Source organism: Pholcus phalangioides, unplaced genomic scaffold (assembly GCF_987345545.1).
Source record: "Pholcus phalangioides strain wild (caught in Gottingen) unplaced genomic scaffold, Ppha-v1.0 ptg000002l_1, whole genome shotgun sequence".
Taxonomy (NCBI): Eukaryota; Metazoa; Arthropoda; class Arachnida; order Araneae; family Pholcidae; genus Pholcus; species Pholcus phalangioides.
In genome coordinates, this window is record NW_028301595.1 from 14,862,501 (window position 1) to 15,006,679 (window position 144,179).

A 144,179-nucleotide genomic window follows, 5' to 3' on the forward strand; every position below is an offset into this window, starting at 1 on the left:
CCCTCTTACTCCAATATTTTTTAGTTTTTCCAATAAGATGTCCCAGTTTACCGTATCAAACGCTTTACTGATATCTATAAATACAGCTGCTACTTTTTTGTTTTGATTTATATTATTTTGTATAGTCCATTAATTTAATCATAGCCATTTCAGTATTCCTTTTTTTTTCTCCTGAAACCAAATTGATGATGTGAGATTTTATTTCCATTTTCTCATAAGATAATGAGTATTTACTGGCGAAACATGGCGTAACAAATGATTGATAAGAAGTATTTACATAATTTTCGTAACAATATTTATATTCTTGGACTTTTTTTCTGTAATAAATTTTAAAACGTACAGTACATAGCAAATAAATTTACATAATGTTTCAATCATTTCTTTAGTTTTCGGATAAAGTAACACCCTAGGGACAAGGTAGAACGCGTTTACGGTTTTTATCTTTTTCCTGTACTTTCTGCTTCCCGTGGCGTGCAACTCTTGATATTGCTTATACAGGGAAAACTTAAGTTTTTGAAAGTACATAAATACTCCGCTCACCCACAGCACACCCCGACTTCAATAGGGTGAGACTATGACTAATGACTTTTAGACTGGAACAACTAAAAGTCATTAGTCGCTCGATCTAACAACCGGAATGACACAAAGTGAAAAATAAGGGCGTGGGATAAGGATTTCATAAAAAATTTAGTTCCAAAGTTCGTTGGTGGTGTTGTGGGAGGGGGGGGGGGAGCGTCAACAGCAAAAAAAAATTTACATAAAACGCAGCTGCAAACCTTGAAAGGCAAATCTCTTGGCATTATGCTGATTTGAGTTCGAGCGCTTGTCAGAGTTGCAATGATAGCGGATTTTCTTCTGATGGTGGGCTTACACAGACGGCGCTCTTCAATTGTAAAACGTCGAGAAGCCCTGGCTGAAGATATAATACATATTCGTGAGGCCGACAAAAATATTGGCCAACAACGTTGAGGATTTGAAAAATCTGGTCATTATTCACTCAACCAAACCGTCACTTACGGCCGTATTCACCGGCAGACTTTAACTGCAATCGCAGGTTAAAGAATAAGAGATCGACACGGATTGGTTAAAATCCAGAATTTAACCAATCCGTTTCGATCAACTAATCCTTTAACCTGCGATTGCAGTTCATGACATGACATGACACTTTATTTTACGTCCTTTATTACAAGGGCTTTAGGACCGCTTTAAAACAAAAATTTACACTATGTAATATACATGTAAATATGTTAGTACATATACGTAATGTGAATACATGAATGCGAAATTTACATTAAAGATGGTAGAATTTGCACAAACCTCACATGCAGTTCATTACAGTAATCGGAAAGGGTGTCGCTCCAAGATGTATGGAGCGGGGGCGCCTTGGGCGAAAAAAAAGGGGGGGGGGAAGAAAAGTAATGGGAAACACAGAGAGGTAATAAAATCATTTCCATTACTATTATTATTTTTGACTAGCCTACGTAGTATAATATTTTGGTCATCAATCTAGATAGAAATTAGGTTGATGATTGTCGTTAAAGAGGGAAAAAGTTCTTTTGTAGGTGAGTTTATTCTGCTTTATGCAAATTTGCGCGAGCGGAAGTAGATGATGGATCTAGGACTTCCTTTCCTGACCAAAGTCGTCGACACCAGCTATAGTAGACAAAACCTACAGCTGGCCCCTCCCCCCCCCCCCAAAAGCTACTTGTATACCTTTTCTTTCATCAATCAATACTGTTTATCGGTTCTTCCTGTTCCTTTTTCAATCGCCTTACTTTTAGTTGGATTTATTCATGGAGGAGAGTAATATCACCTTCTAAAGCACTTTATAATTATTACTGATTTATTATTATCATTTTCATAAAACCAGTTTTTTGAAAATAACCACAAAAAAATTATAGTTTGATCATAGAGATTAGCAAATTTCGCAGATAGAAACTTTCTAAATCGAAAATTTTGCATTCATTCGCAATAAAGAAATATTCAAATGAAAAATTTTGCATTCAACCCAAAAAAATATTTGCATCAAAAACTTTGCATTCATTGTCGCAAAGATTTTTTAATGAAAAATTTTGCATTCATCCGCAAAAGTATTTTTCAAATCAAAAATTTTGCATTCATACGCAATAAAACAACTTCAAAATAAAAAAATTTCCATTAATTCGCAAACAAAATTTTCAAATCAGAAATTTTGCATTCCTACCCAAAAAATATTTTTCGAAAGAATTTGCATTCACTCACGAAAACGAATTACTGTAAAAATTAACGGCATTTTTTTAATAGTTTGATTACGTGGCCCAATGTTAAAGAACTGATAACTGATCTTATATACAGTGAAATCTCGATATAACGATACTCTGCGGAACAAGAGAAAAATATCGTTGTGAAGGGATTATCGTTGTATCGAGAGAAAGATGTTTAACAGTAGACGACATGCTTTTCCAAACAAGATTTGAAAAATATTGTTGTAAAGGTAGTGATCGTTATATCGACTATCGATGTAGTGAGGTTTCACTGTTATATGAATTGACATCATCATCATCATCGTACCTCCAGCCTCTCATGTATTTCCGCACATCCTCACTGGAACTAGGTCAGTGAGTGACCTAGAGAGTTTGCAACCACTTGAATGATAAAAAGAGTGATCTAGAGTGCGTGTGAAGAACCAAAAAATGACCTAGAGCAGTGATTCCCAACGTGGGTGTTAACGCCCCCTGGGGGGCGATGGAATGTTCCAGGGGGCGGTAGAAGCTACGGGTATAACATAGGATCATATGGGTTAGATTGCATTGGGGGGGGGGCGATGGGAGAGAAAAATTTCTGAAGAAGGGGGGTGATGAGGCCAAAAAGGTTGGAAAACTATGACCTAGAGCATGTGTAAACGTGTAAATGATCAAAAGATTATCAAGCAAGGAACCCTGTAAGTGAGCCACCTGCAAGAGTGACCTATAGCGTGTGCAAGTGACCAAAACAGTGTGCAAGCGCGTGAATGATTAAAACAGTGATTTATAGAATGTGTGTGCAGGGGAGAGAGTGACCAAAAAAAGACTGACTTATAGACAGTGGTGCGAGGCAGAGGCGCCGACATGAAGAAAACATTGTGGTGTGGTTGAAAGCTGCTGGTCGTCCCGTATATACGGGACACATGCGCGTACTCAGTAAAGGGAGTTTGCATTGCATTGTTTTTACAAAAATTATTGTGGGGGGGGGGGGCGGCTCAAATGGATTCATCCGCTAGGTTCTGGTGCCTATAGTGGGCGGGCAAGCACATGGTGGCGAATTCGAGGAAAGAGTAGTCAAAAAAATTAGACTAGGATGGGAGAAGAGGGCGTTTAACCCACAGGCAGGGCCATCTTAAGAGCATGGGGTTTTTCTGAGGCCCTACCTGGTAAATTCTAGGAAATTGCGTAGGGCCCACGCGTTAAGATGGCACAGCTCACAGGCTGGAAAACCATAAATGCGCCTCTGCTTCCCCCCAAGTTGCGGCCCTGCAGGAGACAGGGACATGGCCCAGTGCCGTCTTATGGCATGGGCCCACCCGGGCACGGCCCGGGGGCCTCAAGAGAAAAAGAGCCTCACAAAAATGGAATCTGGTTGAAATCTTCAAGAATTTGCCTGATAGGGACTCAGAAAAATCACTTGGCCCGGGGGCCCATTATGCTCTTAAGACGGCCCTGCCATGGCCCCCACAAGGGGTGGGCTGACAAGGCTCCAGCCCTGGGGCCCGGTGTGATTTTAATCACTTTTTTGTTTTTTCACGCTATAAATTCATCATAAAGGGGGCCCGTAAAAGATCCCAGCCCAGGGGCCCTGCTTCAGGATGTGGGGCCATGGACAGGGCCGTCTTGAGAGCATCATGGACCCTCGGGCCAAGTGGTTTTTCTAAAGCCCTACCTGGAAAATTCTCGAAAAAATTCAACTACTTCTCGTTTATCGGAGGCCCCTCTTCTCTTGAGGCCCCCGGGTGGGCCCATGCGTTAAGACCGCGCTGTCAGGAGAAAAATATCCCAGTCTAAAAGGGCCTCACTCTTTGATGTGGGGGGGGGGGTGACACCTCTGTGACAACTATCAGTGGGGGGGGGGGAAGGCAAAAACAACACACACACACACAAATACTACACCTTTGAAACTCGCCAAAAAATAAATTTCATTTCAGGCAGTAGAGTATGTGCGTGATGATACATACACACACACATATTTTCTCCGCCAATCACAGACGAGTGTTCACGTGCACAGGCCGTGCGCAACTCGCAGGCGATTGGCTGACAAGCGGACCTGTCCGTGGGAGACTTTAGAGGGCGGGAGAGAGTGAATCACACACACACACACACACACAGATCGCGAGATTAAAACACAAGCCGGTCGCGGGCATCGACGACAACCTCGTGCTCAGCTGGCGAATGGACTTTTAAATGCACATTATATTATTATTGTTACTCTTTGTTTCGTACGCGGTAACAGTCGGTGATTATTACAATTAGCGGGAACGGTTTTGTTTTTTTGCGCTTCTCCTCCAGATGGGAGATGGACGTTGTTTTCGTGGTGCCTCGTCGTCGTTGGGATCATCTCCATCATCATCATCCCATAAACTCAGCTGGTCGCGAATCCAGTTTGTTTGTTTGTGTACCGTCGCCATAATCACCCCCCTCCCGTGCTGGACATTATACAGGTAAAGCGATTGCGAACTCATTTCTTTTTTTAAATCTGTTGAATACTCATCAAATTCCGCATTGTATTGTCCACAAAATTGTCTCTTCATATGCATTGAACTTCAATGACCGTTCGTTATGATTACGGGACCCCAGACCCCTCTTGTATTCATTTTATAGCAGTGCATAGGTAAAAATTTAAGGTTGAGCCCCTGCCTTTTAGGCTAAAAGTCCCCCTCATAGCCTCAAACTAGAGGGGGCCCTCATGGTGGCATGAAGAGCATGGTGACCATGGGCGGAGATAATAAGCCCCCCCCCCACAGCTTCAAAGGTGAGGTTGACTGGTCTAATGCAGTGGTTCTCAACCGTGGTACTGGGATACTTCAGGGGGGGGGGGGGCACGGAAGAAAATGGAGAAAAAAGGGGCCATGACAAGTGGTTTGGAGAGCTGAGAAGAAAAATTAAGGTGTGAAGAAATAAAGATTTTATATTAGTGACTAACGCTTATATACAGTGAGAGAGAGAATCCTATAAAACCAGGGCCTTCTTTAGGGCATGGACCCACCCAGGCCTTACCGCCTACATTTTGCAGCAAGTTCCTTACGATGGGGTTTTTTTTCTCAAGTCCCTGGCTAAATTTTTCAGACACTCTTCTCTATATCAAATTTATTGTATGAAAAACAAAAAAATGATGAAAACCATATTAGGCCCCGGGCTGTAGCTCTGTCAGCCCCACTCTTGTGAGGGGTCGTGCCCATAAGTGACCCCACCTTATGATATTTTGTATAGTCCAATTAATTTTGGCTTTATATGAGTGACCCCCCCCCCCCGTACAAGCCTCGCGAAATTTACAATACAAGCCTCGCGTTTGTCCATGGGACTCCATGATGTTGAGATGGCCCTGAATTGAGCGGAGCTGTCTTAAGGGAAAATGGTGGTCGGCTGAAGTTGGTTTTCTGTTGTTGTTCCCAACTTTGAAAAGTCTCGCCACAGAGAGCAACAATACCATTATTCAATCATTACACTTCACTGATAGTTAGTAAACTTGATGGCAGCATTACACATAACAAGTACTACACAGAAACAAACGGCGCATTAGGTTCACAACATATACCAATTCCCCAAAACTTCAGCAGAGAAATATGGTGCATGTATGGTTTAGTAATGGTAGTAGTAGACTTAGGTTAAGAACCACTGTTCTAGAATCATAATCCACACTAGGGTGAAGCCAACAGGGCAGAGGTAGTTACCATAATTTTTGTTTTTTCATGTTTATATTCAATATTTAACGACCCATGAAAGTATGACCTGGGGGCTCGCCAAAGATCCCAGCTTAGTGAACTCTGCTCCAGGATGTAGGGCCTGTGACTAGAACCTTTCATATCTGGAGCAACTCATTCATCCCCCATACACATTCCTCTAAGAATCGGCACATGCCAAAATGTATGTTCTGATTGTATGTGTGGCTCTAACGTATATGTTGCAGAGTTGTTTGTTTTGTGTTCATGCTGCCATCTTTCTTTCATTTTCTGAAGTAAATATGGAAATGCTTGAATTTTTATGTTATGCCAGTTTGTGTTGTATGTCTGCCTGCTCTCTGCGGAGAGACTTTTTCAAATGGGAGACCTACTTGCATTTGTCCATCAAAGCTGAAAAGCCGCAGAAAACCAACCTCAGCCGATCACTATGGTGCCGTCAACAGGTTTTAAACCTGGATCCTCAGAACACAAGACTAGTTTTCAGGGTATCTGATATTCTATTTATTTCAGTGTTTTTCAAAAAGATGACCCACCCTCTCTCCCTCCACAAGAGTTGCTAAAGGGTCTCTGAGGTAACACTGAACAACGAATTTTGGCAAAGTGTTTGCTTTTAAAACAAAAATAGGCATTTCTTTCACATGTAATTTGGTGTGCTACGTGAACACTGACTTTACCATTAAAAAAACTGAATTGCCTATGGTTTCTCTCCGAAATATCACATATGACTATACAATACATTTATGCATAACATAAGTAGGCCTATATCGAAAACAAAAATAAGCAGTAAGAACAACACAAACATATAGAGACTTCACCAATAGAGGCACAACACAAATACATATGGAAACAAACGTTTTGTATCACAGTAATTTATTTATAGGCGTCTGACACCCACAAAGCAGAATATGCAGAAAACTAATGTACGTCGCAGAATATAATCCTGGGAAGAATTTTAACAAAAGTGTAGAAAACATTTATGTGAATTTTCACAGACGAAACATTTCCAGTCAGCTGAAATAATAAATTTCAAAAACTTTCTGCTCTAGGGTCTGACGCGTTACTACTTTGTTTTGCATTACGCTTGTACTAGACATAAGGAGCATCTCTTACAATTGTCCAACAGTAGCCAGCCAGCATTGAGGTTGACCATTTTCCCACGATAACGTTCCATGGGCTTAGTTTTTCACCGTATAATAATGCTCGTTAAGCACTTTTTAACTGTTAACGTGATAATATCTCAAAAAAACAAATGGCAATTTTCCGAGCCCTAAGTTGTTATTAATATCAATAATTGCTTTGTTTTAAGAAATTATGATAAGAATTTATATTACGTGGTGGAAGATGTCTTTGGTATAATTTGGTTTCCGTTTTCTTAGTTCTTATACAATTCATTCTATTTTATGGACAAATACATGACGTGATTTATAATTAAAAAAATTATTTTTCTTTCGCAATTATGAATCACGGATGATTTTCTTGAGTTCAATATAAATTTCAACTCTTCGATTTCCATGTAGGTGATAATACTGGTAACACAATACCATCGTTTACCAGTTTTTTTCCAGTGTGGATCCATGTGATGTGAGTCTGTCACTGTGACCACTCGACCACTACGGTGGCTGTGTACTTATACCAGTGTTTGTTTGTTTTTCCCTTGTGAGAATATTTGGTTACTTGAGTGGTATGAAGTCATTCGTAGTCGAATACTTGCAGGGCCGTCTTAAGAGTATCATGAGCCCCCGGCATTTCAACATTTTTTGCTTTTTCACGCTATAAATTCATCATAAGGGAGCCCGTGAAAGTGTGCTCCGGGGGGGGGGGGGGCGCAAAAGATCCCAGGCTAGGGGCCCTGCTCTAGCATGTGGGGACCATGGCCCCCAGGCCAATTGATTTTTCTGAGGCCCTACGAAACAACTTCTTGAAAATTTCAACCAGGTTTCATTTTTGTGAGGGGTGAGGCCCATCTTCGCTTGAGGGGCCTGGGTGGGCCCATGCCTTAAGACGGCACTGAATACTTGCACTATCCATAACAAGCATTAATCCCTTGGCTGCGCGCAAAATGTCAGAGATATGCTTCTCACCCATAGGCGGAGATAGACTTGGATGTCTGGGGAGGGGGAGCACGATGATGATGTGAATTCATATATACATAAGATCATTCGACTCCACCTTTGACGCTGGGTGGGGGGGGGGGGGATTATCTCCACCCATGTTCTCACCTCTGCGCAAGCAAGTTCCTGAAAGACCTACGCGCAAACTAAGCTCTTATTTAGACAGAACAGAAAAATTCTATAAGGTGACACCATTTTCATCAGAATATCTGGATTTAATGGCGAGCTACAAGCGGTGAGAGATTAGCGGAGTTCAAAATATCAAATAGTCGCCAAAATATTTAATCGCCAATTCCGCAAATACTCTTCCAGAAATTTACCAAAAACTTATCCATTCTACCAGCTTTCGAAAGAGCCTATAATAAACCATGAAGGTGATCCAGTTCAGCGGAAATTTAGCCTTTTTGTTTGCAGTGCATCACTAAATCGGCGTTTGTCAAAGTACATACAGTACTTTGCAGATTTTTGCGACAATTCGATTTTGAACTATCGCTTCGCCAATCTCTCAGTGCTTGTAGCTCGCCATTTAATCAGGGTATCCTGATAGAGGCGGGGGAGGGTTTCTCACGTAATAGGATTTTTTTTCTGCAAAAATAAGGTTGTCGCCAAAATCTGTAACCGCCAGTTCTGAATTTTAGTGTAATATCTACTTCCACAAACGCAGATTTCAGTGATGCGTTGCAAACAAACGACTAAACTTCTCCTGAACCATTTCATACCGTGCACCGCCCAGGCTCTATCGACAATTGTCAATTTTAGCCATTGCCCCGGATGAGGGGGCTGAGCCGTGTCGGGTGCTTTATTATGCACATAAAATACATGAACATGAATATAAAAGCACATTATTATGGTCTAAAAAAAAACGTATATGCAGATTTTTAAATATTTCTATTATACAATGTACAATTTATTCCGATGAGCTCTTCTGATGTCTTTTTAGCTCTATTGAGCTTGGGCCAGTCTTCCCTCGTTGGCTCGTGTGAGCCCTCCGCCGTGGCCAGGTCCTGGATCACGTTTTCCCTCATTGGCTTGTTGGCTCGGGTGAGCCCTCCTCCGTGGCCAGGTCAGGGCCTGGACCACGCGTTTTCCCTCATTGGCTTGTTGTTTCTCCTGAACCAGAAAGTTTATTGTAAGCTCTTTCGAAAGCTCGTGGAATGGACAGGACGGTTGTAGCTAGAAGATTATTTGCGGAATTGGCGATTAAATATTTTGGCGACAATTTAATGGTGAACTACGCCAATCTTTCACCGCTTGTAGCTCGCCTTTAAATCCAGATATTCTGATCAAAATGGTGTCACCTTTTATAGGATTTTTTTTTGTTCTTTCTAAATATGAGCTTGGTTTGCGTGTAGGTGTTTCACGGGCCGCTGTGGTGGTCAAGTGGTCAGAATGACGGACTCTCATCGAGAGGATCCTGGTTCAAACCCCACCGTCACCGCAGTGGTGGTCGGCTGAAGTTAATTTTCTGCGGTTCCCAACCTCGAGGCGGGAATGCGAGCCGATATCCCCGTTAAAAAGTCTCGCCGCAGAGAGATTACACTTCACTCACTATGAGTTGAGAAAAAATGCAGTTTAAAAAATTGATTGCAGATGGCAGCACCACGCGTAACAAGCATTACACGGAAACAAACTTCACGGAAGGTTCACTATACGTACACAAACATTCCAACATGTACCAATTCGTTAGAAGTTCCGCAGAGGAATATGGGTGAGGTGCATGTCTGGTTTAGTAGTAGCAGTGGTAAGATGGTCGTCTTTCCACTACGAAGGTCCACGGGTTCGAATCCGGCCTCAGAACATCAGAAGCAAGTTCTTTACCTACCGAGCCTAGGACGACCACCGATAGATGGCTCCTTCATTTCCCACCCAACTCCACTGGTTGGAAATTGCCGGAGTTGGTGTGTTGTAAACAAAAGCGGAGATAGACTTGGAAGCATGTGTGTGGGGGGGGGGGGCCACGATGATGATGTCAATTCGTATGCAGTCGAATCCCGTTTTAACGAATACCGTTATAGCGAAAATCTCGTTTTAACGAACATTTTTATAATCCCCCAATTAAGTTTACATAGGAACAATGCTAGGTAACCCTGGAATTCTTTTTATAACGAAATTTCGTTTTAATCAAGTGATTCCCCGGTTCCTCGAGTCGCCGCGGAACTCCTGAGAGGTGCTCATGGAGCACCGGTTGAGAACCCCTGCGTTAGATCAAATCACCCCCCCCCCCCCATGGTTGTAAAGTGGTGAGTAAGGGCACATGCTTTGTATTTTAACACAAAGTCTGTCAAGTGCGATCAAGGACAGCCACATCCATCCATGTATGAAGTTTTAAACTTCTCGTATGTGAACAATTACTGTTGTATATTAATGTTTACAATAACAATAGAACAACCATTTTGATCCCTCCCCCGTATATATATATATATATTTCTATAATTATTGGTTGTTGCCAGAATAGTTCAATGTGTTTTGAAGGATACAAAGTTAGAAACAAAAACTTATGATTTCAGTTCAAGTTTTATTTAGGGTAACTGTCTTTAGCATTGGGAGAGTCCTTGACTGTGGGGTGTTGAAGTTTGTCAGAGTTCAAGTTTCTCTGTATTCTACTGCTACCAACTCTAACTCATTTCTCTCTCTCTCTCTCCACCCAGCAAGGCTTGGCATATTTTTTGTAGCTACTGTTTGTTGTTCTTGCAATTAGAGAGCCTCTCCACTTACTCACTGGAAATTAGGATGTAGGACATTGACATTATAAGTGTTTGACCTTTAACTCAATGGAGGAGACTCCAACCTAATGAGACTTGTTTTTTCTCCCCCTTGACACATAGAAAATATCTTCCGAGAAATTGCGAATTGGGGGTTAGTCATTTTTTTTTTTTTTAAATATATATAGAGTTTAAATTTCGTCCTTGGATTCCATTGGAACATGTGGTTCGTGACTTCATTTCGAATCCATCTTTTGTGACCTCGGTTATTGCTATTGATAAGGACCCGATTTTGTCGAATAAAACTAGTTTTGAGTGATTCATTTACCTGAAATTGCCGTCTTATCAGACTTGTAACGATTTTTAACATCAGTGCAAATTCTGTCTAGAAACGACTGTGAAGAATTTACGGTCAATTATCATGCTTTTGAGCATGTCCTACGTGATGTTTGTCGTGTTTTTACCTAAGTATTCTTATCGTTGTGATTATATCCCCGGCGGGGGGATGGAAGTCGGTGAAATGATAACGCGTTGTTGACACACCGATATGGGCCATAAGCTTTTAAAAGATCTAGCTCAGAAATGTGACTCTGTGTTATCATGTACCACCCGTAAGTGTATTTTGGATCGTTTTTTATTGTGATATCAATTTAAATGGGACGTATATATTTACCTGGGTCAAGTCTTCGCGTTACCTGACGTTCGAAAGTGCGATCGAAGTCAACCGGAAGAAGTGACTTGTATATATATACACACTTCAATACGGGTTTCGTCTGTGTGTAATGTCGTGTAAACCTCTCTTTCTATCACCTTTCTTTCCTGAAGAAGCGTGACCTTAGGATAGAAATAACAAGAAGAAAGTCTCACGTCGGATGCTCCGAATATGTGTATGTACCGTATTTTTATTTGTTTGTATGAGGTCTCTGGGAACTCTCTTCCCTCGTTTAGTTTCAATAACTTCCTCTCGAAAAGTATTTAGAATTATTTTGGGTAAATATTACTCGTTGTTTAACATGACTCTCATAATTATATTCTGAGACTGAAGAGAGCAGCATTTCTTCGAAAATCGTCCTCCTTAAATTCCCCTGAAATTAGCTTCGAGTGTTTACCTTAATTTTTTCGGGACAAGCTGTTTATGCTCAACTCACTGAGTTGCCCATCAGCTAGAAACGTGTAAAGTAAAAATTACCAATAATCCCACTCGTGCCATCCTACGCAATGTGACCCTCTTTTTTTGGATAGCCCTAGTGCGTTGTCAAAAATAGTACGGAACATGAATTTCTCTGATACGATCGATGAAGTCATCCTGTTGCGTACTCGAACTCACCCTGGTCACTAAATTGTTGTAAAAACTTTGGTCCTTAACGAGGATGCATGTATCAAAGTATCCTACGTTCTTGTCCAAAATTTCGGGTATTCGACGCGCTATCGGACGTCAGTGACTTCCTGGATGGTATTTAGACAATAGAAGATTAGAGTTAGAATCTTCTCTATCATCACACTAAAGCAGTGGTTCTCAACCAAAATTCCATGGAGAGGTTTCAGGGGGGGGGGGTCCGTGGGCATGGCCTCCACATCCTGGAGCAGGACCCCTAGCCTGGAACCTTTGGCGGGTCCCCAGACAGACTTTTCACGGGCCCTCTTCAGTGAATTTATAGCATGAAAAAAAAAAAAGAAATGAGAATCATCCCGGGCTCCTAGGGCTGAAGTCCCGTTAACCCCCTTCCTGGTGGGGGGGGGGCATGTCCGTGCTCATGGGTGAGAGAAAAAAAACTTATTGTTTTCATATTATATTATGTGCTAAGTGTTATCGTATAAATGAATCCGTTGCCTCCATCTTATTGGTAGGGGGAGGGTTCCGGCCTCATTTTGTTGGGACAGAGTCCGTGGTCATTTAAGGTTGAGAGCCCCTGCACTGAACCAAGGAATCACTTGTTTTGCATTCCGTTGTTTGGAAAATCCACTGTACAAAAATTTTATTTTCTGTCTTTTAACAGTTTTATGGCACCTGTGTTGGGAAGCACTGCATCAGTCTTAGTACATTGATTCGCACTTTGGGTTGTGAATAAGTTCGTGATTTTACATCGGTGGTTCTTGGCCATACACTAAAGATAATTGTGTATATATGTACTATTATTACTGTATGTTCTTGACTGGCGTGGGGGGTATACCGCAAGGCATTCTAGGGCCGTCCTTATCAGACTCGGGGGCCCGGTGCGAAAATAATTTTGGGGCTTCATAGCCCCGATTTTATATTTTTTCCGGGGGAGGGAATTGGCATCAGAGATTTATGCCTTTTCACAGAATATATAGAAATGCTGAAAAATATCTATTCACCAATGAACATCCAGAATTCACCAGAAATGATGAAAAGAAAAAAAATCCCAGAATTATATATATCGAAATTCAAAGTTAATGAGAGAAATAATTCCAGAATTGATGGAAATTCAGAATTAACGAAAAAATAATTCCAGAATCAAATCTTTTGAAGCCCAGGCACTTTGTTTACTAAAAAAAATAATTATTTGGTTTATGTAATATTTTTTCACTTCTATTGTAAGTTTCGCGGGACCCGGTGCGACCGCACCTGTCGTACGGGCGGCTCTGATCTAGGGGACTCGCGCGAACAGTTTTGATGTTTAGAGTTGAAAAATTGCTCCATGATGTCAGGGGCGTTTTAACGCGCAGGCTCACCCGAGCAACTTCCCCCCCCCCCCCCCCCCCCCCAATGGGCTTCATGAAAATATGGTTGAAATTTTCGAGCGTGAGCAGAAATAGACGGGCATTTCTAGCCAGGCAGGGGCATCAGAAAAATCACTTTGCCCGAGGACCACGATTCTTAAAGACGGCCCTGTATGACGCGAGTATTTAAAGAGGTGCAAGAATATGAATTTAAGGTTCTACTGGGAGGGAAGATGCAGTCAAGTAACAATTTTGAGAGCCACTGATTTATTTTAATGTCAAAATGTGACCCGTAAGACGAATTTCAACCCTACAGCAACAGGAAAGAAATACAACCATAAATACACGTTTGTACAATTGGAAAGTTTAATGGGACTCGGGTAACTGGTGTATTGCCAACTAAAAATGAGAAACTTTGGTTGGTACCAAAACGCCTTTTATAATCTTTACACCTTTGCGAAATGGCCAGCAAAATAGTTAGCCAGTTCTGACTTTGACCATAACATGCTCAAACAAGGAACTATTAGCTGGGATGCTTGATTCTCTTGATGTGTGAGCAAGGTGTCTATTCGAATTGAGTTAGTTAAAAAAACACGATGCAGTAAATACTGGCCATCACAAATAGTTTCATTCGGTTTTGTGGTCGCCATTATACCCTTCCTGTTAACCGGAAATTCAACTTTCACAATGCACGTATTTCATTTAACACGTCCATTAGTTGAGTGGCTTTTTTTAAGGCTTTTCATTACTTCACGTGGCTCGGGATCCTATAAAAAAACACTCTCGAGAGTGATGTTCACCAGCAGTATCCTCTTGAGGGCCGACAACAGCTGTTGCTCAACTGTCACGCTGCTTTAAAAAATATAAATAGACTTGACTAGAAAAAGAACAAAGTGAAGGATTGGATGGTTCTTCATCTCCTCCTTGTACACATTGTATGAAGAAAAGCTACTAACAAACTCCACACATGTGAACACGTGAATGTTTTCTCTATCCGACCTCCCGATTGGCTAATTTCTTTGTTTTTGTTGTGTCTGTCATCATGACTCATGATAATCTTTCAACCGGCTCTGTGTGGTTTTTTTTTTTAAATGAATCTTGATTATAATCATCAGGCACGTGGACGGGTTCATTTGTGCGAGACCTCTATTGTCAAAGTCTTTTTCCCCCCATTGTGCTTGTCTGCGGTGCTCAATTATCACGTGGCAGTGAAACAGAGTCTGATGTTCCCGGTTGGCATTATTTGTTATGCTACGTGTGCCATTAGATGACCGGATGTGGATCTAACATGTGACACTCTCGATATCATTTCAAGTTGCTACAATGTCTTTTCTAGAATCTCCTTCTATGGAGAGAGATTTTTTTTTTTTTATCTGATTCAGTGTCGTTCCTTGGCTGTACTTTCATTTTCATGGAAAAACACCACCGCCATGTAAATTGAGAATGGTTTTGTAAAGCCATGAATTTTTCACCGGCGTTCGAAGAGTCGGGATTGTTCAGCCAGGTTTTCGGTTTCTTTAATTCAACGACCATAAAATGAATTGCGGGACGTGACCCTGTATCTTTATTGCATCACTGGAGGAGGAGGAATCACGGATCATTTGTTTCTGATGATGATGATGAAACGTGTGTCGAAAATCTCCTCATTTTTCAGTTGGATTTTGTATCGGGAAGGCTTACGATATCTTTTATTTGGATTCATGTCTTGCGTATTTGTTAATCAAGTCATATTCAGCTCTTCGCATCGAAAGGAATCTCCAGCGAATCGTATTTTTGGGTTTGAGTCCGACAAACTTAAACGGTTGGTTCTAATTGAAATATCTCCCTCATATTCCGAGCCCTCTAGGGATAGGGGGAACAAAGCTGCATTAAATTTGTTTGATAGGCATTTTAGATCAGGATGAAATCATGCGTTTGCAATATGACTGATAAAGGCGAAACATGTTTCTGCGAATGCAAATTTATCAGCACTGATTCACAACTGCACATTTTCTGCATCCTTTCACCACTGATAACTTTTTGCCGCCCCTATTTGAAAAACGTCCTCATTGGTTATTTTTGAAATCGATTATTTGTCAGATTTACTGATTTTCTTTTCTTTTTCAAGTGGCTGTGGAGCCCCCTGGGATGTGCATCGGTTGAGAACCGCTGCCCTAGTGTCTAGTGCTTGACAAATCCCAAGCGCCAGGTCGCCATAAGAAATTAGTATTGCCGCCTGAAATTTTTTACCAAATTGGAATTTGAGGACTATACAAAATTTTTGGAATTTATAAATTTCCAAACATTTTGTATAGTCCTCAGGACATAGTCACCGTCTTTTGATATCAATAACGAAGACGGTAACTATATCCTGGAAAAGTCGTAAGAAATACGTAAGATTTGGTTTTTTTTAATGTGCCCGAATATGAGCCCCCCACCGGAGCAAAAGCACTTGTGCTACGAGCCAGTAATCGTGTGAATGCTAAAGAGTGAATTGCTAAAAAAAATTTCAAATTTGAAACACTGGCAATTCACAATTTTACGAAAACTCTGAAATCGAATGTCTCCCCTCCTTCAAGTCCCCCCACAGTTTGAATTTCCCATAAAATGACCTGGGCAGTGCAGGCTTTTCAATGTCTCATTTCTCAATTGTTAATTTTTATGTGTTTTTGCCGAACCGGAATGATTCCTATATATTTATACAAAAATTGCCACGTTTTAAGACAAATAAATTCCTATATAGTTTTTTTTTCTCTCGACTCCCGCTGCAAAGAGATTTTGATCAATTTACTGTTCGTTCCATGAACGTTCGGTTCGGTAAGAAGGGAAAGCGCACCACGTGGACGGTTACCATCAGGTGGAAGAGAAGTAGGTGACCGACCGTATTGGTTTGTTTTTAGTTACGGCGAAAAGTCTCTCTCCGTTGCACGAGACCTCATTACCCCCCAAAGTACTGTGTATTACTTCTACAGAACTATCTGTAGTGCTGAACTTTTCATAATCTACGGACGATGATGATTTCGATGTCCTCAGTAACCTTTCGCGGATCGTAATGATATTCTGCTGAAAGCACCTGGAACACCCTAAACATCGATTTTGTAATCATCTGGTGTTTCTTCTTTTTTTTTTTTATTCGATTTCTGTCTGATAACGTCTAATACGTTACCGACCGAAGGAAACGTATCTTCTTTTATATAATATAAATAAAAGTGCGTGGTGTAGCTATATTAATGGTGCAACTCCCACGATCGTTGTTCAGCTGTTCGGTTCCATGTTGCGTATCATATCGGATCATTCCTAATGTTCGATGTCTACACGTCGGGAAAATGACTCATTTTCCATTTTCGTCTATTGCGATCGTGGTCATGATCGCTTGTTTTGCCGCTGTATTTCTTATTTCTCTGTACGAAAAACTGAATAGAATATTGTACGCACGTGGCAATATTTTTTTTTAACCCTCTCACTGGCATTGACGAGATATCTCGCCATCTTGAAATTCTTTTTATTCTAGAAATAACAATCCCAGACATTTTCAAGGCTGGTCCCCCCCCCCTCCCCACTCTGCACCCGCTGAAAATCGGAAGAAAGTATATTCTTTGTAAAAAAAGAAAATGGTATTTTTTACACGGAGTTTAGTGATTTCTGCTACACCGGTTAAAGCGAGGGTGCTCAACCTTTAAGAGGGTGCGAGTCACTTCATTGGTTTGAAAACGTGTCGCGGATCACTTGAATGGTCTGGAACGGCACCGCAGGTTAAGTTATCGGTAAACGTGCCGCGGGTCGCTCAAGAAATCTGAACTGTGCCATATGCCACTCAATCTGTAAATTTGTAGTAAATATGCCACTCAAATTATTTGGGAATGTTCCGCGCTTCACTTAAGTGATCTTGGAATATGGCGTGGGCCGATTGAGTGAGAACTGTTAGAATTGATTGTCAGCTGTGCCCCAGACCACTCGAGCTGCCTGGGGGTGACTCTTGTGATGTTGAACTGCGCATTAAAAATCCCAAAATATACACAGAAAAATCTCAAAATAGGCACTTAAAATCGCCCAAGAAAGTCGTTAAAAAGCCTAAAGTATGTACTAAAATATGTAACTGAAAGAATGTAAGTTTAAAAAAAAACCACGCAAAAAGCTAACGTGTTTTTAAAATGTATGTTTATTCATTTGCAAAAAAACATTCTCATGGCAATAACTTCTACATGTTTTCATTTAGGAATTTCTAGTTACTAGTTGCTGCTCGCTAACAGTAAAATCCGTACACGTGCATACCAGGCTATAATGTGACCCCCAGCTATAAAAATGTAATTAAGCTCTCATAAAACTCCTAAAATATGCACTTTTTTGAAAATTCCTCAATTTTATGCATTTACATGCATTAATGCGAAAAAAAAGACCAAAATATACATATAATACAGGCTGTATAATCATGATATACTTCCGTACTAGTCTTGAGCATGTAAGGGTTTTTGAGATAGCGTATTAAGGCGGCGTCATCGATCTAACCACTGAGCCACTCGCGCTGCACACAGTGGATTGAGTAGTCCACCCTGGACAGGCACGGATCCAAAGAAGGGAGGAAGCGATCACCCTTGCAAGAGCTTAATAATGTGGGAAAAATTTGCCTGTCCCTACCCTAAAGTACGGGATAATCTAACGGACTTACACAGTACCGTAAATAGCCCCCCCCCCCCGGAACATCGAAATAAATATGGTCCGAACGGGGTCCATGACCGTAAAAGGGTTGAGGAAACACTGTTCTATACTTCATTGTTTCAGTATACCTCGTGTATCTGTTACTGCCAAAGCCAGAAATATGGAACTGGCCCATGCCCGAATTTCTTTCTTTGGCCAGCCAGTTCGCAAAACGGCTGGTGATCCCTGTCCAAAGTCCGAAAAAAAAAGGCGTGATTCGGGGTCATCGCCAAGTTGTCGTATTTTTTCATGATAATTTATGGCAACCCGGACAATCAACGGAATCGGAATATGGATGTCTTCAAATAAATATAATACTTTTATATTAATCTTTTATATCACTCATTGTCATGGCTCCGTCGTATATTATCACGTTTTCATTCTTTTGTTGTTTTTTCAAGAATTATGTTATCGGACTGCGAGTCACAGGGATTTAAGGGGAGTCGTCCTCTAACCGTGAACGTGGCGAGATGGGGTGGGGGGGGGGGTGAGTATGAAGTCCCCGCAGCTCTCACTATAGTGATTATCTTTATATTGATTCACACAAGATACTAACCATATCGAAGTCACAATGCGGTAATCATTTTTTTTCTCAAAATTTGACAGAAAAAAACTGTCTACATTACAGTCGAATCCCATTTTAACGAATACCGTTATAGCGAAAATCTCGTTGTAACGAATACTTTTCTAATCCTCCAAATAAGTTTACATAGGAATAATACTAAGTAACCTGGAATTCCTTTATAACGAAATTCCGTTTTAACGAAGTGATTCCTCCGGTCTCTTGGCGTTCGTAACAGGATTCGACTGTATTATATAATTTTTTTCTCGTTATACATGGCGCTAATCCAATCAGTGCCAGAACTAGCCATTCCAGTGCCCTGTGCGAGAATTTGCATTAAGGCCCTTTCTGCCCTCCCCCCTTCTAAGTGGGCCCTGTGTGGGTGCACCTGCCTAGTTACGGCACTGAATCCAATACACATACTCTATACACTGAAGTCCAAAAGTCAGGGGATACCCTCTTAATATTGCTGCACTTCGCCGGGTAAAAGGAGGTCCCACACGATATTGAGGAGTATTCCATGACTTCGGTGCTGAAGTGCCAAAAGTCATGGGATACCTCCTTAATACCGTGTGGGACCTCCTTTTACCCGGCGAAGTGCAGCAATATTAAGAGGGTATCCCCTGACTTTTGTTACTTCAGTGTATAGCCATGTATCACACGTTAGCGATGAGAAAAATTGATGCGGCGCCTACCAGACTGTCGTACATTGGCAAGGGATCTCCAGCCATCTCACGAATTGACCCTCCAAAGCCCGAATCATTTCTGCAAATCGTACTTTGGCCAAACCTCTCGGGCCATTCCTCGAATCGGCCGCTTTTCAGGGGCTATGGCAGCAACATATCTAACGTTATTCACTAATAGAGCGAATTCTGTTGGCTTGTCAAGGGGAAAAAAAAGGGTGTTGATATCCCTCTATTATGTAGGAGACGCTTTCACAAAACCACGCCCTGTTCAGACAGCTGCTATTTTCGATCGCGGAAGACGATCAAAAAGACGAGAGAAAATAGAATCTGTCTAATATTGTGAGGAGAATATAATATTGAATGGTTTAAAACGAAAGTCCACCAAAGCGTGGCCCACGGGGGAAATGAAGAATAATCTGCTTCGTACGGGGTTGTGCTCTTAAATTACCCCGTTCATGTGGCAATTTCCTGGGTTCTCTCTATTTGGGAGGCATTCGCGCAATTCGAAGAATAATGCTTCTCATATATTTATAGCGCTAATCGATTAGTCACAATGAAACGAGATTCTCTCTTCGTTATTCGGTGGAAGAGTTTATGAAGCTCATTTCCACAGGCCGGAAAATGGCCTGCGTCAGGAAATGCGCCTCATCGTGACACAATTTTTTTCCGGTGAAATTACTTGGATTAGATATTCGCATGAAATTAAAGGTCCGCGTCATCGTATGACAAAGTCCGTAAATCTGAGTAATCCCACTGTTATTAGTGGTTTTAAAGCGATGTGTTGTGTGTAGAGGAAGGACACACCGTGATCGATCATTATACAATTTTGCACACTTGGAGGGAATTAAAGTCTGTGTGTGTGGTTCTAGGCTTTTTTTTATTCAAGCTGGAACAACGAGCAGGCAAAGTGCCCAAACTTCGTGCACGGTGAGTGAAAACTCGCGTCTGAGATTTTGGTGGTTTTTTTTTTTTTTAAATACTTCAAAGTTGCTGTGTTTAGGCTCAGTTATTTTTCAGTACATTTCCTGCTGGCCTCATTCCAGCCACGTGGTGCCGTAGATGACTGACAGATCGATATATGCCCGTTTATACGCTGTCCGTAGGTGTGTTTCAGACACGTATCTCTGTCTGGTCGATGTACATGTCATCAGACACCATTTCTAATTCCACTAGTGGATGTAGATTTTTTTCCTTCTTTATTTCTATTATCCTCCCCCCAATTCAGTCGGCCCCAGTCAGCTCACAAACGTAAACGTCATCGTATTAAGGCGACTGACTACGTGCGGGGTACTTTTTTTTAAAAAATGTCATTTTGGATGAAATGCATATGTTTTTAGTTTGAATATGGAATGAAATTAAGAAAATAAATGTTTTTTCATGAATATTTTGGCAAGAAAAATTTATATTGCTAATTATATGCCTAAAATTAGCATAATTTCAGTGTTTACGCTAAACATGGTACATGAAATACTACTGCTTATATAAACTTGTTTTTCACACAGAATGTTGCTATGGTATTGTTCTGTGCAATGAACTAGAAGTTTTGGAGTACTATGAAAACTTTTTGAGATATGGTTGTTTACGTGAAAAAATACACATTTTTCGTTTAAAAAACTTGATATTTTGAATTCAAAATGATGTAAATCCAAAAGTTTCAAAGATATTGCTTAGATCCTAGTTCATTGCACAGTCAGGCTCATATAGAACCCACTAGAAAAAATTCATATTGATATCTTGTAAAGTTTTGGAGATATCATGTTTTCCGCTGGCAAGAATAACGTAAATCGCAGTTTCTCAGAAAACGCATTTAAAGATTTCATTTGAAAAAAAAAAGGTTTCTCATACACTGTAAACATTCAGAATTCTCCACATTTGTACGTCAGACCTTCCTTTGCTTCAAATTTCTCCAACTTCGACTTTCTTGCTCCTCTTTTTTTTCTTCTGGCCATTTTTGCCATTGGCGTTGCATGGTATCTCGAACACTTCACCCGCTCTTCATCCAACCCAGAATAAGTAGATGCTAGTTCTTCATCGATTGGGATTCCTAGGTTTTTAAGAACCGGCAATATGCCCACATAACCAGAATTGAAAAGCAGAACTGCAATATTGGTCCCCAGCAGCATTGTTTGTAGTTCGACAAAAGTGCCCTTAGGCAAAATCGTCCAAATCACACTGTTGAAGCTTTCGTTGGAGTTCTGTGTCATGCCGTGCAAGCACTTTGAAAGCAGGGATTGTGCACAGAGACTCATGTATGTTGGCTTTATTACATTTATGATGTCACTAGAGAGACCAGGAGATTTATCAGTAATTTTATGTCCTTCATGTGCAGCTTTCTGATGCTTACACCAACTGTCGGGACCTCTTGGACATTGTCCATGCATGTTCTTTTTATCACTGGAGCAACAATGAAAAAATGCAGCTATGACGGCAGACTGCATATTTTTTAAATTTCCCACATTGCTACGAATAGCAATGCCATAGTAATTTTGGAGTTTATCTATAAGTTTATCGGTTAATTTCCCTTTACCACTCAGTCCTTTCGTGGTTTTCTTGAGTTTCCTCAAACGCGCACCAACCCTCTTCTGAACATGGCCAATGCATTCCAGTTTAGTGACACTATTTCTGCCATAGATGTCCTTTACATTCATATATGCCTTGGAGTCACCATCCCCATAATATTCTGCATATTTTAGTTCCCGCTTTAGAATTGATCTTTCGAAAATTCTATATGCTCCAACTACTTCCATACTTGCAGACGAGCCCTTGTGGTTGGAACACACATGAACTGTTTTTAAAGATTTTCCCCTACAAATTCTGCAGTACTGCGACATCACTTCCAAATCTAATATCTTTCCAGAATCAATAGAAATAGCAGACACACAACCATTTAGAGATGTATGACCACGTCGCTGCCAGGTACCGTCGACAGACACACCACAACTTGGTATTTTTTCTTGTCCAACTTCCTTCAGTGCTCTTATCTCATTAGCAGCCTCTTTCATATTTTGCTCAGTAGCAGAACGAACAGCTTTTTGTAACAATAGTTCACGGTCCCTGAATGCATTTTTTGAAAGAAAAGGTAAATTCAAAGTTACCAGGAACTTTCTACCAGCAGTGTAGCCTTTGCCAATAAGTCTCAATCCAAGGACCACTAATGAATTTATAACATTTTTGCTGCTGCTATTTTTTCCAGTTGAGGTAAATGCTTTCGAATACCCACATTTACAAGATAAGGCGAAGTTCGAGCACAGTCCGAATCTTGAATCTTCGTTCAGTTTCATACCAGTCTCGTAACACATTGGGCAGCAAAGAACAGAAAACACAGATACTAATATAGAAATATCAAATATTCTATTTCCCTTCAACTCTCCACACTGTGGAGATGTGGCTTTCTTTTTATCAGTATAAATGTTCAATTTCGATGAACTAGCAGTCATAATAGGTGTGTCAACGGAGGCAATGTTAGAATCAGGGGAGACAGCTTTCGTATGACGGTTTCCACAAAATGAACGTTTTTTGCTCCTCTTTGCACGTACCTTCGGCATCGTGAATGTTCAAAAAAGCGTTACAAAAAATTATATAGAACTTCAAAACCAAAAATTCGAAGAAATACAAGTTAAAATAACAGTTGTTTGGTATACAACGTGCAACTAGAATGTAAACAAACAGTGTTTTCGATTTTGTTGCCACTCGCCTGATTATGTGAATTTAACATTAATATTTATTTATAAACATTACACAGAAATATTTCTAACTAATCCATAAGTAAAAAATATGTGATTCAAGGGTATTTCTATGCAAAATAAGTATTTATTACAACAGAAACGTCATTGTTTACATATTTTAGGCCCTTTAAATAGTACTTCCGGTGCTGGAAATTATCACTTCCGGTTAACTAAATGAGCTATAACTTCGGTTCTAATTAACGTAGGAACAAAAACAAACCATTTTTAGATTCCTGAATAAATATACTTTCAAATGAGCAAATAAAAAAAAATTCGCAAATTTTCAAAAAAATGGCCGTTTCAACGTAGGCAGTCGCCTTAACCCTTTAATGCAACGTACAGCTAGCGGGTAACCCTTTGATGCGGATAGAGAAGAATTGCCTTTTTTTTAACCCCTGCAGCGGTAATAACGAGGTATCTCGTCGAACTTTATATGGGGTTCTTAACACGCTTTTATTTCCAATGTGGCAGTTATAATGTGAACCAGGGAAATTTAAAAATCCGCTTAAGTTATTAAATCGTGTGTGTGAACAGCAGTTCTTTTCATTTCTTAACCCCCCTCAGATGTTTTATTCCACTCGCTCCTTTCAATGAAATTTATTTTTTCTTCCACATTCACAGGAATTGGAAAACTTAGTTCTGGAGAAAAAACGGGGGGGAAAGGGGATTATTCTAGTCAATTATTTTTTTTAAATGGTTGCAAGTACGGGTTTTTGCGATTCAATAGATCATATACGCTCAGTTCATGGCTCTCGCAATCATCTGAAGTGGTCCGTGACCTCAAATCTAATTTTTTAAAAATGTACTAAAGCGGCACATTTACAGGCCCGTCATTTTCAAAAGCCGGGGGGGGGGCAACGTTCCCCCCTCGGAATATACTAAAAATGGCATATATATATGCAAATATATATATATACATGCATTGAGTACATGTGCTTTGCCCCCCCCCCCCCCCCGGAAAAAGTTGAAATGACGGCCCTGCATTTACAAACCACTTAACCCTAAAGCAGTGGACGGTTTTAGAATTTTTCTGTACAAAATCTCGGGTGTGTCTATCCGCTTAAACAGCCTGTGGTTCTCTGTTCCAGAGCATTTGCATCTCGTGGTAGTTCCGCTTCACTAAACTGGCTCGCGGTGCAGACTTGTGTGACGTATGGTACAGTTCCAGAGCACTTAAGTGGCCCGCGGGTGCAGTTCCACATCACTCAAGAAGCCCACAGCACATTTCCAAGTGACTTAAGTGGCGCCCAACACATTCTGAAACCACTTTGGAGAGTTTTAAAAAATGCTCAAAAGGCTTTCAAAAATTACCCAGTTTTGAGAGTGTAAAATACAATGTTTCACAAAATGCAAAATATAAATTTTCATACGGCCCCCTTCTCTAACTTTCAATAAGAAAGTTGCTGCCCCCTCTCTCTCCTTAGGCCAACGAAAAAAAAATTCCGAATTTCTAAAAGTTATGGAAGAACAGCGCAAAAACTAACTACATTCCTTCTCATTTATGCTGTCTTTTCCCAACTTCTCCGGTTTTTGAATTCGGAGCGTCTCAGCGAATATTGCGCTGTAATTTTTTTTGTTAGCATCGAGAGACAGGGCAACAACTTTCTAATTGAAAGTTAGAGGACATAGGCAGGGCCGACTCAAGCGCATCATAAGCCCCCGGGCCAAGTGATTTTTCTGAGGCCCCCTCTTCTCTTGAAGTGGCCGGGTGGGCCCATGCGTTAAGGCGGCACTGGACATGAGGCTATATAAAAATTTAGATTTTTTTAATTTTATTTTGTAATACACTGTATATTTCCCACTCTCAAAACCGGTACATAGTGATTTTTGAACACATTTTGAGCACTTACTGAGCAGGAATCATTTCTCTGCGACGAACACTTGATGAGATAAATGCCGCATTAGCACTTACAGGACACCCTGTACCGTCTGGAATTAATAAGTGAAGAACACAATTCACACATAAATTGAAACTTTTTCCAAATTTCGAAAAATGTTTTTTTTAAAAAAAACTGACTTTTTTCAAGTTTAGTTTTTTAATTTGAGGGGGGGGGGGGGGGAGAACAGCCAAAATTAAATACAGTCGAATACCGTTACAGCGAAAATCTCGTTTTAACGAACATTTTTCTAATCCCACAGATAAGTTTTCATAGGAACAATGCAAAAACCTGGAATCCCTTCATTTCGTTATAACGAAGTGATTTCTCCGATCGAGTTCGTTATAGCGGGATTCGACCGTATTTCAAATTTTTATAACGCACCAGTCAGTTTCGACGATACACAAGCTTCTTTTACGCATTTGCATGCGTGCGTAAAAGTTTCCCACGCGTTTTATAAGAGTGAGTGCTCTCGCCTTCTTCAAGCATTTGTAAGGTATCCAAAGTCTCCCACGCATTCAGTACTCGATACCACGCGATAGTACTTTGACGCGTGATTGGAAACTTCTGCCCCAGGGTGATAATTTTTGTTTTCAATCAGTTAAAAACGTTGTAAATTCTAATTTATGGGTAAACAAAAAAAATCTATGCATTAAAGGGGGGGGGGGTTTGATATGAAAAATTAATAGAAACGGTCACTAATGGCTCAATGACCCACATTTCGCTTTTATTGGTGTGACGCCGTATTTTTCCTCGTAAGTCTTCATTTGGGATTTTTTAGATTGACGGCGTCCAAGGTCCGAACCGGAAGCCACGCTATCAATTCCATTTAGGTAATTTTTTTGTTCCTTTTTTTTCCTTCCTCCTTTTTATCACATAAACGTGGAAAGTATGTTAGTAATATAATAAGGACTTTTTCCAGTCTTTGATTATTTGAGGAAAGGTGAGAGGAAACAGCGGCAGGTTTTCTTCTTGTTGACGTTTTTAATGAAATATGGCGCTTCACACCTGACCAGATTCAGTCTCGTTTTTCATTTTTTCTTCTCTCCGGCTTCTCGTTCTTCATTATTTTTTCTTTTTGCCGTGAGCGGAGGCCACGCAGTTTCGTGTTCCAAGGTTTCTCTTCATTTGCTTTTTTGCCCAGCGAATTCTCTAGCCAGGAATTTCGTCTTTTTATGGGGAAATTATATGATCGAAGAAGAGAGGTTAGTCTTTTTTATTTATCTCTATATACATATAGGGTGACCATACGTCCCGTATTTCTCGGGACAGTCCCGGTATTTTCTGTTTTTTTTTGGCCGTCCCGACTTTTTGGCAAAAGTGTCCCGGTTTTTCCCGTATTTTACACGAAGCCTACTCGAATTTTCATTCTTTATTGAAGTCAAAGATTGACATTGTTTTTCAACTCATAAATTATTTTACGATAAATTACAACTATATATGAGAATATTAATCTCCCACATTTGCCTTGAACGTTTGTTTTCCGTGGAATACGTTTTAATCCACTGCAATTTGCAGCGATTCATCATTTCCCGCCATTGTGATTTTTCCGTAATTTCAACGATATTTGGCAACTGTGTTTGGTTTTGGCGATAATTGGCGATGTCCCGTATTTTCCCGTATTTGGAATCCCAATGCCTATTTCTCTCGAGGAAATATGGTCAGCGTATATACATACAGGTATCCTTCGCTTTTAAGCGGTTTCGCTATAGCGCGATTTTTGAAAATTTATTTTGGGAATTCCAACCTTCAAAATTCGGCTTGGAGAGTTTAACTTTAATCCTGGAAATAGGTTCGCAAATATTGAAGAGATACGGTATATATAACATACTTAAATACTTCCGCTTTTTCGAGGCCAAGTTCGTCCGGGACTAGAGTATGCTGTAAGGTTTTGGAGACCATACCTACAGAGGGACGTAGACTTGGTTGAAGGGGTGCAGAGAAGAGCTACGCGTGTCCTTATTGGCACACACGGGGCTTGAGTTATGCAAACACCGAACATGGTCCCCCCGCTGTCCCTTGTGGGACAGGGCTTGAGTTATGAAGAGAGACTTCATTTTTTGAGATGAACGCAGGTGTCGAGGAGCTATGATCAAAGTGTTCAAAATTTTCAACGGGATGGATAGGATGGACCATGAACTTTTAGTACACCGCCAATCGATTGATTTTACAGTATCGATTGGTGAGGGACAATGCGAGGTTATGGTGTCGCAGGGATTTTTTCTCTAATAAGGTTAATAAATGGAATAGCTTACCCCCGGAGGTAGTAAATTGTAACACAATTGACACGTTTAAAAAGAAATACGATAAACATGTTGGGGTAAATCGAGAAGCTATTCATACTTATAGAATAAGACAACCATAATATTCTTTATGGGCATTGTATAATATTTTATCATGTGTATATATTGTTTACAATTTTTGTTGATTGCATTTTTAATTGGGGGTTGCTGTATTTTTGAAATATATGACATCCATATTTGTTACGGTCATCTTTTTCTCAGCCACCTCGCTGGGCATTTTGCCTGTTGTGGCGTTGTATTTGCATAAATTCTTTCATGACGAAATACGCTGGACGTGATGAGTGACGATGTAGCGGAGTCGAATGTGAGAGAAATTCTCAGATAAGGATCCCCCCGTATGTGTCTGATGAACAACGTTTGGTAACACATTGACAATCGAAAAAAAATCGGTTCCAGTGAAACTAGAATTTTTATGTTTAAGAGAAATATGCGGAATTCTCTGGCTTTGCTACTAAAGTTTTTATAAGAAGACGAAAAATGCAAAAATCCAAATCTTGACTGTTTCATTAAAGTTATCAGCCTCTTCAGGAAAGGGGCCATTCAAGTATTACGTAAGCAGATTTTTAGCCATTTTTGACCCCCCCCCCCCCCCCGTCAGCAAAACACTGATCCCCTCTCCCCCTTGTCGGCAAAATTTCGTCAGCAGCTTAGAATATTTCATATCTTCATAAAGGGTGGTTGATGACGTAAGCAATCTTCAAACCCCCCCTCCCTCCCCCCTTGTCATCAAAAGTCAGCAAATCCGAAACCCCTCCCCCCCCCTCCCCACGATGTTGACGTAATACTTGAATGACCCCAAAGAAAAAAAAAATCCGCACTCACTAGAATCAATTGTAGGTCGTGAAGAAGGAAAAAGTATTAATTCATTCGTATTGCCTAAATTCGCGGGGTTTATTCATAAGTTTGAATAATTAATTCATTAAAAAACGTTTCTGTGCTGTTGGGTTCATTTTTTTAAAATATTTTCTGGAGGAAAACCAACCCCGCTATCCTTATCTTTCCCATGTTGAAATTAACTCACTTTACGCGATTACGGCTTAAGCGACCATTTTGCTTAACCAATTAATCGCTTAAAGCGGGGGACGCCTGTAATTACCTTATATTCGATAGTGTGGCAGCATTAACGGGGTGGGTGCATGTGTGATCCTGGCTTCTCATGTGAAAAATGTCCCGCCTTCAACCTTTTATATGGCTGTGGCACAACATGAGTTTCTTATATTTTTCAAATAAAGTCGTATATTTTGAGCTCGTTTCAGCAAGATGCTTCTAAGCAACTCGTAAACCATTTGATTTTTACTTGTGAGATGTTCGTAAAGTTTCTATAATTGCCAGCGGAATGGCCCCATAGGTACTCGTGTATCCTATTTCTGGACAGGTCAAGCATAAACGATTTTTAACCCTTGCGTTTTGGAGGGAACATATTGCTGTGCGTTCTTCAACAATAACAGGAAAGTTAAGTTGGCAAACAATAAATGACATTTTCATACTGTATTCAAATCTATGTAAATCATACAAATACAGTGATTTTTTTTTAAATATTGACAATTTTTTTTGTCATGTAAAAGCATTCAGGGTACCGCATGTGCTTGATATAACCCTTCGGAATTTTTCTCTTCTGGATATTTTAATGCTTGCCAGTTAGAGGGTTAACATGTAAAAACTTTCAACGTTCTATTGGAGGATCAAATTCTACGTATATTTTTATACAATTTAACGAGAGCTTTTATGAGTTTAATTATTGGTTATATTTTTTTGTGAATGTGAATTCCAACAACTTGCAACTTTTTCAAAAATTACCCATATTTTGCGCCATAAAATTTCTTTAAATCATTTTAATAAAACAACCTGTCGTTATAGCATGTATAACCTTGGCGGTGAAACACGCACAAAGTTTCAAGATATTTGAATAAGTGGTGTTTGAAAAATGTTTCTTATCCGACTGAGGAAAAAAGTAATTTTAATGGGGAAATATTAGCATAAATAATGCCTTGTGTCATGTTTATATTAAAATATTTTAAAAATACTTGTAACGCAGGTAGAACAAAAACTCGAACGCAGTCACACGCGGAAAAATTGACGGTATTTAAGAATGTATTTATTTTTTGGCAAATGTTTACGTGCACCTACCCCGTTATTAAATAAAGCTAACAAAAATACATGAGGAAGCTAGAATGTACTGTTCTCGGTCAGAAGTAGTCACCATAGACATGAAACTTCTTGAGGAGAACCCAGCAAATACCGTCTGTGAATATGAACTTGGATTGATCCGCTACAATGGCTCATTGGGTAGGGCCGCGTGAAGCTATCGAGATTGAGTGACCCACGGGCTTTCGCGTGGGGAGTGATTTTGTTCTTCATTTTTTTTCATTTAAGTTTAGCAGTGGCAATTCCATTCAGTGTTTTATTGACAGTCCTGAATAAGATCCCACACTTTTCTGTGGAAATAACGTCGTCGTCGTCCCCAAAACACGTTAAATTTTGACTGGAGAAAATCCATAAACGTAGTTTTGTCTTACTAGTTCGGATGTATTCATGTTTCTCTTAAATTATATTCTTTAACCATTACAATGGCAACAACGAGATATCTCGCATCCTTAAAAATCTCTCATTTCGGCCCAGCTAGCTCTGTACGGCAGTCTTTGCATAATGTTTTCCATCCCCCAACCTGTTAGATCAGTGTGCAAGCATGGAGGAATGATCAAAAGAGCGATCTAGAGGGGGTGTGGGTATGAGATTGACCAAAAGAGTGACCTAGAGAGCAAGGAATCAGTTCAGTGAGTGATGAATAGAGTTACCTCATGAGTGTACAAGCATGGTAGTATAGGCGAATACAGGGGAAGGGGGGGGGGGTGTCCGCCTCCTATGTTCTCCAAAAAACATTGTATTATTAGCATAGGTGGGAGGGCAGAGGTAGAAAATCACCTTCCCCCCTCCCCCCGTTTAACTATGCGCACCCTCGGTGATTCTCATCCCGTTCGGAGAGCCTATAATCCGCTTATGCATCGGAATGACCTGGAAAACGAAGAAACATGTCGGTGAGCGATCAAAAGAGTGATCTAAAGAATAAGCATGTGCTTGACCAAAAGAGTGACCAGTTAGTGGGGGACGAAAACAGTGACCCAGCGAGTTCGCATGCATGTGAAAGACGAAAAAAGTATCATAGACAGAGATCAAGTCAGTGAGCCACCAGAAGAGTGTGAAAGCATGGCAGTGTTTACAAGAGTGACTTGAAGAGCAAAGAACCAGGTTCGAGAGTGACAAAAAGAATAAGCTCAGAGTGCGCAAGCATGAGTGACTTGTTAAATGGGGAAGCATTTTAGTTTTGAGTGACTAAAACAATTATCTAGAAAATAAGCATGGGAGTGACCAAAAGAGAGTGACTGATCTGGAGTGAAAGCATGTGAGCAACCAAAATAAGTAACGTAGAGCAGGGGTTCTCGAACTGTGGACCGTGGTGCTACAGCCCTGACAAAGGTTTTTCGAAGTGATACTTTGTTAGACTGTTCAGGGGCGCCGCTGGGGGAAAAAGTTTGAGAGCCCCTGACGTAGAGACAAAGACATGTTGAGAGTAAGGGAGAGGGTTTAAGCAAGCTATGGCGGAAAATTTTAGGAATGAGTGGTCAGGAAAATTACTCTAGAATGGTTAAAGGGGCGGCAGAAAGTTCTGTAGAACCCCCCCCCCCCGCCCCCCATACACACAGGAGGCAAAACTATAAATTCGTATCTGCGCACAAGGGCAAAAGAAGGAACCGCACGTGTCCTACGTTTGAGAATTGCAAGGTTATTTTTATTATGTGTGAGTCCGACTCTTGCTGTGATGAGGCTAATTTTGAACAGGTTGCATGCGTTGGCACCCACCCGCCGGTGTAATATAGCAGAGCTCGAACTCCACCATTACGATTCTCATACGGACGTCAGTGTGGGGAGTCCTCAATATTCAAAAATTACGAAACCATTTTTTCATGCCTTTAAAAAAAATACACATTTTCTTTGTGCTGGCTGGCCCACTCAAAATCTGGTCACGAAGTACGCCATTGCCCCGACAAGAAGTCCTTGAGTGTCCAAAAGTCACCAAACTCCTCAGTCCACGTGGCAGTTTTTGTGCGCATACACAAGTTTTCCCCCACTCATCTATTCCATACATCTACGGTATTTTCGTTTCTTATTGCATATAGTATTTTTCTCAAGATAAAACGATGGCTATTTTTAGGAAAATTATCTCTACGAAATCTCATGAACAGTATTTTTCTTACAACAACATCCTTATAATACACGTATTTACGAATAATTCTCGTGTAAAAACGATGTCCACTAAGAACGAATATATTTTCTATTCCACAAGATCCTATGAGATGATAAGGGAATGATCGAAAGTGAAAAAAATTGCTTTTAAATTTTCAGCTTTATATCGTCTAGACGTGGATTCCCAGACGTTTGCGGCATTCCTGTTTGATCTCAAAGGCATTTCGGGGTGTCACCATAGGCATCGATAGTAATATAACATCGGTTGTACGGGGTGCCCTCCGTACGTTGCTCGGCACAAGGCATCGCCCTTACCAGACGCGGGGCCTAGAAATGATAGCGATGTTGGTGCCTTAAATTATGCATTATTTGTCCAAAGTATTTTGAATTTTCATCAATTCTGGATTATTTATCTAATTAATTTTCGATTTCTTTCATTAATTTTGGATTTTCATCATTTTCCCGAATTTGTTTCATTAACAGAAAAAATTCATGAAAATTTGCACTTTTTGTTTCTGAATTGCTATACAGTCAAACCTCGTTAATGAGTCACTCTTGGGAGAGCAAAAATATGACTTAGTAAGCGGAGTGACTCGTTAAACGGAGTAAGCCATAGCTGTGCCGATTCCTGCCCGAGGACAATTGGGACTTCCAAAAAGTGACCCGGTAGGCGGAGTGACGTGTTAACCGGGTGACGCACTAACGCGGTTTGACTGTATATATAATTATGAGTTTATATTTTTTCTATAGATATTTTTCGGCATTCCCGTACATCCTGTAAAGTATGCTTCATTGAATGCCGACCCCCCCCCCTTCCCCAAGTATATAAAGTGGAGCTCTCAAAGGAGCCTCAAAAAATGTTCGGGCCCCTCTGAACGCCAAAATCGTTGATACGCTATACGTAGTTAGTGAGACGAAAAACATATATTAAAGCTATATTAGTGAGCATTTTCATTATCAAAGGGCAGTTGACACCTTTTCGTCACTTACAAAAAAACTGGCACACAAGGGCGGCTCTGTCAGCACAGAGGCCACGCCTGTACACACACATCCTGCATGTGCCAATTCAATATAAATTCCGCAGAGGAATGTTTATGGACTACTCTCCGACATTCCCCCCCCCCTCTCCTCAAGGAATCATGGGAAGCTTAGTCGTTCGACTTATCTCTAAACTTGTCCTAATTAGGCTGAGACCTGGAATCTTCGTACATCCAAATGGGAGCAGGACAGAGCTTCAACATGATTCTTACATAAACGTGAAAACTCAGAGGTCCGCCTTTTTTCACTTCCAATATAGAAGACAGATGGCAGCAATTCTCGGACACCAAAACTCGCGGAACTCGGGGCATCATTATTAAGGTCGCTACGCACAGAGACGTTATGAATTCTTATCCGTGGAAATTTCGTGACGTGAGAATTCTCACGGTAGTTCCATGTAGCATCTTTTTCTAGTCGCGAGCACTTCCTGTACCCATCATCAAAAGAAGAGCACCCTTACGGCATGTCTGACATAAAAATGTATGAAATCAGGATAATTTCGATCCTTGAATGCAATTTTGTACAAGTTGTTTGATTGGAATTGTTGATCAAGTGCTCGCGAGCATGAAATCGGACACGAGCATCGAGCACTCTGGGTGGTTCAGGGAGCACCGGGATGAAGATGCCTGGTGTAGAGCATGGCTTTCTTTGTGTTTAAAATGAATAAATATTTATTATTATGTATTATTCAACATGTTTGAATCGGTATTTTTTATGTTACTGCAAGCGTTGTATAGGGTGCTAACGAAACTTTCTAGTACCAGATTAATTAAATTCGTTGTGTACTAATTTCAAAATTTTTTTGGTTTATTGTTTGGCTTTAATTCGAACTAAAGTGACCTACCAAAAAATTTACATGATAATTATTTCATTTTTTCATAATGTGGTAGTGAAAGTGTTAACTATGTAAGCATCTTCATCTGCAAAAGTATGCCACGCAGGGCGTTGAAGGACCCCCCCCCCCCCCCGTTCTAGCATCTTATTGCAAGGTCCCAAACTACCTGAAAAAAGTCAGGGAAAATGGAATTTATACATGTGCAGGGCTCCCACTCTTCCTACTTTTCGGTAAAATGTCCTACTTTCTGGTTTTTTTTGTCCTATTTTTCCTACTTTTTTACCAAATCCTATTTAAAAAATTCGTGTAATAGGTTTTAATTGAGCAGGGAATCATCGATATATTGCCAAATAGTACAAATGTTGTAGATTGCAATTAATGATCCTGCCAAGGCAGAAATTGTATAAATTTTCAAGGTTATTTGGGTAAGGGGGGGGGCGTGTATGTGGTCCATTTGGTTTATTAATTTTTCATTTACTTAGTTTGGTTCAAAAAAAGTAGAGTAGTCATTAAAAAGAAACTTCAGTCTGGATGGAAGAAATAATTTTGTATTTCCTTGTCATGGTCTTGGACAGTAACTAGCAATCATCATTCAAAATTATGGTGCACATTTTGTGTATAGGTGAAACAATAGTTTGCATTACAAAGCAGTTGGATACATAGGCCTATACTAGGTTTGGTGATTCTAATGCTACCCAATACAGAGGACATTCCATTGTCCTCTGTATTTTTAGGGCATGCAGAGGCATAAACAATGTATACAATACTCAGCAAAGAGCTAGAAATGAAAGTGCTTCATTTTTTCAAAAACAATTACACTAGTATTGAACAGTAAAATGTAAACAAATTCTTTTTAAAAAAAAAAAGGTGGCAACGCAATTGACTTATATTTACATCGGAACTTGTAATTTACATATTTTTCACGCTGTGCTTTTGAAAGTGGTTCCGAAGGAGCGTCATTCTTAAAAATCTTACATGCCTTCATAATTCGCTGTACATTGTCGAAGAGAGTTGACAGGTTGGACTGCGGAAGACTTTAAAAGTAATATATATTGTAAGGAGCGACAGAAAAGAATTTGCTGTGGTTGCCGGTAGACTGTTTTGGCCAAAAATTGTTTTTGTTACTGTCATTTCTAATCATTTTGCTTTGGCTCGAGTCAATCTTATGGGATACTGAAATAGCGCTATAAAAAAAAAAATTAATGGGAAAAACTTTTAAATATCCTATCCTACTTTTTCGTCCTGCTTTTTCCTACTTTCTCTAATTTTTCGAGTGGGAGACCTGCGTGTGGAAAAAAGTCGGGAGGAAAAACTTTCCATTTGTCAGTCGAGTAGTTAGCGTGCTAGCCTTCGACTATGCAGGTCTCTGTTCAAATCCCGGTTCGGGAATTGATGTCTGCTAACGCTAACCGTGATTCCCTGGACAGATCATATGGATCTGTAGAAAATACGTGAGAACCACGTTATTGAAAAAAATTTAAAAAATTTGTGAAGGGGGAAAAACTGAAAAACCCGAAAAAAATTCCGATCGTTAAAATTTTGAATAATATTTCTTTGACTTTTATGGTCAGGAGCAGATCGAGCAGATTTTGTTGGGAACCCTGGACCTCGCTATTTCTAGACCATCTAGGTGTTGCTCGGACTACAAAATTATCCTAGGTTAATTGGCTGGTAGTTAATGTGTCTCGACTGTGTGTAATTTGACCTTTTCGAATATTTTCCATAGTGTTTACGGAATCGGTTAAAAACTCGAGAAAAACGCAACGCAGATCACGTTTCGGCAAACCGACGTTATTATGACCATTATTACCAAACTCCATGTACGGCTAATTACGTTCCGCCGTATTTAAATAATCCAAGATTTATTTATTCCCCCCCCCCCCCCTACATTACTCATTACTCAATCTCTTCGCGTAGATATCTTTAATGTCCAAAGATGCCGTAAGGAGTTTTTTGTGTCACGCTACAGTCGCAATCGATCATTGCGTGTCACGCCCGAAGTGATGTCTTCGTTGAAGGAAAAAAATAAATAAAACAATGAAAATTCCGACAATGCGAAAATTTTGACATGTCCAAATCCTTTTTTTGTTGTAAATATTCGATTTTTCGTATAGTACGAGGAAAAAAAAGCAATTAAAATGGAATGTATAATTGCGTTATATGGGTAAATATCTTTCGTATGTGTGACGCGTGTTGCTCAACGTTTGTAGTGATTACTTAACGTCCTTTTCCGACGTCAACGTCGTGCTACTTTTTTTTTTAAATCGTTGGTGGCTGATACCGTGTGGAATTATGAACAAACAACGTTACAGCTGCGTATACAATGTGTATGTTTCTTCTGGTCTGCATCAAACTCAGCGTGGAATACACATAAGTGTGTGTAGTGTGCACATGTCGCAATCATCAACGCTCTGCTGACGGGAGTTTTCGAAGTTGTAGTTTTCTCTGTGAAATTTTAATAGATCTATTAGAACTGCCTGAAAAAAATATTTTCTTAAAGTTTGAAAGGTTTTTTTCCCTTCCTGAAAAGGTAGGCGGGCCACGGCGAAAAGCCTTGAGGGCTACGCGTTGAAGACCCCCCCCCCTCCAATTGTTTAACCAAACAATACTTGCATGATCAATAATTCAGTTCTTTTTTTTTGTTGTTGCAAAATTAGGTTTGAGGTCGCGGGCCATATCAGACGCAGGTCATGGAATGAGCATGCATGCTGTAGCTCATTTGTGAGAACAAATGAAAATTGGAAGCGGCCATTTTTTGCCCCCTGAACTCTATGTAGATCAGTGTTCTCGAACCTTTCTACACCAGCGCACCTGTGAGAATAGTGAAACCAATTTCGCGGAGGACTGACGGAAAAATAATTAGCTTACCGACAAAACATAAGCAAACTTGAGGAATAACTTACGAGAATTGACAGAAGATTTTTGTCTTGTTTTTTGTTGTTGTTTGTAATTTCATAAATTAAAAGTAAACATTACAATAGCTTGCTATTTTGCCATTAGATGATATAATGACTATTTCCAGGGATTATAAAAAGAGATAGAAAAATGTGGGAAATTCGGCCTCGTGCGAGGTGACAAAGCTGTTATAGCCAGGATGAAAGCACGTAAAAGAGTAACACAATTATAGACCCTGTATTCTGGTTGCTTTTTTTTGTTTTTTTTTGTAGTATTAATAATCTTTTCCCAACTGCTCAAGTTGATAATCATAACAACCAAAATTTAAATTCGCCACTTCATAGGAAGGCCCGTTCACACGTATTGAGTGATTAAGTAATTAACTAAATTTTAAGTTGTCAAGTACTTTAAAATGTATGCAGACGATAAGGACTGTTTACGCGCCGTTTAGTTGATAAGTGATTAAGTAATTTAGTTATTTAGTAAATAAACCCGATTCTATTTTTTCCGTTAAGTAGACCTGTGCGCATCCTATGAAAATCATCCAATCAGCGTTTACTAAATCCACTTAACGTGTAGACACTTTTTTGAGAACTTGGCCAACTTAAAATTTAGTTAACTACTAAATCCAGTTCCGTATATACGGGACAACGGGCAACTTTCAGCTCCTTCACTATTTCCTTCATGTCGGCTCCTCCGAATAGGAGAAATAATTTGTTTACCGCCAAACAATAATTAGACAATTTTTGCAGACCGGCTGTCGGCAAAAAAACTGATATAACTTAAACAAAGAAACGTTACAGTAATTTTTTTATCTCGCCACAGAGAGCAACAGACCTACAAACAGTACAAATATTCAGTCACGACACATCACTCACTTCACTTCTGAGATATAGATGGCAGCACTGAAAAATCATACACAACACTAGATACGCACTCAGACTGTTAGGTACACACAATTACACTTCCGGCACAACTCACTAGGTATAAAATTGCCTATGGCGATAGACCTGAGTTGTGTTCGGTAAAAAAAAAAAAAAATTATCATTACTTTCCCAGTGTAAGTGCATTCCATGCCTTCTGAGGTTATTGTAAATTTAAAAAAAATTGAATCTGAAATTACGTTGCAACTACATAGATCAGGCGAAATTTTCTACGGAGAAAATTCGCACGGACCAGCAGTTAAAATACACAGATGTAGATCTTTTACACCAGGGGTCTTCCAGCTTTCGGACACACGGCGGGCCAAAAAGAAACTTTCCACTAAGCCCACGGGCCGTCAACTCGTGTAATTTAGTGACATCTTTATAGAAGGGACAAAAATAATTGAAGACCTTTTATATCTGAAATTATTTCTTTTATTAATTATCACTTTTGATTTGTTCTGAAATATTTTCACTAATTCTCAAAATGTTATTGAATAATTACTGATTAAATTAATTCTGAGATTAGTTTTAATCTGAAATCACTTTTGACAATTCTTTAATTATTTATTTCGTAAGTCTGAAATTATTTTCTTTTTCACTATCTTGAAATCATTTATTTCAATAATTATGCAATTACAGTATTCTTTTATTGATAGTAAAATAATATCTGTCAGAAATTAGGAAATTATTTCTCTTACTGGAGTTATTTTTTCCACTAATTCTGAAATTATTTCTTTCATTAATTCCTGAGTTTTCATCAATTTGTTCGGAAATTGTCTTTCACCCATTCCGAAACTATTTTTTTCATTAATTCTAGAATTAATAATTTTATGTTTCAGACTATTTTCTAAAAATGATTGGCGGGCCACGACAAAAAGCTCCGAGAGCCAAATGTGGCCCCGTGAGCCCTGCGTTGAAGACCCCCTGATTTACACTGGCGTATTTTTCAATATCTGTAGCAATTCATTTCAATTTACTAAATTATTTTCAATCAATTATAATTACGCATATACATTTATGAATTTTGTAGATCAAAACCTGACGAGCAAAGAAAGCAAAAACAAAACCAGAGCCAATCAAAATATTTTTCGTGAAAGTTAGTGGTGCTGATTGGCTTATCTTCAATCGCAACCTATTGATTGGTTGGGACCTCATTTCAATTTATACCGAGATTAATTAGCGTATATTATCTCTTCCTATTAGATAATTCGCACATTACATCGGGAATTATGTCCCACTAATACGGAAGAAAGGTAATCTCTCTACATACACGTGTAATTATTAATCATCCACCGAATAATTACAATTTAGTCTTTATGTTTCATTTCCTGTGGTAACGGTATTGTTATTATTTTACGGTCTCTTCCGGACGTCCTTTAGAAGATGATTTCACGCACGATAGCTTCTACAAGGTGTAAGATAATCTTTTAGGTTGTAAAACCGTGATTATAAACAACGGGCTTAGTGTGTGGCTAAGTACAGATAATCTCAGCTTTTCCGGCTTTAAGGCCCTTTATAAAAATATCAGTTGACGGCGATAGTGGGCCCCCATTATAACAAGTTTTCATTTTAGCACTTTTCCTCGCTCTTTCTACGCCACCGCCGACAGCTTGGGCATCGATTCGGGAATCGTTCAAAGACAACCTTGACCGCTTTGTTCTTGTGCCGCTGCTGCTATGAAAGTTTTCCCTTAAATAGATATTGTGTGTTTTTATTTCTGTGTGTGTTCGTGAGAGGTTTCAGTCAGAGTCCCGTGGGATGCTGCTGCAGTTCAGTAGTCCTGTAATGATTCAGCCCTTTTTTTGAACCCTGTGTTTGGTGTCTCGGTGAGTTCAACTAATGGAGTTTTTGGTTCTAAATGTGAGATACGTTCCCAGACACTGTGATATTTTGTTTTTTCGAGACATTATTATACCGTGCCCTTTTTGTTGTGTGTGTGTTTATGCAGCTTGATTGAGGGCTAAATTCGCTGTAAGGCTCCGCCCCTGTGGCCATGGTTTCCCCGCAAGACGCGATCGACCTTGATTCTATATGTATGTATGTTATTTGTTTTGCGCTCCGAGCGTAAACATGGAGAGAGTTTTTTTATCTTTTATTTTTGGCAGGTTTTCTCTGGAAGAACTGGCAAAACGTCTCTCTCTCGGGCATTTTTTTCTAGTTTGTTGTGACCTCGAAATTTCTCTCTGTGCATTTGCTGTGGCAGTCATTGAATAGTAGTGATGACTATAATTCATATCAGATGCTGTGCGTTCCTATAATCTGTGTGTGTATATATTAGATGCATAGAATGTTATGGAGGTTATCTTGCTGGTGAATTAAGAACCATGGGGGAAATGAAAAGTGAGAAAATTTCATGTTACATTATTCATGCCAGTAGCTACTGTTGTAGTTCGTTTTTTAATGTTACCCACCCGGAAAATTATTATGAGAGTATGTATTAGTGTGCATACGTGTATAAAAATACTTACCTTGGCTCTTTAATGAGTTTTGGAAATGATGCCACTGCATTTGATGAAGCATTCTGTTGTGTCTGCTTTGGATGGTGATGGGGGATTCTCATCCTCTGCTCTTCCAAGGTGTGTGGACTGTTTTCTACATAGTTCTGTTTCAACTCTTTGATAAGCGAGCATTGAAATATTCAGAGGAGAAAAATTTGAGCTATATTAAAAGCAAATGAGATCTTCCTCCTGAATGCCATTGCAAAACCAACATTATAATAATAAATTTCAGTGTTTAAAAAAAATTATGGGATGTTGCACTACAGTTAACACATTGCACATCCATGATTTGCATAGCTTATAATAGTACAAAAATGTCATTTATATATTTTTTGCTAACTTACTTCTCTATTATTGGTGGAGAATGCTCAGCAATATTTCTCGTCTCCGTGGTATTTTACTCCCAAAATGTAAGCATCCTTGTTATAGTAGGAGGCATGTGCTTTTGAGCCTCCTCCGCAGAGAGCAAGTAGACTTTCAACAGGATACTTGCATAACGCAAAATTGAGTCATCTGCCATTCGCCTCTCATTTCAAAATATGGAAGTCAGATGGCAGCACCAGTAAGAACATGAAACCAGCCAGACTCAGACACATGGGCGGAGATACGGGGGGGGGGGATCATTGCCGCAGCATCAAAAGTAGAGTGGGCAGATCTAATGCATATGTGTGTATATGAATTGACATCATCATCGTGCCGCTGCCCCCCCCCCCGCAATAATGACCTTGCCCCCAGATTTCCAAGTCTACCTCCGCCTATGCTCAGACAGCATTGTTATGTTGTCAAAGTTGCAATAATGACACACAAAATACATGCTCCAGCATGTACCAATTTGTTAGAAATTCTCCAGTGGAATGTTTATATGAAGTGCATGTATTTTGCCTCAAACTCCTGGTTAAGAACCACTGAACTTCCATATCATGATTTGTACGAGAAATTTTTTCATGATTTATTCTGGGACTGATGAATGTGTGTTTTCTCTCTTTTATAGGAAACTATTTGATGCTGTGATTGTCTAAATATTGTGCTCAAGAACAAGAAAGTATCCGTGATGTCTCCCTTAGCTGATAAGATCCCTCATGATGCTTCGGATAACAAGCCATCAAGGTTTTCATTTCGTTGGCTGCTGAAGAGAAGTAAAAGCAGCAAATCTGCAAAAGAAATGGCACAGGGAGATAGATGTCGCACTCCTGCTGTTACAGTGTCCAAGTCGTGTGACTCTGGAATTGCGGGATTCAACGCTAAGGACAAATGCTCCACTTTTTTGCTGTGGAAGTTGCTCCCTTCTAAAGGGAAGTCGTTGGTGGCTCACGATAGGAACAAGAAAGGTTGTCAGGCTGCTAGGACATTCAAGACTTCATTCAGTTGCAGCGATGTTTCTCACATGATGCAACCTCCTGGAGCCAGCGTAATATCATCCCGTAGTAGTTACAACATACCCACATCATCAGAAGTGCACATGACGCAATCAAAACATTCTAGTCTGGGTCTGTGTGTGTCTCGCAAACAGAATTCTAGTGTTGACTGTCTGAACTTACCGGTGAAAGAGCATGTGATTCATAGGGATTTCACTCCTAAAGTATGCCAGTTGGTGCTATGCAAGCTGTGTCTTATGATGATCCCCGTGCAAAACATGTATTCCTTAGAGGACTGTGGCTGCTGTTTTTGCATTATGGTGAGTTTCAATTAAACCCACTCATAAAAGAAAGTTTGCAGCATTTATATCAGTCAATAAATATCTTTCCAATACACATTTTGCAAACCACACAACACAATATATGACAAAGGTTGTTATACACTGAGGGGCCATTTAATTATGATCACCTGACAGTTTTAAGCAGATGAGCTATGGCTCACTCTTCAGTAATTTTGGGCATATGAGCATAAACTTGAACTTTCACTTTCCAGTGCAAATTGGGTCTTGAATGTATTTAAAGGAGCAATAAAAAAATTGAATACACTAAACTAGGGTAACTTTGAGATAGCTGATTATTTTCGACTTTTGAATTTCCAGCCAATTTCATGTGTTTTACTGGCAACGGCAAATTGATAAGCTCAAAGCTGCACACCCAGTCCTAATGTTACCCTGGTTTACAGTAAGCAAAAATTTTCTTTGATCAACCTTGTATCATAGAAAGCTGCAAATGATTTGTAACTTTCACAGGATATTTTATTTGCTTCAGCAATACTTGCACACGTTTTCGTGAAAATAACACATATGTTCACGAAAATATAAATGCTTCATATAAAAATTTCAACTTTCATTGTATGTTTTTTTTTGCTTATATCATCTGAAGTTTTGAACAAATTTTCACAAAACTCTCTGAAAATTTAACACTATACGCAAAACATGCGGTGAAGAAATTTAAAATGTAACAATTTAGTATTTGATGACATATGATCATTGTAAATAAACAATTTTTAATTATTCATGAGCAGGAACTATCAGTTTTATTTTTCTATACAATTTGGTTCAGATATTTTGTGTTACTTATATAAAAATTACAGTTGAATGTCGTAAAAATTCAGAAAGATGTCAGCAATTCAGTGAGCTGTAATTTCAGTTGCTCTCATTTTTTGCCTGTAAGTAGCCATTATCTTATTTAAAAATGAAAATTAACGCATTCCTCTGTAAATATCGCTATATTGGCAACACACTTGGTGAAGTTTGGCGACAGCTCTGATGATTTGGTGATCCCATGGCACCAAGAGACTAGGCCGTCAAACCGAAAGATACCCAAGCCACATCGCCCTATGGCAATATTGACTCATTGTCTTGACGGACTGGATACCTCTGGCAATTTATTTATAAAAAAACATACATTACAATCATAACTATAAAATCATAATCTAAGTATAAAATGAGTTGCGAGATTACAATCTATGTATACAATCGGAAATCAAACATATAATCCTATATTCCGTATTAAATCTTAATTTGAATATGAAATCCTAAATCGCATATTGAAATCAATAAATAAATCAGATATAAAATTCATAATCAATTTCATCCTCGATTTAAATCGTTCAATTTCCATGGCATTATACTGTTCTTGTGCCATCAGCCAGTCTTCTTCATAGTTGATCAATTTATTTTTTTCTTTGTGAACGGTGAGGTGATGCAGTTTGTACTTGTGCCATTAGTTGATATGGCATCTGTGGGATCACTAAGTCTTCTATCCATCTAATTATTTTCTTGACTACAAGAGACTAGGCCGGATAGTCGAGATTCTACTGTATTTAAATATTAGCAAGCAAAATATTCTGTGAACATTACAAATCATTTGAGGCTTTTTATGATGCAGAGTTCATCAAAAACATTTTCTAATTTTTCTGTCTATCCCCGTAAAAACATTCATGACTGAATTTGCACTAGAAAGTGAGAGTTCAAGTATGTTATGTTTACATGCTTGAAATTACAGACCAGAGTGACACAATAGCTCATTTGCTAAAAACTTTCAGGAGGTAATAACTAAGTGGGACTGTTGGTGTGTGTTCTGAACAATAGAGAGGTGGACGTAGAAAGAAAAGATTTAGGTTTTTGCGACCCAACGATTCGCATGCAATGAAAATTAAAAAAAATTCAAGCTAGAACTGCATAAGAGTGTAAAATTCCTCATCCTAAAGTGTCAAACATTAAGAATGATGAAAATTACCTGTTAAGTAGATATAAGATATAGCATACAATGTTGATACACTCAAAATATGTAGAACAGACACCATACTACTGTTTCAAGGCTTATGTAGCCTCTTTTTCAGTGGGAAAAATTGAAGGAAGAAGGAAATGGTCTTCAATAGTGTAGATCGCTCACTAGAATGATGGCATGTGGCCCAAAATAGAATCATCAGAGTTGTTTCTGAAGCTGACAGGATTGACATCTGCTACAGTCTCTCTCATGTGTAAGTCATAGCCAAGATGATATCTCGTGTCACTAAAAAGCCAGAGCCACAGCTAAAATTAAAATGTCCTAGATGGGCTCGAGCCCCAACCTTTTGGTTAACAATTGAGCATGCTAACTGAGGATACCATTCTAGTGAGCAGTATGCACTATGACAGACTATTTTCTTCTGTCTTCAATTTTTTTACTGAAGAAGAGGATAGACTCAAAACAGCTGTATGGTGCGTACCATTCTACATGCTGTTTTTGGTGCACAAAGTACACTGATGAAATTAAAAGATTGGAAGTTTTTGAATATGATCTACTGTCATATGGTCTGCACTCTGTCATCAGGGAGCAGGTGGGTTTCACACTTTTCTCTGTAATGTGAATCTGATGAACCACTTAAATATTTGACTCACTTCTAATTCAGCTTTGTAAATGTGAAAAACTTCTCCCAATGCCCTTATTTCTAACAAAACAGTACTTGAAGAAAGCATATTAATTGGTAGTTTTAAAAATACTGGAGGCTCTCATGCTTATTCATTCAAGAAAAAAGTCTCATTTGAGCAACTTTGTCTCCACAGTTTGACAATCTCTGACATAGGAAGTTATTACTGAGATTTGTTATGCAAAAAATATTAACATAGCTTCTTGGCACACACTGTTGAAGAACTATAATGTGGGGCTAGACAAATTGCGAAAGAATTTTTTGGGTGCCAAAAAAATTTTTACCCAAAGCAAAAGGTCTGGAAATAATGCTTCTTTTTTACTTTTTCAGGGCATTGTGACCCTCTTTCATGTTGGCATATATGCTGCTATAAATTCCAAACATTTTGTGCTCAGCCTGCAATTTAGTAAAACTACACAAAAAAAAATTTATTCACCTGGGATTTGTCCATCCCTGCTGTAATGTGTTGTAGGAATCAGCAATATACAATCAGTGATTTACTGAAAGTTTCAGGAAAATTCACACAAACAATTCATCCACAGTGAATGAATGGGCAAGTCAGTGAGCATGTAAGGGAGGGAGTGGATGAATATATATATATTAGTAAATAAGAGTGAGCAAGTAAGTTAATGAGTTGGCATGTGAATGAGCAGGTCAGTGAGGAAGTCAGCTTATGAGTGAGCAAATGGGTAAGTGAATGAACGAGACAGAGTGAATTCAATTTTTTGACTTTTCATTCTTTTGCTCACTCAACCAGACTTGCTCATTTACTTACCCATTCTCTCACATGCTCGCTCCTGTGCTCACTGACTTTCTCATCCACTTACTATTATGCTCTTCAATATATTGCTTATTCACATGCTCACTCATTAGCTGAATAACTTACTTGCTTATTCACCTACTCACTTGCTCAGACTCTCTTATATGTTGTCAATGAAATGATCATCTGTGCTTTTCCTTTTGGTGAATTACATATCTGTGAATTTTGTTATAGGTGAATTTTTTATACACGACAATCTGTCTCTCAAGCACATGCACATGGTTGCCTTAAATTTGTACAAACTAAAACCATATGACTATAATGAGCATCTGATTCGAGGGTGATTGAGAAATATAATTTTGTCAATAATACGAATTCATTTATAAAATATATGAACAATGTTTAAATCAAAAAGTCTTGGTTAAACATTAGTAGAGTTACATTGAGTAACAATGATGAGCTAACTGAATTAATCTCTGTTGTTTCCAATTTGTGCATTATTTTGTAAAAATTTATGTGTATTTTTAACAAAAGCTATTCATCTTTTTTTCACTTTGTACAGTGCATGCAGCAGTATCTGTATGTGAATATCAAAGAAGGCAACATTGCAATAATGTGCCCTGATGCTGAATGCACAGAAAAAGGAAGAGTTCTTATATCAGAAGTGAGTCGGTTCTCATGCATCTAAGACCATGTATGTAACTCAAATTTTGTATATCTGGAATTAATTCTTATTTTTCCCTGTAATTTTTTTTTTTCGAGCACTGAAGTTTTATAAAACTTGAAACAATGTCAGTTTCAATAAAAGGTACCATTTGTATAAGAGCTTCTGACAGCTAATACAGAGATAAAAAACCAATTTAAAGTTATTTTATTTATTAAATCTAAAATTATATATGTAGCAGCTCCGTGTGTGTGTGATTGCGTGCGTGCCAGGCAATTGTCTACAGTCTTGTGGTTGAAGAACCCTAGTCTCATGATTTTTTTCCATGTTGTCCTCAGACCTTCGTTTGGTATTGGGACATAGAAAATTTTAGCTGCCATAATGAATTATTTTGTCATCATAGCAATTTTTCACTAATGATACATGACCTATCCTAGTATCTAATATCGTATACTCCGTAAGTTCCTCAGAGGAATATGGGTGAGATGCATGTCTGGTTTAGTAGTAGTAGTATCTTATACTGCTGTGCAATCATGAGAACCCATGTCCGAACTCTACACACCATGGTGGTTGGCTGAAGTTGGTTTTCCATGGTTCCCAACTTCTAGATGCGAATGTTATCTGATCTCGTTAAAAAGTCACTCCACTGAAAGCAACCGACCTACAGCAGTTCAAATAATTAATCATTACACTTTATGCATAGTTTAAAAATAGATGGCAGTTCTAAAATGCACCCACAAACTAGATATGCATTCCAACTTCCAACTGTTAGGCACTTGTGCGCACACTTCTGGCACAACTCATTGGGAAGTAAATTGCTCATGGCGATAAACCAGAGTTGTGTTCGTTTCAAAAGAAAGTAAGTATCTTTATAGTGGTAGTTTTTAAAACAGGGTTTTAATTACAAATTTACCTCAGAAGAGTGGACCGTCAGTCATTTATCATAGAACTTGAATTGTATTTTCCAGTGAAATGCATGTTATATTTTTGAATGCTGCCATCTATCCTTCAAATTGAAAATGAGTGATTAGAGGATCATTGTTTTGAATGTAATTTAAATGTTGTAAGGACTGTTACCCTCTGTGCTATACTAGTCAGGAATGCATCTTGTACCCTGATTATAATGCTTGCTAAAGATTCTGTGAGTATTTTTTAGTTTAAAAAATGATGTTTGCTTTTCTTTTCAGATCAAAGATTTAGCTGGAGATGAAGTTTTTGATAAATTTCAGAAGTTTAAGCTGAATAGTGGTGAGTTTTAACATCTGTGCTGTTGTCAAATTTTCATTGTACAGTCAAATCCTGTTTTAACGATAGCTAAAATCTCATTTTAACGAACATTTTTCTATTGCCCCCAGATAAGTTCACATATAAACATTGCAAATACCTGGAATTCCTTTATAACAAAATTTCGTTATAACGAAATGATTTCTCCGGTCTCTTGGAGTTCATTATAACAGGATTAAACTGTAATTGCATTTTCTTCAAAATACAATCAACATTTGTTATAACGGCCATGTGTTACTGCGACCATTCCATTATAATAACTGATGGTATAAATCCCAGGCCGAAGGTTGTGAACCCCTAGTTTATATTATAACAAAATTAATAATGTACCTTTTTATACCTCCCAAATATGAGGTCTCTTAAGATGTTAATTTTTTTTCAAAGATTTTATATAACGAACTCCCAATAATGCCTGTTTTCTGTATGATGAAGTGGATCATTATAACAAATGTCAACTGTATTCCCTTTTTTCCCCTAGCAAAAGGGTTTCATCGTGTCTCTGGAGATATTTGTAATCTTTAAAATAAGCCGTTAGAAATCTTTTAAATTGCTATGCATTGCTTAAATACTAAATGAAAAATAAAAAATTGCTTGCTTTAACGCTATGTTCAAAAGAAGTTCCCAGACTTATTTTATTACGGAAGAATGAATACAAATAGAACCTATGCAAGGATGATGTCACTCTCCGCTGTCCATATAAAAGTGTTGTTGTTTTTTATTTTTTTTAACCTTCGTATAGATAAAACCCATTTATATGGTGTTTCCTTCGAAGTAACTACTCTGTGGAATTATGTATTTTTACCATTGTTTATACAAAGATGTAAATGTGGATTGCAAGTCTTTTTTTGTCATACCCTCCAGTGCCTTCATCTGTGCTTGCTACACTTCAGAACCCGAGAATCATTGCCCCCTCAAACAAATTCTTTATCCAAGAAAAAAAGGCTCGTGGGATGAGATCAAGAGAATAAGCTAGTTATAGAAAGAAGTATTGGAATGTGATGTTTTAACAGGTAATCTGACTGCAGGAGGGACCTGTGAGCTGACCCATTATCATGATGTAGCACTTACAACTTGGCCTTTCAAAGATCTGGTTTATTAGTCCCGTTCACATGGGAAATAGAAAAAGTGGGTTTAAAACCCACTTCAAGAATTTTCGCCAATGATTGCACCGTTTGCTTAAGGGGTAGTAATTCTGATTCCGAAGAAGAGCAGTGACAAATTCACTGGAAGATGTGACAAAAAAAAGGTTTGCAATCCACATTTACATCTTTGTATGAACAATGGCAAATGCATAATTGTGCGAGATCGTTACTTTGAAGAAAACACCAAATTATCAGGTTTTATCTGTATTCATTCTTCTGTAATAAAATAAATGTTGGAACTTTTTAAATGTAGTAGTATGATGATGCAAGTTATCTTTCTGTGATGCAGAATTTAATTTTGGTTTTGAATTTCAAGAGGGTAGAAATGTTGCTGGCTTTTTTCAACCGTGTTATTTTCTCTTGCAGATGTAGAGTCAGATCCATGTAGAACATGGTGTCCTACACCTGGATGCGAGACTATATGTCAGTTTCAGCCATCAGCTACTGGAGATGGCGGCATCTCGGTTCATTGCCTAAATGTAAGTTTTATATTTATATGAGTAAAATGTTTTCAGACTGATGGTTCTTGAAAGGAAAAAAAATACTTACTGCATCCTGGATGATACAGTGGCAGGGGGATAACCTGTATCACAGTTGATAGTTTTATTCCATGTAATTCACAGAAAATAATCAACAGTTCAGCTATTGCCCAACATTGTTAGCAACTTTCTCAAAAATTTTGATTTTGAAAAAGCTTTTTCTGTTTTCAAAAAGTGACACACAATTCCGAACTGAATTTTCTTGAGGGATATTTCATCAGAACTTGCCAGAATTTTCTCGTTTATGATGGAAGGAACACGCCACCTATATCGTCACTTGGGAAAACTTTATAGACCTCAGCCGAGGCAAGGTCATCAACACTTCACAGTTGGCACCGCAATTCGCATTGAAAGATCACTCAGGCTCAGCAAATACAAAGGTCATCTCTCCATATGTCCAAAAATAAACATCATAACCCCCTTCCAACTGGTTTTTTTTACTACTACTACTTGTGTGTGGTTTCTGACGATGGCTCTCCATTGCAGAGCCGAAACTCATAAACCAGTGTAAAGAAAAAAATGTATTTGTCTTAAATTGTGTTAATTATTTTCTGTGAATTAAAACCAGGGAAATTTTCTATTAGATATTTATTCCATATAGTTTTTGGATGAGGCATTTTTGTGTGCGATTTCTTTATTAACAATAGTATATAGTGAAACTTTTCTAAGACAGGCATTCGATGTTCCATAAAAAAGAGCTTTTTTTTTACGGAGGTGACCGTGGAATAGAAGTTGTATTATGGTAGACAGGGAAAAAAATACTCCAAGGGGATGTGTAAAAATAGCAGTTTAGTCACGAAAAAAAAAAACTTGTTCTCAATGTATTTACAATGCTAAAAAGAAAACAATTACGTATACTGTTATACAAATACAAAGTTTGTTTTAGCAAGTTGAGAATTTTTTGGTTGCGTCATTTTTCTGAATTTTTCTTTTGCAATTTCATTTTTAATTTTCAAGCGAAGGTTTCCCAACATATCTGTGTAGGCTCTCAATAGCAGATTTTTTTTTAAAAATTTTCCATGGAGTATTATTTATCTTGTTTACCCTCGGGGGGATTTCACTCTTTCTTATCAGCTAGGCTCCACCGTATAGCATTAGCTTTTGTCATCCTATATGAACAAATTTTTCCAACCTGATAGTTTGACACATGAACAGAAAATCTGATTGATCCAAAAAGGTATTCGAGATTATAAAAAAAGAACGCTATCAGGTCTTAATTCTTTTTTTTTAAAAAACACAAAAATCTGGGTTTTTCAAAAAGTGGACATAGACAAGTTGGCCATGGTGGCTGTGGAAATGGGGGATGGTTTTTGTATTATGTCTACAGAACAGTATTTCTCAACTACCAGGCCATGACTGGTTCTTTGTTTCATTTTTACCCATTCATTTCCCATTAATTTATACAATCTTGTTTGTAATTTCCCATTAATGGTGTGTATGGCTGCGCCTTTCAATCACAAAAAGGAAATCAACCAAGCCGCTGGCTCTTCAATGTTGAGAACCACCGCTATACGGCCTGTAGTCCATTACGAGAAAAACTGACCATGAAGGGAAGTTGGTCAAGAATAGAGGTGGCCACCTTTGGAAGTTTCATTGTATTTATTTACGATAAAGGTACTACTACCACTTAGACCCTAAATTTTTTCTAGCACAATTAAAGGCAGTGAATATCAATACCACACTTGTCATGTTGAATAGTATAGGGCCGAGTCAGGGGCGTCAGACATTTCCGAAACTTGAGGGTACTCGTCTTGATCTTCACATAGAAATTTCGATTTCTGAATGAATTCAGTGGGTGCTCAAACCCATACCGTAAATTACTGTGGGTGCTCGAGCACCCCTGGCTCCGATGCAACTGTATATAGCGGTCCCAGATTTTTTTTAATCCTATAAGGGCTGGATATAACCCAAATCTATCCTCAAAGGGAAACTAATTGCTGTTGTATAATAGTATGTCTGAAAAAGGGATGGGATAAATATGTAGAGCTAGTAGACAATACTGTCTTCTGTTTTTCTTTCCTTTTTTTGCCATAGAATGCACGTTTGAAAATGAAATGAAACGGCTTCAGTGAAAAAACTAAAAAGACACGGCATAAATCAACTTTATTCACAAGTAATTAAAGCATTTACTATTAACAGAGACCCCCCAGACATAATGCATGCCATGTAACAGTAGGAGTAGCTGACATTTTCTAGAACAAACCGAGTATACTGGCATAGCTGCGCAGCAGCAATTAAGATTCTTGACGAGAAGATTCAATCACAATCTTGCAGTCAAACTCTTGAGATGTTCCACCTCCAAAGGGGACAAAAGATTGAGAGACAATTGATCAGATGTTTATTGGTCAATCAATTACATTTTTGACAATTATTTTTTTGTCGTAGAGATGTAAATGCAGTGTTTCAGCGTGTCATGCTCACTGGAACAATCAATTGTCTACCTCCACTTTTTTTTTGAAAGACTGTTTATATAAATTTATATAACTGATAATCTTGCATCTGCATGTGATTCTAAAACAAGTCTTTTGAATTTTTTGTTGATTATAGTGTAAGCACACTTTCTGTTCGTCTTGTAAGTTAAGATGGCACAGCGATAGAACCTGTGAAGAGATGAAACTGATTTTCCAAGATGATGATGAGTAAGGAAGTTTCCTCATGTATTTAGATCTATTTTTATTTAAATTATGATGTTATGAAACAATCAGAAAAAATGTTGATCTTGCTTCTCAATACATACATTATACAGTGTGTGATCGCTACATAATCGCATCATAAATATGTTATGGCCACGCATGTACATACACTCACACAACACAGTCTGGCATGTACGAATTCATTGGAAATTCTGTAGAGGAATGTGTATGAGGTGCATGTATGGCTAAGTAGGTTTAGTATGGTTAAGTGGTCGTGTGTGATCAATTCAACGAGTATCATCCGAAATTTTCAAAATTCTCTCTCAATTCAAATGCTCATGGCAGCTATTCTAAAAATCAGGCCATTTTTATACGTAATTCAAACTGGTGAACCACTTTGGAAAAAAAAGCATCCAACAGCATGATGAGAATCAAAATGATTGAAAAAAACAATAGGTCATGGCCCACAAATGAATATTTTCTCATTATACTGGTGGGCTCAATAGAAAGGCTGGTGTGCAGCTTGCATTCGTACGTCAAAGTGTGGAACTGCAGAAAACCAACTTCAGCCGACCACCACTATGGCAACGGTGGGGTTTGAACCCAGGACCTTGTGATACAACTCTATCACTATGACCACTCAATCACCACAGCGGTGTATATAAAAAATTATAGCAGACTCTTAATAATTTGGTCATGCACTAGTCTGGCCCATCCAGTAATGTAGCATTTTTAGAAGGATATTCTTCGAGTATAAAGAGGAAGCATGTCAATGTATTTCTGCATGCAGAAGTTTTTTTCCCCTCCAACAGGCTTTTTCAACTGATGTCCAGTAATCCTACAATTTCAGCAATCTAAAACACCCTGGTATGATACACGCTGAATTAGTGAGAGTCTACCGTGTAGTTTCATTTCAATATCAGTGCTTCCAACTGTGCTAGAAATGGTCACCATTTTTTCTCTACACCCAGTTTACACCAGAACAATTTTGACCAAATATTTCAATATGTTGGTACGTTTGTAATCTTAATTGACAGCTCCATTCACTGATGAATTGTTTTAATTCATCATTGTTAGTCAGACTTCTCTTCAATAGGATAGATAATCTATTTGTGTAATCTATCTATATACACTAGTAGTTCTCAAAGTGTGCATCATGCATGAGGGCAGAAATATTGGGGGCACATAAGGGTGCAGTGTGCATACCCCCCTCCCCCAACATCAAAGTGTTTGTGGGTGACCTTATGGCATCATGGCTCCTAGGGAGCTCACCAGCCTTCGTAATGACAGTTACGACAAACTGGGGATACTGATGTGCGCCTTTTTTGTAGTCTTTGAAACAGTTCTTTGTTGTATCTGCTTCTTCCTAAAATAGTCTGTGTTGACTAGGTTGAGAGAACCATAGGAGATAAAAGTTTGCAAATCACTGATCTACATGATAGTCCAGTATCAGTGATATACTTTCAAACAAATAACTCGTAGTATATGATGGGAGACTCTTAAATCTTCTAAACACAATTTTTTATTTCCCTTACTCATCATAGGGTCTTACATAGATGAAAATAAAACATCAAACATCAAGGAGAGATGTTTATATTCCTAAATCATTGCAGCAAAATAGTTATTCGAGCATTTGAGAAGCCAATCAATATCTGTCAACTACTTCTACACCATACATGCACCTTGTAAACATTGCTGTGGGAAATTTCTAACCAATTAGTGCTTGCCGGAATGTTTTTGTGTGTGTATTCCTTAAACAGGATGTGCCAAAAACTGTGATGTGTGTTACAGAACAATCGCTGCTACAGAAAAATCTGAAGAAGATTTCAAGAAAATAAGGAAAAAGAATTCTGTGTTTATTACCGCAGAACATTTTCAGTCAGCTGAAGGCTCATTGCATAGCAGTTTAAAACGTTCTGCTTTGGGGGTGTGTGGTTATGTGTAGCTCTAATGCTTTATGTTTATTTCATTTTCGAGATGTCAACTGTCCTCTTCCCTTGTGCCCTATTCAGTAAGAGTTAAAAAGGCATTGGTAAAGATTGGGGGAAAACAATATAAAATGAGCTGCAGCCAATTTCTGATGGAAGGGAACCAAAAATTTATTTTTAAACCTACACAAGTTTTCAGCTTTATAACGGGGAATTACTGTACTTGTGTAATGTGTTTATATTTCTGCAATTTTTATAAACTTCTCTACTGCTTTCTGTTGTAGTAATTTTGCTTTCGCTTTTCTAGCTTCAATGTCAGCGATGAAGAGGATGCTATCATCAAGCGATGTCCTAATTGCCGAGTGCCTATAGAAAGGGATGAGGGTTGTGCCCAGATGATGTGTAAATGCTGCAAGCATGTTTTCTGTTGGCACTGCTTAGCATCGCTTGACGTGAGTTCACATCTATTCACTATTTTTGCGATAAATTATTTGTTTGTGTTTTGATAATGAATATGTTAATTTATCTAAGGCTATGATTACACTATAATAGTTTTAGAAAAGTTCTTTTATAAAACTTGAAAAATGCAACCAATAAGTACATAAGTTACATTCAAGTGAATGTAACCAATAAGCTTATTGGTTGTTTTTTCAAGTTTTGTTAAAATCTTTTATCAAACTTTTATAATGTAATCCTAGCCTAATACAGAAATCACCCTTTTCATTTGCATCATATCAAATTTTTACTTTTTTAAAGGATGATTTTCTCCTGCGCCATTATGACAAAGGACCGTGCAGGAACAAATTAGGCCATTCTAGAGCATCCATGGTTTGGCACAGAACTCAAGTAAGTGGTTTGAAACTCACGTTTTGGTTTCATTACAAACTTCTTTGTAGATTTATGCAGTCGATGCTTGTTTTTACAAACCCATATGGACGTGAAATTGAAAGTTTGTTAATGGGAAACATATTTCAAGCATTAGTATATTCAGTGCTGTCTTAACATGTGGACTCACCCCGGGCCTCAAGAGAAAAGGGCTCCACACAAAAATGAGATTCAGTTGAAATTTTAAAGAGTAAGCATGTAAATTTACCAGGTAGGGCCTCAAAAAAAAAAATCACTTGGCCCAAGAGTTCATGAAACTCTTAAGATGGCCCTGAGTATATTGCTTAGAACCAGAAGATTAGTTCACAAAAACATGCAGTTCCTAAAATCAAGTGTCTACTGTGTTTGAGTAGCCATTGCATGATAATGAAATGAACCATTCCGATCTCTCTCTCCGTAGGTCGTTGGAATATTCGCTGGTTTGAGTTTCTTGCTGCTGGTGGCTTCTCCAATTTTGCTGCTCGCTGCGCCTTGTCTCCTGTGCTGTCGCTGCAAGAACTGCAAATTTTTTTACGAGGAAACGACACTTATTTGAAAAAGAATTAAGGAGCGTTAAAGAGAAAAAAAAATCATGTCTAGTCACGAAAAAAAAAAAAATGCATGTTTATGTCTTCTAGAGCTTTTCCAATTGTCATTTGAGTCATGCAATAGGCATTTCTTTGTCGAATGAAGACAAGCTGTGATAAACTTGAGTGTATACATTTTTTGCTTCCTGACCGTATTTCTACTCACTGAGCGTTTCACAATCACCACGACATAGATTTATGAATGTTTTCGGAAAACACTGCAAATATTTCACTCCATCCAACCTAATGTGTGTGTGTTGTTGTACATAAGCATTATTATTTTTGTGTGTGTGTGTGTATAATGTCTTTGTTGGTTTTTTTTTCATTTACATGGAACGAGAATATGTTAATGCATGCATATGATTGTTCTTATATATCTCGATATCTATTATCGTATTTTGGTCACCATTCAGTAATGAATAAATGTTTAATTGGTTATGGTAGGTGCGTGCAAAAGTGTGAAGTTTTCATCTGCGTTAAACGAAATTATTCCCTATCAATAAATAAATATTATTTATATTCAAAATTTCTCTAACCAAAAACTTGATATTCTCTCGCTTATAAAATTTTCAGATTATCTTTTAAATTTACCTTTGCAATTTTATCACGACAACATTGTATGGATCAAAATTATGCTGCAGACATGAGGAAACAAATTACTCCAAAATTATATCATCAGCGTCATGTGATCATTCAATTTTGCAATGCAGTTAGTTTTTTTTTTTCAGTTTGATGCCCCAACTGCTTGTTTGTAAAAATTTATATATATCCTAGAGACCAGGAGTGCATAATCTTTTCCGTCTGTGGGCCAGATATGCTGCTATTCTTCCACTCCCAGGCCAGAAATTGGTATATTTTATGGCCAAAAACCAAAATTGGTCAGTTGACCTGGCCAACTCAGCCATTCTATGGAATTTCGCAGAAGTCTCCAGCCACTTCATGAACAGGCTGGTCAAAGTCTGAAATTCAAATATTGGCTGGGTCAACTGGCCTATTCCAGGCTTCGGCCATATGACCTAGAAATTTTCCATTTTCTTTCTTATTTGCAATGAAGCTTACTTGAAGTTTTGATAACAAGAATTACGATTATTTTTATGTCATACATTTAATGCCTTTGACAAAAAATTTTTTTTGACTTAAATTGGCAGCTTTACTTACCTTTGATATCGTTTTTTTTTTAGCCGTAATTGGCAACTTTATTTGCCTCTGACAATGTTTTTGGCAAGGCAACTTTACTTACCTTTGCAATATTTTTATAAAAGAAATATTGTCAGCCTAGGTGTTTATCCTGTTGTGTGTATATATATTGATTCTTTTCTACCCCACTTTCCACAGACCAGAGGTTGTGCATCCCTGGTATAGAAGATCATTGAGATCGCATTCGAATAGAGATGCCTTTTTTTTTAGACAATTTAACAATCTGTTAAATGAGTTTTTAACATTTATCTTTCGTGCATATTATTCAGTATTGCGTAAAATTATTGTTTTAAATTGATTAACATGTGACGATTCGATTAAGTTTTTTTCTTTTCCCGAGTGTAGGAATTATTTCTGGTCCAAATCTTTGTGTTTACAATCATAACGGAGCAGAAAGTTTGTCACTAATGTCGATGCTAATAAAAAAACATGCAATATGTCATGTAAATTCATGGCATCTTTTGGATTTTGAATGTGTTTCTCTCGGTATTAGGATTTTTTTCATGTACTTTTGATTATGTATAGTTATTGTATTTTTTTTGTATACAATTTTCGATTCTTGTCAAGTATTATGTACTCATAGATACTAGTCATTATAGATGGGCTTTTATGTATTTTATCTCTTTGGAATAACGAGATTAATTTTTTTCCCCCTTTCTATTTTGATGTCTGCAAAGCTGCGCTGCTTTTTTTTTCTTTTTTTTTTTTGGCATGATTACGATGTAATACATGCATTTTGTGTGATGTGAAGTTATGGGAAATCATTTCTTTTACTTTGTGTTTTGATGTTAGAAAGAAAAACGAAAATGGATTTTTCATTATAAAATTCAACATATTATCCCAGTTCTGTTTTCTAGACTATAGGACTGTCCGCCGCAAGATGGAGCTAGCTGTCCTCACCCATGAAGAAGGTGCATTCCTGCTCAGATGGATGAATGCACTTTTGTTGTTCACCAATTCAGTCACGTGACCCACTGGTTGCTTCCTCTTTCTCAGGCATCTTCAACCCGTCACTCCCCTCAAGCACCTAGAGTTCTCGATGCTCTTGTCTGATTTCGTGCTCATGAACATTTGACCAACGTTTCAATTAAACACCTTGTACAAATTGCATTCCTTTATTAAACGTATCCTGAAGGTGCTCCTATTTTGATGATGGGTGCAGGCAGTGCTCGCAACTAGAGAAAGATTGAAGACCACTGCGCTCTTTATGGATTTTTCTCCCATTTATATTCTCATTCAATAGATTATATTTTAATAAATGTGGGGTGGGGTTGCTTATTTATCACCGCACTTTACCTCTATCTGGTGACCCGGGCATGATCATATGCTCTTTTACTTAAATTTCTTCTCTCCTGTTATGTAATGTCATGGCAATCAATGTGAAACTGCCCCCGTTCTGTAGTCACTAACCTAAACTGTTCTTTAGTACAGAGGACTTGTTTTTGTATATAAGATCAAAGATGATCTCGTAAAACTCTTCACCAGGCCCATATTAATTGAAGCTTGTGAAGCTTCTGCTTCAATCCACAGATGCAACCATATGCACCTACAAAGAAGACGAAGCAGCCAGAGTGGATTGTGTGACCTCATTGGCGAACAACCAAGGTATGTTTGTCCGCCTCCAGCATCAGGGCAGGTGTGCACCTTCTTCACAGTGAGAACAGTACTGCCTCATAGTGGACGCTGTCACCACATATATACCTGGAAATAAGTTTGGCGAAACCGCTTATATTGAAAAAATTAATGCATTGTAGGAGAATATTCGTGACATAATGCACGAGTATCATGTAAAAATAGAATAATCTTCTATATTCTGGCTTTTAGCAAAACCAATGTCAGTAACAGACTATGGAAAGTAACAAGTTGTAGATTTCATAGCCCTGCATTAAAGAAGCCATGTGTATTGAGGAACGTGATAGTATCATTTAGTCACATTGATAGGATTTCAGTTTCTTTTCGGTGAATTACATGCACATATTAAAATGCATGAAATTATTTTTATTTACGATAGTTAAGTAAATTATGTCACAAAATCGTTAATATACTTGCGATGCCTATCAGTGCAAGAATTTTTTTTTCGACATTTAGAGTCGGAACATGGGATAAAATAGAGCTCAGCATAATTTGTCATCTGATATGTTTTTTGTTAATGTAATGTGGCATATTTGTAAATGAACGTAGACGAATGTTGAAAGAGATTGTATTTTTCTTTTTTGACCAAAAGAAGGGTATTTTTTTTTTCTTTTTTCATGAATGCTTGTGAAATAAAATTTATGTGCAATCATTTGAAAATTGTCAAATTATTACATGAGTTATTACCAAGGCTGGGGGGGCACTTGAAGAAGAGACCAAAAATAAGCTGATTAGATGTGGGAAGAATAAGAGCCTGGCTATAAAATTATACACAGGATAGTTGCATTATGAGTAGGTCAAGATCAAACCTCAGAGATCAGATTATCAAGGTGAATAAAAAGAAAGTAGAAATATACGAAGGCCACACACAACACAGGTGAATTGGCTAAAGAAGCTGCTGAAGAAAAGATGCCAATATAAAAAGTATTGATGTCAAATATTTGACATCCATACTTTTTGTTGGCATCTTTCCAGCCGCTTCTTTGGGCAATTCGCCCGTTGTGGCTTTAGAATATAACATACAAAGAAATATACATTCTTCGTACATTATATATACCACAACAATAATACAGTAACCCAATATATGAGCATATAGCTCGAAAATAATATACTCGTAAAAAGAGTATGGTTGTCTCACCCAAGTGTGAAATTTATCGTACTTCTTTTTTAAACGTGTCAATTGTGTTAGAATTCACAATGACCCCCCCCCCCCCGGACATAAGCTATTCCATTTATTAGTAAAAACTCCCTACGACAACACAAACGTCAATTGTCCCTTACTAAACGATACTGGTGTGCTCTTGTCAAAGCAGTTGATTGACAGTGTATTAATAACTCTTAGTCTATCCCGTTGTAAGTTTTAAACAATTCAATCGTATCCCTCTCCAACATTTGGGTTCTTCAACTGCCAACAGTTATATCAGTGGCAGCTCGGTACATAAAATTTTGGAGGGAGACAATCGAAACTGTTTCCCATTCTATAGGAATAACATCATTATAAGTGCATTGTGAGTAGGTGTAATATTTTCTAGGGGTTTTTTCCAACCCCTGTGAACTAAATAGCATCGAAACCTCACTATAAAAATAAATCCCTTTACAGTGATATTTTTTCGAGTCTTGTTTGAAAAAGCTTATATTCTAATAGTAAACTGCTGCGTCTTGATATAACGATAATCCTGCTGCAACAATATTTATTCTTAATCTACAGAGTATCACTATATCAAGATTTCACTACATATAGATTTATTTATGTGGCCTATTCCTCGTAAGATAGTGCATGACAATTCAATAACATCATTGGGAAGCATACTGTTTTGCGAGTAAGTGCAGATTTAAGGGTTAATTTTTGGTAGGTTTTTCGGGTGTTGGGCAAAATCAGACCAACTTTGCACACCATGCATGCTGGGATTTCTCAGAAAATAACAGACCAATACACCAGCTTTAATTTTTTTTCTTTCGACCTGCACTGCACACAAGCTGGTTGACACCGTATTTCCCCCCCCCCCCACACACACACACAAGATTCAGGAGCAATGGCCTCCCCAATATACAAAATTGATCCTACAGAGAAGATATTTTGTTGCTCGTCTTTTAATCAATGCATCATTCTGCATGATGTGAACATGATGTATAACTATTTACATGACAAATATTAAAGCATATCTTCCCATATCCTCATCATAAAGGTAGCTCAACAAATAGTTTGGGACACGCCTTCCCTAAAGCAGAATGTATTGCATTCTTCTGCAATGAACCCTTGGCTGACTGGAAAAGTTCTGCAGTAAAAATTTCCATAATAGTGTTTCCTAAAATTCCTCTATCCAGAATTTCTGAGTATTCTACTTTGGGGCATGGGGGTAGCATGCACAGTGTGGACCCAACTTAATCAGTGTCTTTCATTCACATTCAATGCTAAAAGGAGTATTGCTCTAGTCAGTAAAAGTATTCCAGGAGATACCGCCCTAAAGAAAGACAGTTCGTCAGGGATGGACCTTGGCGAGTGCAAAAGTTGCGATCACACCAGGTCACAAATTTACAGGAGCTGTAGGAACTTGATTTTAATACATAAATTATGATTTATATTTTGCTATAATTGATCGGGAAATAAATATATTTAAATCCTATCGAGATCTTCACACATGAGAAATATGCATCTCAGGCTTTATTAACATACACGCATGGAAGCACGCTTTTAGTCCCCTACATCCTTGAATGTGGCTTTGATTTTTAACAGGCTTCATATATCGATATTTAGCTCAAGAATGTTACCTATATGAACTGCATCTCTAAGACATATGTGTACTAGTCTAGGGTTAAGAATATGTTGCGTAATGTGATCGCATCAGGACTTGGGGTTTCTAATAACAGTAACCAAATGATAACTATATCAAAAAACAGTCCTCTTTGCAGGTACAGTGACCATACATCCTGTTTGGTCAAATGGAATGCATGGGGGAATGATGTGAATGTGACAACCATGGGTGGAGATAAGGGGGGGGGGCGGAATGCCCCCCCCCCAGCATCAAAGGTGGAGTCGACTGATATCTAATGCATACATATATGTATATAAGAATTGACATCATCATCGTGCCCCCCAGACTTCCAAGTCTATCTCCGCACCTATATATGGTGGCAACTCCGTTTTTCTTTCCCATATACTGTAGTTTACAATGTATAAGGAACCCCTTTTTGCTAAAAATTGGGTTCGAAAAATAGGAGGGGGTTTCTTATACCTCTGGTAGTGTTACAGATACATCTTTTTCAACTTTTTTTCCCAAATTTTAAGCCCAAAAAAAATCGGGGTTCCTTATACATGTTAAAATATGGTAATTGGTTGAAAAATGTTTAAAATATATATCTATATATATATCTCACACACACACACATTCAACCGTTATGAGGCAGTCGAATGAAACTGTCTAATGCAGCATTTAACTTTTTTGAGCCCAAGGACCAGTAAAATGTCTGAACCAACCTCGACGGACCACCAAAATCTCATCACGAGTAGCATGATCATATGTCCAGTACAGAGCGGCAACTAGATACTTTGTCATCTGGGGCAAGTCAGCATTTTGGTGCCCCTTGCAATGTAGAAGTAGTAGTTAAAGGGTGAATTCGTCACCCCCCTTCTGATTCAGCGCCAGGGGCACCAGACCTGCCTTCTCTCCCCTAGTTGCAGCCCTGGTCCAGTAAAACAGAACATAACAGATACAAGAGTGCCCTATATTTTTTGTGACACTTCTATTCCCCCAAGTCAATGACCAATTGTCCCGTTTTTTTCAATGAAACTCATTTGAATTTTCTCTACATTCTGGAAAAATATTCATCTTACATGCAGTATTTGTGTAATCACGTTCAACATTTTATTCCGTGTAATTCATTTTAATTCACTGCAGTGGCCATTCATTTCCCGGCAACATTTTTGGTGACAATTGGTGATGTCCATATTTTACAATTACATATATTTTTCAATGAAATATTAGTCACATGATGAATTTTTTTTTGTGAAATAAATTTTTGTTTACAGCAATTTGAAGCAACCATTCTCATTTCTCCCCCCCCCCCCCTACACAATTTAGCAACAAATTGCAATTTTTCACAAATTACATTTTGTAGCAATGATTAGTGATATCCCGCATTTAGGATAGCAATTTCTTGTATTTTTCTTCAATGCGATGAAATTGCTCTGAGTATGAGGATCTAAAATTTTTTAAGAACCCATAAGTTATTACTACTACTACTAATATCACCACACAGATTGTCTAATTTTTTGTTTAATTAGAATTAAATTATCAAGTCCACTTGCAGACCACCTGTGCGGGCATCTTCCTGGACTCTCGTCCTGAGAATCCAGGTTCGAACCCTGTTGATGGCACAGTGGTGGTCGGCAGAAGTTGGTTTTCTGCAGTTTTCCAGCTTCAAGGCCAGAATGTGTGTGTGTGTGTGAGAGAGCAAGTCTCCCATTTGAAAAAGTCTCTCGGCAGAGAGCAGACAGATCTACAACACGATACTGACATAACATGAAAAGTTCAAACATTTCCATCTTTACTTCAGAAAATGGAATACAGGTGACAGCACGTACACGGAACAAGCACAACTCAGGTACATAAATACATTAGAGCAGTTTTCCAACCTTTTTTTGTCCCATCGCCCCCCTCCCCCAACACAATTTAACCCATAGGATCCTATGTTATACCCGTTGCTTCTACCGCCGCCCCCCCCCCAGGGTTCATTAGCGCCCACATTGGGAATCTGTGTTAGAGCCACAGATACACTCTCAGAACACAATTCTCTCTCTGGCATGTACCGATTCATTAGAAATTCTGCAGAGGAATGTGTACGAGGTGCATGTATGGTTAAGTAGTAGTAGACCACCTGTGCAATCGTCAAGACCAGCTCTCCGAGACCATCCATTTCTCCTGGTAAGAGTGCAATCCATCTAAAGATCTCTCCGGCCGGTCAGCAATTATGTCTGATCATCATGGACCATAGGTTGAAATGCTGGTCTAATGCATATCCTGAATTATATTTTTTAATGTACAATTTGTTTCATAGATTCTTTCAAAAGCCTCTCAAAACGAGAAATTTTAATCTAGTCAACTGAAAAAGGTAAAAGCAACTCTGGGAGAGGCTTTTTGACACCTGAGAGCCAAGAATTTTAACATCTCCCCCAATAGCGCAGATGTATTATAGAGCAGAAACAAGTTATTTCCCAGGGCCTCTATTGACTTAAACTAGGATTATGGGACACATACAAGAGAGTCGGAAATGACGCATATAAATAGTCAAACTCCTATTTAATGCCACCATGTGTTTCAGAATTCTGAGTTAGGATTAAAATTGAATCATAAATTAACCTGTGTTATATCTATGTATGGAAGATTTGTTCACCAAATGTTTCTGCCATTAAGTGGATTTGGCACGACTTTGGGGGACCACTATAGTGGGATTAGAGAAAGGATGATCACCCTTTTTATGAGAGTGCGGTCTACTTCATTGGTTTCAAAACATGTCACGGGCCACTTAAGTGATCTGTAAATATGCTGTGGGCTGTTTGAGTGATCTGGGAATGTGTTGCTAGCAACTTAAGTGATGTGGAACTGCACCACAGGCGCTTAAGTGATCTGTAAATGTGTGATCATTTAAGTGATCTGGGAATGTGTCATGAACCACGGGTCACTGTAGTATCTGGTAATGTGCCACTTCACTTTGACAAAATTAGGTTTGAGGTTACAAACCACATTTTGCCGAAGAGCTGAGCATCACTGGGTTAGACTGTATTGAAGCGGGCTGCTTAATGGCCAAGTCCAGCCCTGCAGTTCTGTGCACACACTGACTAAATACAAACAATATAAGCAACACATTACTGAAGAGAGATAGAACTGGAACATTTTATTCTAAATTCTAGCTTTCCTAGGTGGGTAAACATTAACATCACTAGCTAATTGTAACCTAGGTACAGGTTTCGTATCAGATTTCAATGTCAACGATATAGTTTTGCGTCCAACTTGAGATTTATCTCTAGCCATCGCTTTCAGAGCATCTGCATGGGATAGAAACTCAACATCGAATTCGCCTGTGCGGCTTCCAAATTCGTCATAAACAGGTTTCACGGATGTAGGCGTGATATTGAGAGAGAAGAACAAGTGATATATAGACTGTTCAGTGGTTCGAGGAGGCAGGTTCTTGATTTTAACGAAGTGGCCGATGGTGAAAGAAGTCCTGTCAATGTCTCCGATCGGTTGGTGCTTTTCCTTACGAACCTCAGGGATATCCTTGACTGAAGGCATATCAACATGTTTATCTGAGCCACTTTCCATTTGTTTGTAACTCAACCTTATGAACCTACTTCCAATGAAGGCGTTCTTCTTACGCATCGCGATGACAGCCTCGGCGTGAGTTGCGAATTCCACCTCACACAAACCAGAGACTCTTCCAGCAATGTCGCAACGGAGACGGATCTTCGTAGGCGTGATCCCCAACGGCTTGAAGAAGTGTAAAACATCCTCTTCGGTGGCGTCCAGATCGAGACCTTTCATGCGAACGATGTTAGCGGGATTGTCGCAATAAAACCGCAGCGCCTCGTTTCGACGCGTACCGCCTAAATTCAATTCAATGTGATTCGAGGCATTCGTTAAAATACATCGCAAAAATGGTGAGGTATTTACACGGACAGTTTTATGATAGATCATACGAAATACGCTCAACATACTTCAAATGTTTTTTATCACTTGGTGGTAAAATTACAGCTAACCCGAGTCGAAATCGCTTCGAGTTGAGACGGTCTGAACTTAATGTTTACAGTTTTCAAGAGAGGGGGAAAAATATTAGTAGTGGTTGTGCTCACATTGACTGTCAGAATGTAATGACCATATTTCATAGAAAAAAATGAATTACGATCCAGAACCAGAATTAGAAGTTTAAAGGTAATTCCTGACCCAAGTGGGGGGCATAAATCACCATACAACTGGGGCCCCATGGAGACCCCCGATGAATGGGAATTACGATGTATGAATTGTCCTGTGACCATATGATCTTTGGCTATCATCTGAATCGTCACTACTTGAGGCACTTCTTATTTGAACAATAGACAGCACAAACAGTATTGTTCAACTGGTGGTAAATTCTTCTTCATCTAGGGCGCACTTAAAAACGCTTTATATTTCGGAAAAAATCTGTAAAGCCGGGTTTTCCTAGGAATAGGTTTGTTGCGCAGTGTGAACCGAATTAGACTATTCCGAACCGACAGAAACGAGTTACATAATCACGCTACGCGTTTGTGTTTTCCTTGCGAGGCGCATCAGATCAGGGTGGCTATATAAAGTATCTGGCTTTGGCATCAGCTACTCTGTTGTCTGCATGCTCCGGTTTGAAGGGAAAGGAAATAATACACACACACAAGAGTGAAGAGAATATCGGCAAAACCGCGGCGCACGACGCATTTGACTCCTCCAGAAGCAGTGGGCCAATCACGCCCGACGTAAAGCGCTGTCGTGAGGCGTATTGCGCTCTGTAGGAAAACAGTCATGCTGCTTTTCTTACTGGTGAGTGGACAGCGTGTCAAGCTGGGCGAATTACGTTGCGTGCGGCACAGGAAACCTGCTTCTAGGGAAACCCGGCTTTAAGCCGACTGCTTCTGGAGGAGTCAAATGCGTCGTGCGCCGTGGTTTTGCCGATATTCTCTTCACTCTTGTGTGTTTTCTTTCCCTTCCCTTCAAACCAGATCATACAGATGACAGAGTAGCTGATGCCAAGGCCATATACTATCGATATAGCCGACTTGATCTGATGCGGCCCGCTACGAAAACATTAACGCGCAGCGTAATTATGTAACACGTTTCTGCCGACGTGAAATTATACATTTCGGTTCACGCGGCGCAAAACACCTATTCCTAGGAAAACCCGGCTTAAATTCAATCATAAAAAATTCAATCCAGCACTTTTTATGAAAAAAAAAACCTTTCCAGATGTCCCATAAACTATTTTATGGTCACTTCCAAAAAAACTACCATATGTAGCCGAGTTTAGAGTTTCAAAATCAAAAAATAAATTATAGTTTTTTCTTCATTAATTTTGATGTTTTTTACCCCAGGCAATCAAATTAATTCGATTCTTTTTTTTATTCTCATTAAAAAAATATTCTTTCAAAAGAATTCCGTATTCCTAAGTTTTCCTTAAGTGCAGTCCAGTCAAAATGGCTTGAGCTGAATGTTTGTGTATGTACTGTTAATTTTGCTTTCAGGTACAAATGTGGTGAAACTAAAATTCTTACCTATTGGTATTGCTTTGTTTTTGTATATTGCATCGGTATGTAAAGATCGAGAGACCGTAAAGTCACTGTTTGTAAAGATGTGCTAGTCCGTTCAAAAGTTTTGTGTAAATTTTAGCCGTTTACATACACGTAACGGTATCATGCTGTATAATGGGGTTTTAATTAATGGAAATTGTTTTGTTTGGGTTGAACTGAGAAGTTTTGTGTATATTTACACGTTTTTAGGTGTTTGATTATCTATCACTAATGGTTATACATCACTTTAATGTATGCTTAGCTATGTGAAATATGGTTAACTGAAAACTACTGGATGGAGTTTGAAATATGTTTGCCATTTTATTTATGAACTGGTCAAATTTATTTGTTATCACGTGTTGAAGTATTGACTCTTTGATGAGTATGTGTGGATTTGAGTAATTTTGTTGTAAAACGCTCAGCAGTACCAGTTCTATAAGCTTGTATTAAGTACAGTAAAACGCCTCTTAATGGACACCCCTCTTTTACGGCCAAATAATAATTTCCCTTCACATGATTAATGTAAGCATTTCAAAATCGCTGGTCAACGGTCACCATTCTATTACAAAAATAAAAATTTCGGAAGGGTGCAGGTGCTAAAATTTCCAGCTGATGTCCGCAAAAGAGACGTTTTACTGTACTATTAGAACTACTATCGTATAATCCCTTTTTGATAATGTGTTGGAGATTTTTTAGGAAAATGTCAGAAAGCATGCTGAGAAATCACCAAGAGTAAAACCAAGTAGCGCTTTCTGACATTTTTCGGAACAGCTTCGGTATAGGGGACAGGTTGGCGATTTTCGGCGCCAAATATGTCAGACGACCCCATCAGAAGTCGCCAAGGCTGTTAGACACATTACGAGCGCCGAAAAAAAAAATCGCCAGCATAGAAAACAATATGAAAAATATCATGAAACACGAGAAATGGAAACATAAATAAGAGCTGAATTGAGTGAGCATAAAAATGCTAAAACCAACAAGCATAATTATAATAAAAAAATAATTATAAATGAAAACCCGGAGGAACAGCTGTTGTATGGTCCGCCACTTGGCGATTATTTGGCGCCACACATGTCTGATGGCCCGACGAAGAGTCGCCAAGGCCGTCAGACACTACGGACGCCGAAAAAAAAACATCAGCATGCAAAACACAATAGAAAGCACCAATCATAAAAATCGAAAAAAATATCAGTTAAAAAAAATTACACCTGTCCCATATTTTTGTTAATAAAAAGATCGGGGCATAAGGAATTCCGGGCATAAATATTCTATGTATTAAAACTAAAACCCGGGCCCTTTTTTTTAAATAAACGGATCCGGGCATGTTGAATAAATAAATATTCTATGCACTAAAACCCGGACCCTTTTTTTAATAAACGGATCCGGGCATGAAAAATTCTGTAGGTTCATTTTAAATAATAAACCGATAAAACGGAAGGCATGGTAATGGATGAATGACTAATAAATACAACGAAATAATAAAACGGTATGATACAACCTGAGCAGTAGATAATAATCCGTAATGACGTAAGCTACAGAAGGGAGGAATAATAATCAAAGAGAGAAAGACGCGCTAGAAATGGAACAACGGCTGCTTAGAATTTTTGAAAAAACGCGGTGAACAAAAGAAAAATCCTGTTTGGCGAAGCTAGCGCCATCTAGTATCACCCAACGAAACCGGAAAAGTGATTAAAAAAACGACAACCCAGAGAAGCATTATGACGATCTTGGCGACTTATCGCGAGAAAAAAGTCGCCAAAGTCGTGGCGGACCATACTGCATCTGTTCCTGCATGTAGAAAAGAATAAATATTGGAAAATATTAAAGGTACAACCTGAGGGAAAGATATCCAAAATAATTCCAATTAATCCGACACACACACTACAACATATATATGGAAGGAAGAGAAAATATGAAGAACTATCCCAACGGTTTTTCAAAACGCTGCGGCTATAAGGTGACGTCATTTAAAAGAAAAAAAAGAGAGAGAATAGAATGGAAAAAATTGAAAACCAGTTTGAAAGACGCGCTAGGAACACGGAAAAACAACCACCAGCGCCACTGCCTCGCAGCACTCTTCGAATATTCTGGAACAACGACAAACCAGAGCGCGGCAACGATGGCAACTTATCGCTGGAAAAAAAGTCGTCAACTTGCAGTGTCCCCTATACCGAAGCTGTTCCCTTGAACTAAATGAGGGGAGAGAAAACCTCAGATAGTATGGTAATCGGGAATAATCCAAGACAACGACGCTACTGCACAAAGGGAAAAAGCGCTGTTATCCGTTTGAATTGCCCGCGTTTTAAGCCCCATCTATAATGGATGGGTAATGGAAGTTCTAGAAAGAAGCTACAAAGGAACCATCTAGAACAACGACAACCCGGCAAAACAACTGAGAGCACCAGTGTTGGCGACTTATAGCGTCCTTGGCGATCTGGATTATATTGGATTTAGCAGTCTGGATTATACAGCACATGTACCCATGTGAGAAATAGCTAAGACGGAAACGAAGCCATGCTTTCGGACGTGATTCTTGCCAAAAAAAGGGATTATAATATCGCTGTTAAAAACGAAAAATTGACGAAAGAAAATAATCTGAAATGAGGTATTCCAACAGGGAAAACCAGTGGTATATGAAATACAATATATAAACGGATCAAACAAATGTTCTAAAATGCTTGAGGACTATTCAAACTAGAGCTACACATAAAAGTTTATCATTACTAGCGTCCTCTGGGGGGGGGGGGCATCACCTTCAGGTAATAACCAACAGTCAAAAAACCAATGCAACCTAAAAACCTAACGAAAAAATAATAGCGGAAAGGAAAACAAAAATTCTGTTAATTCCCAATATACGGTATACCGCGATTTAACTAATTTTTTTTTTTGCAAACCCACTTGAGCGCTAGGGTTATCTGAAAACGATTCAGAACATGTGGAAGTAAAAAAAATCATACATATTGAATATATTAATAATAATAATTGTTATTTAATCAATGAAAATCAATAAACGCCTGTAGGCTGTACTTCGTACGGGCGTGTCACACAAACGGCTTTGCCACCAAGTTCACGCTTGGCGTGCGAATATAGTGGGGGGGGGGGAGGGGTTCCTGTCACCGGACCTGAAAATATTGACCTCAGACAACCAGAAAGGCTATGGCAAGGTGCTATGAATTAGGGTTACTGCCGGTTTATTGCCTGTGCAGATACATTAAATCTACGCAATCAGCCGTAACGCAGGAAAAAAACAGAAAATTGGGTGCAGTGGCACCATCTACATTTTAGGACCTGGAAGAATTATGCTGGCAACATATTGTTGTTTTGGCGCATATGAAAATTCGCCGCCAAAACAATATACCATATGTTGGGAATTGGCCATAAATTCACACAAGAAAATGGCTGACCGACCACGAAGAAAAGCGCCAAAAAAAGGGATTATACTACAGCTGTTTTGAAAAACATCAGAAAGCATGCCAAGTGTTAAAAGGATGAAGGAGATGCTATCGGATGTTTTCTTGACCAGAGAAAAAAATCCCCAACCAATCCTGATAAAGAAAAACGTTAAAAACAAACATATTCTTAGACAATGAGGGATCAAGATAAAAAAATAGAACATATTAGATCCTAGTCTGTGTGTGTGTGTGAACACAGGATCCAAATGAAAAACGTAACACCCGAGTCAAAATATGGAATCACGATTAAATAATGTAACATCCTCAACTAAAACGGAATCTCTAGAAAACAACATTCTCTGGGTTATAATAAAAATCTCAGATTTATAAACTCCCTTTTTTTAAAAGATTTATTCTCAAATAAATCTTTCTTTTTTTTCTCTTTGCCGACTACCTTTCTAGCTTGTCGGCGCTTTTCTTCCTGATTGGTCATTTTGTTCCGTTTTGACATATTCTGCTTTGGGAGTCTATCCCTATCTCAATTTACTTCATCAAATTGTATTTTAATTTAGAAGCTACATTATAGCTATGAGAATGAATCTGAAAGCAAGATTCCTTGCGGGGGGGGGGGGGGGGGAGAACGTTGAAGCTCAACCCTGTTTGAATCAAGTTGACGAAACATAGGACCTTAAGATGCAGAGAAACAAGGTTCAGGTCGGCCAATTCAATTTTCAATTCTTAGAGTCTAGATGTTGAAGAATTGCTCTGAATCTTTAACTCTTATGTGTTAAGAAGTCATTCAAGTATTATTCACTTAAAAGATGTGTGAATGCGCCATGGGACTACATGAGTGATCTGAATATGTGTCACTGGTCGCTTAAATGCTCTGGAATTGTGCCAGAGTGCCTTAATTGATCTCTAAATGTGCCACTTAGCTCATTTTTACAAAATTAGGTTCAAGGTGGCAGATCCCATCTGGTCTGCAAGCCATGGGCTTAGCATGGCCTAGAGGGTGAGTCCCAATGAATTTCGTAAAGAGAAATTTTGATTTCTTAGCCTTTAAATAGCATTGAAATTAATAGAAATTGATTAAAAAGATATATAAAGGTATTTTCTTCCGATATTTAAATTTTTAATAAATATTTTTTGCATTAAAAAAATAAATTTTTTATCATCTCTGGGGGGGGGGGATAATCCCCCCCTTCCCTCGTGCATCTCTAATCTAATTATGCGTTAGGACAGCGGTTCTCAACCGGTGCTCCGCAGCCACTCGAGAATAATATAATAAATCAATAAATTTGATAAATAAACAAAAAAAGAGGCCTAAAGAGTACCGCCATATGAATAATATATTAAAAAGTGCTCCGCCATAGAAATTATTGTGCTTGAAACTAACTTTTCAATAAAGTTCCTTTTTATGCTTTGGATTTCTTTCCTTTTTGGACAGTTTTGTTTACTTTTTTCCATGTTCTTGCGTTTTTGGGGATCTTAAGGTATTATTTGTGTCGATTTGGAAGACTTTTGCACGACATTACATAAGAAAAACTGTCTCCTCCTTCATTTTTGCACACCAGTGTATTGTGTCACATGCAACTTTTGGGAGTGATGATGTTGCATCAATTTGATGTTTTAGAAAATGTTCTGTTATTTGATGGTGAAGGAAAAAAATCATCCAATAATCAGAGAAAGTTTTCAGTCAGGAAAGTTGTATAAGAACCCCTGCTAATTTTTTCTTTGGTAAGAACAACACATCATACTATAGCTGTTTCGAAAGCTGACGATAAATCACCAAGATTTAAACAGAGTTGTGCTTTCAATCAACCTTTTCTTTCCGCCAAAGAAAAAAAATCCTGAACCAATCCACAATAAACAAATGTTAAAAATAAACATGAAAACATTCTTAGACTAAATAAGTTGAGGGGAATCGAGGTTGGAAAATGAAACAACAGTCCAGGCTAAACGAGGGATCGAGATTAAAAATATATCGCCCTAGTCTAAATACGGGATCATCATTCAAATCACACAAAAACTGTCCTGTGTCAGAAACCTACCCAACCCTGGTTAACATTGCCGTATATTGCATAGTTTCTTATACATAATATGCTATTATATTTCTCGAATTTAATCTATTTTCCAATTTCTTTACCCCAATGCAGAAAGGAATGTTTCCTTCGACTGAAAATGCTTCATCGGATACAGACTGTGAATTCCGATTCCGGTTTTCAAGATACCTTCAAGAAGTTTATGAGTCAAAATTCCCGCAAAGAGAGTGTATCGAAAATGAAACCTTCTGGGGGACCAGCGGTAATCATGAACACCAATAATTCCGATACAGAAACATTACAGCTAAATATGGATTTGTGTAGTAAGAACAATTCTATCGAAGAAAATGCCGTAGAGAACGCAGAAGATGAAGTTTCACCTGCATTTCGAAATGTATTAACAGATGCTTTGGATGAATTGGAAGAAGATTCTGTATATTTCATACCAGCGCAACCAATACGAGGGTGTTTAAGCCCTCTAAAGTTATGCTCGAAAAATGGAAAATTGGCCGTCGATCAGAAAGTTAAATTACCAAAAGGCACAGATGAATCAGCAGCTGATTCCGCTGATCTTTTCGATGGGGAGTGCATTGTAAGTACTAGTCCAGTCACAGAATTCGAGAGAATCAAGCTTGACTTAACTGATGAAAGCGTTCCGAATGGTGTTGCGATACCTTTCTCGAATTCTGACATTCATCAGCCGAAAGTGGTTGTTCAGATGACACCAACTTATTCAGGATTTTCAGACATCCCTGCTTTGGGACATTTTTCTGAAAGCGATCAGGACTTTTCAGACAGTAGTGACACCACAATCAACATTCAAAACGCAAGTGCGGGTAAAAATTCATGTTCTGAAGCATTGAACCTCGGATCGTCCAGTGGAACGGAAGATAGCGTGGATAAGCAGTCATCAAAATCGGAATTTACGCTGGAGAAGGTTGGGGAAAACAGCAATGTCATCAAAATCCGAAGGAGATTCAGATGCCCTCCATCAGTGAAATGTAAACATCAGGGAGATCTCACTTTCTGTTCTTTTAGAGTCGATAATTCAACTAGTCCAGACACAGATGCAACAGAAACGGAGAAATCCAGAAAACATAGTGATACTGATGATACAGATTCGAAACATTGCCATGCACAAGGTGATGGAAAAATAACAAAAACAAACTGCACAATTCGAAGTAGGTTTTTTTGCTGACAACTTTCAAAGTTTTTGTAAATTTATGAATCACATTTTATATCGTAGACCAGGATAACCAACGGGACAGCAAGTTATTTTCTGCTTTCTAGTCAATGCCATGCATTTTATCATAACGATAACCCAATGATGAAACACATTCCATTGGCTAGAAATTAGAAAACTGAAAATAATCCGCTGTCCCAAAGTTACCTTGGTCCATGGTATGTAACTTGTTGTATTTAGGGCTGTTTTGTAGGATACAGTGTTCTGGAACAGTTAAACATTAAAGGTGAGGTATTAATTCAGTACTGGGTCATTTATCAAGTGGTAACCCCCGATTGACTAGAGAAAAAATTAGCCAAGCATTATGTGGAAGTGGTTCGATACAGGGTTGGCAGGTTTTTGACACATTGCAGTTTTTGACGGTTTAAACCGCAGTTTAAACTGTCATGTCAAAAACCCTCCGTCAAAAACCTTTGTCAAATCTGTCAAAAACCTCAAATATTGCTTTTCGATATAAAAATTCCCATTGAAAATGCACACGTTAATTGCATGTAATGTTTAAAGTGACTATGTTATACAAAGAATAAATATTTAATAAGATTCTAAAATAATTTTCTACTCCCAACAGAATTATTTTGGACAATATGTTTTTTTTTTTCTTATAAAATTTGAATAAAGCATAACATGAACATTGAAGGGAAAACTGTGGAACGATTTGACATTCTTTGATTCAAGATGATTCTTGACCTTCCAAAATTTCTTCAACTGCTTATATATATGCATTGATATAAACTATCTGCTGTACTCTTTTTACAACAGATAAGTGTTTAAAAAAGTTTATTACATCATGTATGTAATGTTGATTTCTGTTATTATTAAATTATCTAGATAACCACTGATACTTAAAACAATACTCTTATTGCACATAACATTGAAATATATCTAGTCATCAAAATACTAAATTGTAGGACTAAAATGTCATTTAATTTGGCAATGCTAGCTTGTATATGTCAAACTTGGTTTATTCTTACTTTTGCACTATGATATGGTGCATTTACTAGTATTTATAATGCAATGGTTTTCCAATTGAAGCTGTATTCAAACATGCAAAACAAATGCTTTGGGTATCAAGTCTTGTCAGCTCTGCTTTGGGTATCAAGTCTTGTCAGCTCTGCTTTGGGTATCAAGTCTTGTCAGCTCTGCTTTGGGTATCAAGTCTTGTCAGCTCTGCTTTGGGTATCAAGTCTTGTCAGCTCTGCTTTGGTTGAAAATACTCTTTAAAGCTGTGTGAATTTATACACCCTGATCTAAGAAATTTTTAGGAGAAAATAAATGAGTTTAGTTAGTGCATTAACAGATGCTGCGTTAGAAATTTTATATGGAATGAAATTTTGGGCAGATCAGAAAATTTAAAATATCAAAATATATATTTTTCCTCAGTAATTATAATTCTGAATATAAAACCCTTTAATCTAAATAAAAGTAAGTATTTTGTTATTTAACATATCTATCAAGTTAACAAAAACTATTTGACATCATTGACAGTAAGATTTTGATAGTTTTAATACCGAGTTAGTTTCTGGGGTCAAAAACCTAACCCTGATGCCCTATAATACATATTTTAAATAAGCGGCTCTAATCCACTTAACAAATTGAACACAGGTAATGAGTAACTTAGATAAATAAACCATAAAATTATATTTTATATGTTCTGGACTCTTATGTTGAAGAATTCAAAATTGCAAATTATAATTAATATTTTGTTTTAATTATTGTAATAAATTAATGTTAAAAAATAAAACATTGTAATATGCCAAAAAGTAAGTTTTTCATCATGTTGTACACCTATTATGTTCAAAACATTATCAAAAGGCATTCATTTAGGTTTTTGACGGTTTTCGACAGTTTTTGACAGTTTAAACCAGTTTTTGACACTTGTCATGTCAAAAACCCAACCCTGGTTTGATAGTTTAAAAAAATTGGTGCTTTAAATCATAAGCACAAATGGGAACACCAGCGGCCATTAAAAGTTCTCTTAATCACATCAATTAAAAGAAGAGATTGTCAATGGTCCTCCAGATAACAGACCAGTATCGTTGATCTCACTGCATTTTATTTTCTTACCTGGAGGTGGGGAGCTTACTGTAGTTTGGGACCCCAGACACAAACTTTTAATGAGAACCATTCATCAATTTCTTTAGCATTTTTGTTGTAGCTTCCATCCCCCCCCCCCCAAATATTGGTACCAAGGTGGTAGGGTTTGCAATGTTTCTAGTGATGGCATGGCACTAGTTAACTAACAAATTTCCCATAAAACTCAAATGACAATTTTACCTGTTTGAATCAACTATTTTTCACACCTTTTATTCTCCAGGGTCGTGAACAAACGAAGGACTGAGCTGAGTTCAGTCCTTGTAAGGATCAAATGGTATAAACGTTTTATAGGTATACACATTGCTATATTGGATAAAAAAAAATAACGTAGCGCAAATAGGAAAATATTTGAGACCTGTCGTTATAATGAGCGTCGACTGTATTTATGTTGTGTTTTGATGTTATAAGTATTGTGTTATTGAATGTGCAATTTCAGAGAAAACCTTAGCCAATCCAGCTTTTAATGGTCAAAATCATGTCAAACACACCGAATTACATAAAAAAATGACTATATATATATATATATTTGTTTCTAGCGTTGAAACTTTATCAAAGTTTGTTGTTCACTTTAATTTAGCCAATATTTGGCAAGAAATTGCTTGCTGTCCAGTCTAATTGAAACTTAGTCTCCTCCTTAGCCCATAGGCTACTACTACTGAACTACATATGCACCTCATTCATATTTCTCTGCAGAACTTCTAACGAATTGGTACGTGTTGGAATGTGTGTGTATATGTAGTGAACCTGACATGAAGTTTGTTTCTGTGCAATTCTTGTTGTGTGTACTGCTTCCATCTGCCATCAATTTTTCTAACTATGAGTGAAGTGTAATGATTGAATAATTGTGTTGTTGTAGGCCTGTTGTTCTCTGTGGTGAGACTTCCTAATGGGAAGATCGGCTTCTATTCGTGCCTCTAAGTTGGGGAACCACAGAAAGCCAACTTCAGCCGACCACCTCTATGGCAGTGGTGGGATTCGAACCCAGATCCTTGTGATGCGAGTCTATCACTATGACCACTCGACCACTGCTAGCCCATAGGCTGTATAATCTCTCAACTCATTTTCAATAGGTATTCCTGAAATATGTAAAAAATGCCTTTACTTTTTGTTTATTTATTTTCGAAATTTTGTTTCAGGTGTTCAAGATGGAATAAAAAAGCTTAAGAAGCTACATGGAGATTTGGATTTTAAGATACTTCCCGGAAAAGGTGAAAGATTGGGTGACATTCCTTGCAGTGAGTATCTATGAATTTCTTTTATTTCAGTTCTATGCAGAAATGTATAATATGCAGGTTGAAAAGGTCTTTTCACTTCTACTGATTTTTAATTGAATTAATTTGAAAGTGAAATCATTGCCTGAAATGTCTTCTTTTTGCCTTAAATCTTGTCGAAGGAAACAATCAGAATTTTCATTAGTCATTTGAGGAGTTCACTTGCATGAATATAACCAAGATCTACAACAGTTATTTTTTTTTTGTTGGGTTTCGTAGAGTGAAATATGTCAGTATAGGGTCTGGGCTTGATGTTCTGCGGTTCCTAACATATCTAACATTTATTAAACCTAATTTAACTTGCCAATTTGAATGAAGTCACATAGGTGCCAATGCTTCCAATTTTTTAGCCTTATCAAAAATCTTCCGGTCAGAAACCATATTCTTCTGGTTTTTTCCGTATCTGTATAGAAAATTCATCAAACTGCTTTGCTCTGCAGAAATTAAAAATCTCTAAAGAAAACCTCAATCCTTGCTATCTCAAAAAGTGACATTTCAGAAAGGTGTGTGATGGAGGAGTTGAGAAAAATCATGGTTATGCTAGTTAAAAAATAAAATATTTATTACTATATAATTTAAACTTAACAATTTCAGGACAGTTGTTATGCTTGTTCATTCCGCGGTTACTGCCAGCGGAAGTGTGTGTTTCTCGCCAAGCGAGATCAAATCTTGCCAAACATCTGCAGCTTGGCGGGATATACAACAGTGTACATGTATTGCTAAGATATCAAAATCCAGATTCCTTTGATCATAAAGGGTAGTCGTATCTAACCATAATAATTAGGGTTAGCTATGGCTAATTACTTAAATCTTCAGTATCTCAAAGTGACCATGTTTATCTAGAAAAATACAGGAAATTGCCAAATGTAGTTGAATATGATACCAAGACTGAGTAAGGTTGCCATTTATTGCTAAGATTTTTGAGAGAAAGAAAAATCTCCAATGGCAGGAGACGAAGTGCTACTGCAAATCAGTGGATTAAAATGAATTCCATGAAAAAATAAATTGCATTTAAACATGACGAGTATGGGAGATGAATATTCATAGTCATGATAATCAGCTTGATTTCAGTGAAGAATAAAAATTAAAGTAGGCTTTGATAAAAATATGGGAAGATAGATACGAGACCATCTTTTTTTAGAAAAGAAGGAGGAGAGTCAGGAGGGCTGAAATTTCAGGAAAATACAGGAATGTTTTGGAAAAACTGGTGGTATGGCCACCCAAAAAAAATCCCCAATTTTCCCTGTTATTTTTAAGACATGTTTTCTTCTACTGAAAAATGTTTCTTCATGTGACAAACTAAAGATTTTTTGAGTCTGAGCCTTGGCACCTATGCAGTCGAACTGTGTTAACACAAAAAAAAAAAGCTCTGCAGAAAATATGAATTTTTTTCCTTCCAAAGTAAAAAAAAATTTAAAAAATTTCTTGAATAACACATAAAATTTGGTAAACATTAAACAACTAACCTGATCTTTTGTGTTTCGTGTTAGCGAGGTTTGCCAGCATACAAATTAATGATGGGACCAAATATTTGGTATTGGGCTAATGTTTTGGCGGAATGCCGAATATTCGGCTGCCAAATATATATATTTTTTAATTCACCATTATTAATGCAATTGATGTTTTTAATTGAAAATAAAATTATTGGTAATTTCAAATGAATTGAATTTTTTTTAATTATGCAATTTATTATTTGAATAAAATTTTAAATATGTCAATTGTGGTATTATTTATGACCACAGTAAGTTACCCCATGTGTTCATTGACCTGTCAGCAAAGAGCTTCCTTCCATACCATAGCCTAGAGTTTCCCCTTTCAGATTTTGATGTCTTTTTTTAAAGTACTGGATTGACAATATATTAACATTAATCAGTAGTGAATAATGCTATTGTCACTAACCATTTCTGATTGATTTGTTCTCACTTAACACCTCAACATGAAATAAAGTGGTTTCATTTTTTTTTTCTCTTCATTTCCGTTTTCTCACTTGATTATTGAATAGGAAAAGTAAATGTTTCAGTTTTCTAAACTGATAAATTTAAAATTAATTAGATACTTGTTTCAAAAAGTGGATAATCAGTTTTTTGAATTTCAGAAATTTGTTTGTAAAAGGATAAACTATCCTTATTGGCTGTAAATTGCATGTCTGTTTCCTGGTTGACTAATTTTAAGTTATATTTGTAGTTGCTGCTGAAATTGATGACGCGGTTCCAGAGCATTTGTATTTTCTACACAAAGTACTTTTTGATTGTGGTGATTCAAGTGAAAGCGTAAGTATATACGTGTTTTTTTGGTTGTCTTTTTTTCCGAGCATCACAGAAATAGTATCCAAATTGCAAAGTTGTTTGAATTACAGAACATTTTTCCGCTCTCGAAAATAAGTTTTTTTCCCCGAATACTAGTCTGAAGTTCATTATCTACAATCTTGTGTATTTAACGGTATAATTCATGTGTTGTTACTTTCTCTGTACCATTGATTTTGTAGATCTGCATTAGAAATGTCATACGAGAAATCATAAAAAACCCCTGTAAAATGACACATTTTTTTAAAGCATGGTTGACATTCTTCCAGTTATCAAAAATTCTAAAATCAGGTAGGGAAACTGGTTAGAAATCAGCTTCACAAAATATTTGGGCTAGACGCTGCTGAAATAAGGGCTTTTGAGGAGGCCTGATATTTCGTCAATGCTGAAATATAACACACTAACTAAAATACCCGGCGCTGCCTGGGTTTTCTTCAATTACTGGAAGGACTGAAAAAAGTGACAAACCATTATAAAGGCATGAACTATTATACAATACTGGCAGCATTAAAGAAGCAACAAACCGTTGTAAAGGCATATGCACGTCTGAAACACATTGCTAGGGAACCACAATAACCAAAGTAAACATTCTATGATTGTTGAGGTCCAGGAACCCTTGTTGCCTGACAGTTTTTTGCCCAGCTCTCACAAACTTTTAAAGTAGCCTATATCACTCAAGTTGGGTCTCATTTGGTATATATGCAAAATTTTAGATTTGTATAAATAACACGCACAGAAAATCAATTTTATATATACAGATAAGATTTCATGAGATATCTCATCGATACTGGCGAGAGAGTTAGAAAAAATTGTGTATAAAACCAGGTATTTATGTAATTATTATGATATTCATCCGGAAAAAATACACTTTGGTCCAAGTCAAGTTTAGGAAAGATAATAAGTTAGTTGTCCCCACTGGGAATTGAACTCTATTCCTCTGGCAATCCCAGCAAGCACACATTCCAATTCGCCATGGAGATGTTCTTTTTCTTCATAAACACGCATAGTTAAGGTGCATATTTTTCAGAATTTTAACCAGATTCAGGACATGTGTATTTTTCTGAAATTCATTTCATACTAACACAGTTTATTGATTCTTTTAAGTCAAAGTATTATTAGCCTGTGAAACTACTTTTATTTCACCTCTATCAGGCAGGGGGGGGGGGTAGATATAACCACTCACAACCCTGGACTAATGCGAAAAAAAGTAGACCAGAATCGAACTGATCCTTCTCAATGGAACACATTTTCTTATACCCCCTTAATTTGCACCTGCTGAAATTCGAAGGAATTACACTATTATTTATCTATTTCATTAAAAAAGATATGGCATTTTAAAGGAGGTTTAATAATTTCTGTTGTGGCGCTTAAAGGTTAAACAATACCTATGGTATGAAACGATGAACCTCTCCGCTAGTTATACAAAGTACAAATGACTGGATGCTAAACAAAGATAATTGGAAAGAAAGGTCACATTCTTCTGTGGGGGAATCAAACTTGTCATCTGTCCTCTAGCTTAATGGTAGAACACATGCCTGGAAAGTGTAAGGTTGGGGGTTTGATTCCCCAGAAAGGAATATGAATTTTCTTTCCAATTATCTTCGCTTGGTATCCATTTATTTGTACTTTATATAATACCTATGGTTTTACGTAAACATATTTGAATGAAGATAATTCAAGTTTTTAAAATGTGTTTGTAGCTTATAAGCATGTACTAGTGCAGCGTTTCTCAACCTTTTTCAGCCCATGGCCCCTTTAGGCAATATTTTCTTCTCGTGGCTCCCCCAGTCTAATCCAGGGCCCTATACCCTCATCCAAGATTGAAACCCTTTCTGCTTATTGAATTGTATTTAAAACTAAATTTATAATGAACAAAAATTTTATAAATAAGATTGATCTTTAGAACCGTGGGCCAGGCACGAATCCAAAAAGTAGGTAATCATCCCTCACATGAGCCAAATCAAATTGGTAAAAATAGGTTTGTGTAAAATACATGTATGAGATGATACATAACGAACCTATCACCCATGTTCCTGACACATCACCCTGGGTCCATGCCTACCCTGGGCCAGAGTTTAGTGAACTTCCTTCTTGTGGTGGGTTTTGTGTAATGCCGTCTCAACAACATGGGCCTCCGGGCAAAGTGTGCTCTGGGAACCCTACTTAGCTGGAAGGAAAGAAGCTTACATATTTACACTGGAAAATCATAGTACCAGATTTCATCATGTACGCCCCTATGAATATAACCACCCGGGCCATGCCCACATGGGCCCGTGGGTTAAAATAGCCTTGATACTGTGGAAAGCTCTTGAGTATTGGAAGTAGTCACATTTTTTTCCACCATATTTGACTTAAGAGCTCCAATTCTTTCTTCACAGCTCTCCATGGGCCCCCTTCACCACTCATCGTGGCTGTCTTTTCAAATTTTCCTCCGTGGGCCCCCAAGAATATTCCAGGACTGCAAGGGGGCCATGTGGCCTCAGGTTGAAAACCACTGTACTAGTGTATACAGTGAAATTTCATTATAACAAACTTTATAAAAGGCTAAAAATTTGATTGTCTATATTGTATCTAATATGAGAACATCCTAAGGGGCCAAGTTTGCTATAGCAAGGTTTGATTGCATATATGTACATTGAAGCTGCATGTACATATATCAGATTTCAAAATTTCACTTTTTTTTACTTAATTCTAGAGACGAGTGGTTTTAAAGACAAAGAGAAACATTCTTCAATTTTGTGGTTACCCATTTCCAGAGAGTTCTATGGCATATAAGTATAAGCAGGTTCGTTTAAACAGGTGAGTTTTAGAACATCATTTATACAAATACATTGTGTTGTTGTAGGTTGATTTGGAACATTGTAATACATATGGTTTGGGGAATTTCTGAGTATATTTATTGATAAAAATAGTTTGATGTATCTAATAGATATGAATTTTGATTATTTTTTTAGACTGCATTCTGAAAGACTGAGAGATGTGGCAGGCATTTTATTTGGGTCTTCCTCATCTTATCCAAGAGCAGGACTTGCTGAAAAAATTCTGAGTTTCCTAATGAAACCTGATGGTGTGTTGTAATTTCATTTTAAAGTTAAAAATATATGTTGTGCTTGCTGAAAGTAGAGGTCACCATGAAAGTGGTAGCGTCAAAAAAAGGGGAAAGCTTAGCTTTCTTTGTATCACATGGTCTGCTGACTTAAGTCCCCAAGAGTCTATCATTGTCTATCAAGTTCCCAAGAGTCTATCATTGTCTATCAAGTTCCCAAGAGTCTATCATTGTCTATCAAGTTCCCAAGAGTCTATCATTGTCTATCAAGTTCCCAAGAGTCTATCATTGTCTATCAAGTTCCCAAGAGTCTATCATTGTCTATCAAGTTCCCAAGAGTCTATCATTGTCTATCAAGTTCCCAAGAGTCTATCATTGTCTATCAAGTTCCCAAGAGTCTATCATTGTCTATCAAGTTCCCAAGAGTCTATCATTGTCTATCAAGTCCTATCATTATGCAGAATCCTAATCATTGTCCATCAAAAGAAAATTGTCCTTGAATATTTGTCAAAATTTAAAAAAAAATTCCAACTTATAAAAATATTCAAGATTTTAAAATATGAATTTACACAGCAAAACATTGTTGTTGAGACTTTGATCCAAATCTGGTTGAAGTAATTAATAAATACAGGTATTGAGAGAATTAAATGCAAAGAGCTGGAATGTTTCTCATTCACTGTAGTCTCAATAAACTGAGGTGGATTAGACAGAGGTCACCTCGGATTATCGAAATACTCGAATTATCCGAAAAACAAAAAAAAAATGTTTTAAGTGTTGGGTTTTACTTAAAAAAAAAGAAAAGCAAATGCACAGTACTGGCATACTTAGTGTATTTTTTAAATTCTTGAATAAAATATAGGTGCCATGCGATGTGTTTCAAAAAATGAAGAATGTGAAAGGGGCATGATGATGAGTGATTAAGAAGAGTTGGAGGTGGGATTGATGGTGAAAGACGTTGAGACACATAGCTTTTAACTGCCTTTCCAATGATTTTATGTAAGCAATTACGGTACAATGCCATTGTACACTGTTATGAAGAAAACGGCCGAACTTGCTATCTTTCTTAGCGATCCTCCAAAAATTAAAATGGTCTACATCCATTCAAGGGAGTTTAATATTTTATTACATGAGTTACCCATTATAGGACTGGAGGCTGCCTACTCCCTTTCAAACTTAAAATTACTGTGCAATATGTACATATTATGTAGTATTCCTGGAAGAAAGTAAAAATTTTGGGTTCTTGTAGGGAAACAAAGAGGGAAAGAGGGTCTCAAGAAGGAAATTCAAAAATTTTCAATGCCTCGGTTTATACAGAAACCCAAACTTTCGAGACTCAGATATTCAAAACCCTACCAAGCTGTTATTTGTGCAAAATGAAAAGAAAGTCAAACAGTTTTTTTAGCATTGTCTTTGTATTATGCAGAAATTATTTTTAAATACCTTGCATTTTTTCATCTACATGTTTATTGAATATATCTTTCAGGTGATATTGCTTTAGAAGATAGATTGACAAAGAAAAATAGAAAGAAGGTACAATTTCAAACATTTTTATTATGATCATTCTAAATTGGAAAATGAGTTTAGTTGATTGAAGGGCTTGAGAATAGTCAGTCATCAGGTTATCTTCAGCTATAATAATTAGGATTGTTGCATTACCAGAGTTATTCATTTTAATTTGAATTAAAGGGAAAATTTTCTCAGCTATTGCAATGCAATATGTGATAATGGACATCATTTCAAATAATTATTGTTTTTAACTATTCTCTCCCAGATAGATTTTCAAGAAATTTTTCTTGAAGAAATATTCAATAAATCTTATTTGTATATGTCAGCAGTGTGTTTTACTTTTTTATTTCTTCTGATGTAGGATGAGCACGAAGTCAAAGAGAATAAACGTCTTATAAATATGATACTGCAGGGGAAAGGTGAGGAGAATTTGCCTGTAGCCCAGATCTGAAATTGTTACTGCATAAAATTTTATTCATGCTTTATCAGAATATGATGAGGAATGAATAAAAGAGAGAAAACATTAGCCATGTGTGATATTGTTCTGTAGAAATTGCTTTACTGGATATTTTTAATTTTATGGATATTTATGAGATACTATTTAGATAATCAATGTTTCTTTTAATTTTTTTTTTTTAATTTTTAAAAACAATTATGTTGTTTATATAGTTCATGTCATTTTAATTAGTTTTTTTAATATATAAATTTGTTTCAGCTTTGATACCTAAAGTGACGCTCACCAAGTTGACTGAAGAAGAGCTTAATCGTTATCTTAAACCTTCAAGTATTTCAAAAGAGCCAGATAAATCCCAATCCTCTGTCGAAGAATTTCTTGATCGTTTGTGTCAAAGGGCAAGAAAAAGGTCAGGTGATTTAGACGTTTCGGAATCCAAACGAGTGAGACACGTTTCAAGCACCAGCTATGAGTACCCACAATACCTCAATGCTTTAATTCAAGAATCTGCAGCAAAGTGCTTTCCTAAAGGAAATCAAGCAGAAAAACTTTCTCCTGAATGTAAAGTAAGTACTCAAGATACATAAATTTTATAATATTTTGGCACATGTTACTCGAGTTTACTGTCAAGATAGCTTGATTTTTTTGATACAACTTTGTTCTTATTTTCCATTAATTGGTTTAATTTGTACAAATGATGGAAGTGTACATGATGAAACTATTGTGATATCCTTAGATATTTTGCTGTTGTAATTTTTTTTTCAATGTTTTGATTGAATTTCAATTTAATTAATTGTCATACAGAAAAAAAAGGTGTATCTAGTATATCGACCAGATAAGTTTTGTATTTGAATGCTCTCTTGATGCTGAATTTATGATCTTCTAAATTATAAAATATTAATCTTTTCAATTTCAGAATGATAGTTCCATTGAACAACAAGGGAGTGGTGGAAGGGGAAAAGGTACATTTGTAGTTTTTACTACAGTAGAACCTCTGTAATCCAGACTCCTCTGGTTTAGAGCTTCTACTGTACTTCTAAGTTATTTACTTTATATATATATAAATTTTTTTTTAATTCCAAGGGAGAAAAACACCCTTTTTTTTTTGTTCAAACTATAAAATGTGTGTTCCAATACGTGAGTGAAAACTATAAAATTCAGATTTTTACCATTGATTGTTTATCCACAATGCCATATTTTATTTTCAAGGATCTAGTGCAATTTTTTACCCTGTACAACTTAGCCTGAATTTCGAGCAATTTACCAGGTTTTCGTCCCCCCACACTTCTACAAAGAAATTTTTTTCCAGTTTCATTTTAATAAAATGAGTATTTATATTCTTTAAATGCTTAGAAAATATTTATATTGCTTTTAAAGTTTATTTCTTATCTGTCATAGTTGTAGCAAGTGATGTAATGGAAATACCCCAATATTCTGATATTGGGCAAAGTTCTGAAGCATTATCAAAGTCATTGGAAAGTGGTAAGTTGTTTTTTTAGTTTTCCTCATTATTTATGTATTTTGTGATAGTTGTGCATGATAATTTGTCAGTGGGGCAACACTTACAAAATGCGAAAATTCTGGCATCTGTCACTTGCACTTCTAATCTGGAAGATAGATGACAATGCAATACGCATAAGTGTGATATCACAAATTCATTAATGACACTAACTAGTACCCAGCATGCACTGATTCATTAGAAGTTCCCTAGAGGAATGTTTACAGGGTATGTTTACTGTTTATAGTAGTGGCAGTTGTGTGCAAGGAAAACTGGTATGACTGTTATGAATTAATGAGGAGAAAGTCAGTAATGATGGCCAAAAAAATTCATTATTTCAAACTGAGTAGATGTGAAAATTGTGTGTGCTGGTGTTTTTGACATTAATTGTATCAATGAATGTGTGGGTTGCTTTTTGTGTTTTGAATATTTATTTTATTTGAATGGTGTTTTTTTTCTCATACATGTTTTTATTCAGTTCTTTCTAGCCTGGCAGGTGCTGGTAAAGAGATCAGTAATTTTGCTAATCTTCTGTTGGCATCACCAAAGGTATGTTTTTAGTAAAAGACACAAATATATGTAGTGCAGATTAGCATATTTTCACATGGTTTTTTTTGTGTACAAGTATAGAGTGCATTTTGTAATAAATTAATATTGCACTCACTTGTACACCAATGCAGTTTAATGGATGTAAAATTAAATTTCTCTTATCAAACAAGTCTAACTCCTGGAATCATAAAATTAGGAGCAACCAGGAATCTACATATCTTGGTTTAATATGTTGTGCTATTCTGTCAGATTCCAGAAGGCATCAAAATTTGTCACTTGCGCATAAGACTACATTGATGCTCTGGGTGTTTTATAATATCTGATAATTGTACCTTGGACAATGTTTTTGCTGAGTTCCATCATTTCTCAATAAATATTTCGGTATTATTGATATAGTGTGATTTGATTTGAGAAACACTAATTTGTTTCTTCTGTTCCATAGAATAATGTAGGTGATAAAGGGCTCAACCACACCATCAATAATTGCACTCTTTTAAACAAAATTCGTGAAGAAGATAGAATTTTGTTTCAGAAGTAAGTTCAAAAATATTGTGTCTAAATTGTAAAACTAATAGTAACTGAAGTAAAAAAGTAGTTTTTGATGTGAGCTTTTACTTATTTAAGTAAAAAACTGCACTTCTGTTTTATTACTATTATTATTTGACTAAATCATTTTGATAGATCAAGTATTCTATTTGATTTTAGGATAGAGAAAGATTTTCAGCAAATTTGTGAAACCTTAAACAGACGTATTAAGAGGAATCAACCCGATGAAGTTGAGAAGAATCAACCAGATGCTCTTAGAAAGTCACCAAATACAGCATTGAAAGCTCAGAGCATCTCTAAAAATGGTAATTTATGTTTTAAATAGGGGTATATCCAGCTAAAATTTGGGTTCGTTTTCCAGACCCTTCACAAGATTCTGAATCTGGAAAAACTGTTTCTGAGTTTATATATACTGCACAACACTTTAGTGTCTTGCACAGAAAGTGGCATTGTTTTATCATTTGACCTAATCAACATACAGTAATACCTCAACTAATAAAGATAATTCATTTCAGATGCAAGTCATCAGAGTTTTCTATGTAAAATTGTTTAATTTGTCCTGGATTCTATCCAAAATGTTAAGAAAAGTTTTATAAAACAGTGAAATTGCTATAAAAGAAGACAAAATCTGAATGAAAGCTTAGATGAACAGGAACAGCTTCACAATGAAAAAGAATTTTCTGAAGGAACTTCAGATAAGAAGAAAAGATCTTCAGATAAGAAATTTGAGATTTTTTTTTTCACACAATGCAATAATGCACAACCCAGTTTGATTCACGAGTCATGAGCGTAAAATATAAAGGTGTGTGTGTAGTGTGTGCTACCACATAATTTGTACTTGTAGACAGAAAAGATAAGCTATACTAGAATGTCCTAACTGTTCAGGTTGATGCCAAGAGACTTTGCCAGGTGCACTAAAAACATTGAAGTCTAGACTTTGAAAAAAAAAAATGAAAAGGATTTTCTCATATTTTATTCATTCATTGGCAGACTTGCATTCATCTGGCTCAAATGACAGTAATTCTTGGCTCAAAAACTCAACTCGCAACATGACTGTTTTATGTAATAAAGTGTATCTATATCCCTTGAAACACATTTGTTATCTTAATCTGAAAAACCATGAAGAAAATTTTTATGCTGTGCTCCAATTGTGGGATTTCTAATACTGCAGGGTTGGTTCCCAGCGACCTTGAAAGTCAGGGAAATGAAAAATTGGCAAAGAAAATATGAAATATTTGGCAAAAAAGGCAGGAAAATATGCAAATATTGAATAATAATTGTCAGGGAAAATTATGTGAAGGGAAATAAACCTAGGCTGAGATTGCCTTATAAAAGTATGATAAAAGATCTTTTATAAAACTTGAGAATACAACCAACAAGCCTATTGGTTACACTCATTCGAAGGTAACTGATGCACTTATTGGTTGCATTTTTCAAGTTTTATAAGAGAACTTTTATCAAACTTTTATAGAGTAATCTCAGTTTTAAACTCTGGGGAAAAAATTGAAATTTGGAAGGTGAAGATTTTGAATTATATTTATTTTTCTGGGGTTTTAGTCAGGGAAATGATTGAACAGAGAGATTTTGCTGAGAAAGGGGCGTGTTGTATTTTCTGCTGACTAGTACCAGTTTGTTGGTCACTGTTTGAAAAATACAGATAAAATACATTGTTGCATTCAAGAAAACGTTTTATTCTCTAACCTTTACTTTTATTTAAGGATTGTCAGTGATTTCCCAAAGTGCCTTATCAGAACATGTTGGACAATCCCTGAGATCATTTGAGAAAAGTGAGTTCCATTGAATATTTCTTTTCTTTTGTTTCTTTTTTATTTCATTTCATTCTTGGGGTTTTTTTTTTCATTTCTTTTCGTGAAAACCTGATGATAAAAACAGTTGTTTAAAAATTTCTGTTCTAATGTTTTTTCTCCCCTTTAGTTTGTTCAAATGTAGAATGTGCTACTCCACGTGATTTATCAGCTCTTCATGACTTAATATACGCTGAACCTTGTCATGTAAGTAACCTTCATCCCCTCCCACTATAATTTGTTGTATCTTTTGATCAATCTTTGTGCAAGTATTGGTCATGTGATTGCATTTGAAATTGATTAAAACATTTCAGGGTGGTTTTTTTTTTTAAATACTTTTTTTGAGAAGGGGCAGCATAGGCTCCTTATGCACCCCCCCCCCCTTCTGCATATGCCTTTGCTTAGGATTTTTTGTTTATAATGTCTTGTTTTGAAAAAGTATTTTTTACATGAAAAATTCCATGTAAGTAGTTAATGTTTACGGTACAAGGTGTCTATAGCTAATGTTGTCATGTTCTGTGCTGTCTAGTCTTAACTACCCATCAGAAAATTATGAAACTTGAGATACATCTTTTTTTGAAGGGATGGATGATGAGAATTTTTTACCTTGTTACATAGGTGTGATAATTTTTGGGCGTCCTTTGTTGGAACCTCCCCACGCATTATATATTTAAAAAATGCCTCCAAAACTTCCTTCATCGTAACCTTAAATATTCCATCCATCCGCCACCTCAGACATCTACGCTTCCAAACTTATATCCTGCCTGCCCTCTACTATGCCTGTGAAATTTTGGGATCCCCCCCCCCCATACATCAGCCAATATAGATAAGCTGGAATCTATCCAAAATAAATCTACCCGCATTTAGATATATCGCTCACCTAACCCTTCTCTACAAAATTATCCATGGCTATTTTAACATTGACACTTCCCATATTCTAATCAATAGTGTTCACATTTTTCCGATAGACTCTCTAAAATTGAAACCTTTCCTTGCATCCATAGATTACTTCAAAATTTAGTTTCTCCCCCGAACAATTATTGATTAGAACAACCTTTCATCAAATAATATAGATTGACTTTAATTTCTGATTTTTTTTTATGCGACATCAATCATCTATGCCAAATCCTATCACAGCATATGAGCCTCGGCCAAACAAATTGTTTGGCTGAGTATTGGCTGTAGAATTGTATGGTTAAATAAATAAACATACTGGCTTTTGGCAACAAATTTGAACAAATAAATTCATTGTTGAAGATACATATTGTATCTTTAACAATCATATGTTCATTGCATAATGTTTCAGAAACTGTTAGCTTTGTTACATTTGAGAAATGAAGAGGGGACCAGGATCCATCGAAAATTTGGAATCGTGTTATGTAACCTTCACAACATACAAATTAACAAACCCATCAATTTGAAGTTTCATTTCTTTCACACAAAACTAACTTGATGTTTCGCTTCCCATAAAATCACTTATTTTTGCTAAAGCATCCTATTGAAAAAAGTCTTGACAGTCCCCCGAAGATGAGCTTACAGGTTTTCCTTTCATCCTTGTAAATGAAAGAATAGAGTCTCCATATAAAGAAAACCTCATCCAAATATTAAAAAAATTGTTTTCAATGTACAATAAGTTTCTGAGTTTTATTAAATTTATTTGTTATTTAGGCTCTACTGAATATGAATTTTCCATTGTCAATTCAGACATAACAAGCAATCGATCAATTAATTTTTTCTAGGATGTGGAAATACACAAACGAATTTTAGATTTCAATGGCTTTCGCTTCAAAGAAGGTTCTTTTGAATATAGGTGGAGGAAGACATTATTATGCCAGTAAGTGGATTTTTCTAAGTATATAATTACTTTGTTAAAGCTGCTTTTCTAAAAAAAAACAGAATCTTTGGTATACAATGAAAGATTTTGAGATAGTTTATTTTTGACTATTGCTGTACAAATTATGCTTGGTTCATTAAGAAAATGCCATTGAAGTGTATTTGACATGTTTTGAAGTGTTTGATTTTAAACTGCATAACTTGGCAACTGAAATCTTTTTTATTCATAATTTGCAATTTATTTATATCATACCTTTCTATGATCTGAATAAATAAAAATAGCCCTATTTTTATTTGTTCCAAAAATTTGTTGTCTAAAATTGGCCACCATTGCTTTAATTACTTGATCTATATTGTATCTTGCAGTATGGACGAATCTGCTGTCCAAAGTATTTCAAAACTGTTAGACATTTGTTCAGCTAATTATCATACAGATAGAGATGATGTGTCTTCTCGAATAATGAAATTTCTCTTGGAGCCAAATGATAGTAAGTTCTAGATTTTTTTTACAGTATCAAACCATGTAGAAAATCTACCAGTTTTATAACAAATTTCCTAACAATGGAAGATAGATTGGGGCGCTGAAGCCCAGGTCGATAAGATACTTGCCTGCAGTACCAAAGGATGTTTAGAGGTTTTGTGAGTTCGATACCCGGTTCATTCTTGTCAGAAACTTTCCTGACACAGGGGACAACAGAAACGGCAATATGACCGCAGAAAAAGATTGCTACCGCAGGGAGTCTCCCATCAAGGGGTTAATGCACCAACCTCTCGATGAATATTAAAAAAAATAAAATAAAAACAAGGCTGCCTTTCAGATTCAGTAATAAACTGTAGGTCCCGGTCGAATAATGTGCCTTTATGTGCAGAAAATGACTGTGATGTGACAAAAATGATCAAATGAACGAAAGATAGATTGGGCAGCATTTACTGAATACATAACAAGCATATGCATACTGTTAAAGGTTCACTTGAACATTCCAGCCACCAGTTTCCAGCCAATTTCTGAGATTTCAAAGGAAATATTAAGGATGCTCTTGTGTACAGTAGTCTCTTGATTATCCGGCTTGTGACTATCCGTCACCATATTATCCAGCCTAGTTAAAAATTGATACATAATAATTCTCAGTGATTCCAAGCTGCACAAAATCTAGTTTTGGGTGTGGCTGTGTAAATTCAACCGTTAAAATCCCCTTCGTTGTACTAGCCACACCTCAAAACCGCACTGGTTTTTGTGCTGGTTTGAGCGTAAGTGAAAGGACATTGTGTCATGGAAGAGGAGAAAAAGGTCTCAGTCATCCACATCAAGGACTTCCAAAAACTGATAACTAAGTTTTGACTCTCTCATCTTAGGCCTACCTTTTGACTTGCGTTATTATTTATCAATGAAGAGTGAAATAAGTTTGAATAATTTTTGTCACAATTAAACTTATGTTTTACATTTATGTTTTGTTTATTTATAAGCATACAGTATGTGTTCATATACTGTACAATGAATGGTCAAACATATGATTTTATGTTTCCTGCAATCAAGATTGACATAAAAGAATTATCCTAAAACCTAAAATTTATCCAATGTTTTTATTCTTGGACCATTAATACTGTAATAAGTTTTTAAAACTTATAGTTCAGTACATAACAAACATTTATTAAGTACTAGCCTGTGTACTTAGAGAGCAGAAAATATAAATAGGAGCGGATTGTGGTATAAAAAGGGTGTTTTTGATGGTGAATGAGTGGAGGTAGGAAGTGCACATTTTTATATAACTCTCACCTATCCAGCTTTTCTGTAATCTGGCCCACCCTTTTACCACATTAGGCCGGATAGTCCAGAGTCTACTGTAGTTATTTTATTAATAGTGTGTGCTGTGTTGTAAATTATTCATTTTTGCTGCTTTGTTTAACCTTATATAAAAACTGGAAAGACCATCTATATTGTGATAAGTTGTTTAGGGCATAAAATGCCTGTTGTAAATATCAAAAAATTAGAAATTGCAAAAAAATAATAATTATAAAAGCAAATACCAAAACGTAGGTTGAAAAAAATTTCCTTTTTTTTCAACCTTCTCATTGGTATTGATGAGATAACTTGTCGTACTTAATGTTTTGCATTTTGGCATTGATAGGAAGTCTTGCCTATTTTAAAGCCTCTTATTCCAGTCCAGATATTTTGTAAAGTTGATTTTGCAGTAGAAAGGTTTTTTTTTTTTATTCCCTCTCATCACTGCTGAAAATGAGGAGGAAGATTAATTTTTCTGAAAAAAAAGATGTATCATTTTACAGAGGGTTCAGTGATTTGTTTTACCATGAAATTTTAAAGTGGCGAATGAATTGTACTAACGAGAGCGAGGTGGGGTTGAAGGAAACCAGTAAATATTTATATGATGAAAGCAGGTTCATCTTAACACATGGGTCCACCCAAGTTGCCTCTAATGAATCTACATTATAGCTATAGTAATATATTGTACCAGATTTTTTTCTAAAAGATCTTGAGTGTATTGCTCTGTCCTTTGGTGGGGAGGTCACATAATGCTTGTAATATGGCCCTATATACAAGTGAGTGAGCATGGAACTGTAGAATAAAATAATTCTCTATAATACAAGATATACAGAAGACTGGATGTTGTGAAGATATTTATTATTTGAGATACGCTCTAGCGAAGGAAAATCTCTATCTCCTCTGTAGCTTAGTGGTCAGAGCACTCGTCCGGCAATCGAGGGACCCGGGTTCGACTCCCGGTAGAGGCAGAGATGAGTTTTTTCCTTCCTTAAAAAAAAAATTAACATCTCAAATAATAAATATCTTCACAACATCCAGTCTTCTGTATATCTTGTATTAACAAGTGGAGAGCGACATTCATGTCAATTCTCTATAAATAAATGCCAGTCAAAAAAAAAAAGAATGAGTGGTTATATTATTCATAGACTGCATTAGTCAGTATCCAGCTTGGCATTGTTTCTTTTGAAATGGCCCCACTGACTTTCGTGCACTTGGCTCAATGTATTTGTAATTATTTGAAGGCATTCTAGAAACTCTTCTTTGACCCGACTTACAAAATCCCTTTCCCATTTTCCCAGAACTGTCATTGATGAATGGAATTGTTTATTCCTGCAGCTTTCATTTTTTTTCCTTCCTGAGGGTATGAAAAAAGTTACATGAATCACCACACCAGAATCATGAGTATGACATGCAGTAGATTGGTGAAACTCTGATGTCTGTATCGGAGTGGGGCACATCTTGTAATAAAAGTAAAAGTAGATTAATGATTCCCAAAGTTTGTTCCATGAGATCAGTTGGGTTAAAAAAAAAGTTAGTGATAAAATTGTAGCATTACCCTACCATTGTGATTCCCAATCAGTTTGTCACAGAATTTTAGGGTGCTATCAAAGTACAGAAATTTTGGGAGGTATTCAAAATTCCCAAGGGGGCTGCAAATGTAAAAATTTCTGGAATCTGCTCTAAATGTTTTTTCGGGTGAAATATTGAGCAACAACATTGGTAATGTTAAGGCACACCACATTTTGACACATTGAAGACACCAAAGTTTGGAAGCAGTATCTAAGAATGACAGATATGTTGAGAAACATGTATGCTAGTTGATGAGAATCATTTCAAACAAAACGTTCAAGCTGCACTTTGGCAATGTAACTTGTGAGCAATGAAATCATTCTCGCCTATTTTTTTACTTTCTCTCATACAAAGTTATCATGAATTTGTGCTTCAATATCCAATTTCAAAACATTAATATAATCTTTTCTTTCTCATCCCATTACAGAAGAAATCTGCTCACCTCAAGGTAAAGCTGCTCATATTGTGAAATTGAAGTCATCTCCATGTATTCCTAGAGAGAGAACCTCATCTATGCCTTATGAAACTCCGTCCAATACTTCATGCAATTCCCCGGTATGTTATACAACTAAATTTCCCATTTTATCAATGAACCATGTTCAAGTTTACATTTCCATTCTTTAATTCCATAATATTGAATTTTTTATACTTTTAAATATTCAATAGTTATTTTTTGTACCTCTAGTCATATTCAGGCAGTCCTCCTTCATTAGAGCCATATGATGTTGCTGTAGAGAAGCCTCTCGGTGAGTTAGATAGCAATCTGTGTGTGCTTGTGATAATTCTAATTAGATTTAGAAAAGATGCATTGCGGTGTAATTAATGCAGTATGTTTTAACCCTTTCATGGACTTTTTTTTTAATTTCTCATTGTTTTTTTTATTCATTATTTTTTGGGGAATACCAATAAATGATATAACTTTTTTATTTTATTTAATTCATTGGACTCATGTAATGGCAAGCACTAACTACTATAATGTGATGTGCACTTCCCAAACAATTATTTAAGGAGTAGTAGTTGGGAAATATACTTCCCACTGCCTTAAAAAGGGTTGAAAAGTTAGGAGCAGTATAAAAATTTGTTCTTCTAGGAAATTACTTAATGTAAAACCAGATAATGCAAACAATGATCTTGTTTTAACCCCCTTAATGTATGGGGATGAAATATCTTGGTCTAGTGTAGATGGAAGAAAGACATTCAAATACTTTGTCTTTTTTCAAGACTCTTCATTGGTAGGCCTGTAAATGAAAACTTTTTTTTTCTCGTTTTATTTTAACTCAGCATTATACTTTTTTTTCTCTTCTCCCTTGCTATGATAGTGAATGATTGCTATGATCATGATATGATTTGATTAGTGAAAAAAAATAGTATTATCTATGTAGGGAAAGGGAGAAAGAATGGAAAACCTGCTCCTTGACAATCTTTTATTTCCCCCTGAAATCTTTTTTCCTTTTGTTTCCTATTTATTAACAACAGCATCAATTTTTCCGATTTATCTCAATCTTTATTGTTTTAACTGCACATCATCCAAATTTGTTGCCGAAAGCCTGTACATAAAGGAGTTAAGACGGGGGTGCACAACCTTCTGTATGTGAGCCAAATATATGTGGGATGGCTACCACTTGTTGGCCACAAATGGTGTACTTATGATCATTGTTGGATACAGGTTCCTTGAATGGAGGGGGGGGGAGGGTCACTGAGGGTGCGTATGGTGAAAGGCTCGTCCACTTCTGTCATCCTGCCTATGCCAGTAATGCAATTTTTCATGGATGGAGGGGATATCCTTGATAACCTCCTATGCTTGTGGTGCCATTTGACTTTGTACGTTTTCTGCGAATGTCTTCTGCTGGTGTGGAAGGAAGTCCTTTGTGGGCCGCAGGTTATGCTTCCCTGTTTTAAACCATATTATCAACTCAAAAGATAAATGTATTGCAAATTTATTTTTACTTTGTGATTAGCTTTTATAATGACAGTTATTTTTTGTAATATGAAATAAATTTTTACATATCGGATATCCTTTAAATTATTTTCCATTCATGTATTTTATAGCTAAAAAAGGAATTTTCTGGCGGGAAAGCATTCAGGTAAAATCTACCTTTCCTAATTGTTTAATTTTCACTCGAAAAATTCGTAATGAATTTCCAGTACGTTGGTAACTCAAGGAAACCATACATTATTTTTGTTTGTGCATTTTTTTTATCCCCCTCTTTTGTCATTTGTTAGAATCTTGTCTACTGATTGGCATGGGTTTAGAGAAATTTGTTTATTGCTACTATAACTTTTTGTGTTTCCAAGATCATGTACGGTTGAACCATGATTTAAAACACCATTTATTTTGCATGATTCTGGCACTTCAATGAGTTTGGCATATCAAATCACAGTTTTACATATTTGTTCATTGAAAATTTCTGATGTCAGAAGGTTTGGAGCAATAGGATGGACTTTAACAGGATTTGACTGTAATATGGGCTCTTGACATGGGTAGTCTAGTGGATATCTATCTCAATTTTCGAAAAATCTTGGATATTTTTCTACATGAAAAAATTATTAAATAAGCTTTATAATACTGGAGTAGAAAACAAATTATTAACTTTGTTGAAGGGACAGTTGCAATGTGATAAGCAGATAATATTCTAATTGGACAGTTTGTGGAGTAAATCTGTGAAGTGTGTTAGGGTCAGTTCTTTTTAAAAGAGTTATGCACTATATCTTCTCAAAAGTTGGTGTCCTTTTCAGAATTCAGACTTTTCTCGCATTTTTAAAAAAATTCTGAGCAAATCATTCTGAAATTTCAGTCATGTGAACCCTATGCTTGGATTCACAATTTCCAGCTAAAATTTAGTAACGAGTGCATTTAGCATACCGACAAAGAATTAAATAAGAAAAAAAGGTTTTTTTGATCGATCCTGTATGATAAAAAACTGCAAATTATTTGTAACTTTCACAAAGTATTATAATTTGTGCAATACTTGTGTGTGTGTTTTTGTGAGAAAGCATATATATTCACGAAGACATAAATGTTTCCTATAAAAGTTATAATTTTCATCGCATGTTTTTTGCTTACAACATGCAGAGTTTTTGACCAATTTTTATAAAATTTACAGAAAAATTGTCATTGCACATGAGCCACCCTGTGTAGGAATTTAGAAAGTGACAATTTGTTATTTACTAAAGATATGAGCATTTTTTAGTTAATGATTTTTAGTTGCACTTGCACAAGAAATATATATTTTATTTTTTTATAATTTGGTTGCCAGATATTTAATGGAACTTATATAAAAATTCTAGTTGAATGTCGTGAAAATTCAGAAAGATATGTGTGATATTGTGAGCTGTAATTTAAGTTACTGGGTGATAAGTAATTTACCACAAATTGGTAAATTAAATTGGCCTGCCAAATTTTTTTTTTGTCCACTGCTAAAAAAGTTTGCCCACCACTGGGATAGACCATAATCTATTTTCACTAGACCTTAGACCATAACATATTTTCAGTGTTTACAGAATTTGATCAAGAAGGAGAGCAATTGGATTTTTCTTCTTCTGAAGGAGAGAGGGCAGAGCAAAAAAGTTTGGGAAGCTATGACATAGACCAGTGTTTCCCAAAGTGGGTGATGGAAGAGTCCAGGGGAGCAGTAGAAACTTCTGGTTTAGTATAGAATCCTATGGGTTTGCTCTTTAGTTGGGGGGGGGGGCAATGAGAATTAAATAGAGCGATTTTTGAAAAAGGGGGCAATGGAACAAAAAAGTTTGAGAGACTAAGATATAGACCAGAGGTCTTCAACCTTTTTCCAGTCGCGAGCAATGCCTGCACTCCTTATTATCAAAAGAAGAGCACCCTTACTGCAAGCTTAACATACGAATTTGCATGAAATCAGGAGGATTTCAATCCTTGAATGCTGTTTTTGCAAGGTGTTTTAATTGGAATGTTGATCAAGTGCTCGCGAGCTCGAAACCTAATACACTTTGGGTAGTTCAGGGAGCACCGGGTTTAAGATGCCTGGTATAGATCAATAAGTTATCAAACAAGAAAACATTGGTTACAACTAACGAAAGGTGGAACTAGACTCTGATTCTGTAGGGAGTTTTTTCACAAACAGGAGGTCAGCAGTTGGAATCGTTTGCCATCTAGGGTTGATAAATTCACAGTTGATAAGACGACATTCAATAAAAATTATGATAATCACATGAGTGACAACAGTGGGGGAAATCTTAAGGAATCTTAAGGATAATTAAGGAATGTGGTTAAGGTGAAGCATAGAGAAGGGCAGAAACTTCTGGACTCTTTATGCATGAAGGAATGCCAGGACATTGCCACTGGACTTATCCCGTTACCAAGATCTCTTCCAGCCCAGCTTGTGGTAGAGTCTGGAGCACTTTATTTTGTGTCAAAAACACTCTTTATGCTGTATTAGTGGCCTGTGATGGTTATTGAATGCATTGCTGTATGCAAAAGGGGGTTTGGGGGGTTCTACCCCCCCCCCCAAGCCGAGATAATAGTGTTTTTTGCAGGAAAAAACATAAATCCCCCTCCCCCTTAAGAAAAAAAAATTTAACCCCCCACCTCACCCCTTGAGAAAATTCTGCATAAGCCTATGATTGAATGTATTGGTTTGTATTCAGTGCATCATGTGTACATAATTTCATTTTGAAATTTGTTTTTTATAGTGTGAAAATTTGAATTCCAAAAGCCCTGTTGCTCAGAACTTAAACAGTATGGAGCTTAATGGCAGTTTGAAATGGTCTGCAGGTGAGAATATATATATTGTATTTATATAGTTCTAATTTTTCATTCCTTTATTTCCTGTAAAACAAGTTTTTGTTCTTAAATCATTTATTACATATTTGTGTCTTGAAGTTTGGCTCATATACGTATGCACTGCTCATTTAAATACAAATCTGATACACAGCAGACTCGGTTTAATCTGGCACACATCAGACCAGGGTGTGTGTGCTGGATTACTGAAAGTTAATGTAAAAAAATAATTTGAATAATATAAACTTCTGTGTGCAGACATTCAGTGACATGTTTTCCCTTTCCTACGCTTTTTGGGACTTTCTGTGCTAGTTTGGGACTGAGGAGCTTATAGTTAGCACTAGTTGAGCATGAGAAATTTTGTAGATTCCATTTGACAAGTCGCAACCTAAGACATTTTCCTGTTTAAAAAGTCTTTTATTTTCAGTTCTCCCAATATCAGAATACTTATTCTGTGTTTAACCCTACAGTGCATACTGTTGCCAATTGGCAACAGCTACTTTAAACTTGTTTTTTTTTTTTTTTTTTTTTCGTTGCCAATTGGCAACTTCATGTTTAAAACATTCATTATTCCCATTTCTCATTTTCTTTTGAAAGCCATTCATGAATAGCAGTAAAATTCCACAATTAAAAAAAGAAATATAAATCTTCTGTAACCTGTAAAAAAAGAAAATTATGCACTGTAGGATCGAAATGACTTATTTGTATTTCTCTTTTTTATGTTGAAGTTTTGAGAGAATGACACAAGCATTCTCTCTGTTCCTTCAAAATATTGTTTGGCTGTCCTCTTATTTTCATAAAAATTCTCAGTTTGTCACTTTTTTGAGCTCTAAATTGTCTTTACTTTTGAGTCATAAATTTGATTATCGCAATGCAGATTGTGTGTGGAGGTACATCAGTAGAAAATCATCTTACCTACACCATGTTAGGCATAGACACTGGAACCTGAGGACTCAAGGTGCTTGGGCCCTCCCTCCCCAATAAATTTTGTAAGTGGGCTTGACCACTTCCCTTCTCCAAGAATTCATGGAGAAGCAATGTAATTGTATTATACAATGCATGTCCCCCACGTGGACAATCCTGAATCGCATACACTGGGATGTCCAGCAAATATGCCCAAAGATCATAAGATCATAAATCGATTGCAAACACATTGAATAGAAAGTAATCACATAATTATTATTTTAAGCATGCCTATCATACTAAATATAGGTTTGGTAGCCTACAAGATCATCATTCATAAGAAAAGGATTGTTTAAAAGTTGGGGAGAATTTCTTTGATTGTGAAAAATGAAGCAGAATTCCTTTAATTTTGAAAAGTGTTCACGTGTCACTCCTGATACCATGGCCACCCCTGACCTATAAACTTGAGTCTCATGAATTTACTTAATGTCCTGTCCTACCACCTCTCTTCTCCGGGGGGGGGGGGGGGATTTGCAGTTCCCTCCATCTTAAATCAACCTTTAGGATCTGTATATTAGGATACATATAAATAAATATTTATGTATGTATAAACATATATTTGTTATTTTGAATAGATAATTCTTGGAGCTCTGAAGATAGATTGGAAAATTTGCCGATTCAAAGTTTTTTTGGTCATCCTTCAGTAAGTTCAAATAATGTTTTTTCATATTCAATAAAGAACCAAAATTGTGTATGTGAATGTCAAATTATGACTCATAATCTCTTTGAATGCTTTAGTTGTTTCCAAATGGTAATTGTTAAGATTATTGATTTGCTATAAATTGTCATTTTGTCAGCTGCTGATTTCAAATGATTAAAGTATTTAAAAAAAAAAAATTTCAGCGTCATTGCAGCTCCTACATTGATGCAATGAATATGTTTGTTAATTTTGGTTTTTGGGGGGAAAACAATCTCTGCGCAATTGACTATAAAAATTCATCTGTTCTTTGAATTTGCTCTTCCTTATGACCATACTTCACCAGCAAAACTTAGATTTACACTCCTTTACATTATGCTTGTAACTTGCTTACAATTTTTTATTCAGCATGTTTGTTTCTTTCTGATATTTTGACTACTATGACTACTTTACCGCCCACCAACTGCGGTCATATCGCTATACAGCAATTTACTACCGATCAGGTTGGGTCAGAAATGAAAACTTATGTGTTGGTGGTCACCTCAGGTTTGATAGGGAAAACACTTATTATCTATGTTCTTCCCCAAGATCAGATCTGATGGTAGTGTTCATGGTGGTAGACAGGCGTCTTACCACTGCATTGTTTTGGCACTAAGCACGTTTTGGACTAAGTTGCTAGTCATTACAGCTTATAAAAAATGAAGGGAAAAAAACTGACGTTAATGCTGAGAGGCAATTTTGAAAGAAAAGTTTATTATCTCTGCTGGGAATGGAATTCTGATCCTCTTGCAATTTAGGCAAGCACACAAACCACTATACCACATAGAAACAACTACAGTGAAACTTCTATAGCCGGCCATCTTTATTTCGCGACCAAATTCCCTTCACAGTCGGTTTTTCTTTGGAACAGACAATAGGCTCCACAGACATAATTCAAAAATCACCCTCATTCCACAGCCACCTCTGCATGCAGTCAATAACCAACCTGTTTGCTGCCACTTTATAAATACGATTGAAGGAAAACAAGTTATTATTTTTAGTGCATTAAAACCTGATAGTTTTTTTATAGAACCTTACACTCATATTTTCTGTTCATGTGTGACACTGTCAGGTTGGAAACATTTGCAAATAGGATGATAAAGGTTAATGCTATACAGTTGATCCTGACAGGTTAAGCCAGACAAATTGCTGATGATCTTTGCTGAATAGGTAAAAGATGTAAAAATTTCACCTTGCCGCCTGTTTTGGACATCCCCTACCCCCATCCTCTGTGAAATAGTTTTTTTTTCCTGTCTACCACTGTACAACTTCTATTCAGCGTTCACCTCTGCAGATGACCATTTTTTATGGAAAGTCTTCTAGAAGTTTCTCTGTATTTTATTCAGTATTATAACATGCACAGCAGTGCATGATGCACAGAGTATAGACATAGCCTTCCTTAACCTCCATGTCTCTACTCAGCTACTGTGTTTGTGTGTTATAATGAGGGGAAAAAATAGTTGTCTCTGTGTGTTACATTGGTTAATGTTCTATTCCAGGTTGCAAGAGGACCAGAGTTCGATTCCCACTTTTCTTTCCAAATTTCATCTCATCATTAATACCTGGAAAGTCTTTGATGTTCTATAATGCTGAGTTGCTGAGAAAATAACATCTCTTTTTGCTAGTCATTTTTTACTATTGCTTGGAGTATCCACTTTTTCGCAGTATTCCACTTTTTTAAACGTCACTGTCCGACCAAATGAATATAATTTTTTTTTTTTTAATAAATAAAACCATATGTATTTTTTAATTTTTCAGGAAAAACAGTTAAGACGAGACATAGAAGAAATTATATCTGAAAAAGCAAATAGCATTACTATAAAAGGAATCATTGATACGGTAAGAATTGAAACTGAATAATTATCAGCAGTTCATGTGATACAATTAATATTTTGATTTGTAGTTACACATTTGGAAATGTTTAGGCCTCAGAACTATCTGCAATCTGCACAGGTTATTCCCAGTATTATTTTTATTATGTTGATTATATGGTCTTTTAACGAGTTTGAGACCAAAGCATTTTCTGGGGGAGTTCCTGTGAGCTGTATTCATACGTAAAAAATCTTGTATACAGTCGACGCTGTTTATAACGCTCACTCCATTACAAAGACTGGTGAGATAAATCCCAAATGTTTTCATATAACGTCTATGCTATGGCTTTCATTTTGATGTGCCGACTACCCGATATAACATCTGTTTTTGACAGAATAAGGAGGTTTGTTATAACGAGCGACGACTGTAATATGAAAATGTTCAATAATTTGCAGCTCCTTTTGTTTGATCTGGCACTACTGGTTCATCCATTAAGACATTGCCTTATATGCAGTGGATTTTGTGAAAAATCTGTTCAAATCCTTTTCAGGTACTTTTGAGGTACACACAGTTCGATTTGAGGTACAGGATGAAATTTTTAAAATCAGAAATATGGGAGGTGAGTTTTGGTTTTCGGTTTTTCTCTATGAAATATCTTTTTGTGCATAGTGCATTTTATAGAGGAGTCTATTACATAGCGTGATTTGTTTATCTCATCATACTGAGCCAATGATGATGCAATGTATACTAATTGGTTATATTTGAAGAAAAGATATGATAGGGTTTTTTTCTTTGGTTTTTTTCATAAAGTTTTTTTTGCATACTTAAAAATATTTTTCTTTATTTTTATTATATAGGCAGTGGTATTCAGAATAAAAGATTCATTTGTTGTCAAAATTTACTCAAATCTTGAAATCTTTAATTTTGAAGCCAATTTTCTTGTATGAAATAAAGAATTCTAATGGTTTTTTTTACATTCAAAATATTAACACTTGTGTAGAAATTAATTGACATTTCACACTGTAATGCAGGAGAAAAATAGTATCACTCACAAAACAAATGCAATACAGTCAGACAACGCTGTCAACATTGGCCCTTTAAAAGTTTTTCATGTGTTGAATTAAGACTTTTCCATATTATTGTGTTTCATGTGTTTTGATGATGAATATTTCCTCACAAATCGGAGCATTTTTAAGCAGTATTTTTTGCTTGCAATTTTGTTTACCGCATTATCCAGCATGACAGGAAAAGTGAGGTTTGGTTACACTCACAGAATACATTCAGAAGACTGATAGCAATTTATATTAAATACTGAAATATAAACGAATCAGAATAAAAAAATGGTTTCTCACTGTAGCAAAAATGTTTCATCCAAAAATTGTATAATTAAAACTGAGCATTTACTTATTGATATAATTTGATTATCATCATACAGATATTGTATTTTGCAAGTTTGTCTACAAGTTGAGAGCTTGGAGAAATGTGTTCTCTCTTTTGTATAGCATCATGTTTTACAGTGCAATTCTTTGATTTTTCACTCTACTTATTCCGCTTTTACACACACCTGATATTACACACTATGCAAACAAATATGCTTAGTATTCAACATTTTTTTTATGTACCAAAAAAATTTGTGGTAGCAGCAAAAGCAAACAAAGCTGTAATATGAATAAAAATGATAATATACAGTAATATCTCGACTAACAAAGATGATTCGTTCTGGAAGCATGTTCGTTAGCTGAAATCTTTGTAAGCCGAAATATGATTTCCCATAAGTTTCTATAGAAAATTGTTTGATTCATTCCAGGTTCTGCCGAAAATTTAAATGACATGTTTTTAAAACACTGAAAGAAACGCTATAAAAAAGACAAAAACTGACAAGGTTTAAACCAGTGTTTTCCAAAGTGGTCAATATCACCCCCTGGTGGGCAATGGGATAGTCCAGGGGGGGGCAATAGGATCTTATTCGTTCGCTTGAGTTGGGGGGGGGGGCGATGAAAGAGAAAAATTTCTGAAGGAGGGGGTTGTGGAACAAAAAGTTTGGGAAAATATGGTTTAATCGAAAGCTTCAAAATTGGCTGAATGAGAACACGAAGATGACAGATACAGAGGATCTTTTTATTTTACACTAATGTATACAACAAACACCAGCTTTAGTCTACTAAAGGTGTTGACACAACCTAGTCAAATTCATAGATACCCCCCATTGATTTAGTCATCTCATTTCTGTGTCTGGTACATGCAAATGAAAAAGGTAGGTTCCTGGAACGTCCAGACTGTTCAGTTTGATTCTCAGTCTTGCACTGAAAGAAAAGGTGCTCTGAAAACACAGGATAATTTTTTTAAATGCATTTACGTTAGCTAAATCTTTCGTTGTACATGAAATGGTTCAAAACTTTCATGATTATTAGCCGAATCTGAATTCATTAACCAAGGCATTGACATTTATGGACTGGTAACTGGTGAATTATGTGGCATCTGTGACTTGAATTTCCTGGTATACCAATCTCCCCTCACTGAGCAGTACACCAGCTAATGCTGGGAAATATGGTAACTTGTTGAGGTATGAATATCGAGTAATTTAGTTTTCAACTTGAATGGGCAGCTAAAAGATTGGCTTTAGAAATAATAAATTAATCACTATTTTTAAGTAATTCTAATAGTCACCCTTCCATTTTTTGAATCATTTAACCTTTCCTGATTATCTTATAACTATATTTTTTCTTCCACTAAATGCTATATTCACGAAGTGTTTACTCTGTAAATACAGTTGAATCCTGTTTTAACGAATACCGTCATATCAAAAATCTCGTTTTAACGAACACTTTTCTAATACCTCAAATAAGTTTACACCGGAACAATGCAAACAACCTGAAATTCCTTTATAACGAAATTTTGTTATAACGAAGTGATTTCTCTGGTCTTAGATTTCGTTAAAACGGGATTCGACTGTAGCATCAGTGCCCCAATGTATTGGATGAAAACATCAATATATATCACCGCCTGGTTGAAACTTCTGCCTTATTTTCATGATTCTTTGGTTAAATTTTCTCTTTATAGATGGAAAATGAGCCACTGTTCTGTTTTGTTTATTGTATTACATTTTAGATTTAGCATATTTTGCAAATGTTCTGGATTTATTGTCATGTTTTCTTCTTTCACACAGGTATTGTCAACCCTTCAACCGGCTCTCGATAGGGGTTCGAGCAGCAGCAATATGAATCTTCATAATTCTTTCGACCAAAACTCTGTCATAAATCGTTTCAGTCATTCACCTGATAGTCTCAAAGAAAGTGAAAAAATATGCACTCTATGAAACAGAAAAATCATTGAACAAATCAGATTTTAATTCAAGAAATATCATCATTTGCCATAATCAACGTGTCCATATAAACAAGTTTTTTAAATAATCTTCAGATACGATTAAAAGATTTAATTTTCTTTTTCAAATTTGTATTTGCAATTATTTTCTTTTAGAAAGATTTGATTATCAAAATCTCACTGTGTCGTAAAATTGTGTTTGTAAATAACTGTGATTCCTATCCATATTTTTCAATTTTTATTCACCTGCTCTTGAGTCATGAAAAGCATATTTAATATTGACTATAGTATTTTATGGTATGTATGTGGAGAATACTCATTATCAGGTAGAGATGTTTATTATGTTGTGCAGTATAAAGAAATCTAAACACTTCAGTAATAAAGTAAAATTTATATGTTGTCATCAAATTGGTGTGCAAACTTGAGTGTCCCATTGGCTAAGATACATAATTATTTCCAGTGATATTCCTGTAGACATCATAGGCATAAACTTGTATCTGGCCCATGCTTCCCTCTCCTGCAATATTTTTGATTGCTCCCAATATTTCCAATAAATTTACGCCTATGGTAACCAAGAATATTACTGACTGCAAAAAGGCATATTAGGTGTTATAGAAGAGGTAAACGTCAATGACTCAAAATTCAAATGCAGTTGTTTTTAGGGTAATATAGCTCCTCTCAATAGAGATAATGGTGAAAAATCGAAATCATGGGTTATAGCATTCTTGAAAGCACCATTACCTCTAATGAAGAAGGAACTATACTAACTCAAAACACAGCTGAATGGTATTTCTGAAATTAGAATTTTGAGTCTTTTACCTCTTATCTGCTCATAAGGTATTTTCCTTTGTCAATTGCTGTGTTAATTGTGTAATAAATGTGCAAATTAAAATATTGGAGAAATCTAGCTACAGTAAGAGAAAATATCAGATCGTTTTTCAGTGTTTGATTTATCATATTTCTTGGCAAAAAGAAGAACATGAATTAACCAAGCCTCTAATATTTAATTGAGACACTGCTAGATCAAGGTAAACCTGTCAATGCATACCTTTCATTTAGTGCATTGCTGTGCGCAAAGGATAACGAAATCAGTAAGCATGCGATGTGATCTCAAAAATATTTTTATATAATTCTCACATATTTATCATTACATATCGAAGTTCAATTTTTATTTTTAAGTAAATTTACCTGTAATTGGCAGATATATATTTTACACTTTTTTGGGAAATTGTCTCTATTAAGCACAAGGTTTTCGTTATCCTAGGTTAATTTTGACCCATTATCTGGGTTAATTGAGGTTCTACTTCACAGTAGTTAAAAGAAAAAATTTGTTCTCGAGTGCCATGCCTTTCCAGAATGAAATTTAACTTTTGTGTAATTGCAGTTTTCTTGTATTTTGCAAACATATCCAGCAAGTTATTAGAAATTGCTTGTTCTTGTTGGAAATTCCTCACAGCCAAATCTGGATAATTTTAATTCAATAAAAATAATTTATATTTCAATGTGGGTGCTGTAGTCCAGATCAATAAAATACTCGCCTAAAGTACCAAAGGATATTTAGAGGTGTTGTCAGTTTGATACCTGGTTTGTCCTTGTCAGAAACTTCCTGATGCAGGATAGAACATATATGGTGGCATGACCACAGAAAAAGATTGTTACCACAGGGAGTCTCACACCGAGGGGTTAGAGCACCAATATCTTGGTGAGTATGAAAAACACTTTCGGAATCGGACTACAATTATTGTAGGTCCCCATCTAATTAACTCTCGTGTATGTACAGAAAATTATTGTGGTGGGACAGAAATGAGAGAGAGAGAGAGATAAAATTATATTCCAATGTTATATGATAATGTCCATAGTCAGTTTCGTGACAGTTATTTATGAACAGTTATTTATTGGCATGTGCGAAGTATAAGAGATAGCAATTTCCAACTTGAGAAAATTATGCTATACCAGCTGCTGGGCATTATCATAAGATATTTGACCTTACACAAGGGTGTGGAGGGACTTCCCCCTCCCCATACTAAATATCAATGTGTTGAGTACAAACCCACAAAATTATATTCTTAACCCTTTAAGCGGCACTGCAGAAACTGCTAAACCTTCAAAATGCTGTATCTTTTTTTAATAAAGTAGGCTTTCTTCCAATTTTCATCAAGTGCAAACTAAGGCGTATAAGGAATAGTGTTCCATTGACAAATCAACTTTACAAAATATCTAGGTTCGTTGATGCTGAAATAAGAAGCTTTTAAGGAAGTTAGATATCTCGTCAATGCTGCTTAAAGGGTTAAGCCATAAATGTTGTGGTAAATAAGCCAAGAAATATGGTAATCTATAGAAGATGATGGTGATTTGAAAAAATGTGTCATATCATTTGTTTTATTTTCATGTGTTTCATTAAGTAGTAAGAGCAGTCAAAATGTAATACTTTTGTTCCATACTTTATACAGGGCGTACCAGATCTCTACCGCCTAAGTCTTGACAGGAGGAGGGAGTGACAATAGAGACATCAACACAAACAATTTTTGTATTGGAACCTTTAGGGTCACAAATGAATTTTATATTCAGCACACGTTAACATGGAATCTAAGCCTCTGGCACTAAATAAGAGAAGAAGAAAATCTCAAAGGAAACGGGGTGGAAAAGGGAAAAAATATATCATAATGCATATATTCTCTAAATGAGATAATTTGCGACAATGTTCTAAAAGTTGTTTGTCTTGACTTTTACTATCACCCCCCTCCCCTCATTGTGGTAGAGTTCTAAAGCATACAGAGTAGTATCAACTTTTGCAAAAGTCATGAAGGTGATAAACTATACTGGATGGTATGGCACTGAGCTTGCATGCTCCTTGTCAGATTTGCTTCTCTGATCCAGCTTTAGAATTCAGTTTTTATCGCACCTGACTGGCAGATTTATCAATGAGGCTTTTATTGTACAATAATGGTGTAAGTTCAGCATACACATAATGCTCTTTTGATTAGTTAACTTACCTGTGGTGTTTTCGTTCTGTCACTGCTATACTTATATGTAGATGTTGCAAAAGCTTTGACTCGCCTTTGTGCAATCCTAGTCAAGCAATGTTTTAAGTTCCAAATAGAAATGAACAACAAAGTTTAAAATTTGTGATTTGTGGATAGAATTCACCTAATAAATATTTTGGGTGATTTTCCCCTTAATCTTTTTTGTGATTAGCATATGTTTCTATACCAATAACTATTGATATAAAGTGAATGTGTCTTTTTTTGCGAATGTGTCATGTTTACATCATATTTTTGTTTATACAGTGAAACATGTACATGAAATGGAACATGAAGAGACTGAAATAATAATTTCCATTTTTGGATTATTTTCCTGTTTTATAAAGGTGCACGGCAAAGCAATAAAGAAGCATCGATAAAACTATCTTTTGATTCCGTTCAATGCAAGTTTCTGTTTCATAGTGTCCATCTTGGACAGGTTTCACTTCATAATTAATGCTGGTATTATCCTGATTGAACTGGATTCATTTATACTGTTATAACTTTCCACATTTTTATCCTCTGTAGACAAGGGCTGGACAAATCTCCAAAAATTCTCTTGGCCAACTTAATACATGCCCGAGAGAATCAGTATTTTATATACAACGTGCAGGCATGTGGTTAAAAAAATATATGTATGTGCCCAGTCAAAATTTTTACATGCTCTGGACATGTCAGATAATAGGTTTGTCCAGCCCTGGTGTGATGAACGTGGCTCTGCTATTTCACTCACACTCTCAATTTTGATGCTGAAAATTTTATAATGTTAAAATTATTTCAAAAATACCATCTAATTAATCCAATCGGGAATATGGACAATGATCTTGGGTTTTGCCATTGACTTTTCTTCCCCCCTTCTCTCCACCTTGAATTATATATGTTTAAAAGGATTATGAATATATAAATTACTCTTATTGCAATACAGTTCTTTGTGATGGAGAATATGTGAGCCTGATCCTTGGCATTTCCTGTCCTATCCTATGGCTATGTCAGGATTCGGAAACATGCAACTCCGTATCTTTCAACAGGTGTCACTAGGCCCAGATTTTTTTTTTGGCAGTGCCATTATACAGTGTTTGAACGCTGTTTAGGCAAGCTGCCACTAAATTAAATACAGTGAAACTTCCATTGGCAGTCACCTCTATTCCGCAGCCAACTTCCCTTCATAGACAGTTTTTCTCAGAATGGAAAAATAGGTTCCATTAGACATAATACAAAAATTACCCCTCTTCCGCAGCCACTTATCATTAAATTGAAAAAAAAATTAAATTTCACTTGTTTCAATTTCCCTTTCGGGTGGCACTGATAAACAAAAAGAAAACTTGACACTTAAAAAGGCAACACAAACAGTGCATAATTATGTTTGTGACAATTTGTATTAGGGGCCGTTCAAGTAAGCAAATTTTTAGCCAGTTTTTACTCCCCCTCATGGGCGGAGATATGGGGGGGGGGCATTGCTCCCCTCCCCAGCATCAAAGGTGGAGTTGACTGATCTAATGTATATATGAATTGACAAGTCTATCTCCGCCTATGCTCCCCCTTGTCTGCAAAATTTTGTCATCATGGCCCCCTACCTCCTAACCCATATTGGTGGGATCAGAAGCGTACGTGATAGGGGGGCTCATGCGCCTCCCCCCCCCCCCCCAGACGACAAAAAAAAATTTTTTAATGCAAAAGAAATATTTTAAAAAATGTTTTGAAAGAAAATACCTTTATATGTTATTATAATCGATTTCTGTTAATTTCAATGCTATTTGAAGGTTAAGAACTCAAAATTTCTCTTTAAAAAATGCATTGCAACCCACCCTTTAAGCCATATATGGTAAAACCTTGACCCTCAGACCAAATGTAGCCCTGAAGGTTATCTGATGTGGCTTGCCCCCTCAAACCTAATTTTGTAAAAATGAACTAAGCGGCACATTTACAAATTGCTTAAATGACCCGTGGCACAATTCCAGAGCATTTGAGTGGCCCGTTGCACATTTTCAGATCACTGAAGTAGCCCTCAAAGATCACTTTCATATTCAAAGATCGCCTAAGTAACCCACGACAGTTACAGAACGCACTTAAACGATCCATGGCGCATTTAGAGATCCCTTGAGTGACACGTGGCACAGTTTTAGAGCACTTAAGCCAGTGCTGTTCTACATCACTCAAGTTACCTGCGGAACATTCCCAGATTGCTTAAGTGATACGTGGCATAATTACGGATCACTTGAGTGATGCGTGGCACAGTTCCAGAGCTCTTAAGCGACCCAGAAACATTTCCAGAGCACCTGAAGGATCCTTGAAACATTTAGAGATCATTAAAGTGGCTCTGTAAGGAACTTATCAATAGGTGGAATGTTTAGTTCAGGTGCCCAATAACTACCAAAAGTTTTTTTTTTCTGTTTTTGGCGCACCGAATAAGATGCCATTAAGAATATTTCATATCTTCATAAAGGGTGGTTGATGACGTTAAGCATCATCCAAACCCCCCCCCCCCTTGTCATCAAAAGTCTGCAAATCGGAAACCCCCTCCACCCCATCGATGCAGACGTAATACTTGAATGAACCCCCTTACATATAAAACTATCACATTTCAGTATGAGCACCCCTTTTTTAGCTCGGGTTGCATCTTAATGGGTAAGGGGGGGGGGTGCTCTCATGTTTAAATATGGTACTAACTCAAATTGTCAAAAACATCAATTTTGTGGTGTTTGGTCAGAACGTGATATCTCCAAAAAATGGCTTTTGATCTAGTAGTAAGTCTTGCTAATTATGACTAATTAGAAGTGAGATAAATGCAGAAATACGTGCGTACAGCTAAACAACATGCTAATCTATATATATAAAATTGATTTTCTGTGTGTGTGTGTGTGTATGTTCTCTATACAAATCTACAATTTTAGATCGATCGTCGCCAAATTTTGCATATATACCAAATGGTACCCGACTTGAACGATAGGCTACTTTAAAACTTTGTCAGACCAGGGCAAATGCCCCAAATGGGCAAAAAACTGTCCCGCAACAATGGTTTTTGGGCCTCAACAATCACTTTCCGAACGTTTACTTTGGTTACCGTGGTTCCCTAGCAATGCGTTTCAGACGTGTATATGCCTTTACAACGGTTTGTCACTTCTTTAATCCTGTTAGTATATGTATAATAGTTTATGCCTTTATAATGGTTTGCCACATTTTCAATATACTCTCAGTAATGAGGCTTTTTGAATAGACGTCATAATCATCACCATCATCGCTTTGAGGGTCAGGAAAAGGGTGATCCTCATAGAAATCACTATTAAAATTGCCGATTTAACTGCATAAATACGGAAATTTAGTGGGGGGGGGGGAGGTTTCCTGCCACATCAATAATTTTAAAAATTAAATTGAATTCTTGATTTTTGAAATATGGAATTCACTTGGAGATACGAAGCCCAGAAAATTAAAAATATGAATAATTTGCCGGATCTACTTTTGAGTTTGATATCCATGTAATAACATTGATTTCAACTTTTTATTTATATCTTCTCAAGCATGAAAATTAAGTTCTCCGTATTGTCTTTTGATATTTATTTGCATAAATTCATATAGTTTAGGATGTTTTTAAAATTAGTTATGGGCCCCGTAAAGTGCATCGAAAAAATTCCACAGCTTTAATTAAGCATTTTTGGAAGCTGAAACAGGCAGAGACGGGGATAACTTGAAGTTCAGGGGGAGGGAATCGAAATACCTAGCACCCATAAAAAAAGGGGGGGATTATTCATTTCTACGTTTCTTTAAATTTAGATTTATTTCTTTCATGAGTCGCGCAGGACGTCGCCATATTGGTTAACTTAGACGCAGTTTGCATGTCCCTCAAAGAAAGAGGGAGATATCACGTGTTTCTAACAGCCTCATTGAAGAAAACCCGGGCAGCGCTGGGTATTATAGCTAGTGTAAGATATTTTCATTTGCATTTGTGTGTGTGCTTTATGTTTGATTTTTTGATGACAATGAGAGAGAGAAAAAAAATGCTTATATCTCAAAAATGTGATTTTGGAGTTACCATGTTCTGACCAAACGCCACAGAATTATGCACTGTTTGTGTGCCATTTTTATGTATGTCCGATTTCCGTTTCACAGAGCCACCTGTGAGTGAAATTTAAATTTTTTTTTAATTTACAAAAAAAAAAAAACGAAAAAAAACTTATGCCTTGATAAGTATTTTAGTGCAAATGACACCTTTTTATGTCAATTGGTTGATTTGTTGGTAATTTTTAAAATGTATCCAGGAGAGAGAGTTTTTATTATAACTATTGAAAGAGAATTTGTGAAAATTCATATTTAATGACTGAAATAATTCCGTAATAGATGAAAATCCAAAAATTAATGGAGGAAATTATTCCAGAATTATAATGGAAATTCTTATTTAATGTGAAAGAAATCATTTCAGAATGAATATATATTTCAGTCTTTTTAAATTTTTATCACATTTTTCTTTATTATGAGAGTGTTTAACAACTTGATGGAGCCAATGGTTTTCACTTTGATATTGGGTTGTTAATATCACTGAGAAAGGGGAGGGAGTTTGCTAATCTTTTCATTCCGCAGTCGAGGTATATGGTAATTCTGCAGCTCATGTTCCAGAAACTTGTATGCATGTGTGTGTAGGGTGACTTGTGTATTTTGCGAGATATCCCAGTAATTTTGGTCTTCTCAATTTTTTAATAAAAATATCCTGTTCCCCCCCCCCCCCACCACCACCACCTGCCCCCACATTTTCTCAGCAAAGCTTACTTGAATTACTGCGAACAAGAATTAAAATTATTTTCATGACATAAATTATTGCCTTTGACAATTTTTTTTTTGCTGTGATTGGCAACTTTGCTTGCCTTTGAAAATTTCTTGGCTGTAATTGGCTACTTTACAAATACAACGCCACAACAGGCAAAATGCCCAACGAGGTGGCTGAGAAAAAAATGCCCATAAAAATATGGATGTCATATATTTCAAAAATACAGCAACCCAATTAAAAATGCAATTAGCAAAAATTGTAAACAATATATACACATGATAAAATATTATACAACGCCCATAAAGAATACTTATGGTTGTCTTATTCTAAGTATGGATAGCTTCTCGATTTACCCCAACATGTTTATCGTATTTCTTTTTAAACGTGTAATTGTGTTACAATTTACTACCTCCGGGGGTAAGCTATTCCATTTATTAACAACCCTATTAGAGAAAAATTCCTTGCGACACCATAACTTTGCAAACTTGCCCGACACCACTACTTGCCTTTGAAAATTTCTTGGATGTAATTGGCTACTTTACTTGTGTTTGAATTTTTTTTGGTTGTAACTAAAAACTTTACTTACATTTGACAATGTTGCTTTTGTTTTAATTTTTGGGCTGTAATTGGTGACTTTACTTGCCTCTGACGTTTCTTTATTTTTTTTGCTATAATTTGTAACTTCACTTGCCTTTGAAAATTTTTTGGCTGTAATTGGCAGCTTTACTTGCCTTTGACAATTCTTTTTTTAGCCATAATTGGCGCGTTTATTTTCCTTTAAAATTTTGTAGCTGTAACTGGCAATTTTACTAACTTTTGGATTGTGATTTTCCATATTTTTATAAAGGAAATATCGTCAGCCTAGGCATTTATCATGTGTATTGATACTTTTCTTCCAGAACACCTTTCACAGGCCGGATTGTGCCTCTCGGCGAGCCAGAGGTTGTGCAACCCTGCTAATATCGTCAGTTATTCAATTCATTCAGCACAAAATATCTCCTGCTTCTTTCCGGTTATTTCTTAGGTTTCACTGTATTTATTTGCTAATAAATTAATTGTGCAATTTTTTTATGATGTAAGATTCATTCTCAGGTCCCTCAGGCTATCATTTTTGTCTTCTTTCTGTTAAAGGGATCATGTTCGGGAGAGTAATTTCCAGCAATCACCAATTTACAGTTGATGTTTTACGTTGGTGTTGATAAGCATGACATTATTTGTTAAATCCAATTTTATTGTAATAGGTATCAATATATACCAATTTTGCGTTGATCGGGATCGCTAATGGCTTCGATACGCTGCATTTAGATTATTTTGTACATTGTATATATTATATTGTGTCTATTGAAAGTTGAAAAATGGAAATTTGTATTAAAAATTCTTTTGAAAAAAAAAATCAATTGTCATACTTGAACACATACACAGACTATATGCACCTCGTGCACATTCCTCTACGGAATTTTTAACGAAATGATACTTGCGGAATGTGCGTGTTATCTGTATTGTTGGTATGCCATCAATTTTACTGAGTGAAGTGTAATGATTGAATAATTGTACCGTTGTAGGCCTGTTGCCATGGCCCCCACATGCTGAAGCAGGGCCCTAGGCTGGGATCTTTTAGGGCCCCCTTTATGATAAATTTATAGCGTGGATAAACAAAAAAAAGGATTAAAATCCTCCCGGGTTCCAGGGCTGGAGTCTTGTCAGCCCACCCCTTGTGGGGGCCATGCCGTTTGTTCTCCGTGGCGAGGCTTTTTAAAGGGGGAGATCTTCAACATACACTAAAAAAAATATACAGGGTGGAGACGGGAGAAATCCTAGACACATTTTACAATTTTATGGGAAATCAACGAATTGACATGAACAGGTGCAGTTTGCACCAAAATACTTAAAAAGGCTTAAAGTTTTTTTTAAATATATATTTAAAAAAAAAAACATTTTAAAAAGTTAATAAGGCTGTGCTGTGCACTAACCATTAACTGAAATCGAAATACATCGTAAGCATCCCTTTGATTTGGGTCACACTGTACTTTTAAAATACGGTTTCATGGTCTAAACCCTACCTCGAATTTTCTTACTCTTCATTGAATTAAGATATGAGTATATGATGAGACAGTATTTCCCCGATACTTTTGATGCCGCGGACCCCTTGTAGCGTCAGAGTGTCAATTTCTACGCCCTCCCTCCCATAGAATTCAAAATGTATTTTTTTATTATTTGCATATCAAAAAATTGAATACATTACAATTTCACCACACGAAATGTGGCATTCAGGCGATTGTAGTAGATGAAAAAAAAAGTTCCCGCGGACCCTTTGCAAAGTACTGACGGACAACAGGTTGAAAACACTGATAGGATATTGACTTCATCGACGTGAAATAGCAATGAGTAAAATAAACCGTCAATTTCCTTTACCGAAAACAAGAAAAGAAAAGTGACGGTTAATTTACTCTTTGCATCGATTAATTGCCCTCGAAGTTGTTAGATAGGCACGAAATACAATCATCAAAGGGATATTTGTGATGGTACTTTCAATGTTAATTCAAATACCCATTCTCCTCGCGAAGGTAATTGTTGGGTGTAACGTGTTCACACGCTATTACATAGTTGTTCGATATTTCGGTCTGGTTTTGAGTATAATAACGAGGTTTATTTTTCGAGTTGTCTATATTAACGAGTTGTTCATAGACACTGGTAACGGATTCGAGAGATTCTCGACAATAAGGTGACCATAAGCAATGGATTCGGTAGATCGTTTGTCCTACCTTTCCCGTAAAATAAGTTCACGAGGTTCAACTATAAGCAGGATGTCCTGTAACGGTAGCGGCACAAGAACTGAACGCTTATCATTGAAGTTAGCGCTCCTTGCTATGTCACTGTTGGATTTTGGAAACGTTTCGATTCGAGATTCCAGTAAGGGTTTTCGACTCTGGCGAATTGTTCGGAATGTCCTGAGTTTTCTAGTTTATAATTCCTTTCTTCCTATTACGTTGTTCAGACGTATTCGTAGGTTTGGCGCTCTACTTGTTATGGAGAACTCTTTTCAAATTCTTTTCCAGTTTCTGTTCTGGTGGAAATTCGTTGTTGGAAGTGCGAGGTTCCACCATCTGTTGAAGAAGATTCGTGACGCTGGTCGAAATGGTGGAACAATTCGTACAACATCGACAGATTATGTTATTGTAATCGTGGAATTCACCCTGATTTGTTTGCCGTTTGTGCAAATGACATTCGAAATCAACGTGTCAAACGATTTAATGTATGAGCCAAAGAGATTTGGATTCGTTCCGGATGATTACGGGATAGCGTTGTTTGTTCTGGCGATGAATAGATTACTCGGTGTTATGGAAAGATTGGTTTACAGTAACTCCTACTGTATTTTTCACATACACGTCAGCCATGAAACTCGCAAATTATTAACGAGGCTCCGTATGAAAGTCGCGGACCAGAAACTGGACATAAACGTTAATACGACCGAATTTCGAGAACTCGTTGAATTGCTTGACAAAGTCGAAAGCACGATGAACTTCATCGCATTCTGTTTCGTATCCACGACGTTCCTACTTGTTTTTTTCGGTTTAAACATGCTGACGGCGAATGAAATATTTTGCTCGGAATCAACCAGATGTGCTTTATTGAGTTCGTTTTTGCTGATTCGAATTGTTTCGTACCTCTTGACGTCGTTCTTCGCCGCCGAATTCCACGAAGAAGGCGAACGTTTGAAGTCGGACGTCGTTGGCCGTTTTTTGAAACGTGACGTCAGAGACATGAGCTCTGGCGAGCATTTTTTAGCCGATGCCATAGGGAAGTACGACATTTCTTACAGCTGCTGGAAGATTTTCCGATTCACCAGAAGTTTCATACTCGTCTCCGTGGGCACGATGGTGACATATTCTTTGCTTATTTTGCAAATTCGTAAGCCCGTCGACGGAAATTCTTATAATGGCACAACGACAACATAGATAAATTATGAATCAGATGGTGTGTGAGAGACTGATCAGTCACGGAAATAAATGAATATTCTAATTTCAGCTGCCTACAATATACATGATTTGCTGAGAGAAATATGAAATACATGTACGAGCATATCAACCAATAAAAATCGTACGAATTTATCAACAAATTGCACGAGTAGGGTCAGGTAGGGCAAATATGATACAAAAAAACAAACGTTTGCATGCTCCTCTTCAACCACTAATGATGCAAAATAGAAAAAAAATAGTGTTAGATTCAGCTTTAGGAAGAAAGTACACTTATAGTATTATTTTTAAGCTTGTGTACTTAAAAAAAAACAAAAAAACCATGCATATCACATTTGCCCTCCCAAAAGGGCAATTGTGATAGAAGGCGAGGGCAAATGTGTTATTCCTCTGTTATCCAGCCCCTGCATTGTATAGGGAAACTGGGAGGGCATTTTTGACACACGCATATTGTAATGTATGGTGTGTCCAAAAAATCATGCAAATGGGACATTAAATGCCTGAGTTAGAGCATAAAATGTAAAGCAGTGTCAAATCACCAAATTTTTGTGTGGTAAAAAATTGTATTTTTTTCACCCAAATTTTAAGTGATTAGATACATGTTTATGTCTCAGAAAATTTATTTAGATATATTTTTAACTGATTTGAGACAAAAGCCTTAGCTAAATCTGGTTATAATTAGCATTTAGAGCTGCAGAAGTGGCACAAATTTTTGCTTATAAGGTAGCTTTTTGACATATTTGTTCACCATTTTATAGTCCAAATTGCTTGAAAGTTATTAAAAAGTATTGTGTACACAACACCTTTCAGTAACACCAAGTTCACGTAATTAAGCCAGGATAAATCTTCAATTAGGCCTAATCTGAAACAAGAAACATAAGCCTGAAAGGTCTTAAAACACTTAAAAATCCTAACTTGAATAGAATAAACCAAAGCACAAATAAAAACAGTGTGTACATAGAATCAACAAACATAACCTGTAATATAAACAATTGTTAAAAAGTGTATCATATTTGCCCTTCTACTTTGCAGCTAAATAAACATCACAAAGAGTATGATATTTAATATAAACGTAAATAAATATAGACTGAAAGAGGAAATTTCTTCTCCTACATCTTGTGCACATCAATAATAAATATTTTCATTCTGCAGCAAGTTACAGTAGAAGTTGTTGATGCACCTCACAAAAGTTTTTGTTTAGGTTTGGTTTGTTCAACAATAAAGTGTTTTTTTTTTTGGTGTATCATAATTGTCCTCTTTTTTGATTGTAACATATATTTACCCTACTTAATCCTATATCAACTAATAAAAATCGCAAATTTCTTTTTCATTTCTAAGTGAATACGAATTTCATGTTTTCATTTCCGAAACATCGTCCATGTAATCGTCGCAAATAAGAAGGTATGACTTTTACTGGCGAACCGTTGATCCTAGAATAATACTTCCAATTAGGAAATGTTTACAAATAACGTGTAGTACTCTGATATGTTTCATGTTGCAAGGGGTGGTATAGTTATTAAAGTAAAAAAAAAAATTAACTTTATGTCGTCCCGGTGTGCCAAAAAACCTAATTAAAGAGTTGCCTTGTCTCTTAAGATGCCAACTAAAAAATACATTTCACGTTTTATAGTGCAATATTCACTGAGATATTAAAATTCGAAAAACGGGGGGAAATTGAGAAAAAAAAAACAGCATTACGTACGGGAAAACCGTTTCACCCGCATTTAATGCTGCTTTTCCCCCAACTTTCCTCCGTTTCTCGAATTCGAATATCTCAGTGAATATAGAAATAGACTATGAAACGTGGAATTTTTTTAAATAGCATTTTAAGACAGGCAGGGCCGTCTTAAGAGTATCATGGGCCCCCCCGGGCCAACTGATTTTTCAGAGGCCCTACTAAACAAATTCTCGAAACTTTCAACCAGATCTCAGTTTCGTGAGGCCCCTTTTCGCTTGAGGCCCCCGGACCGTGCCCGGGTGGGCCCATGCCTTAAGACGGCACTGGAGACAGAGCAAAAACGTTCTAATTAGGTTTTTGAGCACACGAGGACGGTATAAAAAGTTAACTTCTTTTTGTATTTTAATTACTATAAAACCTCTTGCAACATGAAAGATACATCTGAATACTATACGTTATTTGGAAACATTTTATAATTGGAAGTATGCCTCTAGGATCAACGGTTCGCCAGTAAAATGCCATACGTCCCGTTACCTATGCACCCCGTATACTTAGCTTCACCTCTTCAATTTCATAGTCATTCTAAATTCTGTAATGCCGGGAATACACCATAAAAGTTTGGTAAAAGATATTTTACAAAACATGAAAAACAGCCAATTAGCCTATGGTTACATTCGCTCGAATGTTATGGGTGCACCTATTGATCGCATTTTGAAATTTCATCAAAGAAATTTAAAACTTTTATAGTGTAATGCCGGCCTAAGTTACCATGAATAGGGAAGTAACATAACTGCTGTAGAAGTTTTATTTTGTAATAATACAGTAGATCATGGGGGTATTGGTATAATCAGATGCGTGAGAGATTGTTTGTTGTACAACTATACGGGATGCATAGCTAACATCTGGCACCGCAATTTACTAACGAATCGTTGACCTTAGAGCATAGGTCTTCAATTCTTTTGTAGTAGCGAGCACTGCCTGTACCCATCATCAAAATAAGAGCACCCTTACGGCAAGTTTGGCATACGAATGCATGAAATCATAATGATTTCAATCGTTGAATGCAATTTGCACATGGTGTTTAATTGGAACGTTGATAAAGTGCTCGCTAGCACGAAATCGGACACGAGCATCGAGCACTCTGGGTGCTTTAGGGAGCACCGAGATGCTCGCGAGCAACGGGTTGAAGATGCCTGTCCTAGAGCATGGGTTTCCAACTGGTGTTCCATGACAGATTTTTCGGGATTCCTCATTATCAAACGTCACGGAACCCTTAAAAATCCGGGAACCCGGGTAGCTTCCAAAGAAGAAATCTTTCTTGTTACTAATACTGGAAAAGCTGTTCTTCATTGTGAATTTTAACTACAGTGTCTTTAAGGAAATAGCAGATTGAAAGCACAGCATAAATCAGGGAAAGAAGCGTTTTCCGTTAGTTTACGCTGTTCTTTTCCCAACTTTCTTTCGCTTTTTGAATTCAAATATCTCTGCGAATATTGCACTTGAAAACTAGGATTTTTTTTCTTTTAGGCCTCAGGAGAGACAGGGCACCAACTTTTTAATTGGGTTTTGAGGACAGGGTGTGCGTATAAAAAGTTAATTTTTTTATTTTGATAACTATACAACCCCTTGCAAGATGAATGACATATCTGAGTTCTACGCGTTATTTGGATAATTTTTCTAATTGTAAGTATGCCTCTAGCAGAGCCTAGTGAGCCTTCTCGGAGTCCCCTCTTGAAGGGCTTATTATTAGGCAAAACAAATGTTGACTTTTGTGGGGACCCCCCCATTCGGCTGGGGGAACCAAAGGCAGTTGCCCCAGTCTAGTCACGCCCCTAGCCTCTAGAATAAACGGTTTGCTAGTAAAATGCGGCAAGGGGGAATCGAGTATAATCATCCTGAATACCTACCTACTTAATTTTATCTTTCCGTCGTTTCCTGGCCATCATGAGCGATCGGACGACTTACTAACTGCCTCGATGGGCGTATCAAGAGAAAGACAAAATTGTACGTGTAATGTGTTTTGTGTAGTGTCTGTAGTGAATAGAAAGATGAGAAGAAAAATTTGGTAACGTCGATATCAAAAAGTTGCAAGGATGTCTTGAAAAATTAACCGAAGCACTACTTCACCAAACACCAACTCTGGCCATATCGCAATTTACTGCCATTAGTGAGATGGGTTGGAAGTGAAGGGCGCTGTCTATCGGTGGTCGCCTCGAGTTCGTTAGGGAAAATATCTTATCTATATCCTCTCTTGGGTTCAAACCAGGGACCCTGACAACAACCTTCACGATGGTAGACGAGCATCTTACTACCATGCCGCACGGGCACCCCTCCCCCCCAGGCACTAGTTCATTCATTCAGCACTCATCTCGACACTCGAGCAAAGAAACTGCTCAACGCTCGGAAGAAAAAAGGAAGAAGAAAAAAATATATATACACCTTAAAAACAAATTTTTGCGTAACGATTGCACATTTACAACGAGTCCAACAACTTAAACGAATAGTAGTATATTAAATGTAAGAAACATCACTTATAAAACCAGAACTACTGCTGTCACCTATCGAATAAAAAATACAATTGTTGTGATTCTTCGATTGAAATCGAGAAGACCGGTTTTTGATGAATGCGCTGCATAGAAAAAGTCAACGCAGCATGAGATCGATAAATATATTTTTTTGTGCAATAATATCAATTAAATTGTCAAGTTTGCTTCGAAATTTTAACAGTTGGTGTTTGTGTGCGGTAAACTAACATTAGTAAGATGCGGAAGATTAAGACTCGGTTTGATTCTGTGGTTTATATACCTTTCGATTATATATAATTACGAAACGTTCTGCGCGTAATAACGAGCGATTCGGATAACGAGCACGTTGGCGGAGAACAAGTTAAGCTCGTTAATTGAAGCTCCACCGTAGTATTAATTATCAGTTTTTTCTTTCATGATACGTATATGGTTTTACATTGGGTTGCTTTATTGTGGTTATATTTGGCATTCATATTTTTTTTCAACCACGTCGTTGGGCATTTTTCCGGTTGTGGTCTTTGTATTTGTAAGAAATCTTTCTTCACTTATACAAGAAAAATATAAAAAAGGGAACAAGAAACACAAATAATATATCATAAGCTGACGTAAATATCGGCACACCGTAAGTTGAATACAAGTTGACAAGGGGTAACGCGTCTACCCGTACTGACAATTACAATGTAGCTAAAATTAAAAGTCATTAGTACAATTAGAATTACGGTGTCGCAATGAGTGGAAATCTAAAAAAAGACAAATATATAAAATAAAATATATTATGTGAACAGTTAAATCGGAAAAAGTACACGTACTAGCTATAAAAATAAAAGTGGCAGATTTTCGTTTCTTCATACTAGTAAGTCGCTTATGGGCGGGGGGGACAAAGATCCCATCCTAGGTCACTGCGGCTGGTTGCGTCGGATATGCCTTTATCTTTTGGACCGTTAGGCGCAGAAACATACGTTGAATTTAAAAAAGTATCCAACGAGAATGTGCCCATTTTAGATATTTCATTTATTTTATTACTGGCTGTATATGCATTTAAGATACAGTACAAAACTCATTTTTTTAACTGTTTGTCTGTACCGAGCCCCTTTTTATTCAGTCTCTTCGTTTTGAAGTATTTGAAGCGCCGCGGGATGGAGAACGGGTAACTGGAGTCCTTGAGTCTCTGGGCTACTCGCGATCGGTTTAAGTGTCCCGGGAGAGGCATTTGATGATGATAGGTGATGGAAGATTCGGAAGGAGGACCGCTCTGTTAAACCAAGAGGCATCCAGGCTACATCTCCATATAGCAATTTCGGCTCGTTGTCCTCGTAGTAAAAATAAAAAATAAAAAAAACACATAATAACTATGATCCATGCGTTCCGTTGAACGAATGATTATGTCTGGGGGTTGAGCTGTAAAATCAGCAATGAATACGTCAATATGGTCCCAATAAATGCTATAACGAAACTTCTAGTGAAACGAAAAATGTTGCAGCCGTTGTACGAGAAATCCGCTTTTTCAACCGCTTTTATGAAGAAGTTATGATTCCACTTGACATTCGTCAAACCCTTTCGAGAGAAATGAGCTCGAAACTCGGACTTCAAGTGCAGTCCTTCATCGTGGAATTCAGCAGCGGTGACCATCGTCGATAAATACAGCGAGATCACGAAGGCGAAATAAGTGTACAATACCGTACATTGGGAATAACCGGAACAAATATCCTCACTGGAACTGATGAGCCACAAACTGAAGAAAAATCCTTCGAATAACTTCATCACGAACATCATTGTGGGCATTGCCAATATTTTCTTAGCTTCGTCGAGTGCTTTGCACATTTTCCGGTATCGGTCGGAAAGCAAGTTCACACTTTGAACGTCGGTATTCTGTTGAACGCATAGTCCGCAACGAAAAGTACGCAACAGTTTCTTGGATTCGTGACATGCTTCGATGAAATATACGCCGAATGAGGTACTCAGCATTATATGTGTAAAATACACGAGAAAAGTTTCGAAAATAGACATCGACAGAAGTACCAACATGCCATCGGATTCTTCAAACTTATAGAACGTTTCATAAGGTTTTAAATAACCCGGAAGGTCATTTTCCATGTAGGCATGAAGGAATTTCGATAACGGGTAAGCGCACGGTATAATGACCAGAGCTAACTGCACGTACAGGACCAAACGATTCCTCTCCGTAGGTAACCTAGAAGAATGAATGATGAGTCGAGCACGAATCACATTCTCCAACAGGACTCTCATCTTGCCTGTTCCGAAGTAGAAGCTCAACCAAAACAAAAAGTGAATCACTGTCTGTGCCGTGAATCTTAAAATGGTCATCGTCGTCGACGACTTGGACCTTGCTATGCTCACCAGAAAGAAAATGTATCCTGTGTTGTAGGTGACGAAACTCAAAATCAACAGCAGTGCTCGCCGGAACCTGTAATTTCTTCTCTCTCTGGAACTCCCGTAGGAGATTAAAGCTAGTGAGAAGTAGGCTAATTTAAGGGATAAGTCTTCTGATGAGCTCATGATTCGTTTCCCAAACAGTCGGTGTGTTGCCAAGACGGATTCGATACTCGAGCTTCCCATGCAAAATGAATTGCTTCGATTCTAGAGCTAGAAATTTTAAAAGCCGTGAAAACACTGAAAGGACATTAGATAGATCATTGGTCTATGTAGGGTCCTTATATAAGCATATTATCCAACACAGTAAAATTCACTCTATAGTAGAAGCTTTTAGTAGATAGTAGAAGATTTATTGTAAATGATTTCCATCATACGATCAATCAATAGTGTTGTTCATTTATAATCATTTTGAACACATCGTGACAACGATTATTGGTGTATCTTGTCTCACCCTTTGGATATTAAATATTGATCTATGTAATCATATGTTTTTGGAATAAAAAAAAATGTTTTCCTAGAAAAAAAATGATTTCTCCTTCATAAACCATGCTTTCTTTTTCACGTTTCTTAGTTGAAACCAAAGAATATTCCCATCGCCTTACACACGACACGCGTAAGGATCAATGTCCGCCAACACGCATCAACTCGATTTTCCTCTTCCAAATTTCGTAGAGGGTAAAAATAATCCTTCGAATTTCGTTGAGGGTTAAGAATATTCTTTCAAAAAAACTTCAGGTAATGTTTTTAATAGAGTTATTTCTCACTTATACCCCTTGAAATTTTGGAGAGCTTTGATCTTAGCCAAACGGTCAGGAACTGATACTGAGTACTGTACTTTACCACACACCAACTCCAGTCATATATCGCCGTACGGCAATTCCCAACTATTGGAGGTGGGTGAGAAATGAAGGCGCCATCTAGCGGTGGTCGCCCCAGATTCAGTAGGTAATAAATTCGTTTCTGATGCTTTTAGGCCGGATTCGAACCCGTGTACCTTGACGGTAACCTTCTTAATGGAAGACGAGCATCTAACCACTACGCCACCGTGACGGTAACCTTCTCAATGGAAGACGAGCATCTAACCACTACGCCACCGTGACGGTAACCTTCTTAATGGAAGACGAGCATCTAACCACTACGCCACCGTGACGGCAACATTCTTAATGGAAGACGAGCATCTAACCACTACGCCACCGTGACGGTAACCTTCTTAATGGAAGACGAGCATCTAACCACTACGCCACTCGGGCACTATACTGAGGGATGGCCACTCAAGAACCTTTTTTTTTTTAGCTCTGGAACTTTTTTCGCTGATGGGTGAGGATGGAAGCATGATCTTGCTGAAAAGCCAGCTAGAATCACCTAATATTTCTCCAAACGGTAATAAATGGCTTTCCAGTGATTCTTGGTAAATTTCTGAATTCTGACTGCAATCTAATGGTACGAACATAGTGCAGGTTGGTCTCCGATTCTGCAAGTCGGTACCGTTACGAATTGATTAAAAACCCGAATTCGTACCCTAAGAATGCCAATAAAGTCTGTCCTTTATAATCAAACGTTCTCCCATATACCATTAAGAGACTTCAAACTTGTTGCCTACTGAATAAATTTCTTGTAGTCTTTCTTAGATCATGCCAATAATAAGAATAATTGTCTGAGCCATCTTTTAGTTCCACTTCTTTCCATCACTGAAGAGTATACGTAGCCAGATTCATCTCAATACAATAATGGTCTCGAGCCCAGTACAATCGTTCTTGCTTATGGTGATGTTTCAGAAAGGGTTACGAACCATTTCACTCTTTTTTGAAAATATTCGAATTCGTCGATTCGCGAACGAACAGTTTCTCTGATTTGGTGATTTGGTGTTTTGCTCACAGAGACGAGACGAAACTTTTTCAAAGTGAATGCCAACTCACAATGGCACCTCTAAACCCGACTATATATATAGGCTACACAGACCCTAATAATTCCAAAGCGCAAAAATTAGTCATATTTCATAGAGGAAAATATTAACGAGATACCTAAACATACAAAAGCTTATGGTTTGGGTTATTCGCGGATTTTCCTTATTCGCTGTAGCCACCCGAACGGAACCCCCGCGAATATAGAGGGTCGACTGTATCTTTAACACTAATATTTTAATAACATACAAACAGTATATTTATCACATACGCATGTACTTAATCAAACATGATCATTATTTTCAGTTGGGAACAACTGTCTGGTGTCATTCTATTTCTCTTATGGTTAGGCTGTGGCCCATTTTGAAGCACTAGGGTTACATTAATTAGTACTTAATTGTACATGCACCTCGTACAGATTCCCCTGCGAAATTTCGAATGAATCGGTACACACCAGAATGCGTATTGAGTGCATATGTGGCCCTTAACGTATTTATCTTGTCAGAGTTGAGCTGGTTTTGTGTCGTTGACGCTGCTGCCATCTGTCTTCCGTATTTTGAAGCGAATATTGGAAATGCTTGAAGTTTCGTGTTATGCAAGTATTATGTCCTAGGTCCTCCTGCTCTCTGCAGATAGTCTTTTTTAATAAATGGGAGACCGACACGCATTCACACCTTGAAGTTGGAAGAAAACCAACCTTTACCGACCCCCACTGCGCTGTCAAAGGGGTACGAATCCGAATCCACACGATGAGAGTCCAGCACGAAACATTAATTACTGTATACGAGCCATTTCTGTGAATGAATCGAGCGGTAAGAGAGCCAGGTGCGATCTTGATCTTTCTTTCATGATAATATTCAAAGTGCAATCTTCCGAGTTGATATACAGAGTGTCAATGGACCGACAAACTCAGAGGGTTGTTGGTAGGCATCAAGACGAACAAAAATTGCAATGGACTATGGTGTCGCAAACCACGTTGAAAGGGTGAAAATCGCGAAAAACGCATGCAGGTTCTGAATCCAGAGGAGACGAGATGGATGTCAGTTGATCGCTGAATGCGGTCGGGGGTTCGCTCACCATATCTGAAGTAAACAGTGTCACGAAACGCATGTGCTGGGGTAGGATCATGCGCTGTGGACGACGTAAATTAGCGCTATTGCGGTAGTAAGCACTTGTAGCAGTTAGTTGTCTGTTTCAATGAGTATCGTGATGGCTGACTACACGAACGAGGAAAACGCTGATATGTATCTGATTTACGGTCGAGCAGATGGCAATGGGCGCTTAGCACACAGCGGATGTACCCAACAGAAATATCCGATGAGGCGTTGTCCGCAACATAGTATTTTCGCCACGATCGATCAACTACTACGGCTGAATTATTTATATTGTGATTATAAAAAAACTTTCCCGACATATGGGCCCCTAACTATCATACCATTCACAGAAACTGAATGAAATTTTGGCATAAGGTATTTTGAAGTATACGCTCAAGAATGATATGGAAAACAACAGTGTCACTCTAACAGTTACGGTTACAGTGAGAAAATTTCGAAAATATCAAATGGCAACACCAAGTTTTTTGTATTGGAATGTGATCTCCATTGTGAAAAACCCTAAATAGCGTTGGAACGGCAACTGTAGCATGAAAATCACCGGCGGTAGATAGGCTAAAAGTGAGGACAACCAATAAGGACAGAGAAGCAGCATAAAATAAAGCATTTTATTGTGTTTCACAAATTTTCCACATGACCTTGTGGAGGACTAATCAGGCCGAGAAGATCTCAGCCGAAGAAACGGTGTGACGAATGAAACGAACATTAATGCTCTGGTGCACGGCAAAGTCCTTTTTACTTTTTCCTTGCCTAGCTCCGGGGATTTTCGTGCTACAGGTGCCATTCCAACGCTATTTAGTGTTTTTCAGTATGGAGATCGCATTCCAATGCAAAAAACTTGGTGTTGCCATTTGATATTTTCGAAATTTTCTCACTGTAACCGTAACTGTTACAGTGACACTGTTGTTTTCCATGTCATTCTTGAGCGCATACCTCAAAATACCTTATGCCAAAATTTCATTCAGTTTCTGTGAATGGTATGATAGTTAGGGGCCCATATGGCGGGATAGTTTTTTTATAATCACTCCGTATTTACTAAATAAAATTGAAAAAAAAAATTGCTGAAATTTATGTTTTTAATGTATTTTTTGAGCACCAAAAACGCAAAAACATGTTTAAAATTCCAAAAAAAAAGAAAAAAGAAAGCTCGAGTCTGAAAGGGCTATTCCATACTATAGTGAAACCGAACCCCTGCTTCAAGCCATGGCCGCTGTGGTGGTCGAGTGGTTATAGTGCCGGACTCGTGATGCGAGGATCCGGGTTCGAACCCCACAGTGGTGGTCGGCTGAAGTTGGTTTTCTGTGGTTCCCAACTTCAAGGCGCAAATGTGAGCCGATCTCCCCGTTAAAAAGTCTCGCCACAGAGAGCAACAGTCCTACAACGGTAAATCATTCAACCATAACACTTCACTCATAGTTAGTAAAACTGGGGGCAGATGACAGCGCTACACATAACAAGCATTACACAGAAACAAACTTTACGTCAGGTTGCACTACACGTACACGCACATTCCCGCATGTATCGATTCGTTGGGGGGTTCCGCGGGGGGGGGGGGGGGTGTAGCAGTAGTAGGTAGGGGCTCGGAGATCCATGATGTTCTTAAGTCAGCCACCTCGTTGGGCAATTTGCCTGTTGTGGCGTTGTATTTGTATAAACTCCCTGAGGTCAAAAGAAGAAAATTCTAGTGAGAAAAAGCAACTCAGACACTCGTTGCACCAGGGTCTGAAAATGATATATAGGAAAACACACATCAATCGCTTTAAATGCTGTTACATAAATAAAGCTGTCGATCCTAACAAAAGCGAAATTGATGAGATGCAGCATGAATTTCACGCGAGCACTTTTCTGACCAATAAGAAATTGGATGGGCGGATGAATGAATGAGTTTGGTCGTTGTGTTTAATGTGTACTATTCCTGGCTACTTCTACTGCATAAATACAAGAAGAGGACCGTTCCCCCCGATTCTAGTCACGACAGTGTCTGATCTAATCCATTTCTCTCTCAGCTACTGGAATCAACTATCGATCCATAATGGCTTCTCTTCGTCATTGGTTTCACCGGTCCAGCAGAATTATCGAAACGAAATTTTGGAAGTTCTGCAATGATGACAACATGAGACCAGAACGCTTATCTTTGAAGATGTCACTCGTTGTAACTTCTCTGTTGGATTTCGGATTTGGATCTAATATTGAGAAAGACGTTACCAAAAAGTATCGATTGCGGCAAGCCGTGCAGATTGTCTGTAGTTTTTTAGCTTACAATTCCTTCGCTTTGATTTACTTCGGAAAAAAAGGTGATGAGATTGAAACTCTACCACTCATCGCAGCTTTGTTTCAAATCGTCATTCAGATACTCTTATGGTGGAGTTCGGTCAGTAAAAGCCACCGGTTGAGAATTTTGTTCAAGAAGATCCGAGATTCAAGTGATGATGGCAACTTGAGAATTTCTACAACAGCAAGTGATTATTTCGTCGCGATAGTAGAATTGTCTTTGATTTGTCTACCGTTTGTCCATACAGCAGTGGAAATTGACATGACGTTAAAAAATGATCCTGTGGAATATTTAAGAAGTTTCGAGATAAATCTCGGATATTACGAAAATTACGCGACCGCAACGTTCCTGATGATCGTGATGCGATTTCTCGGTGTTCTCGGGGGACTGTTTTCAAGTAACGCTTTCTGTGTCTGTTATGTCCACGTGTTTCACGAAACGCGAAAGCTGTTGACGAGATTTCGGATGAAGTTTGCCAATGGTGACCCTGACCCGGACGTGAACGCGATTTCGACCAGCTTCCGGACACTGATGGGACTCTTTGACGAGATCGAGAGTACAATCAACTTGAGCGCATTTTTCTACGTAGCAATGACATTCGTGATCGTGTTCTTCGGTTTCAACATCTTGATCGTGGACAAAAATGTGTGCTCCGAAAGGACGGCGTGTTTCTCGACGGTTTCGTATCTTGTCATTCGGATTTCAACGTACCTTTTGATGTCGTTCTTCGCTGCCGAATTCCACGAGGAAGGCAAACGTTTCAAATCGGACGTCGTTGGCCGTTTTTTGAAACGGGACTTGAGAGGCATGACCACGGGTGAACAATTCTTAACTGAAGCCATCGGCAAACACGACATCTCTTACAGCTGCTGGAAAGTTTTCCGATTCACCAGAAGCTTCATACTCGTTTCGGTGGGTACGATGCTGACGTATTCTCTGCTCATTCTGCAAATCCAAGGTCCGACTGCAGAAAACTCTTGCAATGGAACCTTGACTACCCGTGAGTAGTCAGTGCTTCGTGTGACAAATTCTACGTCAATCAGGATCTACTGTAATTATCAGCTCATGAACAGAGGCAGATTTACAGTTTTGCCGCCTGCTGCGGGCTACACCAAGTTTTCTGCCTTTCTAATTCTAATTTGTAAACCCCTCATTCCTCAAATTTGCCGCACCCGGCTGTAGCTTGCTCACACCCCCCCCCCCCCACGTCTCGAAGTCATTCTTTATATATGTATTTCGCTTCCTACAAAATTACTTATTTTTTCACAAAATTAATGATCCTTTTCACAAAAATAAGGAAACTTTTCGCAAAAAAATAGGACCCTATAAAAAAAAATCCTGGACAGACCCCTGAAGGTGTGCATATATATATATATATATATATATATATGTATATATATATAAAATATAGTTAATTTATCACAAAAGAAATGCCAAATTTATGATTTCATTAATTTGTATTTTGTGAAGGGTCCGGTAAACGGACCCAAGTTCTGGTGTGACAGACTCCTGTTCTTGGTCACTCTTTTGGCCACTCACATGCTTGCACACCTTCTCGGTCATTCTTTTGGTCACTCACTGACCTAATTCCTAACTTTTTAGGTCATCCTTTTGGTCGCATCCTTTCGCCGCTGTGGTGGTCGAGTGGTTATAGTGACGGACTCGCGATGCGAGGATCCGGGTTCGAACCAAGTTGGTTTTCTGTGGTTCCCAACTTCAAGGCGCAAATGCGAGCCGATCTCCCTTAAAAAGTCTCGCCACAGAGAGCAACAGTCCTGCAACGATAAATCATTCAATCACAACACTTCACTCATAGTTAGAAAAACTGGTGGCAGATGGTAGCACTACACATGACAAGCATTACAGAGAAACAAAAAACTTCACGTCAGGTTTCACTACACGTACACACACATTCCCGCATGTACCGATTCGTTGGGGGGTTCCGCGGGGGCAGGGGGGGGGGGTGATGCATGTGTGGTGTAGCAGTAGTAGGTAGGGCCTCCAAAAAATGGCTCGGGGATCCATGATGTTCTTAAGTCAGCCACCTCGTTGGGTAATTTGCCTGTTGTGGCGTTGTATTTGTATTTGTATTTATTCCCATTCTCACTTATTCTCTGGACCACTCTTTCGGCCATTCACGCGCTCTAGGCCACTCTTTTTGGGGACCGTGGACCCGGTCCTTTGCTCTTTGGATCACTCTTTTGGTCACTCATATGCTTGCAAACTCTTTTGGACGCACACTGACCTGGTCCCTCGCTCTCTATGGCCTCTACACATGATGAACTACTAAAAACTGAACAGATAGCCTATAACGAATGGCCGCTGCACACGTTCAGGATTAGACCTGTCAGTCGGGTACGTCGAATGAAGAAACATTTCGGCTCTGGTCGCCTATTCAGGCATAAAAAAAAACTGAACAGGTAGACCAGATGACCTCTACGCACGTTCAGATTTGCCTAACAGCTGAAGCGGATTTTAGCACTACCTCCTACATACAGGAGGTAGTGATTTTAGTCGGTTGAGACCCAAGGCGCATTGGGCCCCTTTAAATTAGAAAAAAGTGTAAAGTTTGAATTTTTAGAGGCCCTCCAGAAGTCGGGGCCCCGGGCTCACACTCGGTGCGCGACTTCTAGCGGATTTAACACCCGCCTCTGCATGACAGGTGTACCTATGCGTATGTGGCGTGGGAATGGTGTTTACCAACCCTTTTTGACATCGCAGGCCCCCTTTAGAGAAGTTCAATGCACCGTAGTCTTCTGTAGTATCAATGCTCCCCGATCACCCCACAGCTTCAGAAGGTCAATTTTCAAGAGGCTATCCAAAATGAATGACATCTACCCAAATGAATGACAACCATATTTGTAAGAGCAGTGACTAAAATAACTTGTACCTTTATTTATTGTAGTTTATTTTTCTGAATTATTCCTAGCTTTGGGTTACCGTATTTAGGCTATGAGAATGGTTTTTAACAGGGGTTGCAGGAAAGCATTTTTGGAGGTGCGAGATAGAATAAAAATGTACATGTCGACTGATTGTTCAAAAAGATTGAAATTATTTTATCTCCTTTGCTTACAAGCTATTGGCAAGAAATTTCGATGATCTCTATTTGACGAATCGGTGATAAATATGGTAACCTTGTCCTACCCTTAACTGCACGTTAGAAAAGGGAAAAGGAGGAGAAAAAAAATACAAGGAAAAAGAAGGGGCAAAAAAAAACCAAATGAAAGGAAAACAGTATAATATATAAGAAGATAAGAGAGAAGGTACGGCATATATTTTACTTTTCACCTCCCACCCCTACCTGTTCCCTTTCGCTCTTATATGTATGTATAGTAGAAGGATATGTAATATGTAGGGGGGAAAATCGCTAACAGAAGTACAGCAATAAACAGAGGTAAAAAGGACAATTTTAGGGAACAACATAGGGTTGCAACAAAGCTTCGCGATGCTAAGGAGAGAGGGAAAAAAAACAAAACTTGTTTGAATTTATTCCTTTGGACGCAATATTGCGTCTTTGATCGTAAAATGGTTAAAAAGAATGTGAATTATACCGACATTTTTACACGTTTCTTTAGTTTTCGCTCGTAGAAATGCATCATGCGAAATTCTAATGTTTCCAGTTTGAAGAAACTTGGAAAAGACTATGCTTATTTTTTACACGCGTTTATCAGTTGTTATTGCGAAATTTTCTTGTTCGGTTTTTTTTTTGCGTTGGCACTGAATGAATTTTTTCTTCAAAAAATTGATTTTGTAAATATTCTAGAAGTTTGGAATTTTTATAACAAGTACCGCATTTTAACTTGTTTAAGGAACCCTCCCCCTGCCTCCTTGGTTTTTTTTTGGGCTTCAAATTTCGAGAGAAGTTGAAAAGATATATCCAAATAATACTATCCGTGTACAAGAAACCCGCCCTCCTACTATTTTCGGGAACTAATTTTCGGCAAAAGGATGGTTTCCTTATACACGCTAAAATACGGTAATTATTGAGTAATAACTAATGAACTAATGTGGTTTTTTGTAAAAAAAAAAATTCTAATAAACCTAAAACACGTTATGTATGGTAGTGTGGGAAGGTTAGGGGCCGTTCAAATATTACGTAAGCAAGTTTTTAGCCATTTTTACCCCCCATCAGAGACGTACACGGGGGAGGGGGCATAGGGGGGTTCGTACCCCCTCCTACGATCAAAAATTTATTTTTTTAATGCAAAAAAAGTACTTTTTTAATTGAAATTTTGGAAGAAAATGCCTTTATATGTTATTATAATCAATTTCTGTTAATTTCAATGTTATTTGAAGGCTATGAACGCAAAATTTATCTTTAATAGATTCATTGCGACCCACCCTCTAAGCCATACAATGATAAATCGCATAAAGGCCCTTGGCCTGCGGACCAAATACGGCCCCGAGGGGTTATCTGATGCGGCCTGCCCTCCCCAAACCTAATTTCGTAAAAAAATGAAATAAGTGGCACATCTGCAGATTGCTCAATTGTCCCGTGGTTCAATTCCAGAACATTTAAGCGGCTCGTGGCACATTTTCAGATCACTTAAATGACCCGAGACACAGTTCTAGAATACTTAAGCGATCCGTGACACATTTAGAGATCCGTTGAGTGACATGTGGCATAGATTTAGAGATCCGTTGAGTGACATGTGGCATAGATTTAGAGATCCGTTGAGTGACATGTGGCATAGATTTAGAGATCCGTTGAGTGACATGTGGCATAGATTTAGAGTCAAAACTTACGCGGCCCCCAGTGCGGTTCTACATCAGTCAAGTTACCCGCGGCACATTTTCAGATTGTTTAAGTGATCCGCGGCATAATTACGATCATTTGAGTGATGTGTTGCACAGTTCCAAAGCACTTGGATCCGCGAAGCATTTAGAGATCACTAAAGTGGCTCTGTAGGGCACTTATCAATAGCGGGGGGAATGTTACTTCAAGTGCCCACAAACTATCGAAAGGTTTTTCTCGTTTTTGGCGCACCGAGTAAGATGCTATTAAAAATATTTCATATTTTCATAAAGGGTGGTTGATGACATAAGCATTATCCAAACACCCCCCCCCCTTGTCAGCAAATCGGGAACCCCCCTCCCCTTCCATCGATGATGACGTGGTACTTGAAGGGCCCCTTAATTAAACTGTATTGGTGGCGTGGGATGGAAAAGATATGAATCATTGGGCCGTGACAACCATATTTTTATGGGCTTTTTCCCCAACACTTTTTTGGTTTTGTTTTTTGTTTGTTTATTCATATTTTCTTATCTATCTTAATATTTTACTCTTTTTTTTTTGAACTACATTGTTGGGCAATCTTCCCGTTGTGGTTTGAGATTTTGCATTTGTTTGTTTAGAATTAATTAATATCTTATACATAGAAGCAATAAGAAACAAATTTAAAAAAAAAACTATTTGGTAGCTTATGAAAAGGGGGGAAGCGCGTAATTAAAAGCATTCGGTAACCACTGTTCTAAGCGAATTCGAAATTTCGAAAATCAAGAATTCAATTCAGTTTTTAGAGGATACTGGCGTGCATTACTAAAATTTCCACATTTCCACATTGAAATGGGAACGTTGAACATCGAGTTGTATGGGGATCACCCAGCGTGCTTGTCCCTCACAGTGATGCTGATGATGATTATGGCATCTGTGCAAAAAGCCTCATACACGTAAGACGCCTTCGTTTATAAAGGGGTTCTACCACTTACCACCATCTTGATATCCTGAGATAACGATGGTGACGGTTATACACGTGAATCTTTCTTCTTTGATTGGAGGAATAAGCACCACGTGATCTTTATACAGTACGTTTGGATTTAAACACGTAGTACTTCGATTTCTCCGTGGGAAACTTTCAGAAAGAAACATTAAAACACATATTCCCTATCGGTTTAATATATGTAATGGGTTATCAAATAGAAAGCATAGAAGAAAGAAACAGGTGTAGCCATGATCTTATAGATCCTTGCGACCTAAAAAGCTAATGTAATAATAAAATTAGAAGAAAAAGTTAACGACGGAAGCTGAAAACGTGACACATAGCACAAAAGTACTAAGTGGTTTCTTCTTGTGAAAAAATATATATTGGCGTCGGACTCAATTTATAGAAGTTTGTGCGGAAAACTAACTGTGCTAAGATATCCGAGTTATTTTAAATGCATGAAACCGAATATTGATGGCTGATAAGACGATGTTGTATCGAATGTTGTGGAAATTGCAACCGCGGAAATTCTCTTAAAATGACAAGCATTGCAATTTCGGACGCATTCGCCATTGGTGAACTCGAAACGAAGGGTCTGTCTTTTAGGCTGGCTTCGTTTGTCGTCGGTGTTTTGGATTTCGGAAGCGGATACCAGAAGCGTTTCTTTCGCGTGTGCCTTTTAAGCTTGAGCGCAATCTTTTACAACATGTATGTCGTCATGAAAATAATCTCAAAATACCAAGACACGGCACCGAAAAATATAATTGTCTATCTGGAAATACCGTTTTACCTTGCATTTTGGTACAGCGTCGTCAGCAGGAGCAGAGGGATGCGAAAACTGTTGCGAGACCTTCTCATCACTGGAAGACGGATTGAAATGAAGTCGAATGAGTCGAGACGACCGATACACTTTGTCCAGATTCTTTTGCTCTGTGTCCCGGTATTTTTTTTCGTTTTGGATTTTTCTGTGATGTACGGACGTAACAAGCATTTGCATGATGTTAAGCTTTTCTTCAAAACATACGATTTTGAAGATGATACGTTGATACTTGTCATCTACATAATACTTTTAATGTCAGTAACTTTGACGCATATATTTCTACCTAGTGTTTTCTGCATTTATTTCATCACCGTATGTGACGAGAGTAAAAAGCTGATCCAGTTTTTTCGTATGCAAATCTGTGAGATGAAAACAGACGTTAACACTCTTTTTGACCGGTACGAAGTCATATCCGCAGTCCTCAGCAAAGCCGACGATCTACTCAACTATCCTGTAATGATGTTCACTATAAAAATTTTTACCTTAATGTTGTTCACCGTGAATATAATGCTGGGACTTGGAGATGTCGATTGTGATGCAATTTCATGTTCGATGTATTACGTCTCCTTCTTTTTTCTCGCCCTTTCGTACTTTTCGATGACCTATACAGCAGCCGAGGTCCACGAAGAAGGCAAGAGCTTGAAATTGGACATTCGTAGACACTTCGGGAAGAGAGGTCTTCAAAATTTGACCAGGGGAGAGAACTTTTTTATTGAAACCGTTGAAAAATGGGATTTTTCTTACACCGATTGCAAAGTTTTCCGTTTCACTCGTAATTTCATAATTGTTTCGATCGGGACAATGATGACGTATTCGCTGTTATTTTCGCAACTTGGACAGCAACTGCTAACAACTCCACCCATAAGCAATAGCGGTACCGTTACCCCATCTCTCCAGAACATAGAATGATATTTCTTCAATAACTAAGAATGATCCATGTCAAGTCTGCATGGATCTAGATAAATATAACAACCTTCAAGCATCTTATAGCGTCACTTCCAGACCATCTTATTGCTGCACTGCACACGGCTTTCTTTCTTTCAAACCGAGCACAACTCAGGTCTATCGCCATGGGCAGTTTACTACCTAGTGAGCTGTGCCGGAAGTGTAAGTGTGTGCACACCTAACCGTCTGAGCGCGTATCTAGCGTTGTGGCTGATTTTTCAGTGCTGTCCTCTATATTTTAAAAGTGAGTGAAGTGTAATGATATTGAATATTTGCATAGTTTGTAGGCCTGTTGCTCTCTGCGGCGAGACTTTTTAACGGGGAAATTGGCTCGCATTCACGCCTCGAAGTTGGAAACTACAGAAAACCAACTTCAAAACTTCAACTGCGCATGACTGCGCACAAAACCGTTTTTTCTGGGATAAACATGAGCATATGGTTTCGTATTTCCTGTTGACATATATAGAAGGTATTAATAAACCTTGGTATATTGGAGAAACGTTGAGTTGAGACAGTAAAACCTACGATGGCCCCTGAGCCCGCGAAGTTCTTATTGAATGAACATTTCAATTCATCGGGAAACCAGATAGAGATCGAAATCTCTTGTTAGTTTCTGATGAGAAGAAGAATTCTTAAGAAACAAATAGGAAACGAAGCAGCCATCAATATGTGTTTTGCTTTATAACGTTTGCTTGTGAAGTGTAAAAGATATGAATGCATTTATTATGTTAACATTTCTGTAACAACACATTTATTTCTCTGTATGGAGGTAATTTTACAGGGTAAATCATCAACCTCATGGCACAGATTGATCTCTACCGCGAAATACAAGAATTATACATTCGGCCTCGGTATTCGCGGTCTATTTCCCAATTTTCTGGCAAACACCGTTGACGTCCTAATTCTGGTATTGGAACAAAATGTAAATTTTACATCTAGTGCTTCTTGAGTACCTTGATTGATCAGAATTGCGATTGCGCCTTTTTGTTTCGTGCTTTGATTTTATACAGCTTTCCATACTTGTTTATTATTGGTGTCCGTTGCATTTCGATTTTTACATGATTTTTCGATTTACATAATTTTTACAACCATGCACTATATGAAATCTTCGACATCTCAATAAATTTTGTCTCGCAGGGTGTCTCGCGGTTTCTCCAGTTCCCCCCAGTGCTTCTGTAAATGTTTCTAAAAAACTATAATACTTTAAATGTTTCTGGAAGTGAAAAACTTGAAAGAAAAATTCGAAATATTCACAATGATTAGCTTCATTGATGCAGTTTCCCACTACCATGGCATCAACGAATCTACAATCTGATATATCAAGGAAAAAAGGACTTGAAATTCTATCAGCCGTTGCTGTGTAGCTACACCTGCTAATATATAGCCCTGTAACGACACGTCTCTCATGTAGAAGATGTTTTTCTGGGTGGAGTAAAAAAGTCATTCATGTTTATATTATTAATACTTAATTTCATTCATACTTAACATTCATACTTAACTTGCATACAATAACCGTCAATATTAAATTTTCAAATCCGCGAACATTGAAGAAAAATAATAAATCACATCTTCTAATGAACAATAGAAAAGCTTGGGCCAAGACGGTGCTTCTCAAATTTTTTGACCTACGGCTCTTTTGCCCTTGTCATAGTTCATCCGCGGGTCCCCAGAATAGTCTAATATATATATTCCGCATACATAAAAGAACCATTTCCAAGCACTAAGAATAGTAGCGCATGAATATCCCCATTACGCCGCGACGTCCCCCTGGGAGCCACAGCGCGTACTTTGAGAACCACTGGGCACCCAGGGGCACAACCACCATGCACAGTTTTCCCGAATTGGTTTAAGTGCTGTTTCGTTCTGGAAGTCGCAAGAAAAAATCGGCAATGTAGATTGTTTCCATGATATACATTCAGACTATTTTGTTCCTCTGTATGAAGCATTTGGGAAGAAAAAGGAAAACGACACTCTCTGCTCCTTTTTCTTAAAAACAAAAAACATCCAGTATTTGCTTGATTTTATGGATTGACTAGCGATCATATACGATATCAGATTATTGCAACCATATTGGTGTTTATCATCCACGAATGCGATGTCGAATCCATAATGGGTATGCTAAAGAAGAACATCCAAAACAATTGGTGGAAGCTTCGTGCAGTTGAATCCTGAAATGTAATCCTCGAAATCAATGAATACGGATCTTAGGATCGTCGAAAACCATTAAATGACCTTAATGATACGCGTACTTTTCTTTTGTATGTGGCCCAACTCCGGTCTAATCACTGCATTAAATTTTACCGGAATACATAATACGACTAAAGGCAGGGCCGCAATTGGGGGGGGGGGAGCGGAGCAGGCGGATCTGGTGCCCCGGGCGCTGAACCAGAAGGGGCGCCGAATTCAACTTTTAACTACTTCCTCTACATGCAAGGGGCGCCAAAATTCCGATTTGCCCCGAGTGACAAAGTATCTATTTGCGGCCCTGACTACAGGCCTCACCCCGTGAGCGTGGGCGAGCTTCTTCATTCCTTCAGTAGCTGAAACAAAGATAGTTGCTTTCATATTACTGTTAAAAACACGTTGTATATTTGATAAATTATTTTATTTATATATTTTTTATTTGTTGACAAGAAAACCGATCTGGTGTCTGGCAACCAATTCACGTATTTCGTTTCATTTTAAAGAGTATATCTCAAAAGATTGTAAGCTTGTAAGCTCAGAATCATTCACTCAGCGTAAAATGTAGCAGTTAAACATTATTTTTACCGCTGAAAATGGTGTAGGCAAAGAAATTCTCGAAGGCAACGCAAAGTTGGAGTAAATCGAGAAGTTATCCATACTTAGAATAAGACAACCATAAGTATTCTTATGGGCATTGTATAATATTTTATCATGTATATGTATTGTTTGTGATTGCATTTTTAATTGGGTTGCTGTATTTTTGAAATATATTACATCCGTATTTGTAAATGGGCATCTTTTTCTCAGCCACCTCGTTGGGCATTTTGCCTGTTGTGGCGTTGTATTTGTATTTGTATGAGTAAGTCATATACAAGTTGTATTAACCAGCGAGCATGAAATTGACTCGCAGTTTACAATGTGACAGAGCAAACAACGCAAAACTCAAACGAAGGATAGTTTAAATAATTGCTTTTTGAATAAGAGAAACTAAAATGCACGTTTCGTTCGGATAGACCCCATGCGAGTCATCGAGTTAGAATTTTCACACTCGCGCTGCCCTGTTAAATTTACTTCTGTAGTTCATTTGCTTCGATGTCTTACTTCCGGGAAGGGGAAGGCAAACTGAATTATCATAATGGTCGTTACTAAACCACATCTATGTTAGATATGATATCATATATAAGTTCTGTTCCGAACGGAACAGTTCATTCGGAAACTATATATATATACTAGCTATAATACCCGGCGTTGCCCGGGTTTTGTTCAATGAGGCTTTTTTGGATCACGTGATATCTCCCTCTTTCTTTGAGGGACATGCAAACCGTGTCTAAGTTAACCAATATGGCGACTTCATGAAATAAACAAATCTAGATTTAAAGAAACATAGAAACGAATATATATTTTTTTATTTTTTAAGGGGTGCTAGGTATTTCGAACCCCCCCCCCCCCTGAACTTTAAGTTATCCATCTGCCTGTTTCAGCTTTCAAAAATGCTTAATTGAAGCTGTGGAATTTCTTCGATGTACTTTACGGGCCCATAATTAATTTTAAAACATCCTAAACTATGAATTTATGCAGTTGAATATCAAAAGACAATACGGAGACATTAATTTTTGCTTGAGAAGATATAAATAAAAAGTTGAAATCAATGTTATTGCATGAATATCCAACTCAAAAGTAGGTCCGGCTAATTACTTCATATTTGATGTCCTGGGCTTCGTATATCTCTAATCGAACTCAATATTTCAGAAATCTAGAATTCAATACAATTTTTAAAATTATTGATGGGGTGGAAAATCCCACTAATTTCCGCATTTCTACAGTAAAATCGACAATTTTAGCACTGATTTCTATGAGGATCACCCTTTTCCTGACTCTCAAAGCGATGCTGATGATGATTATGACGTCTATTCAAAAAGCCTCATTACTGAGAGTATATTGAAAATGTGGCAAACCATTATAAAGGCATAAACTATTATACATATACTAACAGGATTAAAGAAGTGACAAACCGTTGTAAAGGCATATGCACGTCTGAAACGCATTGCTAGGGAACCACGGTAACTAAAGTAAACGTTCGGAAAGTGATTGTTGAGGCCCAAAAACCATTGTTGCCGGACAGTTTTTTGCCCATTTGGGGCATTTGCCCTGGTCTGACGAAATTTTAAAGTAGCCTATCGTTCAAGTCGGGTCCCATTTGGTATATATGCAAAATTTGACGACTATCGATCTAAAATTGTAGATTTGTATAGAGAACATACACAGACACACAGAAAATCAATTTTATATATATAGATATATATAAAGTATGGTTCTCTCTTCGGAAACTTTTTATCTACTCTCATTCTACTAGTATTTTCGGTCTCCAAGTGGAAAATAACGGCAAGTTTTGTATTATAGAATCCCCACAGTACCAGCACAGAATAACGATTTGGATTTCCAAACTATCCTAGATCCTAAACGAAAACACAAAACATGCGATTTAAGTTCGAAAAAACAGGGTAAAAAAAAACTTTGTCAATTTTTCTTGTTTTATCACATAGAATTGAAGGTATCGAAGTTTGGCATTTAAACGTACACAGTTGACTTGCCTGTAGTACCTTTGTGCCACCAGCAAAATGTTACCGTTTTTATATTTTCGTGATCCATATCTTTGTATTTAATAAGAAGTTGACATTCTCCATAAGAAGTTCTCCATTGTGGGTGATTGATTAGCGTAATAAACCTACACGCCTATCAATCATTTTAGACGCAATTGGATTTTTCCCTTATTACACTAAAAGGTGTAAATAGCTATTGATCGCGATCAAATTCAAATTGATGATTGCAATAAAAAGAAATTCAAAGAGTATTTCCCTCATATGATATAAAGGGTTGCTATAAAAAAGCAATTTGCCATTTATTATTTCCATTCGCACTGAAGGACCAAAATGTTTTGTATTTCTAAATGCGCTGGTGGAAAGCCAAAGCGAGTTTACTCGCTAATAAAGACGAAACGACGATGGGTTCGTTATATCGTTGGTTCCGTCGTTTCGACAAAATACGTTGGCATACCTCGACCGAAACTGTCAAGTTTTGTAATGATGGAAGCACCAAAACTGAACGTTTATCATTGAAGCTGACTCTTTTTGTTACTTCAATGTTGGATTTTGGACTCGGTTTTACTTTGGATAACCGTCGATTCTTGAGAGCTGTACAGACTGCCTGCAGCTTTCTAGCTTACAATGCTTGTAATATCATTCATTTAGAAAGAAACTTCGATAAGACTGAATCTTTATCTCTCGTCACGTCTTCTTTTCAGATCTCTTTTCAGTTTTTATTCTGGTGGAGTTTCGTCAGTAGGAGCAAAAAATTGCGTTTCTTGTTGGAAGACGTTCAAAACCTGAGTCTGCATAGCGTAACGCTTTCTGCCACAGTGATGGACTATTTGGTTATTATTGCGGAACTGATTTTGATATGTCTACCGTTTGTGCATGCAGCAACAGCATTCGTACTGAATCTGGAAAAAGGTCCTTCAGAATTCTTAGGAGTCTACAAGTTCGTTTTCGATTGTAATGAAAATTATCTGATTACAGTGTTTTTATTGATCTTGATGCTATTACTCAGTTCTCTGGAAGGACTGCTTTTCAGCAACGCATTCTGTATTTATTATATGCACGTTTGTAACGAAAATCGGAGACTATTGACGAAGTTCCGGATTGAAGTAGTCGATAAGGAAAAGGACATCAACGTCTTTACGATCAAGTTCCGAGAACTCGTCCGATTGCTCGATGAAATCGAAAGCACTCTGAACACTTCGGCGTTTTTCTACGTAGCGATGACATTTGTGACGGTGTATTTCGGTTTGAACATGTTCACAACGAATAAGATCATTTGCACCCAAGTAGTGATGTGTTTCACAATGTGCTCGATATTAGTTGTTCGAATCTCCTCGTATTTCCTGATGTCATTCTTCGCTGCCGAATTCCACGAAGAAGGCAAACGCTTGAAGTCGGACGTCGTTTGCCGTTTCTTGAAACGGGACGTCAGAGACATGAGCATAGGTGAACATTATTTAGTCGAAGTCATAGAAAAATACGACATTTCTTACAGCTGCTGGAAAATGTTTCGTTTCACCAGAAGCTTCATACTCATCTCCGTGGGTACGATGTTGACGTATTCTTTACTTATTATGCAATTTCGAATGCCCGTCGAAGAAAATTCCTGCAATGGCACAACGACAGTACATACATAGACAATGAATTATGAATCAAATGGCATGTGAGAGACTGATCAACCACAGATAAATGACTATTCTAACTTCAGCTGTCTATAATGTACATGGTTTGCAGAGAGAAGTATAAAATACATATACGAGTACATCGATCAATAAAACTCGCGAATTTCGTTTTAATTTGGTATTATCCATTATTTACATCTTTATACCATATCATCTATTTACCGCTTTGTTTTTCATTCATTATACACTTGTTTTCAATTTCGTAATCACTTTAAATGGCGTAAGTTGTCATGCTTCTTTATTTTATCGATTTCGACTTATTTCTAAGAATACCAGTGCTGAAAGTATCAGTGTGTGAAACTAGTTCTCAAGAATTGAGAGATTAATTAGTTTACATCTTTTAAGAGCACAAAGGTTATGCGTGCAATTATAAACCCGTCTTGTTTCTCTCCAAGGATTGCAATAAATCACTGTAATGTACGAGTGATACAGATGTAATAGCTGCAAGAGAAACAAAAACCGAATCCTAAAGTCAAAAATCGTAATAATTGTTGGTGGTATTCGATTATTGCGAAGGTTTTTGTTGAAATATTCAATTCCTTTGTGGATTTAAGGCCCCTTTCACACGGAGCGGATGCGGGTCCGGATCCGCATTCATTTTCACAAGAGCACATATTTGCGGGCGTTTCGTCCACATTTAGACTGATTCTGTTTTCATCCATACGTGGATAGCGCGTTGTTTAATAAAAGTATTTACTTTTCGTTAAGTTTTATTCACGGTTTTCTATGCGAGTCACTCATTCCAGTGCGCTCTTAGTTTAAAAATTTAGCATAAAAACTTTTTTCTAATTTTTTTTTTTACAATTTTTGTAATTATTTTTCTCCTTCACCCCTGATTCAGAGTGCTCATATGCAGCCCGAACCCATTCTTCGTCACCGGTTTAATCTAGAGCCCCATAGAATATGGGTATAAACATGCCTTTAGTTTGATCCTCACAAGTAGTTGATGGAAGAAAATACCTTAAAATATTTTCACACACACACACACACAAAAGATTTTGAAAAAAAAATCTAAGATCTGTCTTTTTGGAAAATATGAATGAAAAATTCCAAAAACATCCAATGATGTTCAAAAAAAAAAAAAATCAGGAGATATCAAAGACTTTGCAAGTAGAAAAAGGGGAGGGGTGGGGACTCAAAATCTCTGTGCTTAGAAATATTCACATCATAATTCTGTCTTAAACCCGGATTACAGTATAAAAATTTTATAATAATTCTCTTACAAATGCAACCAATAATCTAATCGGTTGCATTCGAGCAAATGCAACCGATAAATTTATTGGTTGCTTTTTTCAAATTTTATAAAATAACTTTTATAAACCTTTCAGAGTGAAATCCCATTCTTAGATTGGTTACTTCTGAAATATAAAATTTCATTTCTTTTTTTTTTAATTTATAGATTCAATATCGAGTAAAATATACTTGTCGGTATCGGGGGGCACCAAAAGAACAATTAAAGTGCTTAGGGCCTTCAAACGTCTTAATCCGGCCCTGAGTGAACGTCGTACGTGGATAACGTTGCTCAGTAAAAGTATTAAGTTTTAAAAGTTAAAAAAAATTAAAATATTGAAAATTTTAAAAATAAAAAAAATATTTGAAATAATTTTAAATATTTATATTTTTTAATAACTTTAAAAATTTAAAAAGAAAAAAAACTAAAATTTTTGAATTAAATTTAAAAGTTATTAAAGCATGTAGTCAATTATATTCGTAATGAATTACAGAACGGCTTATAATATTGGTCTGGACAGTGGCCGTTGTTGGCAGGTTTTATTGTATAAAATTGTAAAGTATGAACTTTATATAGCAGTTAAAGTTGCTATATCTCCTTCATCTCAGAAGGAAACGGAGGGATAGACGTATGTGGGTACATCCTATTGATGAACAGGGACCTTCATACGGTGTATTTAAGGGTTTTTATGGCAAATAATTAAAAAAAATTCCATACAAAATCATCTTTAAAAGTAGCCAAAGATGCGGACGAATCCCACCCGGACCCGCGTCGTGTCCGGGCTCCATATAACCCAATGTACAAAATCTGTACGTGCGGATGCGGAGCCCGCACTTAGGTTTTGACACATGCGGACGCCATCCGGACCCGCACGAACACTTCGAAGTTGCGGGCGCATTCCGCATCGTCTGAAAGGCTCCGTTTATGTACCAATAATTAAAACTTCTTCCGAACCCGCGTCCGCATCAGAGGCCATTCAAGTATTACATAAGCAGATTTGCAGCCATTTTTGACCCCCCCCCCCCCTTCCCCCCTCCCCCGTCATCAAAACCTCGTCAGCAGCTTAGAATATTTCATATCTTCAATAAGGGGTGGTTGATGACGTAAGCAACCTTCAAACCCCCCTCCTTGTCATCGAAAGTCAGCAAATCCGAACCCCCCCTCCCCCTCGATGCTGACGTATATGTTCTTTGCCCCCCCTCCCCGGGAAAAGTTTAAATGACAGACCTGGTAACTAACAAACACATCTATAACTCAATTAATTAAAACTGGATATAAACAATAATAAATATTCTAAAAAGTTATAGGTCCAAATGAAGGATTTGTTTCCTATTTTGCTGAAATAAAGGTAGATCCTTATTAGTAAATACACTGCATTGCTTTTTGACACGTTAATTTCAAGACTAACTCATGATTAAAG

At 37.3% G+C, this 144,179-nt stretch overlaps 3 protein-coding genes across 7 annotated transcripts; 2 read left to right on the forward strand and 1 right to left on the reverse strand.

The window, feature by feature from the left end:
- Positions 1 to 4,315: 4,315 nt before the first annotated feature.
- LOC149089452 (putative E3 ubiquitin-protein ligase RNF144A) lies at positions 4,316 to 57,875 on the forward strand. Of its 3 annotated transcripts, none has more exons than XM_089238598.1 (9): positions 4,316 to 4,669; positions 40,656 to 41,339; positions 45,316 to 45,417; positions 46,605 to 46,665; positions 48,210 to 48,322; positions 50,930 to 51,021; positions 53,251 to 53,395; positions 53,700 to 53,789; positions 54,229 to 57,875. In XM_089238598.1, exons 2-9 carry the CDS (start codon positions 40,716 to 40,718, stop codon positions 54,361 to 54,363), a joined length of 1,362 nt encoding a protein of 453 aa, XP_089094724.1. In that variant the 5' UTR covers positions 4,316 to 4,669; positions 40,656 to 40,715; the 3' UTR covers positions 54,364 to 57,875. The 3 variants fall into 3 exon arrangements, with proteins under 3 accessions (XP_089094724.1, XP_089094731.1, XP_089094738.1); XM_089238605.1 differs by lacking the exon at positions 4,316 to 4,669 and adding an exon at positions 11,315 to 11,608; XM_089238612.1 differs by lacking the exon at positions 4,316 to 4,669 and adding an exon at positions 39,388 to 39,506 and having other exon boundaries at positions 54,229 to 54,488.
- A 5,215-nt stretch (positions 57,876 to 63,090) lies between these two features.
- LOC149089453 (heterogeneous nuclear ribonucleoprotein F-like) lies at positions 63,091 to 64,018 on the reverse strand. Its single transcript, XM_089238620.1, has one exon. The coding sequence runs from the start codon at positions 63,931 to 63,933 to the stop codon at positions 63,121 to 63,123; it is 813 nt and encodes a 270-aa protein (XP_089094746.1). The 5' UTR covers positions 63,934 to 64,018; the 3' UTR covers positions 63,091 to 63,120.
- Positions 64,019 to 65,405: 1,387 nt separating this feature from the next.
- On the forward strand, positions 65,406 to 104,368 carry LOC149089454 (uncharacterized). Of its 3 annotated transcripts, none has more exons than XM_089238626.1 (26): positions 65,406 to 65,439; positions 71,059 to 72,125; positions 75,418 to 75,516; positions 77,737 to 77,822; positions 80,551 to 80,654; positions 80,810 to 80,922; positions 82,385 to 82,431; positions 82,769 to 82,826; positions 83,123 to 83,427; positions 83,778 to 83,823; positions 84,260 to 84,343; positions 84,838 to 84,908; positions 85,351 to 85,442; positions 85,614 to 85,759; positions 87,173 to 87,241; positions 87,390 to 87,466; positions 88,999 to 89,093; positions 89,459 to 89,580; positions 92,869 to 92,996; positions 93,127 to 93,187; positions 94,491 to 94,525; positions 97,107 to 97,188; positions 98,733 to 98,800; positions 100,592 to 100,672; positions 101,196 to 101,264; positions 103,812 to 104,092. In XM_089238626.1, the coding sequence occupies exons 1-26, from the start codon at positions 65,432 to 65,434 to the stop codon at positions 103,959 to 103,961; spliced, it is 3,363 nt and encodes a 1,120-aa protein (XP_089094752.1). In that variant the 5' UTR covers positions 65,406 to 65,431; the 3' UTR covers positions 103,962 to 104,092. The 3 variants fall into 3 exon arrangements, with proteins under 3 accessions (XP_089094752.1, XP_089094758.1, XP_089094763.1); XM_089238632.1 differs by having other exon boundaries at positions 65,415 to 65,530; positions 103,812 to 104,368; XM_089238637.1 differs by lacking the exon at positions 65,406 to 65,439 and adding an exon at positions 65,442 to 65,501.
- Positions 104,369 to 144,179: the final 39,811 nt, after the last annotated feature.

Excerpts from the sequence above, each read along its gene's own strand:
- LOC149089452 (XM_089238598.1), top strand. The coding sequence starts at position 40,716 with ATGTCTCCCTTAGCTGATAAGATCCCTCATGATGCTTCGGATAACAAG. Across the intron at positions 45,418-46,604 it reads GAAGAGTTCTTATATCAGAA|ATCAAAGATTTAGCTGGAGA; the intron begins GTGAGTCGGTTC and ends TTTTCTTTTCAG. Across the intron at positions 48,323-50,929 it reads TCTCGGTTCATTGCCTAAAT|TGTAAGCACACTTTCTGTTC; the intron begins GTAAGTTTTATA and ends TGTTGATTATAG.
- LOC149089453 (XM_089238620.1), bottom strand. The coding sequence starts at position 63,933 with ATGTTGAGCGTATTTCGTATGATCTATCATAAAACTGTCCGTGTAAAT.
- LOC149089454 (XM_089238626.1), top strand. Across the intron at positions 80,655-80,809 it reads AAGCAGGTTCGTTTAAACAG|ACTGCATTCTGAAAGACTGA; the intron begins GTGAGTTTTAGA and ends TTATTTTTTTAG. Across the intron at positions 97,189-98,732 it reads CAGTTTGAAATGGTCTGCAG|ATAATTCTTGGAGCTCTGAA; the intron begins GTGAGAATATAT and ends TATTTTGAATAG.